Source organism: Prionailurus viverrinus, chromosome A2, assembly GCF_022837055.1.
Source record: "Prionailurus viverrinus isolate Anna chromosome A2, UM_Priviv_1.0, whole genome shotgun sequence".
In the NCBI taxonomy this organism is placed as follows: domain Eukaryota; kingdom Metazoa; phylum Chordata; class Mammalia; order Carnivora; family Felidae; genus Prionailurus; species Prionailurus viverrinus.
In genome coordinates this window covers 5,506,475-5,650,113 of record NC_062562.1, presented here as the reverse complement: position 1 = coordinate 5,650,113, position 143,639 = coordinate 5,506,475, and the positions used below count along the sequence as shown (strand labels likewise).

The following is a 143,639-nucleotide window of genomic DNA, read 5'->3' as shown; positions in this document are numbered from 1 at the left end:
CCCAAGCACCAGGGACCTCTCCATGGACTGTCACAGACACAACTGTCCAGTCACATGTCACTGGTTTGCCCAAAGTCAGTTCTACAGGGAGGACACTTTCCTCCTCAGCAGTGGCTACTGGAACAGCTGAACAACAAACAAGTGTATCTGTGGGTGCGGCTTATTCATCTGCTATCACACGGTCAGACAAGACAACTGGGAGTGATCTGATTCATGGTGCATCTCGAGAAGCCACAGACACATTGCATCTCACCTCCAGAGAACAAACCACATCGGCAACTCTGACCTTTAAAAGCCAAGCCATCACCAGCCCTACCAATGATGCTTCAGGAGGAAAAATGAACTCTTCACCATCTGGTGTATTTCCTTCAATGGAGTCTAAGACGCTGGTGGCCGTCACAAGTGTAACGACTAGTAAGGCTGCCTCTATGACTGAGCAACTGTCACAGACCTCATTTCCTGCAGAAGCGAGCATGATGAGTATGACCACAGCCCCCGCTCCACGTGTCATCACCACTATGACCACTATGGGAACCAACTCAGTCCTGACTACCATGTCCAACCCAGAGAGGAGAGAGAGCACCATGGACAGCACCCTGGCTACAGAGACCAGCACATCTGCCATGGAGCATCCTTCCACCTGGTCATCCACAACTGCTTCTGCCCCAACATCAGGCTCCTCGGCTATGAAAGACATAACTTCAATTTTGAAAGTCACAGGTTATCCCAAAACAACTTCTGCAGTGGGCACAACTTCATCCTTAGCATCAAGCACGGAATCAGGCTCTTTATCTACTCCCCATGGCATTATGACTGTTACTGGAACCAGCCCAGCCAGTCCATCTTCTCATGCTTCAGCTGAAGATATGAGGTCCACAAATATGAGAACATTGACTCCTTCAGACACAACTGCATCTATGCCCATTTCAACTTCTGGTATCGAGAAGATGAGCACCTTACTTCCTGACATTTTAGACACAAGTTGGACTACCAGTAAAAGAAATACGGAAGTTATGCCTGGTTCAATGGCTTTCACTGACCATCCAAATACAAAGACTGACCCCAATATCGTCCTATCCGTTTCACTGCCTGATTCTCTGCCCACACATGACTGGACTACTGGGAAACCTGTGTCACCAGCCACAACCACTACCTCCACTCCTCAAGGGGACACAACTCAAAAATTCAATGTAATGAACACGATCAGACCAACTACCTCATACATACCATTCTTTACAACGGAAATAGGTATAGCCCCTTCGCTAAGTTACACTCCTACAAATGAAGAGAGGAGAACAGAGAAATACACCAATGACAAAATATCTACCCCAACACTTCCTCAGTCCATGAGGTCATCAGATACCACCAGGGGCCGTATAATGAAAGTTGTGACAAATGGTGAAAAACTAACCATGAGTGAACAGAATGGTACTACTAGGACTACATCTGAGGGCACAGTAGCCTTGGGTACATCAGCCATAGCATCAAGGGCAGAGATGCACTTGGCTGCGACTCAGGGTTCTAGACACTCAGAGACGACCACTAGCATGGACAGACATTCAGAGGATGTGTCACACCCAAGCCCTTCCTCTGAGCAGGACATCAGCTCTCCATCTTCCCTGGTGCCTTTATCTTCCATGATCTCATCCTCTACAGTATCCCCCACACTGCCAACCAGTAATCCTCCTTCTCTTGCACCTGTCACGTCACCTCTCACCCATGGCCTGCTGAGGACCCACAGCACTTGGAACACAAGCTTGGAAGGTGTGATCAGTTCACCCTCAGGTCTGAGTAAAACCTCAGTAGAGATTCAGGCCTCATATGAAGACTCTACTGATACAGAGGCCACTCACCTTCCCCAAAACACAGCAGTGACCTACGTAGGGACCCTCAGTTCTGCATGGGAATCCAACCCCTTGGCCCCAGCGGGTTTACAGCCAGACACGGGCACATCTCATGTCAAGACCTCCTCCATTGTTGGGGATGCCAGGGCTTCCACAAAAGGGTTGGGCCTCTCTGGAACCATGGAGACTGAGACACCATCAAAGATGTCCCTGGCCCCGGACCCATGGGAAACCAACACGTTCTGGCACACCAGCTCAGCCACAGAGGAAATCATTGTCCCTTCCAAGGTGTCCACTGGTACTAATACTGAGGCCACCAGGACAGACGTCATGTTCTCTAGCAGGGCATCCACCCCGGGCCCTGTTCAGCTCACGATGTCACCAGACTTCCCCACAGAAATCACCAGGCTCTCTCTTTCCCCAGTCATGACAGAATCTGAACCTATAACCATGGACACTATAAACATTCCCTTAGAGGCTATACCCCAAGGCACACTAGTCTGGGATACATCAGCAACAGCATCAGGGGCACAGACACACTCAGCCATGACTCAGAGCTCTCCACGCCCAGAGATGACCGCTAGCAGGGACAGAGGTTCTGAAGATGATTCACCCGCCAGCCCTTCCTCTGAGCAGGACATCAACTCTCCATCTTCCCTGCTTCCTTCTTTAGAAGTTATGTCCTTGACTTCTGCAGTGTCCCCCACACTGCCAGCCAGTAGTTCTTACCCTTCTGACTCTGTCACCTCACCTCTCACCACTGGCCTGCCAAGGACCCACATCACATGGGGTACGAGCTTGGAAGGGGTGAACAGTTCACCCTCAGATCGGAGTCAGACCTCAGTCAATGTATGGGCCCCATCTGAAGTCTCTACCACTACAGAAGCGATTCATCCTTCTGAAAACACACCAGTGACCCACATGAGGACCCTCAGTACTGCATGGGAAGCCCACTCCTCAGCCCCAGCTGTCTCAGAGACAGCCACTGGCACATCTCCGATTGAGACCTCCCCCACTGGTGGGACCACAATGGCTGTCACACCAACGCCTGGCTTCTCTGGAACCACGGAGCCTAAGACACAGTCAAAATCCTCCCTGGCCCCACAACCACAGGAAACCATCACATCCCAGCACACCACCTCAGCTACAGAGGAAATTACTGTCCCTTCCGAAGTGTCCACTGGTACTAGGTCTGGGGTCTCCAGGACAGTGTTCATCTCCCGGAGTGGAACTTCCATCCCTGTCCCTACTCGGGCCACAGTGTCACCAGGCATCCCCATGGGAATCAACACCAGGCTCTCTACCTCACCAGTCATGGCAGAATCTTCACCTATAGCCAAGGCCACAGAAACCATTCCCCTGGAAGCTATATCCCAGGGCATGCTAGCCTGGGGCACATTAGCGACAGCCTTGGAGCCTCATACGCTCTCGGCTGTGACTCAGGGTTCTCCACCTTCAGACGTGACCACTAGCATGGACAGGCGATCTGAGGGTGTGTCACTCTCAAGCCCTTCTTCTGAGCAGGACGTCAGCTCTCCATCTTCCCTGGTGCCTTTACATGCCATGACCTCGTCCTCTGCAGTGTCCTCCACTCTCCCAGCCAGTAGTCCTTTTCCTTCTGACTCTGTCACCTCACCTCTCACCGCTGGCCTGCCGAGGACCCACATCACATGGGGTACGAGCTCGGAAGGTGTGAACAGTTCACCCTCAGGCCTGAGTCAGACCTCAGTGGAGATATGGGCCACGCCTGAAGCCTCTACCACTACAAATACAATGCCCCCTTCTGAAAACACAGCAGTGTCCCAGGTGGGGACCCTCGGTACCTCAAGGGAATCCCACTCCTCGGCCCCGGCTGGCTCAGAATCAGCCACAGGCACATCTCTAGTCAAGACCTCCTCCCTCGATGGGGACACCATGGTTTCCACTCCAATGCCTGACCTGTCTGCAACCACGGAGATAAAGGCACAGTCAATGTCATCCCAGGCCCCAGAACCACGGGAAACTGGAACATCCCGCCATACCAGCTCAGCCCCAGAGGAAATCACCGTCCTCTCTGAGCTGTCCACTGGCAATAGTGCTGAGGCCTCTAGGACAGCTGTCATCTCCCCTAGCAGGACAACCATCCCTGGACCTGGTCGGCCAACGTTGTCACCAGACATCCCCACGGGTATCAACAACAGGCTCTCTATCTCACCTGTCATCGCAGAATCCTCACCCATATCCAACACCACCAAAACAGTTCCCCGACCGACTACATCCCAAGGCAGTATAGCCTGGGACTCATCAGCCACAGCTTCGTGGACAGAGATGCACTCAGTTGTGACCCAGAGTTCTCCACACTCAGATGGGACTACTAGCGTGGACAGGGTTTCTGAGGATATGTCACGCAGAAGCCCTTCCACTGAGCAGGACATCAGGTCTCCATCTTCCCTGGAGCCTTTCCATGCCATGACCTCAGCCTCTGCAGTGTCCCCCACATTACCAGCCACTAGCCCTTCTCCTCCTGCTTCTGTCACCTCACCTCTCACCCTCAGCCTCTTGAGGACATGGGGCATGAGCTCGGAAAGCGTGACCAGTTCAGACGCAGGACCGAGCGGCATCTCAGTGGAGACCCAGGCCACATCTGAAGCCTTCTCCACTACAGAGGCCATTCACCCTCCCCAAACCACAGCAGTGACCCACATGGGGACCCTCAGTACTGCATGGGAAGCCCACTCCTCAGCCCCAGCTGTCTCAGAGACAGCCACTGGCACATCTCCGATTGAGACCTCCCCCACTGGTGGGACCACAATGGCTGTCACACCAACGCCTGGCTTCTCTGGAACCACAGAGCCTCAGACACAGCCAAAGTCCTCCCTGGCCCCGCAACCACAGGAAACCATCACATCCCAGCACACCACCTCAGCTACAGAGGAAATTACTGTCCCTTTTGAAGTGTCCACTGGTACTAGGTCTGGGGTCTCCAGGACAGTGTTCATCTCCCGGAGTGGAACTTCCATCCCTGTCCCTACTCGGGCCACAGTGTCACCAGGCATCCCCATGGGAATCAACACCAGGCTCTCTGCCTCACCAGTCATGGCAGAATCTTCACCTATAGCCATGGCCACTGAAACCATTCCCCCGGAAGCTATATCCCAGGGCATGCTAGCCTGGGGCACATTAGCGACAGCCTTGGAGCCTCATACGCTCTCGGCTGTGACTCAGGGTTCTCCACCTTCAGACGTGACCACTAGCATGGACAGGCGATCTGAGGGTGTGTCACTCTCAAGCCCTTCTTCTGAGCAGGACGTCAGCTCTCCATCTTCCTTGGTGCCTTTACATGCCATGACCTCGTCCTCTGCAGTGTCCTCCACGCTCCCAGCCAGTAGTCCTTTTCCTTCTGACTCTGTCACCTCACCTCTCACCGCTGGCCTGCCGAGGACCCACATCACATGGGGTATGAGCTCAGAAGGTGTAACTAGTTCACCCTCAGGTCTCAGTCAAACCTCAGTCGATGTATGGACCCCATCTGAGGTCTCTACCACTACGGAAGCTATTCACCCTTCTGAAAACACAGCAGTGACCCACAAGGGGACCCTCAGTTCCACATGGGAATCCCGCTCCTCGGCCCCGGCTGGCTCAGAGATAGCCACAAGAATGTCTCCGATCAAGACGTCCTCCCTCGATGGGGATGCCACAGCTTCCACACCAACGCCTGGCCTCTCTGGAACCACGGAGCCTGAGACACAGTCACAGTCGTCCATGGCCCCGGAACCACAGGAAACTGGCACATTCCCCCATACTATCTCAGCCACAGAGGACATGAGCATCTCTTCCAAGGTCTCCACTGAGTCTAGTGCTGGGGCCTCCAGGACAGACGTCATGTTCTCTAGCAGGACATCCACCCCTGGCCCTGTTCAGCTCACAGTGTCACCAGACATCCTCACAGAAATCAACACCAGGCTCTCTACCTCCCCTGTCAAGGCAGAATCTGAACCTATAACCATGGCCACTGAAACTGGTCCTCCAGGGACTACATCCCAAGGCACACTAGCCTGGGACACATCAGACACACCATCGGGGGCACAGACACACTCAGCCGTGACTCAAGGTTCTCCACACTCAGAGATGACCACTAGCGGGGACAGAGTTTCTGAAGATGAGTCACCTGCCAGCCCTTCCTCTGAGCAGGACATCAGCTCTCCATCTTCCCTGGTACCTTCTTCACAAGTTATGTCCTTGACTTCTTCCGTGTCCCCCACACTGCCAGCCAGTAGTCCTTTTCCTTCTGACTCTGTCACCTCACCTCTCACCACTGGCCTGCCGAGGACCCACATCACATGGGGTACGAGCTCGGAAGGTGTGAACAGTTCACCCTCAGGCCTGAGTCAGACCTCAGTGGAGATATGGGCCACGCCTGAAGCCTCTACCACTACAAATACAATGCCCCCTTCTGAAAACACAGCAGTGTCCCAGGTGGGGACCCTCGGTACCTCAAGGGAATCCCACTCCTCAGCCCCGGCTGGCTCAGAATCAGCCACAGGCACATCTCTAGTCAAGACCTCCTCCCTCGATGGGGGCACCATGGTTTCCACTCCAATGCCTGACCTGTCTGCAACCACGGAGATAAAGGCACAGTCAATGTCATCCCAGGCCCCAGAACCACGGGAAACTGGAACATCCCGCCATACCAGCTCAGCCCCAGAGGAAATCACCGTCCTCTCTGAGCTGTCCACTGGCAATAGTGCTGAGGCCTCTAGGACAGCTGTCATCTCCCCTAGCAGGACAACCATCCCTGGACCTGGTCGGCCAACGTTGTCACCAGACATCCCCACGGGTATCAACAACAGGCTCTCTATCTCACCTGTCATCGCAGAATCCTCACCCATATCCAACACCACCAAAACAGTTCCCCGACCGACTACATCCCAAGGCAGTATAGCCTGGGACTCATCAGCCACAGCTTCGTGGACAGAGATGCACTCAGTTGTGACCCAGAGTTCTCCACACTCAGATGGGACTACTAGCGTGGACAGGGTTTCTGAGGATATGTCACGCAGAAGCCCTTCCACTGAGCAGGACATCAGGTCTCCATCTTCCCTGGAGCCTTTCCATGCCATGACCTCAGCCTCTGCAGTGTCCCCCACATTACCAGCCACTAGCCCTTCTCCTCCTGCTTCTGTCACCTCACCTCTCACCCTCAGCCTCTTGAGGACATGGGGCATGAGCTCGGAAAGCGTGACCAGTTCAGACGCAGGACCGAGCGGCATCTCAGTGGAGACCCAGGCCACATCTGAAGCCTTCTCCACTACAGAGGCCATTCACCCTCCCCAAACCACAGCAGTGACCCACATGGGGACCCTCAGTACTGCATGGGAAGCCCACTCCTCAGCCCCAGCTGTCTCAGAGACAGCCACTGGCACATCTCCGATTGAGACCTCCCCCACTGGTGGGACCACAATGGCTGTCACACCAACGCCTGGCTTCTCTGGAACCACAGAGCCTCAGACACAGCCAAAGTCCTCCCTGGCCCCGCAACCACAGGAAACCATCACATCCCAGCACACCACCTCAGCTACAGAGGAAATTACTGTCCCTTTTGAAGTGTCCACTGGTACTAGGTCTGGGGTCTCCAGGACAGTGTTCATCTCCCGGAGTGGAACTTCCATCCCTGTCCCTACTCGGGCCACAGTGTCACCAGGCATCCCCATGGGAATCAACACCAGGCTCTCTGCCTCACCAGTCATGGCAGAATCTTCACCTATAGCCATGGCCACTGAAACCATTCCCCCGGAAGCTATATCCCAGGGCATGCTAGCCTGGGGCACATTAGCGACAGCCTTGGAGCCTCATACGCTCTCGGCTGTGACTCAGGGTTCTCCACCTTCAGACGTGACCACTAGCATGGACAGGCGATCTGAGGGTGTGTCACTCTCAAGCCCTTCTTCTGAGCAGGACGTCAGCTCTCCATCTTCCTTGGTGCCTTTACATGCCATGACCTCGTCCTCTGCAGTGTCCTCCACGCTCCCAGCCAGTAGTCCTTTTCCTTCTGACTCTGTCACCTCACCTCTCACCGCTGGCCTGCCGAGGACCCACATCACATGGGGTATGAGCTCAGAAGGTGTAACTAGTTCACCCTCAGGTCTCAGTCAAACCTCAGTCGATGTATGGACCCCATCTGAGGTCTCTACCACTACGGAAGCTATTCACCCTTCTGAAAACACAGCAGTGACCCACAAGGGGACCCTCAGTTCCACATGGGAATCCCGCTCCTCGGCCCCGGCTGGCTCAGAGATAGCCACAAGAATGTCTCCGATCAAGACGTCCTCCCTCGATGGGGATGCCACAGCTTCCACACCAACGCCTGGCCTCTCTGGAACCACGGAGCCTGAGACACAGTCACAGTCGTCCATGGCCCCGGAACCACAGGAAACTGGCACATTCCCCCATACTATCTCAGCCACAGAGGACATGAGCATCTCTTCCAAGGTCTCCACTGAGTCTAGTGCTGGGGCCTCCAGGACAGACGTCATGTTCTCTAGCAGGACATCCACCCCTGGCCCTGTTCAGCTCACAGTGTCACCAGACATCCTCACAGAAATCAACACCAGGCTCTCTACCTCCCCTGTCAAGGCAGAATCTGAACCTATAACCATGGCCACTGAAACTGGTCCCCCAGGGACTACATCCCAAGGCACACTAGCCTGGGACACATCAGACACACCATCGGGGGCACAGACACACTCAGCCGTGACTCAAGGTTCTCCACACTCAGAGATGACCACTAGCGGGGACAGAGTTTCTGAAGATGAGTCACCTGCCAGCCCTTCCTCTGAGCAGGACATCAGCTCTCCATCTTCCCTGGTGCCTTCTTCACAAGTTATGTCCTTGACTTCTTCCGTGTCCCCCACACTGCCAGCCAGTAGTCCTTTTCCTTCTGACTCTGTCACCTCACCTCTCACCACTGGCCTGCCGAGGACCCACATCACATGGGGTACGAGCTCGGAAGGTGTGAACAGTTCACCCTCAGGCCTGAGTCAGACCTCAGTGGAGATATGGGCCACGCCTGAAGCCTCTACCACTACAAATACAATGCCCCCTTCTGAAAACACAGCAGTGTCCCAGGTGGGGACCCTCGGTACCTCAAGGGAATCCCACTCCTCAGCCCCGGCTGGCTCAGAATCAGCCACAGGCACATCTCTAGTCAAGACCTCCTCCCTCGATGGGGGCACCATGGTTTCCACTCCAATGCCTGACCTGTCTGCAACCACGGAGATAAAGGCACAGTCAATGTCATCCCAGGCCCCAGAACCACGGGAAACTGGAACATCCCGCCATACCAGCTCAGCCCCAGAGGAAATCACCGTCCTCTCTGAGCTGTCCACTGGTAATAGTGCTGAGGCCTCTAGGACAGCTGTCATCTCCCCTAGCAGGACAACCATCCCTGGACCTGGTCGGCCAACGTTGTCACCAGACATCCCCACGGGTATCAACAACAGGCTCTCTATCTCACCTGTCATCGCAGAATCCTCACCCATATCCAACACCACCAAAACAGTTCCCCGACCGACTACATCCCAAGGCAGTATAGCCTGGGACTCATCAGCCACAGCTTCGTGGACAGAGATGCACTCAGTTGTGACCCAGAGTTCTCCACACTCAGATGGGACTACTAGCGTGGACAGGGTTTCTGAGGATATGTCACGCAGAAGCCCTTCCACTGAGCAGGACATCAGGTCTCCATCTTCCCTGGAGCCTTTCCATGCCATGACCTCAGCCTCTGCAGTGTCCCCCACATTACCAGCCACTAGCCCTTCTCCTCCTGCTTCTGTCACCTCACCTCTCACCCTCAGCCTCTTGAGGACATGGGGCATGAGCTCGGAAAGCGTGACCAGTTCAGACGCAGGACCGAGCGGCATCTCAGTGGAGACCCAGGCCACATCTGAAGCCTTCTCCACTACAGAGGCCATTCACCCTCCCCAAACCACAGCAGTGACCCACATGGGGACCCTCAGTACTGCATGGGAAGCCCACTCCTCAGCCCCAGCTGTCTCAGAGACAGCCACTGGCACATCTCCGATTGAGACCTCCCCCACTGGTGGGACCACAATGGCTGTCACACCAATGCCTCGCTCCTCTGGAACCAGGGAGACTGAGACACTGTCAAAGTCGTCCAAGGTTCCAGAACCATGGGAAACTGGCACATCCCCCTATACCAGCTCAGCCTCAGGGGACATCAGCATTGCTTCCGAGTTCTCCACTGGGACTAGTGCTGAGGCCTCCAGGACAGACATCATGTTCCCCAGCAGGGCATCCACCCCTGGCCTTGTTCAACTCACGATGTCACCAGACTTCCCCACAGAAATCAACACAATGCTCTCTACCTCCCCTGTCATGGTGGAATCTGAACCTATATCCATGGCCACTGAAACTGTTTCCCCAGGCGCTATATCCCAGGATACAGTAGCTTGGGACACATCAGCCACAGCATCGGCGGCACAGACACACTCAGCTGTGACTCAGGATTCTCCACTGTCAGAGATGACTACTAGTGTGGACAGAGGTTCTGAAGATGAATCACCCACCAGCCTGTCCTCTGAGCAGGACATCAGCTCTCCATCTTCCCTGGTGCCTTTCCCTGCCATGACCTGGTCTTCTGCAGTGTCCTCCACACTGCCAACCATTAGTCCTTCTCCTGTTCCTGTCACCTCACCTCTCGCCCTTGGCCTGCTGACCCACAGCATGTGGGGCATGAGTTCAAAAGGTGTGACCAGTTCATCTTCAGTTCTGACCAGCACACTAGTGGATATCCAGACCACGTCTAAAGCCTCTACCACTACAGAGGCCAGTCACCTTCCTGAAAACACAGCAGTGACCCACGTGGGGACCCTAACTTCTGCATGGGAATCATACTCCTTGGCCTCAGCTGGGTCAGAGACAGCCATAGGGACATCTCCAGTTGAGACCTCCTCCTTTGATGTGGATGCCACAGCTTCCACAACAATGCCTGAGCTGTTGGGAACCACAGAGACTGAGATACAGTCAATATCATCCCTGGCCCCAGAACCACGGGCAACCATCATGGCCCAGCACACCAGCTCAACACCAGAGGAAATCACTGTCCCTTCCAAGGTGTCCACTGGTCCTAATGCTGACGTGCCCAGGATACCCATCATGTCCCCAAGCAAAACATCCATCCCTGGCCTTGTTCAGCCCACGATGTCACCACACTTCTCTACAGGAATCACCACCAGGCTCTCTACCTCATCCATCATGGCAGAATCTGCACCTATAAACTTGGCTACTGAAACTGTTCCCCTGGGGGCTACATCCCAGGGCACAGTAGCCTGGGACACTTCACCCACAGCATTAGGGGCACAGACACACTCGGCTGTGACTCAGGGTTCTCCACATTCAGCGGTGACCTCTAGTGTGGACAGAGGTTCTGAGGGTGAGTCACAAGTAAGCCCTTCCTCTGAGAGAGACATCAGCTCTCCATCTTCCCTAGTGTCTTTACCTGCCATGACCTCATACTCTGGAGTGTCCCCCATGCTGCCACCTAGGAGTTTTTCTCCTGTTCCTGTCACCTCACCTCTCACCCCTGGCATGCTAAAGATCCTCAGCACATGGAGCACAAGCTCGGAAGGTGTGATCAGTTCACCTTCAGGTCTGAGTCAGACCTCAGTGGAGATATGGGCCACGCCTGAAGCCTCTACCACTACAAGGTCTATCCACCTTCCTGAAAACACAGCAGTAACCCATGTGGGGACCCTCAGTTATGCACTGGAATTGCATTCCTCAGCCCCAGCTGGCTCAGAGCCAGGCACAGGGACGTCTCCAATTGAGACCTCCTCCCTCCCTGGGGATGCCACAGCTTCCACACCAATGCCTGGCCTCTCTGGGACCACAGAGACTGAGACACAGTCAATGTCACCCCTGGCCCCAGAAACATGGGAAACGGTCATGTCCTGGCATACTAGTTCAGCTCCAGAGGCTATCAGCATCCTCTCTGAGGTGTCCACTGGGACTACCACTGAGGCATTCAAGACAGATGTCATTTCTTCTAGCAGGACATCCATCCCTTTCCCTGTTCAGACAACAATGTCACCAGACATCCCCACGGAAGTCAACACCAGGTTCTCTACCTCCCCTGTCATGGCGGAATCTGAACCTATAACCATGGCCACTGAAACCGTTCCCCCAGGGGCTACATCCCAGGACACAGTAGCCTGGGACACAACAGCCACAACATTAGGGGCACCGACACACTTGGCTGTGACTCAGGGTTTTCCACATTCAGTGGTGACCTCTAGTGTGGACAGAGATTATGAGGGTGAGTCACCCACCAGCACTTCCTCTGAGCAGGACATCAGCTCTCCATCTTCCCTGGTGCCTTTACATGCTATGACCTCAGCCTCTGCAGTGTCCCCCACACTGCCAACCAGTAGGCCTTCTCCTCTTGCTTCTGTCACCTCACCACCTCTCACCACTGGCCTGCCAACAATCCACAGCACGTGGGGCACGAGCACAGAAGGTGTGATCAGTTCACCCTCAGTTCTGACCAGCACGTTAGTGGACACTTGGGCCACATCTGAAGCCTCTACCCCTACAGAGGCCATTCACCCTCCTGAATACACAGCAGTCACCCATGCGGCAACCCTCCGTTCTGCCCAGGAATCCCACTCCTCATCCCCAGCCTCATCAGAACCAGCCACAGGAACATCTCCATTCGAGACCTCCTCCATCGGTCAGGACACCACGGCTTCCACACCAATTCCTGGCCTCTTGGGAACCACAGAGAAGGAAACAGTGTCATCGTCATCCCTGGCCCCGGAACTGTGGGAATTGGACTCCTTTCGGCACACCAGCTCAGCCACGGAGGAAATCACCGTCCCCCCTCAGGTGTCCACAGGTTCTAGTGCTGAGGCCTCCAGGACAGACGTCATCTCCCACAGCAGGACATCCATCCCTGTCCCTTCTCAGCCCACAATGTCCTCTGACATCCCCATGGGAATCAACACCAGGCTCTCTACCTCCCTTTTTGAGGCAGAATCTGCACATATAATCATGGCCACCAGAACAGTTCCCCCAGGAGCTACCTCCCAGGGCACACTAGCCTGGTCCACATCAGCCTCAGCCGGGCGGTCTCATATACACTCAGCAATAACTCAGGGTTCTCCACGCTCAGAGGTGACCACTAGCATGGAAAGAGTTTCTGAGAATGAGTCACACACAAGCCCTTCCTCTGAGCAAGACATCAATTATCCATCTTCCCTGGTGCCTTTTCATGCCATGACCTCAACTTCTGCAGTGCCCCCCACGCTGCCAGCCACTGGTCCTTCTCTGGTTCCTGTCACCTCACCTCTCACCCCTGGCCTGATGAGGACCCCCAGCACGTGGGGCATGAGCTCAGAAGGGGTGACCAGTTCACCCTCAGGTCTGACCAGCATCTCAGTGGTGGAGACTCTGGCCACGTCTGAATACTCTACTGCTACAGAGGCCATTTCCCATGCTGAAAACACAGCGATGACTCACACGGGATCCCTCAGTTCCACATGGGAATCCCACTCCTCGGGCCCAAATGGCTCAGAGCCAGCCACAGGAATGTCTCCAGTCGAGACCTCCTCCCTCAGTGGGGACACCCTGGCTTCCACACAAATGCCTGGCCTCTCTGGAACCACGGAGACTGAGATACAGTCAGTGTCGTCCCTGGCCCTGGAACCATGGGAAACCAGCATATCCTGGCACATCAGCTCAGCCACAGAGGAAATCACCGTCCCTCCTGAGGTGTCCACTGGTACTAGCCCTGAGGCCACCAGGACAGCCATCATGTCCCCCAGCAGGACATCCATCCCTGGCCCTGGTCAGGCCACAGTGTCACCAGACATCCCCACAGAAATCAAAACCAGGCTCTCTACCTCCCCTGTCAAGGCAGAATCTGAACCTGTAACAATGACCACTGAAACTGTCCCCCTGGATGCTATACCCCAGGGCACACTAGCCTGGGACACATCAGCCACAGCATCGGGGGCACAGACACACTTGGTTGTGACTCAGGGTTCTCCACGCTCAGAGATGACCGCTAGCGTGGACACAGGTTCTGAGGATGCGTCACCCACCAGCCCTTCCTCTGAGCAAGACATCAGCTCTCCATCTTCCTTGATGCCTTTACCTGCCATGTCCTCGATTTCTTCAGTGTCTCCCACACTGCCAGCCACTAGCCCTTCTCCACCTGATCATGTCACCTCATCTCTCACCCCTGACCTGCTGACGATCCCCGGTACATGGGACATGAGCTTGGAAGTTGTGACCAGTTCACCCTCAGGTCTAAGCACCACATTAGTGGACATCCGGACCTCATCTGAAGCCTCTTCCACTATAGAAGCCATTTACCTTCCTGAAAACACAGCAGTGACCCACGTGGCGACCCTCAGTTCTGTAGGGGATTCCCACTCCTCTGCCCCAGCTGGCTCAGAGACAGCCACAGGCACGTCTCCAGTTGAGACTTCTTCCCTCCGTGGGGATGCTACAGCCTCCATGCTGATGCCTGGCTTCTCTGGAACCACAAAGACTGTGACATTGTCAATGTCATCTCTGGCCCTGGAACCATGGGAAAGTGGCATGTATCCCCACACCAGCTCAGCTCCGGAGGAAAGCACTGTCCCTTCCAAGGTGCCCACTGATATTAGTCCTGAGGCTTCCAGGACAGCCGTCATCTCCCCTAAGGGAACATCCATCCCTGTCCCTATTTGGCCCACAATTTCAAAAGACTTCACCTCAAGAATCAACACCAAGCTCTCTACCTCCCCCATCGTGGCAGAAGCTGCACCTAAAACCATGGTGACTGAAACTGTTCCCCTGGAGGCTACATCCCAGGGCACATTTCCTTGGAACACATCAGCCACAGCCTCAGGGGCTCATATGCACTCGGGTATGACTCAGGATTCTACAGGAGCAGAGATGACCACTAGTGCGGACAGAGGTTCTGAGGATGAGTCACGTACCAGCCCATCCTCTGAGCAGGACATCAGCTCTCCATTTCCCCTGGTGCCTTCCCATGCTATGACCTCAGCTTCTTCAGTGTCCAACACACTGCCAGCCAGTAGTCTTTTTCCTTCTGACTCTGTCACCTTACCTGTCACCAGTGGCCTGCTGAGGTCCCACAGCACATGGGGTATGAGCTCAGAAAGTGTGACCAGTTCACCTTCAGGTCTGAGTCAGACCTCAGTGGAAATACAGGACACGTCTGAAGCCTCTACCACTGCCAAGTCCATTCACCCTCCCGAAAACACAGGAGGTCCCCACGTGGGGACCCTCAGTACTGCATGGGAAGTCCACTCCTCAGCCCCAGCTGGCTCAACAACAGCCCCACGCATGTCTCCAATTGAGACCTTCTCCGTTGATGGAGATACCATGGCTCGCACACCAATGCCTGGCCTCTCTGGAACCATGGAGACTGACACACAGTCAACGTCGCCTCTTGCCCTGGAAATGAGGGAAACCATCATGTCCCAGCCCACCAGCTCAGCCCCAGAGGACATCAGCATCCCTTCTGAGGTCTTCACTGGGACCAATGCTGAGGCCTCCAGGACAGACATCATGTCCCCCAGCAGGACATCTGTGCCTGGCCCTGTTCTGCCCACAATGTCACCAGACATCCCTATGGAATTCAACACTGGGCTTTCTACCTCTTCCCCTAGTGTTGATATTGGAAAAGTCACCATCATCACCAAGAAAGGTACTCTATGCTATATCATAGGATACTCTTACCTTGGACACATTAACTACAGTTGGTGGCTGAGTGACTCACATTTTAGTGGGTGAGAGAGGATCCATAGCACGCAGATTGTTGCAAGGATACATTAAGCAAGAGTTTCTTTTCTTTTCTTTTCTTTTCTTTTCTTTTCTATTTCTTTTTTTTTCTTTTCTCTTTTCTTTTCTTTTCTCTCTTTTCTTTCCTTTTCTTTCTTTCTTTCTTTCTTTCTTTCTTTCTTTCTTTCTTTCTTTCTTATAAACCCTGCTTTTGCTTTTTTGGTAGTGTTCCATGCTTCCCCCTTCCTTTCTTTATATTCTTTCACAATAACTGATATTAGAAAATTATTTCCTATTCCTCTCACCTCACCTCACATTTCTAGCTCTGACAGAGTTTTATTAGTCATAGTCTTGGGATCTTTAATCATTTTATCTCCATTATGGAAGAGCACCTCCTTTGAAACAATGGCCACCCTTGACATTACTGTAAATTAAAAGAATATAAGTTTCTTTTCACAACTATAGTTGTAATTAACGTGTAGACTAGCTTTTCTGCAATGTGGCACCTTTCTCTGTCCTAACGAGCCTTGCAGAACCTCTTATCCAATGGGCATTATATGTTCTGCGGAGGAGACTAATATTTCCACTCCAATACTGATCTTCTTTGGCCCCAGAACGTTGAGGCAGGGCCACTTTCCCATCTCTCTCCTGGACTGCAGGAGACATTCATAGCCCTAGACTCTAGTTTATGGTCACCTTTAAACACACCTTTATCTCCTCTGTCCACTAATGTTTTTCTGTTTTGTTTTATTTTAGAGACAGAGAGGGAGAGAGAGAAAGAGAGAGAGTATGCACAAGATCAGGTGCTAGGGGCAGAGGAAGAGAGAAGAGAATCTCAAGCAGACTCCACCCTTGTCACGGAGCCTGACATGGGGCTCGATCCCACAGCCCTGGGATCGTGACCTGGGCTGAAATCATCAGTCAGACACTCAACTGACTGACCCACCCAGGTGCCCCTCTCCACTCATACTTTCAAGGGTTCCAAGCCTGAAGTCACGGGGAAAATATGAGTTTTGGACCAGCCTTCATCTTGGCAGTGTGATGGAATTCAAGTCGATCTCTCTCTCTTACGCATCTCTCTCTTTCGCAGGGCCTGCCAGTGTAACCTCCTTCCCAGAACCCAAGCTTTCTGTGTCCGTATCAGAAAGGACTCATCACCTGAGCACAGTAATGCTGTCTTCAGCTGAGACCCTTTCAGCTGACGCATTGGCACCTTCTCCGTCAGCAGCTACATCTGGAGTCCCAGGTGCCAGCTCAGCTGCCTTCTCAGCCAGTCCATTATTTTGGACGCAACCAGGCCCTAGAGATGCTCTGTCCACTGTGGCAGACAGTCTACCTTCATCAGTTTCAACGCCTTTCCCCTCTTTGGCCTCCACTACCACAGATGTTTCAACCAGCCCAGTCCCCCAGGGGAGCACTTCCTCAATGGCTACCCCGCACACGGTGGCCACCAACACTGGGACAGAGGGCAGCACTGCTGAAGGACCCTTGGTTGTGGCCAGTACTTTGGAGACATGGACCAAGCCAGTCAGGACATCTTTATCATCCAGTGTGGATACCAGAATGACAGAGCAGATTCACTTAGGAACAGAGACGAGGGCTTCTCAACTTCCTCCACACTCAACACAGCTGACAAGTAAGGACCCACTGATCCCGTACTCCCATTATTAGGGTCTCATAGGAAATGACTCTTTTCCTGAGAGGTATAAAGGAGTTATTTAGGAGTTTATTACTGCACAGAAATTTTCAGCAAACATTTGTTGATCTATCCTCAGTTCTAGGCACTGGAGAAGCAAATATAAATAAGCAAGTCATTGGATGACTCCAGTACCATGATAGATGTTTTAACATTACTATGATTATGACAACGATAATGCTAATAACAATAGATTTTTATTTCTTTAATGCTTATTTATTTTTGAGAGAGAGACACACACACAAAGAGGGGCAAGCAGGGGAGAGGCAGAGAGAGGGGGAGACACAGAATCTGAAACAGGCTCCAGGCTCTAAGCCGTCAGCACAGAGCCCAATGCAGGGCTTGAACCCACGAACTGTGAGATCATGACTTGAGCTGAAGTCAGACACTCAACCAACTGAGCCACCCAGGCACTCCAGTAACAATAGATTTTCCTAGGGCACTTATTCTATGTCAAGGCACTGTTTTATTAAGTTACATAATCCTCAGGCGCCTGGGTGGGTTCAGTCGATTAAGCATCCGACTTTGGCTCAGGTCATGATCTCGCAGTTCGTGGGTTCCAGCCCACATCAGGCTCTGTGCTGACAGCTCAGAGCCTGGAGCCTGCTTTAGATTCTGTGTCTCCTTCTCTTTCTGCCCCTCCCCCACTCTCTCTCTCTCTCTCTCGAAAATAAATATAAACATTAAAAAAATTTTAAGTTATTTAATCCTCATTCCAACACACCTTTTTAAAAGAAAAGATGATTATAAGCTCATTTTACAGATGAGTAAACCAAGGCACAGAAGGTTAAGTGATTTGCTCAAGATCACAAAGCTAATAAGTAGTAAGAACTCAGACTATATGGCACTAGGAATCTATGCTTTTAATTATTAGGCTATGCAGCAGTGGTCAGGAGGGAGGAGAAAAAGAAAGAGATTCTGGCATCACAGAAGCTATAGGAGGGGAGAGTTTTAGGAAGGAAAATTGTCAGTCCCATCATATGCTTGATAGTCAAGTTGAAATGAGGTGAGTCCTTTGACAACGTGTGGGCCCTCAGGGACTCTAATGAAGGGAGTATGAACGAGTTGAATAGAACTAGCAAAACAGCTAAATTACACATAGATATAGGCTCAATATCCCCCTTTGAAATGATTATGTTTTATATTAAGGACAGAGTCAAACACAAGGGAAAAGTGAAGAAATTGGTGAGCAAATAAAAGATGATCGAACAAAGTATGTATGGGATGTGGGAAGGACTTGGGGCCTAGGAAGAGGTACACCCCCTCCAAGAGATCTGAAGATGAGGAAAGGAACCTCTTGGGGATTCCATTCCTCTGAAAAGTTGAATTTGGCCCCAACTTTTGTTTGGGAGACAGGTGCGCTAACCACTTTAGCACCTGCTTTGATGGACAACATCTATAGGAGGATGACTTGGTTACCTCTCAATTCACAATAAAATTTATTGGTACATTGACAGGTATTGATCCGGGTCTTAAAACATGGCTCAGTAGTTGAGTCATGGGTGTTCAGGAAGCAAGGGATAAGCAGGATGGTAAGAAGGTAGAAGGGTGGTTGGGGGAATAGAAGGATCAAAGGAAGAATGGAAAAATGGATAAAGGAAAGAAGGAAGGATGGATGGGTACATATAGCAATGGTAGAAGGAAAGATGGACAAATCTATGGGTGGATGAATGGGTGAATGGACAGGGCTGGTCACTCGTGGCATATAGCCCTGGCTCAAGTCCTGGACTTGAGAAGAATTGAGTTGTATAGTCAATGAAGTGGATTCATTTGAACAGTGCTTTCTCTCTGGATGAGATGAGTTAACCCAGGTTTCTTCTCCACCCTCACCCACAGGGACTGATGGCGTCGTGGAGCGTATTACAAAGATACCCAATGAAGCAGCCCATGGAGGTGTCACAGGACCAGTCCATGTACATGTGGCACCCACATCATCTGCCAGTCCTACAGGTAGGTTCACCTTTGCTTACTTCCCTGTAATCCCACTTGTGACCTTATTTCCTCTTCCAGAGAGATGAAATGTTTCTTAAGAGAAAGAATAATGTGGGGTGGTCATGGGCTTCCCTGTCTTAGCTGGATCTTTGTCTAATTGTTACCAGGTGGATGTTACCACTTTTCTTTTCCTCATAACATGCATAGTGAGTTTAGTTCAAGGGTGGATATGCCAATCCCACAAATATGACCCAGTTTAACTTAATTCTGAAAATGCGTATTGATCACTCTCTCTGTGTTAGAGACTGTGCTATAAGCTGAGGATGTGCAGATGAGAATCCTTGGGCACTGTATCCTCAGAGCTCTCAGACCCACGGGAAACAACAAAGGAACAAAATTCCTGTGATGCAAATGTAAATGTATGCAATGAAGATGTATTTGAACTATAGAAGGAAGGCTTCATGGGGGGGATAATATTTGAACTGGGTTTGAAGGGATGACTAGGGATTTACCAGAAAGACAAAGGGAGTTGATGAAGACATTCTGGATAGAGGGAACAGCCAGCCACATGCAAAAGCACAGAGAGGGGTAAAACTGGAAATATCTTGGAGGAACAAATAATTCACCTTTGCTAAAGTGTGAGGTAGAAGGATGGAGTGGTGGGAAATGATCCTGGAAACAGCAACAGAATACAATATTCAGGAAACCTTCTAAGGCTTGGTAATGCTTGGATACCCCTAACAAAAAGACAAAGAATTTTGTGGCAAAAAAAAAAAAAAAAGTTTGGCGAATATATTGCTCCTTCCTAAAGAACGATAGCATGCATAAATATATTAAAGGCTCTGAGAAATTCTACTGTAAAGAAATTCGTTTGGCTTTATTCAACCTAGGGTTTTACACCATTATTGACTGTGGAATCTTTCCCTCTAAAAGGCACCTGTTAACATTTCTCAGTATTATTGTTCTGTCTGAGAGTTTAAGAGGTGCAGGTGTATATGGCAAGGGGTCCTCCTCATTGTGTGGTTAAAATGTAAAGCTCCCCATACCCATTAAGCTGTTCCCAAGATTTTTGGAGACCAGTCTATTTTACCAGTACATTTTGGAGTCTTTTTCCAAGATGCAGGCTTTGGACAGAGTCACTCCTACCCCCCAGTCAGGTTATTAGTCTTATCCTGTGACCAGGCATCTTTGATTCGGTTCCCCCAGAAGCAAACTTGAGTTAAGAATATGGGACAGGTGGTTTGTCACAGGTGGGGTATGGTCCCAGGAAGCACTGGAGAAGACTAGGAAGGGAAGTCAACCCAAGGTGCATTCATGATCAGGCCACAGCTACGGGCCACAGTGTCAGTCCCACTGGGGAGCTCTGGGAGACAGCCTAGAACATCTCAGTGTTGTCTAATCTGAGGAATGAAGCAGCTGGGGCTTTTGTCAACCAACTTCCTTCTGTCATTGGCTGTGGGATGCTTGACCCTGCGGTTATAACCCTCAGCACTTCCAGCCTGCCCCACACCCCAACACACACAGGCTGAGTGAACGCCCTTAGGTGTGGAGTCACAGAGTCTGCATCAGGATCCCATCGGGGTCACTGTATAGGGTATAAGTGGGGCGTTGACAGGACTGACTATGTCGGGTCACCAAGAAATGAATCACTGGGTTTCATTCAGGTGGTGACCAGTATTTAGATGGCAAAGCTTCTGAGGAATAGCTAACCATATTCACTGACTGTTTTCAAAATAGAGCGGGGTTTCTCAGCCTCAGTCCCATCGGGCAAATAATTACTTGCAGGCTGTCCTGTGCACTGTGGGATGTTTAGCAGCATCCTTGGCCTCTACTCACCACCTGCCAGTAGCACCCTCCACATATACACAGTAGCGATGACCAAAAAGGTCTCCTGACATCGCCAAGTATCCCCTGGGAGCAAAATCACCCCAGGTTTGAGAACCACTGAACCAGAGAACTCTTGTTTAACCTCTCCGGATGGACATTTTCTCCTTATGTCCTTCTCTTTTCATCCTGGCTCCCACAGGATCTTGAACTTCAGTTAGGGAATCATAGATTTCAGTGCTGGAGAGTGCTGGTTTAGCACTCAGGCAGAACGATGTTCAAATTTCCACACCAGTGGCCAGCAGCTGTGTGACCTTGGCAGATGATGAGCTCTGAGTTTCTGTCTTTCTCTTCTACGAAACTGCAAGAATGATATAATGTATATTAAGTGCTCTGATGAGGATCAAAGAGATAAAGCATGCTAGGTGCTTGGCAATTGTCCCTCCCCCCCACCTCCTCATCAACACCAAATACATATAAAGCATTTTAGTATATCCACTCCCAGAAATGTGGGGGTTTTTTTAGATGGTCTTAGTAAAAGAGGGACATGGCTCCCCATCAGAGTCCAAGTCCCTTTTATTTTGTTCCTGGACCAAGTCAATGGGCTTTGTGGTCTTTCTGGAGAAGCCTCCCAATGGTCCTCCATCCTTCCCTCGGACCATTTTTTGAGGCCCCAGTCAGTAGCTGCTGTCTCGGCCAATGCAACTTTACTCATCATCAGAATCTGAATTCCAGTCACCTTGGCCAGCTTTGGTCTAGCATGGTTCCTGGCAAATTCCGACTCAGCAAACATTTATTTTGTAGTGGAAACACAAAAAGTAGTAAAAATAGCAGTAATAACCCCAGTGATAGGAGGTAATAGTAGCCGAAGTAATGGTAATTATAACCATGGTAATAGGTGGTAATAGGAGTTAACAGCAGTGATAGCAGGTAGTAGCAGTATTTGAGCCAGGCACCGTGCTTGGTGAATTTTTATCAGCATTCTGAGATGGCCACTGTACTTATACCTACTTTACAGATGAGAATATGGAAGTCCAGCAAGGTTTGGTAACACATCCATTTAGTGGGGGAGTCGGAATCTGAGTGCAGGACCACCTTCTAACAGAGCCCAAGCTCTTGAGCACAATGATACCTGATCTCTCTCAAGCCAGAGAAGACATCTCTCTTTGCATACCTCCATCTATGTATCCATTCATTTACTCGCTCATTTATTCAGCAAATATTTGTGGGCACCTACTATATGCCAAGCAGTCTTCTGGCTACGAATAGTTCTTACTAAGCCGACTGTGAGGAGTGCCACTGTGCCGATTCAGACATTAGGATAAGGAAATATCGAGAAGGGAAAGATGAATTCTGACATGGATATGTAAAGGTAGGTTCATGCTAGGGTTTGAAGAAGGGCAGAACGTAAGGAATCTGATGAACGATGAATGAGGCAGACAAGAGAAACAGCCTTAAGAAAAGGCTCGGGGGCCGGAGAGTACAGAAAATGTTTGGGAACAAGGAGTGGTTAAGAATTCATGGAGTTACAGTGCCACATGAGAAAGGGAAGGTGCGGGGATGCCTCTGACAATTCCTTCTCCTGTTCCAGAAGCATATACCCCAGGCAGAGACATTTCTCTCCGTTTCCTCATGTGGAGAAAAAAGTAGCTAGTGCTAGTCCAGTAAGCGGCAATTATTTTGTGCAAACTATGTGTCCATCCCCCAATTCACAGGACTACCAACAGACTGGATGGAGAGAGCAGAGACCACCTCTACAGCAACTCTGACCACTACTGTCTCTACCCCCGCTTCGGGAACATGGACTCTCCTCAGGACATCAGGCAAGGTGACCAGCACAAGCACAAGAGGAGCGATCATTTCAACCCCAGATATTTCCTCTGATGTTCTACAGATGACCGCCTCATTGGCCACCATACCTGGAGCAGAGACCAGCACAGAAGTTCCCAGGACAACCCCGTCTGTTTTCAATAGAGGCTCACAGACTACACCCTCACTGGTCCCTAGTTCTGATGCAGAGAACAGTCCAGCTTCTCCAACTCTGGCTGTTTCCCTTGGTGAGCCAGAGACCACAACCTCACGAGCCTTTCATTCTGCAGAGACCAGCTTGACTGGTTCCAGGGCAACCTTGAGTGTTTCCCACAGTGAATCAGACAGCACACCCCCAACAGCTACTGGTTCTGAGGAAAAAGTCAGTTTAGAAGTTCCAACTCTGACTGTCTTTCCTGGTGTACCAGAAATGGTGACCTCACTGGTAACTAGTCCTGGGGCAGAGATGAGCACAGTTATTTCAACTCTGACTGACTCCCAAGATGAACCAGAGACCAACACCTCATGGGTCACCCAACCTGGGGCACTGAGTGGTCCATATATTCCAGTTCCAAGTGTCCTTCCTGGTGATCCAGGGCTGGTGACCTCAATGGATACTAGTTCTGGAGCAGAGACCAGCCCAACTGATCAAACTGCGACTACTTCCGCTGGTGAGCCAAATGCAGCAGCCTCATTGGTTACCCATCCTGGGGCACAGACCAGTTCAGCCGTTCCAACTCCAGCCATTTCCCCTGGTGTATCAGGGGTGGGAATCTCACCAGTTACCAGTTATGGAACAGAGACCAATACAACTTTCACAACTCTGACTGATTCTCCACATGAACCAGAGACAACAGCCTCATGGGTCACCCCTCCTGGGACAGAAGCCATTTCCACTGTTGCAACTTCAACTGTTTCCCCTGGTGAGCCAGATGCAACAGCCTTGTGGGTTCATTCCACAGAGAATAGCACACCTGTTTCCAGAATAACTCCAAATTTTTCCCAAAGTGAATTAGACACCATACTCTCAATGGCCACCACTCCTAGGGTAGAAGCCAGTTCAGCCATTCCAACAGTGACTGTCTCATCTGGTGTGCCAGCTACAGTGACCTCCCAGACCACTAGTTCTGGGACAGACACCAGTACAACCTCTTCTACTCTGACTGAATCCCTGTATGGATCAGACACAACAGTCTCCTTGGTCACCCATCCTGCAGTGTCCAACCCAACGGTTCCCAGGACAACCCCCAGTGTTTCCCATAGTGAACCATATAGCAAACCCTCAACAGCCACCAGCCTTGAGACAGAAGCCAGTTCAGCTGTTCCAACTACACCTATCTCCCCTGATGTACCAGATATGGTGACCTCACAGGCCACTAGCTCTGGGACAGATGCCAGTATGGTTATTTCAACTCTGACTCTTTCTCCTGGAGAACCAGCGAACACAGTCTCATGGGTTAATCATCCTGGAGCACAGACCAGTTCTTCCATCCCAACTCTGACCGTCTCCCCTGGTGTATCAGGAGTGGGGACCTCACTGGTCACTAATTCTGAGGCAGAGACAAGTACGATTTTTCCAACTCTGACTGATTACCCACATGAATCAGAGACAGCCTTACGGGTCACCCATTCCTCAGAGACCAGCACACCTGTTTCCAGAATAACTCCAAATTTCTCCCATAGTGAATCAGGTACCACACTCTCAACAGCCACCACTCCCGGGGCAGAAGTCAGTTCATTTTCAGCTACAACTATCTCACCAGGCATACCAGGGTTGGTGACCTTAGTGGTTACCAGTTCTGGGGTAGAGACGAGTACAACTTTTTCAACTCTGGCTGATTCTCTGCATGAACTGGAGACCACAGCCTCATGGGTCACCTTTTCAGAGAAAGAAGCCAGTTCAGCTATTCCAACTCTGCCTACTTCTTACCCTGAGGAGCCAGATACAGCAGTCTCGTTGGTCACCCATCCTGCAGAGACCAGTTCAACTATTCCCAAGGCAACACCCAATTTTTCTTACAGTGAATCAGATACCGTACATTCAATAGCTACCAGTTCTGGGGCACAGACAAGTTCAGCCATTCCAACTCTGACCATCTCCCCTGGTGTACCAGAGGTAGAAATCTCACTGGCCACAAGTTCTGGGCCAGAGACAAGTACAACTTTTACAACTCTGACACTTTCTCCAGGTCAAATGGAGACCATAGGCTCATGGGTCACCCATTCTGAGACAGAGTTCAGTTCAGCTGTTCCAACTCTGCCTGCTTCCCCTGGGGAGCCAGGTACAGTAGTCTCATTGGTCACCCATCCTGCAGAGACCAGCCCAACAGTTTCCAGGACAACTCCCAATGTTTCCCATAGTGAATTGTATACCACATACACAATGGCCACCAGCCATGGGGCAGAAGCCAGTTCAGCTGTTCCAACTCCAACTGTGCCCCCTGGTGTACCAGATATGGTGACCTCACAGGTCACTAGTTCTGAGAAAGATGCCAGTACAGTCATTCCCACTCTGAATCTTTCTCCTGGTGAGCCAGGGACCACAGCCTCAACAATCATTTATTCTGAGATCCAGACCAGCTCAGCCATTCCAGCTCCACCTGTCTCCTCTACTGTGCCAGAGCTGGTGACCTCACTGGTCACCAGTTCTGGGGTGGAAGCCAGTACAATGTTTACAACTCTGACTTATTCCCCACAAAAGGCAGAGATGACAGCCTCGTGGGTCACCGATTCTGGGACACAAACCAGTTCAGCTGTTCCAACTCTGACTATTTCTCCTAAGGAGACAAATACAATAGTCTCATCAGTCACTCATTCTGAAGAAACTAGCCCAACTGTCCCCAAAACAACTACAGTTTTTTCCAAAGGTGAACCAGACACCACACAGTCAATAGCCACCAGCCGTGGGGAAGAAACCAGTTCAGTGGTTCCAACTCCAACTATCTCCCTTGGTGCACCAGATATGGTGACCTCTCACGTTCCTATTTCTGAGACAGATGCCAATATGACTATTCCAAGTCTGACTCTTTCTCCTGGTGAACCAGCAACCACAGGCTTATTGGTCACCCACCCCAGTGCAAAGACAAGTACACATTTTCCTGGTTCAACTGCTTTTCCTCATTTACCAGAGACCATAGCCTCACTCTCTGTCCAACCTGAGCTGGAGATGAGTACAGCTCCTCCAGTTCAGACTGTTTCCCTCGGTCTACCAGAGACAACATCCTTCACCACATCCATGACGGAGACCAGCAGAGTTGATCTGGGTCCAACAGTCTCACCTGGTGTTCCTGTAGAAACAGCCTCACTCTCCACCCATCTTGGCACAGACATTACAACTATTTCAACGTCAACTCTTTCCCCTGTGTTATTGAAGACCACAGGCTTATTGGCCACCAGCCCTGCATCAGAGGCCAGCACAGGTGGCCCAACTTTGACTGCTGGTGTTCTTGGGCCTGTCAGTACCCCTGAAACCACTGGTGAGTCTCATACCTTAACTTCCTGGAGCACAGAACCCTCACCACCTGTGACCTCAGTTGAACTCCTGGAATTCAAGACTGTGACAGGGGACACTGTGACCTTGATAGCATCAGAGACCCCAACACCACCTAAAACCAGTCACAGAGACGGATCGAGTCCAACTGCTATCCTGAAAACCACAACTCCTGAGACCACTAATTTAGCGGCCACAGGCTCAGGCCCCATCATGGCGGAGACTGCAGCCACCTTCAATACATCTGTGGCAAGTCCCTTTGTCCCTGAGACCTCACCTGGGATGTCCACCTTGACCTCTCTGAGTGTGACTTCAGAAACAAGTAAGAATGACTTTTTTTTTACGGTGGTAAAAATGTGTATATAATATAGAATTGGCTATTTTAACCATTTTAGATGTATAATTCAGTGGCATTAATTTAATTCGCAGTATTATATGAATATTGTCCTTTTTCCAAAACCTTTAATCACTCCCAATGGGATCTGTGTCCCCATTAGCATTAGCTTTCTTTCCCCACTCCCCTCAGCCCCTGGTAACTCTAATCCACTTCTGTCTTCTTGAATTAGCCTACTTTAGATATCTCATGTATGTGGAATCACACAGTGTATTTGATTTTTTGTGTCTGACTTATTTCACTGAGCACAGTGTCTTCATGGTTCATCCATGTTGCAGTGTGCATCAGAACCTCATTCCTGTTTATGGATGGGTGACATTCCATTGTATGGATGGACCACATTTTATCTATCCATTCATGTATTGATGGACACTCATGCTGTTTCTACCTTTTGGCTACCGTGGATAGTGCAACTATGCACGTGGGTATGCACAGATCTGTTTGAGTCCATTTCCAGTTCTTTGGAGTATGGTCGTGTGGTGTGCTAGTTCGTTAGAGCAATAGCAGTGAGGTATCACACACCGGCTGCCTCGAATGGTAGAAATTTATCAGGTCTGGAGGCTGGAGGGGAACCCCAGGAGAATGCATAGAAAGTGAACTTTGGAGTCCTCCTCTCTGGGGAGCGGGTTAGGGAGCTGGGATATGTATCCGCCAACCCCCATCAATCATTGCTAGCAGGATGCTCCCTGGGGCCTGTTCATTCCCCTGCAACAAAGAGATACAGGTGCTATTGCATGCTGAAACGGTAAGAGCCAAGGGGAAGTGGCAGGAGGGTGACCAGCTTGGTTTTCCCAAGTCTGTATCACTTTTCCAGCTGGAAGTCAGCATCCCAGGAACCCAGATGGTCCTGGAAAAACTGGGATGGTTGGTCACCCAATGTGGGAGGGTCTTAAATGGTGACATGATGTGTTCTCAAAAAGGACAGCTTAGGCCAAGCCCCGGCTAGGTGCTGGAGTTAAGGTGTGTCCTCAGAGCCTCACCTCCCACCCCCAGCCCAGGCCTGACTCGGGACTGACCTCATTTTACTCTCTCCACCACCACAGCTGCAGCCCCTTTCTTGATGCCTTTTACTGTCAACTTCACCATCACCAGCCTGCGCTACACCGAGGACATGGGGAACTCGGGCTCTGAGATATTCAATGCCACTGAGAGACACCTGCAGCACCTGGTGAGAGCCCCCCACCAATGCTCATCTCATCCCAAGCCCTCCACACCCTGCCATCTTGGCCCCTCCGGCTCATCACTCTCTCATTTGTTCCCAGCTCAGGACTCTGTTCGAAAACAGCAGTGTTGGTTCCCTCTATGATGGCTGCAGGCTGACCTTGTTCAGGTGAGTCTTCTTCCAAAGCACCTACAGATACCCCGATTCTCTCCCTTCTTGGTCCTTCACGTCTCAGTCAACCACAGCCTTGGGCCTTTGCCAAGAGACAGTATATCATAGTGAATCCAAAGTTTCTAGGTTTGAACCCTTGATCTCTCACTTGTTAACTGTGTGACCTTGGACAAGTTGCATAACCTCTCTGTGCTCCTACAACCAAGTGTTATAGACTAAAGCCATCCTAAATGAGCTCCACCCACCACACCTGCCCCCATCTCCCCATGAGATGGGGGCATCAATAAGATGATATTGCCCATACAACATGCCACCGAGAATCTACGTGAGGTACATGCTTTCATTCATCTCATCTTTACAACATGATTATTATCCCACGTTGCAGAAGAGAACACTGAGGCTCAGAGTAGTCAAGTACTTGAGAGGAGCCAGGATTTGAACCCAGAGGTTCCAGTTCTTGAGTCCCTCCCTTTTACCACGATACAGCAGTGTTCAAGGTCATTGGGCTCAACAACGTACATCCTTAAAAGTACTCAGAACTCCAAAGAGCCTTTGGGCTTGGGGGTTGTATCTGCCAGTATTTACTCGATCCAAAATTAAGACAAACACTATATTAATACATTCATTTATTTAAAATAACAAACCTATTATGTGTTAACACAAATAACATTATTTTTATGAATAATAGCCATGTTTCCCCTCTCCCCTCGCCCCCCCCAGAAAAGCATAACAAGAAGAGGACCATTGTTTACATTTTTGTAGATATTTTTTAATGCTTGTTTTAGTAAAAGACAGTAGGCTGTCTGCTTCTGCATTTTTTAAAGTTTATTTATTTATTTTAGTAATTGGTACACCCAACACGGGGCTTGAATCCATGACCCCGAGATCAAGAGTCATATACTCTTCTGACAAAGCCAGCCAGGCCCTCCTCTGCTTCTGCATTTAATCTTTTACAATATTTCATCTCATAGCCTCTGGGAAAAAAAATTTCACTGTGTACTCCTAAGAGAATAAAAGTGAAAATAACGTCTTGGTATGAATACGAAAATATTTTTACTTGGTGGGCTCCCTGTAAGAGTTTGGGAAGCCCAGGAGTCCCTGAGCCACACTTTGAGAACCACTGCCCTACCCTAAATGAGCATCAAATGGGAATGCTTTGACTAGCGTGGGCAATAGCAAGAACTCCCAGACAAGGAAGAGAGGGGATCTCTCTTCTTGTGAAGCCCCCAGTCTGGATGAATCACTATAGATGCAGCTTAAATTCAGGACAAAAGTGTTTTTGAACCACATTGCCCCTTATTACCTCTTATGTCATTTTCTCTGTTTTTGTCTTCCTCAAAATCTGGTTGTCTGCTCCAAAGGTGTTCCCAAGGGGTTGGCCTCAGCCTTGGGGTTCACCAATTTGAAACAAAGTCTTCCCTTCAGGCTCCATGATGGCTGTTAAGACAGAGTCACAGCCAGACACAGAGGTGACTCACTCACCTCCTCCAAGGTCTTCAGTCATGCTGCCTGGGTTCAGGATTCTCATTTCCTCCCTGGGAGCTCCACACCCCCAATCCCATGGCCCAAGCAGGACTCAGCTCTTACTGGAGGGGATGTCACCTGTACTTACCTTCTTGAGTGGACAGGGACTGTACTGGATGCTGGTAGTTGAAACAATGAGCATGAACCAGAAAAGAAAAGATTGGGGAGCAAAAGCAGAAGACCAGGTATGGAGCAGCCCTGGAGAACAGTACATTTCAGAAGGTGAGGTGGTCCCCATATGAGACAGAAAAAGATGTGTTTGAGAAAGTAGATGAAACCCAGAGAAGAGTGCTAACATAAACATCAAGGGGTACAATTGAAGGAAGGAGCTGTCAAGAGTAGCCAACTCTCAAGTGTCTTTGCATGTCCCTATTCCTGTGCCCTTCCTTCCACAGGGCTGAGAAGGATGGGACAAGCACCAGGATAGATGCAGTCTGTACCTACCGCCCAGATCCCACTGGCTTCAGGCTGGACAGAGAGCGGCTCTACCAGGAGCTAAGCCAGCAGACCCATGGCATCACTCAGCTGGGCCCCTACACCCTGGACAGGAACAGTCTCTGTGTCAATGGTGAGAACCTCTACTGCTGTTGGGGTCTCCTCCTGAGTCCCAGATGGGGTCTCCTTGCAGTGCAATTTCTCAGTACCCAGGTTCACAGTTCTGGGCCAACCTAGAATTTCCATGGGGGAATTCTCTTTCCTCAGAACACCTACAGAGCTTTCTTCCCTCCCTTTCGACCTCCCTCCCTTCCTTCTTTCCTTCTCTCCTTTCCTCCTTTCTTCTTCTTCTTTTTTTTTCGTAAAACTAATATTTAATAACCTGTCATTTTAAATATTAGAAAATTTGGGGCGCCAGGGTGGCTCAGTTGGTTGGGCATCTGACTTCGGCTCAGGTCATGATCTCACGGTTCATGAGTTTGAGCCCCGTGTCAGGCTTTGTGCTGACAGCTCAGAGCCTGGAGCCTCCTTTGGATCTGTGTCTCCCTCTCTCTCTGCCCCTCCCGCCCCCCTCTCTCTCAAAAGTAAATAAACATTAAAAAAAATTTTTAACATTAGAAACTTTGAGAACAAAACGTTTTTTTTTTTTCTTTTGGAAAATTCTTAGGACCTGCACTTGCCTTTTTCTCATCACATTATTTATAATACAGAGCACATCTTTTTCTGTACCAGGGTGAACTGTCATATCGCTAAGTTTCCATCAGATTCCAGCATTTTGCCCTGTGTGCTTTCAGTGTGGTAATTTATCTCTGAAAATTTCATTAATGTGAACTTTTGTCTGTGGATGTTACCTCCTTTAGATATTCTCACCTTTTCTGTCACAGCTTTTCTTGTGAATGCTGATAAATCTGTCGCCACTACAGTCTTCTGGTTGCATAAACGGAGCCTCTCCAATATCAGCAGCGTGAACATCCATGTTCGTTTAATTCTTCTCTAAGTCCTACTATTATGTGTTTTTATGTTTTTAATTTAAGTTTTTATTAAAAAAATTTTTTAAGTTTATTTATTTTTGAGAGGGAGAGACCAAGTATGATCAGGGGAGGGATGGAGAGAGAGGGAGACACAGAATCCAAAGCAGGTTCCAGGCTCTGAGCTGTCAGCACAGAGCCTGATGCGGGGCTCAAACCCAGGAACCACGAGATCATGACCTGAGTCAAAGTCGGACGCTTAGCCAACTGAGCCAGCCAGGTGCTCCTAATTTAAGTTTTTATTTTAATTCCAGTTAGTTAACATTACAGTGTTACATTCGTTTCAGATGTACAGTATAGTGATTCAAACTTACAACACCTTATGCTCACAGAACAACTTCCAAGGTCTGGAAATAAAGCCTCTCTCCATAGTCTCTCATTGCAGTGACCTTTCACAGAAACCCAGCGTCAGAGAAGGAAGAGGACAAAGCAAGCCCGCAGTGGCTGCTGACGTTAACTCCTCCCCAACAGGCAACGAGTTCCCAAAGTGGGGACTGATCCACTTTTTTCTCTTTGTTATAACAGCTTGTGGCCCTTTACTCATCCTCCAGGGGCCAGGCAGAACTACAACCCACCTGAGAAGCAAACAATAAAGCTGTTAGCAATGTTTTTAGCAATAAATCCCTCTGCATCAATGTTCTTAGCAACAAAACCCACAGTAACGCCTGCACTAAAGGCTAATATTTATTGAGGGATGCCTGTGATCTGGAACATTGTGTGTATTGTGTCTTACTAATCCTGTCCAGCACTCTGTGAGGCATTATGTACATTTTACAGAGGAGCAAACAAGGATCAAGGAAGGACATCTATTTATCCCAAGATCAGAAACCTTATATAAATGGTAACATCATGACGCAAACCCTAAATTGGCTCTAAGGCCCCCAGAAGGGACCCCAACTACAAGGCTACACTGCAGACTAACCCAGCTAGAACAAGCCTCAAATCTCAGGATGGGAAGGCATATCAAGGAGCCTCTAACACAACAATTTAAACTAAAGCTCAATCATGTCCCCTGTGGATTGCCTTTGACATTTTCTTTCTATCTGGATTAAAATCTGTATTGTATTTCAATAGTCTTTGAGAGTTACTTAAAGTTGTAATTGACAGTGTGGGTTTGGGTGATTTACAGGTCTTTCTTTAAGTGCTGGTCCTGTTTTTTTGCTCCCCCTATGGCCCTGAAGTGTCTGTTTTTAGCATGGAATTTTTAAAACCCTCACCTAAGCTTATTGTAAAGGTCAACTGGGATAAAACCTGAGTAATGTAAGTAAAGCACAGGGCTCCCTCTACTGGATCCAGTCTCAGAGAAGAGTTTCATTTCAAGAAGCCTAGTCAGACCATCAGATATAAAATAAGTCTAAGTTTTACTTACATTGCTTACCAAGCCTCAGAGAGGATCCAATCTATGACCCAGAACCATACTTATTCAAACCCTCTTTTCCCCACTCCCTCTTATTCTCCAACTTGATGCTTTCTGGTTGACTCCCCAGTCTGTCTGTCTATCTCACTCTCTCCCTCGTTCAACATTACAGAAACCCAGGAACTGTGTCAAAAATCAAGCTGTTTCTCGGGGCGCCTGGGTGGCGCAGTCGGTTACGCGTCCGACTTCACCCAGGTCACGATCTCGTGGTCCGCGAGTTCGAGCCCCGCGTCGGGCTCTGGGCTGATGGCTCAGAGCCTGGAGCATGCTTCTGATTCTGTGTCTCCCTCTCTCTCTGTCCCTCCCCCGTTCATGCTCTGTCTCTCTCTGTCTCAAAAATAAATAAAAAATGTTAAAAAAAAATCAAGCTGTTTCTGAAAACCGGAGAAGTAGGAAAAACTCAGAGATCAAGGACAAAGTTATATTTAATTGGTGGAGAAAACACACATAAGGCTGGAAACAAATAAAGCTGTTGTTCCTATGACTCATCTGATGAGGTTGCTGTTGCTTCCGGCACCTCATGAACCCCCTACAAGGTGGAGGGTATTTTGATTATTGTGGTCTTTGTGGTTAATGATACAGAGGATGAAACAGTCCTGAGCATTGGAGTACCAGGCAGTTAACTCATAAAGAGCAGCCATCATTATCTTTGATGAGTCTCAGAGAAAGCACTGGAGAAGGGTCTGTGTCCATGTTTCAAGTCCTACCCCTCACCCTTTTCTCCACCTCCTCCCATTGACTTCCTCTTCCTCTCTGGCTCTCTCTGCAGGTTATAACCATCAGTACTGGACCCCCACCACCAGCAGTAAGTCACAAGGGCCCAGATGTCCCTGCGTCCCTGGGACACTTCTTCCCTGCACCCATTCCCAAGGGAGAGTACCCACGTATCCCACTCCCAGATTCTCAGCCCCAGAGCAGCTCCAGACCACCAATTAGAGACACAAGTTCCCATCAGCAGCCCTGTCCTCTTACTGCTTCATGATTTATGTTGATGTTGTGTTTTCTTTCAGCTCTGGTGACCTCCACATTTTCTCCAGGACCGTCGATATCTCTGCACCCCACCCCCAGCTCTACAGGTAGGAGTCTGATCTCTGAGTCCCATGAAACTTCAACTCCCATTCTGGCTGATCTCCAGCCTGTCTCCTGTGCTCCCCCATCTCTGGCCATACCAGCCTTGTTTCTGTTTCAGGGACCAAACATCCTCCCATCCTCAGCGCCTTTGCTCTTATGTAATGGGAACTCAGCTCTGTTCCTGATTTCCCGTTGTCCTCCAGATTCAGCTCAGCTGGCTTTTGCTCAGACTTCCTCCTATAAAGTAGCATCATGTCCCCATATCCCACACACAGGTGGGATCTAATCTCTATCTCTATGATCGTTTCCTTCATGGAAATTACTACCGTTTGGCTTTCTTGACTTCTCAAGAAATTTGTGGCCCATGATCTGAGCACAAAAGGTCTTGGTGTCTCCTCTTGCCACCAAAATGTCCGTGACAGGTCAGCCTTTGGGGACACTCTGGGATGAGAAGATTGAGGTTTCCTTTTAAGCTGACAGGACACATCTAACATGGAGGTCCTCCCTTGGCTGGCCGAGGAGGGAGGTATCCCAGATGGGATATCTCAGGCCTCACCTACGGGACACTATTAGACAGAGAGATGGCACTAGTCCCTTCCCCCTAATGTATAGCTCAGGTCTGTAACTGTGATGGGTCTCCTCTCTCTCCTTCCCTCCAGCTGCAGTTGTGGGCCCAGCCCTGGTGCCATTCACCCTCAACTTCACCATCACCAACCTGCTCTGCACCCCAGACATGAGGCACCCAGGCTCCATGAAGTTCAACTCCACTGAGAGGGCCCTGAATCGCCTGGTAAGAGCCCCACAATGCCTCCCCTGGCCTGCCTTGTCCTTACCCCACCCAGTGACCTCAGCCCCTCATGCTCACCTCTCTCTCCTTCCTCCCCAGCTTGGTCCCTTGTTCAAGAACACCAGTATTGGCCCATGGTACTCTGGCTGCAGACTGACCTTGCTCAGGTGAGACTCCCCTCCCTCACAACGGTTACAGGCAAGTTCACCTGGCGGTGAGAACCTAAACACGGCAACTAGAAGATGCATAAATGGCTTCGAATGGAATTCCAAGAATTCAGATGGAAGGCATCCCCTCTGGCTGAGTGTATCGGAGAGAGCTTCCTGAAAGAGGTGGCTGTCCAATAAAGGTCTTAAATTACTTGGATAAGAAGAGCCATGGAGCATTCACACTCACTGGTCAGAAATGAAATGAGGTACCTCAGGCCATGCCCTGTGACAGGTGCTAAGGGCACCTAGAGATTGAGTCATGGACTCTTCCCTCAAGGTACCCACAGTATGGAGAGGAGGGCAGCCATATGAACTTAAACATAATAGTAACAGGATTAGTACAATGATAAAGCACTACATGGAAGCCATAGGAGCCTGGAGGATGGACTTTTAGCTGAATGTGAGGGAGTTGAGTGGAAGCAGTCTGGAGAAGGTGATGCCTGAGCTGAATGAGCATTAGCCAAAAGAATTGCCAGAAGACATTTTGGCAGAAGTATTTCAAGGGTTGGCATATCTCAGATCAGGCGGGGATTCGTGGAGTTTTAAGCAGAACCTTGATGTAATGTCATTTATTTTAAGTAGTACACAGGTAGATATGGGTATGGGAAAATTTGATGTGATAATGGGACAGGAGGTGGGGAAATCAGTGAGATGTTGGGCTCACCTAGATGTTGCTTGGATGGGGGGACCAAGGACAGGGGAGGTCCAGGATGCCTCCCACATGTTTGGTTCTGGCCCCAATATGGAAACATGGCAGAAGGAGGAGACTCTGTGTTTTTAGGGGGAATTAATAAACTTAATCTGGGACAAACGGAATATAATAAGTCTGAAGGACATCCTTGGGGCTGTTGGTGACATGGCACAGAGCTCAGGAGAGGGGTCTTGGCCAGAGAGTAAGATTGGATCCCATGAGAATAAAGCTGATAGCTGAACCAATGAGTATGAACCATATGACTCAAGAAGAATGAGTCCAAAAGAATAGAAGTTGGCTGAAGATGAAGCCTTGGAGATTAACCACTTTAAGGAGTAGGAAGATACCTAGATGAGAAGGTCCCAGAAAAGAATGTGCGTGAGAAACCAGACAAGACCCGGTAAAGAGAAATGTCATAAGGCCAAGGCTGGGGGTGGGGCAGGCTGAAGGCAAGAGGTGAACAAACTATGTAACTCTCCCACATCTCAGGATGTCCCTATTCCTACATCCCTACCGCCCTAGGACTGAGAAGGGTGGAACAGCAACAGGAGTGGACGTGATCTGCACTTATCATCCTGACCCCATGGGCCCTGGGCTGAACAGAGAAGAATTGTACCAGGAGCTGAGTCAGCTGACCCGCGGTGTCACCTGGCTGGGCACCTACACCCTGGACAGAGACAGTCTCTATGTCAATGGTGAGTGTCTGTGCTGTAGTTGGGATCTCCCAGCCCCATGTTTCTCTCTACCAGTGCTCCTCAACTGGGGCGATTCTGCTCTCCATGGGACATTTGGCATGTCTGGAGATATTTCACATCATACCTGGAGCGGTACTAATGACATCTAGTAGGTAGAGGCCAGGGTGCTGCTAAACATCCTACAGTGCACAGAGCAGCCCTCCACCATGAAGAATTATCTAGACCAAAATGTCAATAATGATGAGTTTGAGAAATTGCTGTATACAAATTGATCGTTCCAATGCAAACCTAGCATTTCCTTGGAGACTCATTTTTGAATGCCTAACGCATCATGGGAAGCTGATTTCCTTTCCCTTTTCACCTCCTGGAATAACATTTTTCTTCCTCATTTTCACTGCTTCCCATAAGAGCCCAACATGCAGACTCTAGGAAAAGAAGTGGGTGATAAAGAACTCCGTGGTTAAATTTTCCAAATGGGCAGCAGGTGACCATTTCAGCCTTCACCCCATTTCATTCTCTCACAATGATGACCAATTTACTAAGTGCCCACAGACCAGTCAGTATGACACAGTCCATGAGATAACATCACACTTAGCAAATAGTCTATGAATAATATCTACTTACACAACACCATTAGCAACAATGCCCCTAACAGCAATGCTAATGCTGAGAATAATAAGTACAATTGCTCTTATCAAAAGGTTCTTAAGTGCCAGGAATTGTGATAAAGTCTTTTATAGGTATTATGTCACATTGATCTTACTCAAAACCCTGTGAGTTGTTACACTCATTTTTATGGAGAGAGCCATCATGCTTTCAGACAGGAAGTCATTTCCCCGAGATAATCCAGCCATCATGCCTGACAGGGTCAAGACTCAAAACAAACTGGAGATTGAATCTAGACTCCAAGTTCCTAACTACAAGACAACACCACAGACCATCCAGATAGAGAAAGCCTCAAATCTCAGGATAGGAAGGGGCATAACTGATCTCTAGCCTAACAATCTAACCTAATGCTTGGTTAGTTATGTCCCCTCTATATCAGCTTGGATATTTCCTTAAAACAGTGGTTGACAGTGATTGGCAAGGGACAGATCTCTGTTTTATGTGATGCTGGACAAGCCATGCAACCCATCTGGGCTTTAATGTCCCATTTACAGAATGGAATAAACATATATACCATGCAGGATTTTCCTGATGGTCAAATGAGATAGTTCACAGGAATAACCCAAGTAAATCATGGGGCTCCTCTGGGTCCAAAATGACTCCCACCCCTCACAGAACATCCAAGGAGATGATCATGACCCAGAGAAACACTGATGAAAAATTCTCTTCTCCCCAATTCCTTTCAGACTCCAATTTTTATGCCATCCATCTGACCTCCAAGTCTCTTCTCACGTTCATTATCCTAGCCCATTCCCAAAGTTTCTCTAATATTCCAAACCACATGTACATTCCCTCTCCTCCATCTTGCTTGCTTCCACAGACCGCTCTCTCTAATGGCCACAATTTTGTCACTTAAACACCCCCCCCCCCAGAAACTAAGCTAGAAAGATAAAGTCGTACTATCATAAAATTTTGTGAAGGGAGAGAAGCTGAGAGAGCAAAGATAAAGTTGTGGATAAGCCTTGGAACACTCTTGTTTGTAATTACATTACCTTGTAAAAATAATACTGTTTAGTATTATTTCTGGTGCATAGTACATTCCCAATAAACAGGGGCAGTTATTATTATTGTATTTTTATTTTGGCAATAATAATGGGAACAATGTTCGTCACTATTTTCAAGGGATAAGCCACATGAGGGCACTGAATGAAATGTAGGAGCCATTATTGTTCATTTATAAATCACAGCAAGTTTGCTAATGAATTTCATCTCTGTCTACCCCTTCCTTAGCTCTTACCCATTATAACAGTCCTTTACTCCTTTCTGCAGGTTATAACCACCGGTACTGGAACCCTACCACCAGCAGTGAGTATTCAAGACCGAAATTTCAATGCCCACTGGACCCTTATTCCCCAAAACACATTCTTCTGGAGAGAAGCTGCCAATTCTCCTCCCCTAAGTGTCTAGCTACAGACTCAGAAGAGCCCCTAACCCACCCAGGGTCTTGCTCTGAGTCAAGACAGAAGACCAAATTCTAATGAATAGCTTTAGTCCCCCATTCATTCAGGATGGGACTTTATAATTTTTCCCCTGTTCTTTTTTTTTCTCAGCTCCAGTGACTTCTACATTCTCTCCAGAATCTTCCACATCTCAGCCACCCATCCTCAGCTCTACAGGTAGGAGCCTACTCTCTGGGACCCATAAAACTTCAACTCCACACAGTCTGGTTCCTGTAGACCACCCACCCTCAGAATGTCCTACTCACTCCCTCCCTCACTCTCCAAACTTTGGCCACATCAGACACTGTTCTCTAGTGTCCTAACCTCTGGACTTTATATCAGCTCTTCCTGGAGATCCACTACACCTGGCACCTCATTGCTTTTCAGATCCCAGCTCAATCTCACCTTCTTTGAAAGACCTTCCTAGACCCTCTTATAGGAAGTAGCACATCTGAATACACACCTGGACCACAGGTTTTCACTATCCACAACCATGAGTATTTTCTGATGAAATTTACTGCTATTTGCTTTATTCAGTATTTATGTATTTGTCACCTTGGAGCTGAGCACCTAGTCTGCACTCACTTTATACTGCTTGACTGGTTGGATGAATGAATGTAGCAATCTTGCGTATGTCCACATTTGTGGATTTTATTTGAACGTCCAGAAAATCATTCAGGATCTTAGTCCTGGACTCGATTCTTGCTCTGTCTCCTCATCTGACCCAGATGTGGGTCTAAGGGCTCTTGAGTCTCAGGAACCTGAAATAAGGGCTTGATTTATGTCGGGAAACTTATCTTACTCCAACCCTTAAGATTTATTTTAAAATTTGAGTCTATAGGTAGTTTTCACACTTATGTCATGACCAAGACAGGGCATCCCCGACCTTTAATCCTGCCGTGTACATCTAGAGTTATGGGATACAAGCCGGTGAGCTATAATTTGAATTCTGTCTTCTGGAATTCTGGGTTTTATGAGTCGAGACACTGCAAACTTTCCTCAAAGTTTAGACAGAATGTGCATTCTCCAGTCCCTACTGTTCACCCTGATCAACTCAACCATTTCTGTAACAGGCTTAGCTCCTACAATCTTGGCATGTGCTACAGACCAAGTCATTCCATGACTGATGACGTCATTTTTTCTGTAGATGCATTCAAGATTTCTTCTTCATCTTTGGTATCCAGAAGTTTGATAATGATGTATCAGAACATGGTTTTTCTTTGAGTTTATACTATTGGGGATTTTTGAAGCATCCTGAATCTGAAAATGTATGTTTTCAAGAAATTGGGGCAAGTTTTAGCTCCGATTGCTTTTTTTCCCCAGTTATGCCAGTACCATTTATTTAAAAAATTTCCTTTCTCCATTAAATTATACAGGTGCCCTGGTTGAAAATCAATTCACCATAAATGTGAGGCTTTGCTTCTAGACTTTCAATGACATCCCATTGATCTACCTATCTGTCCTCATGCAGTACCTCACTGTCTTGATTACTGTAGCATCATCTACTGTAGCTTTTCTTTTCTTTTTGTTATTTATTTGGATTCCAGTTAACATACAGTGTACAAAGTACAGTGTACTTTCAGGTGTACAATTTAGTGATTCAAAACTATGTACAACACCCAGAGCTCATCTCAGCAAGTGCCCTCCTTAATCCCCATCACCCATTTAACCCATTTCCCCGCCCGCCTCCCCTCTGCCAGCCATCAGTCTGTTCTCTATAGTTAAGAGTCTGTTCCTGCCTGGTCTCTCTCTCTCTCTCTCTCTCTCTCTCTCTCTTTTTCCCTTTCGCTCATTTGTGTTGTTTCTTAAATGGTACATATGAGTGAAATCATATGGTATTTGTCTTTCTCTGACTGACTTATTTTGCTTAGCATGATATACTCTGCTAAGTATGATAGCTCCATCCGTGTTGTTGCAAATGGCAAGATTTCATTCTTTTTTTTCAGTTTTTTAAACATTTTTATTTATTTTTGAGAGAGAGAGACAGAGTGTGAGTGGGGGAGGAGCAGAGAGAGAAGGAGACACAGAATCTGAAGCAGGCTCCAGGCTCTGAGCTGTCAGCATAGAATTCTAATATTCTGTGAATAATATTCACCTATTGTGAATAATGCTGCTATAATCATGGCTGTACAAACAGAAAAATACCTACTTTTGAGTTCAAAAGGTATTGTAGGGGTGCCTGGGTGGCTCAGTCGGTTGGGCAGCCGACTACAGCTCAGGTCATGATCTCGCAGTCTGTGAATTCGAGCCCTGCATCGGGCTCTGTGCTGACAGCTCAGAGCCTGGAGCCTGCTTTGGATATTGTGTCTCCTTCTCTCTGCCCCTTTCCTGTTTGCTCTCTGTCTCTGTCTCTCTCAAAAATAATAAACATTAAAAAAATTTTTTTAATTAAAAAAAAAAGGTATTGTAGCTGTGCTGTTCATTTGTGGGACTTGGGCAAAATTTACTTTCTCTGAGCCTCAGTTTCCCAGACTGTAAAATGTAACTGGTAATACTTGACTCTGAGGATTGTGGTCAGGGTAAGCTGAGATGCCAGAAATTAAATGCCCAGTACAAAGGCTGGCCCCCAGTTGGTGCTCCTCAGATGAAATCTGTAAAGGGTACTGTCACCCAGTTCAGACCTCTGGCATTCGATTCTTCACACCCTAACCCCAGAATGACCATACAGTGTTTTTGTGTTTGCATTTGTGTTTGTCTTATGGGACACTTTTTTGTTTGTTTGTTTGTTTGTTTTTATTTTTTTTATATGAAATTTATTGACAAATTGGTTTCCATACAACACCCAGTGCTCATCCCAAAAGGTGCCCTCCTCAATACCCATCACCCACCCTCTCCTCCCTCCCACCCCCCATCAACCCTCAGTTTGTTCTCAGTTTTTAACAGTCTCTTATGCTTTGGCTCTCTCGCACTCTAACCTCTTTTTTTTTTTTTCCTTCCCCTCCCCCATGGGTTCCTGTTAAGTTTCTCAGGATCCACATAAGAGTGAAACCATATGGTATCTGTCTTTCTCTGTATGGCTTATTTCACTTAGCATCACACTTTCCAGTTCCATCCACGTTGCTACAAGAGGCCATATTTCATTTTTTCTCATTGCCACGTAGAATTCCATTGTGTATATAAACCACAATTTCTTTATCCATTCATCACTTTTGACAAAGAGAGGGAGGGTTCTAATTAATATTTACATGCAAGCCACATGACTGTTCAGGGAAAACTAGGAGATGTGGTCAGTCCATGTAAAATCCACTCTTCAAAGACAGTTTAGTGAAACTGAGACAGGAGTCACTCTCAGGGGGAATAGACAGGCCCACTCAGCGGTTGCAAGTTCTCTCATGGTGACGTCAGAAGACAATGGGAGACCTCCACCCCAGGGGGCAACAGAGTGATTTTGCTTCTTTTCCTCCTACCCAAATGTCCACCAACTGTTTTTCTTTAGACACACTGGGCTGAAGAGTTGAGGTTCTTTTTCCAGCTAAAATAATACGTCCAGGTTGGAGGCTAAGTGTGGCTGGATGCAAGGGTGACACAGATACGGTGGCCACCCTTGGATCTGCCACCTACAGCCATCCCCACCAGAGAATCATAATGGAGCCCCTCTCGCCCTTTCTGGCTACAGGTGTGAGCCTGTCTCTGGTGCCCTTCACCCTCAACTTCACCATCACCAACCTGCGCTACACAGAGGGCATGGGGCCCCCAGGATCTGGGCTATTCAACTCTGTAGAGAGGATCTTGAATCGTCTGGTGAGAGCCCCTCCAATGCGTGCCCTCCAGTGCCTACTTTTGTCCTTCCCAGCCCCTCAGCCCATCCTCTTACTTCCATGTCTTTCATCCCCAGCTCAAACCCTTGTTCCAGAACAGCAGCATTGGGCCCCTCTATTATGGCTGCAGATTGACTTTGCTCAGGTGAGAACTCCAGAGTTCACATGCAGGCCATGTGCAGGGGGCAGAGGGACTACGAGCTGGACCATCATCCCAGAACAGCTGACCACCACCTGCCGGTCTGTCTCACATTGCATTCCTAACCAGAAAATGCAGAATCCTCTTGGACTGCCCTTCCCAGGTGACAAGGTTGAACTTTTCCGAAAGATCTTTCTTCTGGAACTCATCAAGAAAACAACTGGTCAGTCGTGCTGGCTTTATCACAATGGAGCCATAGTTTTCAACCAAGAATGATTTCCCTCCCAGGGGATATTTGGCAATGTCTGGAGACATTTTTTGTTGTCAAAACTCAAGGGTGGGAGTTGCTACTGACATCTAGTGAGTGAGGCCAGGGATGCTGCTAAATATCCTACAATGCAGAGGATGGTCTCTCAGGGCCATGAACGATCTGACTCAGAATGTGCACAGTGCCAAGGTTGAGAAACCTTGCTCTAGGGGATGCATAATTCTCTCTCCTGCTTATGTCACATTTTTGATAATGATTGGCCTGCCTGTAACACCTAGCCAGCAGTGACCAAATCCTGCTTTCTGACCTCTCAGAGGTGGACTTGGGATCACTGAGTAGTGAAGTACAGTGGTTATATAGTGGGTTTTTTAAAAGTTTATTTATTTATTTTGAGAGAGGCAGAGACAGAGACAGCATGAGAAGAAAAGGTGGGGTGGGGGAGACAGAGAGAGAGAGGAAATCCCAAGTGGGCTCCACACTGTGATCACAGAGCCCAACACGAGGCTCAAACTCCTGAAACCATGAGATCATGACCTGAGCTGAAACCAAGAGTCGGGACGCTTAACCAACTTAGCCACCCAGGTGCCCCTATGCAGTTTTATTTAGAGTCTGACAGGCCTACCTCTCCTACTTCAAGACTGTGTGACCTGAACAAGTTACTTAACATCTCTGTGCCTCTACCTTCTCACCTGTCAGCTGAAGTATCTCAATTTGCTTTATTGTACAACAAAGTTAGGACCATGATTCTGCTGGAAGATTCTCCTGCCTGGGTTGGCTCAGCTGATGTCAGATGAGGCTCATTCCTGTGTCTGCAGTCAGCTGCTGTCTGGGATACCTTGGTTCTCCTCCACATTGTCTCATCCTCCAGAAGGCTAGCTTGGGCTCATTCACACGCTCAGAGTTCCAAGAGCAGCAAGAAATGGCAAGCCCTATTGCACACGTGCCTTCCAAGCCATTGCTTGTATCACATTTGTGAACGTGCATTGGCCAGTTCCAGTTCTATGGCCAAGCCCAGATTCAAGAGATGGAATCTCTTTGCTTCTTTTTTTTTTTCTTAATGTTTATTTATTTTTGACAGAGACAGAGATAGAGTGTGATCAGGGAAGGGGCAGAGAGAGAGGGAGACACAGAATCTGAAGCAGCAGGCTCCAGGGTCTGAGCTGTCAGCACAGAGCCCAACGCGGGGCTTGAACTCCATGAGATCAAACTGCAAGATCATGACCTGAGCTGAAGTCAGACACTTAACTGACTGAGCCACCCAGGCACCCTGAAACAGACTCCACTTCTGACTGAAGGAAAGAATTTGTGGTCATCTGTGTGAGCATAGTGAGGTTTAAAATGAAAGGTGCTTAGTTAGCAAAGGAACTAACATATAAAGAACACACAGTAAATTATTTGTGACCTTGCCTAGACCTAGGTACTGAGAATAACTCTAGCATGTGGGAGCCCCCACATGTTCACTTGGCTCACCTTACTCTTTGTGTGAGATCTCCCAATCACTGACCTTTTTTCTGAGGATGGAATGCCCTCATCTCCAAAGACACCGCTGTCCTCCAGCCACAATGCTATGTCTTCCCCTTTCCACTGGCCTTAAGATTTCTCTGGCTCTCAGATACCACACAGCCTCATGCCCCTCTCCACCCAAGGCTGCCTGCTGACCTCACTGTTTCCTTGAGAAGGCTCAGTCTCTCTCACTGCAAGGTCCATTCACACCAAGAACTTTGGCCCTATTAATGCCTAATAAAAATGGCTGTCTTCTACTGGGCGTTTACTAGTGCTAAGTGCTGTAGGGTCTGTCCTATTACCTCATTTGATGGATGAAAAAAACAATGAACTACAGACAGGTTGAGAGACTTACTCAGAGTCAGCCAGCAACTGAGCAGCAGAGCTGGGGTTTAAGCAATTTGACATTGCCTTTTCTTACCTTGTCTAAGTCCTCTCCATCATGCACCTGTTGTTAGCATCTGTTTCAAGAATAAAACCCAGTGATTCATCACTTACATACAACACCCGGTGCTCATCCCAACAAGCGCCCTCCTTAATGCCCATCACCCATTTAGCCTATCCCCCACCCACCTCCCTCCAGCAGCCCTCAGTTTGTTCTCTGTATTTAAGAGTCTCTGGAGGTGCCTGGGTGGCTCAGTTGGTTAAGCGGCTGACTTCAGCTCAGGTCGTGATCTCACAGTCCGTGAGTTCAAGCCCCATGTGAGGCTCTGTGCTGACAGCTCAGAGCCTGGAGTCTGCTTTAGATTCTGTGTCTCCCTCTCTCTCTGCTCCTCCCCTGCTCATGCTCTGTCTCTCTGTGTCTCAAAAATAAATAAAAACATTTTTTAAAAAGTCTCTTATGGTTTGCCTCCCTCCCTGTTTTTATCTTATTTTTGCTCTCTTTCCCCTATGTTCATCTGTTTTGTTACTTAACTTCCACATATGAGTGAAATCATATGATATTTGTTTTTCTCTGACTGACTTGTTTCACTTAGAATAATATACTCTAGCTCCATTTTAAAGCTCAGCACAAGGCATCAGTATTTGGAGATGCTGGATATCCTCTGTGCTCAAGGACCTTGGTTGTCCTAATCATTTCCAACCCTCCCCCAGCACCAAGGCTGTTCCAGGTTGTCCACCAGCCCTTCTGCTTTATCTGTCCCCTCCTTCAGTAGGGCTTTCCCGGGCTCCTACCTGGAGTCCCCACCTCCCCTTTCCCGTGTCTTTCCCTGCCCAGGCCTGAGAAAAAGGGAACAGCCACTGGAGTTGATGCTGTCTGTACTCACCATCCTGACCCCATGGGTCCTAAGCTAGACAGAGAGAAGCTGTACTGGGAGCTGAGCCATCAGACCCATGGTGTCACCCAGCTGGGCTCCTTCACCCTGGACAAGAACAGCCTCTATGTTAATGGTGAGCAACCTTTTTTGTAACCACAAGTTAAAGCTAAGAATCTGCCCCCCACCGCCCACCCGCAAGGGATGTGAACTCTCCAGTTCATCATAGAACCCACCCTATGTGTTATTCTCCACCTGCGTGATATCCCTTAATGAGTCAAGGACCCCCATAGGCCCTCCAGTTTGCAAATCCTTTTTTTCTCTTTGCAGCCCTGCATTTCAGGGCTGTGATTTATATACTTGTCTGGGCCACAAAGTCTTTATCCAGACTGATAAAAGAGGATATCTCTCTGGCTGAAGTCAATGGCTATTCAAAGATCTGGCCATCTCTGTCCCTGTCAATGTCTATCTCAAAATCCCCTCTGGAGCCTGAAAAGCACAGTTGACAACCCCATTTCTAGAAATGTTAGTGTATTTGTCTTCCCAAATAAATTGCAAGTTCATGAAGACAGGGGACTGGGTCTCTGATTTCTCAGCCTTCTAGAAACAAGGTAAAGTTACCCCTGAATCACAATTGTTGAACTGCATAGACTTGAAGTCTTAGTTGGGGGTAGGGACTGGTGGGCTTTGGGCTATATCATGGACCTCTCTTTCCTGCTTGCATCCCAGTTCTGTCTCCTTTTCTCATTTCAGGTTACACCCACTGGACCTCAGCCCCCACACCCAGTGGTGAGTACCCACACCCCTGATGACTACATGCTGTGGACCCCTGGTGGACAGCCACTGATCCCCTGCCCCAGGGCCTGGGGAAGAGAAGTGGCTAGGAGACCTGACGGTCTTACCCAGTTCCTCCTACATTCAGTGGCTCTAGCTGGACAGGAAAGACGCCCCACTCTGAGTCCCCTTCTTACTCCAGACTATTCATCCTTAGCTCCTGTGACCCCTGTGCACTTCCCAGGGACCTCGATGGTGCCAGCCCACTTCTCCAGCTCCACAGGTAGGTTACTTCTCTCTCCAGCTCCTTGTGAGGAGTCTCAAATCTATATCTGGAAGTTTTCAAGAAAAAACCCTGGAGCTACCATGGGCTCCCCTGCTCTGCTCTGACCTCCTCAAGAGCAGAGAACATGTCCTCATCTGTCCAGCTGCATTGGCCTTAGACAATTGACCAGCCCTCTCAGTGCCTCAGTGCCCTCATCAGCCAAGTAAGAATCATCATGCCTTATAAGGTCGTTGTGAAGGTTGAATGAAAATGTATGGAAGCACACAGCACAGGGACTACCAGGGAATTTAATATGATGGACATCACTGGGCACGTGACCTGTGCCAGGCAGAGGGGAGAAGATGCTGAGTCAGGTGTGGTCCGTCCTTCCCCTCACCAAGTTGACAGTGTACTAAGACTGGAATTGAATGTGCAGTTACAATTGATAATAATTGTAAAAGATAACCATGGGTCCCCTGGGTGACTGTCAGTGAAGCATCCAACTCTTTTTTTTTTTTAAGTTTATTTATTTTGAGAGAGAGAGAGAGTGTGTGAATAAGCATGAGCCGGGGAGGGGCAGAGAGAGAGAATCCCAAGCAGTCTCTACGGTGTCAGCACAGAGCTCTTGGGCCACCTGGGTGGCTTAGTCAGTTGAGTGTACAACTCTTGGTTTCAGCTCAGGTCATGATTTCACAATTCATGAGTTCAAGCCCCACGTTGGGCTCTGTGCCGACAGTGCAGAGCCTGCTTGAAATACTCTCTCTCCCTCTCTCTCTGCCCCTCCCCTGCTCGCACTTACTCTTTCTCTGTCTCAAAATAAATAAATAAACATGAAAAAAATTTAAGATAACCATGTTATTCAGCACATAAACATGCCACACTCTGTACTTCTGCTTTTTAGTTTTATTTTTCATTTTTTTGATAGGAAAAATATTTTCATTTATTTATTTATTTTAATTATTTATTTATTTTAATATAATTTATCAACAAATTGGTTTCCATACGACACCCAGTACTCATCCCAACAGGTGCCCTCCTCAATGCCCATCACCCACTTTCCCCCCTCCCCCACTCCCCATCAACCCTCAGTTTGTTCTCAGTATCCAAGTGTCTCTTACAGTTTGCCTCCCTCCCTCTCTGTAACTATGTTTTTTCCCCCTCCCCCTCCCCCATAGTCTTCTGTTAAGTTTCTCAAGATCCACATATGAGTGAAAACATATGGTATCTGTCTTTCTCTGACTGACTTATTTCACTTAGCATAATACCTTCCAGTTCCATATTCACGGAAAATTGCAAAATATACTACAGAGTTCCCTGTATGCTTCACTCAATTTCTCCTCAGTGGTTACACCTTCTGTAACTACAGTATAATATCAAAACCAAGAAATTAATTATGAAAATCCATAGACCTCAGATTTTACTAGTTTTACATGGATTTCTCTGTGTGTGTGTGTGTGTGTGTGTGTGTGTGTGTGTGTGTGGTTTTATGCCATTCTATTACATAGGCAGATTTTCATAAGCACTGCTACAATCAAGGCTCAGAACAGTTCTATCACTGCAAAGGTGTTTTATAGGCATACCCACCCAGCGTCACTCTGGCAACCACTAATCTGTTTCTCATCTCTTTAATGTTATTATTTTGGGAATGTATTAATAGCATCATACAGCATGCAATCATTGGGGATTGGGTTTTTTTTAATCTTTTAAAATTTTGTTTATTTTTGAGAGAGAAAGAGACAGAGCATGAGCGGGGAAGGGGCAGAGAGAGAGAGGGAGACACAGAATCCAAAGCAGGCTCCAGGCTTTCAGCCGTCACCACAGAGCCCAACACAGGGCTCGAACTCACAAACTATGAGATCATGACCTGAGCTGAATGAGGCACCCAGGTGCCACTCAATGACATTGAGTTTTAATGACAACAGAACAGAGGTGCCTGGGTGCCTCAGTCAGTTAAGCGCCTAACTTCAGCTCAGGTCATGATCTCACGGTTGGTGGGTTCAAGGCCCGCATCGGGCTCTGTGCTGACAGTTCATAGCCTCGAGCCTGCTTCAGATTCTGTGTCTCCCTCTCTCTCTGCCCCTCCCCTGCTCATTCTGTCTCTCTTTCTCTCTCTCTCTGAAAAATAAATAAACATTAAAAAAATTGTTTTTATTTTTTAATTTTTTATTTTTTTTCACTGCAATCAATTTTATTTTTTTTTTATTTTTTTTCAATATATGAAATTTATTGTCAAATTGGCTTCCATACAACACCCAGTGCTCATCCCAAAAGGTGCCCTCCTCAATACCCATCACCCACCCTCCCCTCCCTCCCACCCCCCAGCAACCCTCAGGTTGTTCTCAGTTTTTAACAGTCTCTTATGCTTTGGCTCTCTCCCACTCTAACCTCTTTTTGTGTTTTTTCCTTCCCCTCCCCCATGGGTTTCTGTTAAGTTTCTCAGGATCCACATAAGAGTGAAACCATATGGTATCTGTCTTTCTCTGTATGGCTTATTTCACTTAGCATCACACTCTCCAGTTCCATCCACATTGCTACAAAGGGCCATATTTCGTTCTTTCTCATTGCCCTGTAGTACTCCATTGTGTATATAAACCACAATTTCTTTATCCTTTCATCAGTTGATGGACATTTAGGCTCTTTCCATAATTTGGCTATTGTTGAGAGTGCTGCTATACACATTGGGGTACAAGTGCCCCTATGCATCAGTACTCCTGTATCCCTTGGGTAAATTCCTAGCAGTGCTATTGCTGGGTCATAGGGTAGGTCTATTTTTAATTTTCTGAGGAACCTCCACACTGCTTTCCAGAGTGGCTGCACCAGTTTGCATTCCCACCAACAGTGCAAGAGGGTTCCCGTTTCTCCACATCCTCTCCAGCATCTATAGTCTCCTGATTTGTTCATTTTGGCCACTCTGACTGGCGTGAGGTGATACCTGAGTGTGGTTTTGATTTGTATTTCCCTGATAAGGAGCGACATTGAGCATCTTTTCATGTGCCTGTTGGCCATCCGGATGTCTTCTTTAGAGAAGTGTCTATTCATGTTTTCTGCCCATTTCTTCACTGGGTTATTTGTTTTTCGGGTGTGGAGTTTGGTGAGCTCTTTATAGATTTTGGATACTAACCCTTTGTCTGATATGTCATTTGCAAACATCTTTTCCCATTCCGTTGGTTGCCTTTTAGTTTTGTTGGTTGTTTCCTTTGCTGTGCAGAAGCTTTTTATCTTCATAACGTCCCAGTAATTCATTTAAAAAAATTGTTTTTAAAGACAACCGAAAGAAACTGGTTTTGCCTGCTTGCTTTAAATATATTTTGAGTGAGGATATACTTGAGAGGACTTATTTATAAAATAAGTCTTATTAAATGAGTTAATTGGGGGGAAAATCGTTAGCTGACAAATTGTTCCTCAGGCAAATTTTCAAACGTGGCATTGAAGGCTGAACCTGCCTGGGAGGGTCTTCAAAGGTGCCCTGGTAGGAGAAAGAAGCTGGCTGGAGCCAAGACAGTCTTAGGGTCCTTAGTTCTTGGTTCATCACCTGGTCTCAGGTTCGTTCAACCCAGCCTAGGGGTTTTGAGGGATTTGGGCGTTGAGCAAAGAAAAAGATATGACCAGTAGATGGCAGTAGGGCACACAAACGTGGGTGGGCAGCACGGGTTTGCCTGCCGGGGAGGAACCTCCGAGCGAGCGGACATCTCTAAGAGGTTAGGGCATGAGGATCCGTCCTCAAAAGGGGAGCAGGGCAAGGGAACTCCCAGGGGAGGAGAGTGGTCAGAGAAGGCGTTCTCAGTCTACCTCACGTCACTCAGCAGCCTGGTGGGGAGTCTCTGGGTTAGATAGCTCTGATGGGCAGCTAGTGGCTAGGCCCTTTGTAGCCACGGGGTTGGTCTTTTTACAGCTCTAAGTTGTTGGGTGCGGTTTCATGGGGGTGCGTGAAGCAGGCAGGCTCAAAGTGGCTGAAATCTGCCTGTTTGGGCTATGTTTAAAACAATTGGATATGAAAAATCTTGAGTTTGGTCCTAGCAGGCTTTTGCGCTCATGGGTTCCCAGCCTGCTATGAAGAAGTAAATACCCTAGGAGCTAATGGGGGAAGGAAAGAGGGAAAAAAAAGTAGTTACAAACAGAGAGGGAGGGAGGCAAACCATAAGAGACTCTTAAATACAGAGAACAAACTGAGGTTTGAGGAAGGGTGGGGGAGAGGGGAAAGTGGGTGATGGGCATCAAGGAGGGCACTTGTTGGGATGAGCACTGGGTGTTGTATGGAGGCCAATTTGACAATAAATTATATTTTTAAAAAAAGGTCTACAGAGCAGCAAATAAGTGACCGTGGTCAATAAAAGGGGAAAGAACAAATACCCTAGTTGCTGACAGGCAGGCACCAGCTCTGGCTCATTAGGAAACGCCCAGACACCACCATCTTCAGTTTCCGTAGGTGGCCAAAGCCGGGACCACATGAAATAGAACATACCACTGCCTCCGCTCCCTACCCCCACCCCATCCCCAGCCTCAGATGAACAGAGAACGATACCCAAAAACATCCCAGGTGAGGGTAGTCTCTCCCTGGCATCTCCAAGATGATAGAGTCCTCTGAGCAGGCTAGGGTCGTGTGTCCCAGTGGCCCATTGCCTTACAGCTGGTCCAGACCCGACTCAGTGCATAGCCTCTTCTCCTCCTTCCCCACTGCAGCTGCTGGTCCTGCCCCAGTGCCCTTCACCCTGAACTTTACCATCATCAACCTGCACTACACGAAGGACATGCGGCCGAGCTCGGCAAAGTTTAACTCCACAGAGTCAGCTCTACAACGCCTGGTGAGAACCCCCTGAAACCCATCCCTCTCTTCCAATGTCCTCCCCACCCTCTTTGAGTCTCCTTCCTATACTTCTGGAGGATACGGACGGCTGGAGGGGAAGACAGTTTCTAGGTTCAAAACTTGGATCTGCCATGGAGAAGTGATGTGCCTTCGGAGTAGTGATCTTGCCTTCTGGTACCATTTCCTCCTCTGTAAAACTAAGATCATAAAAGCATTGATCCCAAAGGGTTCTTCTGAGAATTAAGTGTTGTATCGAGATGACTGGGGAGCTGCTGTTTTATTTTTGAATATGGTGTTTTAAAATGACGGTTGCTTTTACGTCTATTTTTCATTCACCCTCTTCCTCCTTCCCAGCTCAAGCCCTTGTTTGCCAACAGCAGCATTGGTCCGCTCTACATTGGCTGCAGAGTGACCACACTAAGGTGAGACCTCATTTTTTTTTTTTAATTTTTAAAAACATTGTTTTAATGTTTATTTATTTTTGAGAGGGACAGGGACAGAATGCGAGTGGGTTAGGGGCAGAGAGAGGGAGACACAGTATCCGAAGCAGGCTCCAGGCTCTGATCTGTCAGCACAGAGCCCCATATGGGGCTCAAACCCACGAACTGTGAGATCATGACCTGAGCCGAAGTCGGACTGAGCCACCCAGGCGCCCCTGAGACCACTTCTTTGTCTTGCCTTAGGAGGCATAGTAAGGGATGGGCTGGTTGGGCTGGCCAGGGCCTGGCCTGGGGAGGGAAGTAGGTGCCGAGGGCACAAAATTTAAGGAGGTGCTCCCCCTCAGGTGCTCACCCTGTGTCTGCCCCTGAGAGCAAGCACTGCCTTAAATGTTGCATCCAGGCACCTTGCGTGTCTCACACAGTTCCCAGCTCTGGTGCCAGCTCTCTCTAGGTCATCTTAAATCCAATCCAATCATCAAACTTGCAAGATCCGAACAGGTCATACTCAGACAAGAAATGGCATGCCAGCACGGCAAGCATCGGACCTTTCTTTTTTGTAAGAACCTTCTTGGAAGTCCAAGGACTATTCTTGTGGAATCCAGATGACGGTTAATGTGCAAAGAAACATAACTTCAGTGGATAGGAGATGGGGCCACTCTGGCTTCCATGTTCCATGTCCCAAAAGGTAACCAGTATCTCTTGTAACAGTCCTGACACGTTAAGAGGTTTACCACGCCTAAGGAAGCCCAAAGCAATAGCTTCCCATCAGGTATTGTTGTCCATTTTCGGCCCTCCCAGAAAAGATGCAGGCCGTCAACAAGGGGTCATTTTCACCATAAGCAGCATCCCCGGGAAACACGAGTGACATTGCACCTTTATCAAGTTTCTAGGAGACCAGAGCTAGAAGCAGCTTGGCTCCAGGTCACTTCCATCCTGTTGAGGTGCAAGGGACACTCTGTCCCTCCCCAGTAATCTGGCAGTGCTACCTGCCCTTCAGGGTTAATTTTTCCTGCTTCCTTTGCCGGGGAGCTGGGAATACAAGAGGCAGGTGGACGGTGGGTAGGGGGTCTTTGCTAGGCAGCATCTCATGCTCAGATGCTCAGGTCCAGAAGTTGGGTTGGATCAACTGCTCAGAGCTGCTATCCAGTGCTAGGGACTGTAAATGCTTGGTTCTATGAATATTTGTTAAACAATTAAACAATTAATTAAAGAGTATCTGGCACCAAAGCTAGATATTAGTATCATTTCCAAACCCCATGACATTCTGAAATGATATTTTTAAATGTTTTTATTTATTTTTGAGAGAGAGAGAGAGAGAGAGAGAGAGAGAGAGAGAGAGAGAGCCCAAGTGGAGGGGCAGAGAGAGAGGGAGACCCAGAATTTGAAGCAGGCTCCAGGCTCCAAGCTGTGAGCACAGAGCCCGATGCGGGACTTGAACTCACGAACCATGAGATCATGATCTGAGCGGAAGTTGAGTGCTTAACCAACTGAGCCACCCAGGTACCCCCCCAAACACCATGACATTCTAACAAAAGGGTTAGAGCATTATCCACACTGCAAAGATGGGAGAACCGAGTTAGACCCACTTATGTGGATTATTCAACAAGTGACGGAGCCAAGGTTTGAACCGATGATCATCTGACTCTAAAACACCCACTCTGGTCCTTTGTTGTGTAAAGATGCCCCTCCTCTTATGAGCAGCTCCTGTCTGGACAACAAAAAACAGGGAAGCAAGCATTCACATACAAGCGGGCTGACAGAATGATGTCCTGCCCGGGATGCCGCTCTGTCCCATACCCATGCCCAGGTCCTTCTCTCCCCAGGCCTGAAAGGGGTGGAACAGCCACTGGAGTTGACGCTGTCTGCACCTACCGACCTGGCCCTTCGGGTCTCCAGCTGGACAGGGAGCGCCTCTACTGGGAACTGAGCCGCCAGACCCATGGTGTCACCCAGCTCGGTTCCTACATCCTGGACAGGGACCGTCTCTATGTCAACGGTGAGCATCTGGTGGTGACAGGGGTCTCCTCCTGTACCCCAGATGGATTATTCTGTTGGTGCCCTGAGCTCTGGACAGAGGATACATCCCTGTCTGCCTCTAGACGCTTTTGTCCTCATTCTTCTTTTCCTTGTGAGATCCTCCTTCCCCACCAAGGGCTACATCACACACAGGGAGGTGGAGAGTCAGAGAAAGGTTATAGGAGGCACTACCCACTGTCTGGAAGGGACAAGACCTCCTGATGGAATCTGTCCTTCCAGCAGTGGCCCAGCCCCTTCATCCTTTGCTTAAACTTTTCAAACATCCCACCTCTCTCTTATCCACTCTCTGCAGGTTACACCAGATCACCACTGACCCCCATCCCCAGTGGTAAGTGCTCAAACCCTACATGGCTCTATGCCCCCACACCTTGTGGGAACAGCTGCTCCCTCTACCCTAGCCCAGGGCCTCATGGAGGAAGGAAGCCTTGAGGGGCCTGGTCACCCCCATACCCCTACCTCTACCTTCTGTGACTCGGGCTGGGTATCAAGGGCCCCTGTCTTCGGCATCTCCAAGGTTATAAGGCTGCATCTTTCTTATTTATGCTGTTTGCTTCTCAGTTCCTGTGATTTCTACACCCTCAGGAACCTCAGTAGCTCCAATCTCCTTCTCCAGCTCTACAGGTAAGAGCCTTTTCTCCATGTCTCCTTCCTTCCCACCCACGTGCCTCTGTGCTTAGCAATGAGAAGGGCAAAAGGTATGTGCAGGCAGGTCACAACAAGGGGACAGTGTGGGGAGGATGATTTTTGGGGACCATGCCTTTGTAACAGACCAGTCCAACTCCATCCCTAGGTTTGGAGAGCTCTGTAACTCTGGGTTTTCAATCCCAGGCTAAAGCAGTGACTCCTTTTAATCCACTCTGCTTTCTGTGAAGGTGTCGTATCAGCTAGGTTTTACTGCATAACAAATGACCCTCAAATTTACTGGATTAAAACAATCACATACTGCTCTGCTCTCTAGTATATAGGTCAGCTGGACAGTTCCTTGGGTCTGAACCAGGCTCCCTTATGTGTCTGTAGTCACCTGCCTGTAAGCTAGGTGACTCTGCTTCTGGAAGATAACTGACGGATGGCTGGGGTGCCTCAGTTCCCTTCATGTGGCCTCTCATCATCCCATAGACTAGCTGTGGCTTCCTCATATGGTGATCACAGACTTCCTAGAAGCAAGAGAGGCCATCCCATTGGCCAAAGCAAGTCACGGCCAAAAGTCAAGAAATAGGCTCTTGGCAGAAGGGGCTGCCACACCACACTGCAAGGGTGTAGAATCTGTGGTCACTTTTACAATCTACCTCAGGTGACCTGCCAGGGACCAACCTGTGACCGTGTTGGCCTTAGGGGACCCATGGAGGGTCGGTTAGTGAGATTAGATGCAGCGGTACATTCTGGAACAACTCTCAAAGCTTTAACTCCTGCTAGAGTAGAATGGAAATAGTCATGGGCAGATCCAGGACTAATTCCCAAAGGGCAGAGACGAAAGCAGAGAAAGCAGATGTAAGTAGCAACAGCAACAATGTCTACAAAGCAGTGACAGCACCATTCACAGCTTGTTTGTCACATCATGCAGACTCTGCTTTATGTGTGTGATCTTCGACCCCAGCGGATGGACGCTGCTCTTTCTCTGTTTGAGAGAGGCATAGACTGGTTCTTGCGGGGCTGAGTGTTTCTCTGAGGTCACACAGCCAGCAGATGGGCAGGACTCCTGTTTAAGTCATTCAAGCTCTAGAATTTGGGCTTCTGTCCTAAAATAGCTGTGTGGCTTTGCGGAAGTGACTTAACTTCTCTGAAACTTGTTTTCATCCTCTGTCAACTGGGACTAAGTAAAAGGCTTCACTTCCAGGGTTTGTTTGAGGACTACACGAGATACTGGATGGAAAGTTCTGAGCATAGAGGAAGCTCTTACCAAACATCAGCTCTCATGCTTGCTGTTATTTTTGTTGTGATTATTAACATCATTACTATTAGTAGAATAACAAAATAAAGTCTCCCATTTGGGGAGGAGATATTCTGAGCTCTTGAACTAGATGTGAATATACTGGGCACCAGGGATGTGGATCCAGACTCTACCCCACCATCCCTAAACCCAGCTTAGACAGTGGCTCAGGGCATGACTTTTCTCCCAACCTCACTGCAGTCTCCGGCCCTGACCTGGTTCCATTCACCCTCAACTTCACCATCACCAACCTGCGCTACACAGAGAGCATGCAGTTTATGGGTTCAGCCAAGTTCAACGAAATAGAGAAGGTCTTGCAGAGCCTGGTGAGAGCCCCGCCCACCTCATTCCTGTACCACTTGCTGATGCCCGCCTACCCACTGACCCCAGCCCCACCTACCTCTCCCATGTCCCACCTACCTCCCCCGTGCCCCACCCACCTCTCCCTGTCCCCCAACGGCTGCCGTCCCCACCCAGCTTGCCCCAACCCTGCCCTCGTCAAGCTCAGACCTTCCGCTCACCTCCCTCTCCTTCAACAGCTCAGACCCTTACTCAAGAACACCAGTGTCGGCCCCCTCTACTCTGGCTGCAGACTGACCTCGCTCAGGTGGGACCCCCAGAGAAGATGGCCCAGTGAGGCACAGTGGAGATTCTTACCACGGTCCTCCAGGGCTCACTCCTCACTTTGGCCTCAGCCCTTTCCAGCTCCCAACCTGGGGTAACCACTGTCCCTTGGGCTGCTGGCCCCCAGGCCCTGCTCCAGACCCTCCTGAGTCTCAAATCTCCCGTGCGATATTTAATGGGAACAAAATGACAAATCATAGCAGCTGGAAAGTATGCACCAAATTCCTTCATAAAGGACCCATCCCTGATCCTTCACAAAGGCTATGATCCCCAGTCTACCATGTCCACACTACATGCAAATATTTCTGAAGGCTGACACACAGCAAATACTTAGTCAGACATTGGAGTTCTTGGTGTATGGTCACTACTGACATTCTGGGCCAGAGAGTCCTTGTCATGGCTGGCTGTCCTCTGCACTGTAGGCTAGTTAGCAGCATCTTGACTACTCAATAGATGCCTATAGTATCCCCACCCCAAAGTAGTGACGACCAAATCTGTCACCAGGCATTGCCAAATGGCTCCTGATCCAGAGCGCCCCAGGTTAGAGTCACTGGGCGAGATGCTTCCTGTCCATCATCTCCCTGGACTCTCTTAATGTCACTACTATTACCCCTATTTTATAGATGGGAAATCATCAAGGCACAAAAAAGCTAAGGAGCTTCTCAGAGCCAGTGGCTGTCAAGTGGTGGGGCCAGGACTCAGGCCCAGCCTCCTCAGAGTCCATACCTGTTCCCACTAAGCTTGCTTTGCTTCTTTTCTTTGGGAAGAACCATGGGTTCCCTTCCCTTCCCCATAATCCCCGCCTTCAATTCCCTGCTCCCTTCCAGTGCAGACATGTGCAACTCAGCCGCCTTTCACCGAGTGATGGGGCTTCTGAGCATGAGGGGGCCCTCTCCATTCCGAGGTCCCCTGGAGGGTTCAGCCTTGGTGGGCATCTCCCCAGGATATCTCCATGGCTCCAAAAATAGAATTTGAGAAAGGATTCCTTCCCTGCGGTGCTAGGATAGAGCAGGATGGAATGAGGCCCTCTTTCTTGGGGTCTAGCCCAGGGTACTGATGCACCCACAGCAGAAGTGCCCTCCCACCACTGCCCTGGCGTTCTACAAATTTTCTTTGCATTCACAAGCATTGCTTGAGCACATACTGTGTCCAAGCTCCATGCTGAGCTCTGAAATCTCCATGGAGGCCAAAGCATTGACTCTGCCATCAAGAAGAGGGTACCACGTTAATTATATGCAAACACATGCAAAAATATGCACACAAATTAATTATATGTAATTATTATATGTGAATTATGTGATTAATGATATAAAAACACATAACTTAATCGTGAATAAAACAATAGTGGCAGATACTCCCCTAGCACTTAGGGATGTACCAGATACCGTTGTAAGCATTATACTTACATCAACGGACTTAATCCTCACGAAACATACCTGGGTACCATGATTACACCCATTTTATAGATGAGAAACTGAGGCCCGGAGAGACTGTTGCAGTGCCGAGAGATGGGAAGTGTAGTGGGTCCAGGAGGAACTGAAGTGGCAGCTCATACCTGGAGAGGAGGACTCGGTGGCCAGGAGACACGGCTCAGGCCAGGAGGAGTGGTTGAGGGAGAGGGAGCCACAGCTGAGAGCCTAAGGTAGCCAGCATGCAGAGCAGACATTCTCACCCACAAGGGAGGAGGCCCGGGGTGGCCGTGAATGCCGTGATGTGCATGTTGGGACAGCACAGTGGGGCTTCATCCACAGGCAGTAGGGAGCAGGAAGGATTTCAGCAGATTCCCAACAAAGGCAGATTCCCATTTTAAGTGAGACTCGGCAGTGTGACGATGGTGCATCGTAAAACACAGAGGGGCCCGGTCTCAGGAGGCGGCCCCGGAAGGAACCATTTTCAGCATGTGGAGCAAATTCCCTCCGTGGTGGATGACGAGCATCTCGGGGCCTGTCAACAGGAACCGCACCGCTTCCTGGCTTTCCCCCTGGTGCCCCCATAATGGTAGCCCTCAGGGGCCCTCTGCAGATGGATCTTAACCTTCTGCACCGCTGTGTCCTGCCCTCCCCAGGCCCGAGAAGGCTGGAGCAGCCACCAGGGTGAACACAATCTGCTCCTACCGCCCCGACCCTGCGGGCCGCGGGCTGGATAGAGAGAAGCTGTACTGGGAGCTGAGCCGGCTGACCCGTGGTATCACCTGGCTGGGCCCCTACACCCTGGAGCAGGACAGTCTCTGTGTCAGTGGTGAGTATCGGCCACCTGCCCTTGGCTGAGCTGTCAAGCTCACCACCCCAACCCCCGGGGCTTCTTTAGTCCTGCTCCACCTCAACACCTCCCTCTCTCTCGCCCTCTCTCTGCAGGTTACAGCCACCAGACACCAGTAACCGCCCCCAGTGGTGAGTACTCAGGGGACTTCAGGAGCTCTCCCCCCCACCCCCCCGCCACCACCAGGGAAGGAGGCTGCGGGCCCCGGCTCACACCTCCAGCTGTCAGGGAGGGAAGAGATCAGGGACACAGGCTGGGAAGTCATTGCAGTAAGACTCAGCTGTGCGTCACCTCTGTGCTGTTGACTGGACACAGAGAAATGGCCACCACGTGGGGGTGGTCAGGCGGACGGAAGGAAGTACCTGAACGTGGGCTTGAGTAAATAAGAATGTCAGGTGGTAAACTGTCTCCTGCAAATCACGCCCACCTTCGCCTGCATCATGTGATGGTCTCGTGTCCACACCGGTGGTTCTGAGATTAGGTCCCCAAGGATCCTCAGCCCTTGCTACAGTCCCCAGTGAGACGGCTGCTATTCCCAGGCCCTGCAGCGCATCCATCCCAGGCCTGACAGCCTGGCCTCTCCTCTCCCTCCCCTGCTGCAGCCACGGGACATCCCCTTGTGCCTTTCACCCTGAACTTCACTATCACCAATCTACCCTACGCTGAGGACATGCAGCCTCCTGGATCCTTGAAATTTAACACCACGGAGAGGTCCCTGCAGCGCCAGGTGAGAGCCGCGCCCACCTCACCCTGCCAGCCCCGCCCACCTAGTCTCCATCCTGCATTCTGGTGCCAGCCCCACCCACTCCTGCCCCGTCCTCCGGGAGCTAGCCCCTCCCACCTCACTCTTGCCCCACCCACCAATACCCATCCTGCCCCTGCATCACAGATCATCTATGTTTTTTAAATATTTTTTTTACATTTATCTATTTTTGAGAGACAGAGAGACAGAGCACAAATGGGGGAGGGACAGAGAGAGAAGGAGACACAGAATTCGAAGAAGGCTCCAGGCTCTGAGCTGTCAGCACAGAGCCTGACCCGGGGCTGGAACTCAAGAGAGCCGTGAGGTCATGACCTGAGCCGAAGTCGGACGCTCAACTGACTGAGCCACCCAGGTGCCCCAAGGTCATCTATTAAGTTTCCTTGCCCTCACCCACAGCTCGGACCCTTGTTCCAGAACACCAGTGTGGGCCCCCTGTACTCAGGCTGCAGACTGACCTTGCTCAGGTGAGACCTTACAATCCCTGGCCAGGGCTGCCTTAAGCGCTTTCAGACCCTAGGAGTGCCCTCTGCTTCCTTCCTGCCCTCTCTGTCCTCAGCAGAGGTGGAATTCAGGAGGCACTGGCTCCAGGATCAAGGCCTCTTCTGATTGTAACTGCCTCCCTCCCCCCCCCCCCACACCAAACTGTTCCCAGATTCTGCAGAGCCCCTCAGTAGGATGGGGACCCTAATCTGGTCATCCTTCTGAATTTCCTCCTGCCTCCATTTGACCAAAGAGGGTACTTCCTTGAGGTTTTCAGCTCTATCCCCAGGATTCCTCTCAAGACAAGCATGCCTTTTCCACTTGCTTTAATCCCCAATCCCAGCTCTCTGCCTGTCTCAAGTAGAAGCCCTCCAGTCCCCATGCCGTGAGGCTGCAGATTTCAGACTTGCAATTTAATAAAAATCCTCCCACCCATTGACAGTGTGCATGGTCCCAGGCTGGCCAGAGGTGGGTTCCAGCCTCCTCGCTTTCCCTGGCCCCTTCCTGGCCTGCCCCAGGGGTCCCAGGAGCCCTGCCTGGGGACTGCATCAATTGTTACCTCTACCCGCCCTCCCCAGGCCCGAGAAGGATGGGGCAGCCACTGGAGTGGATGCCGTCTGCACCCACCGCCCTGACCCCACGGGCCCTGGGCTGGACAGAGAGAGGTTGTACCAGGAGCTGAGCCAGCTGACCCGTGGTGTCACCAGGCTGGGTCCCTACACCCTGGATCCCAACAGTCTCTACATCAATGGTGAGGGGCTGCCACCCATGTCTGCACTTCTCCAGGCCCCACATCCTCCTCTCCATCCATTCCTCCCTTTCCCTCACTCCTCCCCCTCCTCACCCTTTCTCCCTCGACCTGTGCAGGTTTCACCCACCAGACGCGAGCCACCACCCCCAGCAGTGAGTATTCAGAGGCTTCAGAAGTCCCTGCAAGCACGTGAGGCCCTGCCCTTAGAACAGAAGAGGCCAGGAGCCCACCGCCTGCCCTCCGCACCCCTGCTCCACCCCAGCCTCGGGTGAATGGGGATCCATGCCCATTGGAGCCCCAGACACAGGCCCCCGGTCCCTGGCATCTGCAGGATGATGAGGTCCCCACCCCGAGCACCTGTCTCCTCCCAGCTTCCGGGATGACAGACTCTCCATCCGTGGTGCGGGCTGTGCAGGCTGTGGGTCTCCTGCTCGCTGTGGGTTCTGCAGCAGCAGACGCTGCATGAATTCAGACTTCCCCTGGGGCTCACATTTCCTGTGCTTTGGGCAAGGTTTTGGTCTCTCCGGAGATGTCTTCCGGATTGTCTTCCTTGTGAGGAATCATGGCTGGGATGGTCCAGCTGCCTCACAGCCAAGTTGTCCCTTCACGCAGGACCTCTCCATTCCCCTCCTCCTCATCTTGCCTTCTCTTTGCAGGTCACACGCAACCGGCTTCAGCCACCACCCCCAACAGTGAGTATTTCCGACCTCGTGTGCCTGTGACCACCACCCTTCCCCTAAAGATGGGGGCTGCTCAGTCAGCCAGGCCTTCCCTCCTGTTCCCCCCCTTCTGGATGGGAAGTCCAGAGGACACATATGGAAATGTGGGCCCAGCTGGAGGTGACAGGAGCCGGCCCTCCCCCCAACACAACTGAGGACGATGCCCTGACTCCAGGCTAAATGGGCAGAGAGACAAGGACACAATTTATCACAGGAGCCACCACTGTTACCACCATTCCCACACCGATAGAGCACACCTCTGACAGCATCCCTTGTGGTTTTCTCCCTCTGCTGCTGTCACCTCCGCGTCCTTCTCTAGCTCCAGCCCTCAAGCCCTCAAGTAGGAAGGTCCTACTGGTACCAAAATCATTTCTACGAAATCCTTCATTCAAGATCACTTCTTCTCTCATTGCTTATTCAGCTTCCCCAAGGAAACTCATCCATTCCCATGGGTTTCAGGGAGCATCTAGCTTCTGTGGGTCCAGCTGCTCAGAATCCAAATCTCGAGTCTAGCCCACTCCATGAAGCAGCTTCTGATGCTTGGTCCACCCACCCACCTCCTGGACATCACCGGGGCCCTTGGTCTCTGACTCTGAAGTCACAGTCTCCTCCCAAACTTGCTCCCTTTCCTTATTACCGAAGGCAGGGACATGGGTGTCAACCTTGGCCCTCCCTCTCATTCACCTCCCACATCCATCCATCCATCACCAAATCATCACTTCTCCCTTTGTAATATCTTGCAAGTCCTTTCTCTGTATCTGTGTCACTCAGCCTTGATTCAGGCCATGGGCATTTTTTTTTTTTTTTGCCAGGACTAATGCAGTAGCCTCTTCTCTGGCCTCCTACAGTCCTCTGCACAGCAGCTGCAGCGTCCCTCCCTCTGTCCACATAATTGCTGTCTTGTTGACGATCTTTGAATGACTCCACCTTATCTACATGTCCAAACCCCTGAGCTGCACAGTCACTGCCCCCCCCCCTTTCTGGGCTCCCAGGACCCCTCCAGTCTCACATCTATACTTCCTCATGGCCACAATGAAAGCATTCAAGTCCCTTGAGTACAACTGCCCTGTCCTCCTGCTGGGCTTGTGTCCAGAGGCTGATTCTTCTGCTTGAGTGCTCTTCCTCTTGCTCAGCTGACTCTTACTCATGCTCTTGGTCACATCTGAAGTGATGCTTCCTCCTGGAAGCTGTCCTCAGTCATTTGTTGGATACCCCTCTGGAAATGCACAGCCTCCGGGCTCCCCTGCAGCATGATGGTCTGGCCACTCTCCTGGCCTCAGTATTAGCAGCCTATGCCCCACCTTGGACCCACAGAGCCCAGCACAGAGCCTCACACACATGAGACACCTGGTACATGCTCACTGAACGAAATGAGTGAAGAATTCCATAATGTTCTCTCCTTCTGCTTCTGCAGTCCATGGTTGTACTTAGGTCCTCTGCCAGTACTCTACCGTTAGAGCTCCAGGTAACCTCCAGGTAACCTCCAGGCCCTTACCGTGGTCCAAGCTGGACATTTTTCTCTTCCTCCCTCACTGCAGCCACTGGCCCCGCTCTGGTGTCTTTCACCCTGAACTTCACCATCACCAACCTGCACTACACTGAGGACATGGGGCACCCCAGTTCCTTGAAGTTCAACTCCACCAAAAGGATCCTCCAGCACCAGGTGAGAGCCGCTCGATGACCACCGTCAGCGCCACCAATGCCCGCCCGCCTAGCCCTTCAGCCCTTCTGCTCACCCTCCTCTCTCTCCCCACCAGCTCAAGCTCCTGCTCAGTAAGACCAGTGTTGGCCCCCTCTACGCTGGCTGCAGACTTGCCTCGCTCAGGTGAGACCCCCGGGTGGAGGGATGTGTTGGGTCCAGTGGATCCTCACGCTCTGGCCAGCAGAGCTCAGTTCCTGGACATGCCTTTGGCACAGCTGACCTCCAGCACCCATCACAACACTTTCATGCCTTCTTCATGCCCCCGGAGTGGGAACGCTCAAGACCTAGAAGTGAGGCATCGTGCTTATACTTACAAAATCCAGACGATCATCTGTTTTAGATGAAAGCTTTCCTCTTGGAAGAACCACTAGATCTTGTCTGCCAATTCCAATTAAGGTGTTTTCTGTTCTTAGTTGTGAGGGAGTCATCTCCAACAAGAGACACTTAGGAGAGCCCCTCTGGCCTTCAGAGCCAGCCCTTTTATACCCTCTCCGCCTCCTGCCTTCTACCTTCTTGCTGTCCCCATCCAGAAGGACCCCTCCAACAGTATTCAACATCCCCATGTCCTTCTTTCCCCAGGCTTGAGAAGGGTGGTGCAGCCACTGGAGTGGACATTGTCTGCACCATCCACTCTGACCCTGCGGGCCCCAGGCTGGACAGAGAGCGGCTATACTGGGAGCTGAGCCGTGAGACCCATGGCATCACCCGGCTGGGGCCCTTCACGCTGGACAGGGACAGCCTCTGTGTCAACGGTGAGGGACTGTGCTCCCGCAAGGGTCTCTTTCCCAGCCAGAGTTTGTGTTTCTCTAAAGGAAGCTGTGGCCCATCTCCTTCTCCTCTGCTCTGGGTTCATTCCGATGATGGTACCATGGGCTCCAGCCACCTCCGATCCCACTATTTGGACACCTCCTCCCTAAGCATCCCTCTTCTGCCTCTCCCTCTCTGCTTTTCCCACAAAGGCCCCTAAATCCTACCTTTCCCTTACTCCTTTATGCTCACCCCAACTCCCGCTCAGCTCCTCTGGCCTTCTCTCTGCAGGTTACACCTATGGAGCCACAGCCCCAACTACCACTGGTGAGTATTCCTTGCCCTGGCTTCCTGGGTCTCGTCCCCACTTTGGGATTGGGGAGCAGCTGTTGTCCTTTACCACCTGTCCTTGATGAGGAAAACAACTGGAAAGGACCCTCATTCATCCCTTCTCTCCCTGGGATCTGGTGGAGAGTCCCAGCCCAGGGCTAGAGCATCTTACACACAAGTCTGTCCCCCCACTATTCTGACCCTCACATGTTTTTCACTCAGATTCTCCTAAAGCTGCCTTGGTACTCTTTCTTTCTTTTCTTTCTTTCTTTCTTTCTTTCTTTCTTTCTTTCTTTCTTTCCTTCTTTTCTTTTCTTTCTTTCATTCTTTCTTTTCTTTCTTTCTTTCTTTCTTTCTTTCTTTCTTTCTTTCTTTCTCTTAATGTTTATTTATTTATTTTGAGAGAGAATGCACAAGCAGGGGAGGGGCAGAGAGAGAGGAGAGAGAATCCCAAGCAGGCTCCTTGCCGTCAGTGCAGAGCCTGACTCGGGACTTGATCCCACAACCTTGAGTCGTGACCTGAGCCAAAATCAAGAGCCAGATGCTTAGCCGGCCGAGCCACACAGGCGCTCCCCTGGTTCTCTTCTCTTATCCTTTTACTCACCTCTCTGCTCATTGTTCTGAGTGTCTTGACATCAGAGTTGTGCAGTTGTTGGATTTTCAGTGAACACGTACTGAGGCTGGCTGCCTTGCAGGCACCGTGCTAAATTGCATACTGAATTAGTCAGCTCTGGCTGCCAAAGCTAAGTACCACAGGCTGGGTGGCTCAGAGCACAGAAGTGTATTTTCTCGCAGCTAGAACCTGGGGGGTGCCAGCAGGGCTGGGTTCTCTGGGGCCTCTCTCCTTGGCATGTGGATGGTGACCTCTTACTGCCTCTTGGCATGGTCACTCCTTTGCACACACATTCCCCATGTCCCTCTGTGTCCCAATCTCCTCTTCTTATACAGATAGAAGCCAGATTGGATTAGGGCCCACCCCAACAGCCTCCTTTTAACTTAATTACCTCTCTAAAGACCCTGTCTCCAAATACAATCACGCACTGAGGTCCTAGGGATTGGAGCTTCTCAAATTTCGGTGGTTGGGAGGAGACACAATTCATCCCAAAGCACATGCACCTTATCCTTTCATTCTTGCTACAAGCATGTGACTTAGCTCCAATTTACAGATGAGTAAACCCAAGCCCAGAGAGGCTGCCAAGTCGCACAGCAAATAAATAATAGAACCAGGAGTTCCTTGACTCCAAAAACTCACAGTCTCATTCATCTCTCAGTTAATTTTTTTACCAAGACACACTGATTTTTGGTGCACACTTGTCTTGTTCAAGTTCATGGGCCAAACTCCCATTGCATCCCCAGCAAACCCTGGAATGAGGACCTTGTAGCTTTTTCAAGAGTTAAATGCCTTTGCATCCGAGGTGTGTTTTTACAACCCTCGCAAACTCTTCATGGGTCCATCTCTGGTCTCTTACACCACAGTATCTTCATTTGCTCCTTCCAACATCAGCAGGGTTCTGGGCTCCTCAGGTCCAATGAGAACCATATTTCCCCAAATGATAGGAGGAAAAATAAGTTAAACTCATTCAATTCGCTGTGGTTTGTTTATCAGTATCCAGTCCTTGGAACAGATTCAGAAGCATTATAGTCTTAATTCAATGTACATGGAGGGAAGGCAAGATGGATGGGTGGAGGGATGGATGGAAGGAAGAAGTGATGAACAGAAGGAGGGAAGGAGAGAAGATGGATGAGCAGATGGAAGGAAGAAAAGATGAGTGGAAGGGGAAAAGGAGGGTGGAACCATGTCTAAATAGATGGAAAAAATAGATGTGGAAGGAAGCAAATATGGATGGATAGAAGGAAGAAAAAGGGTGGAGGAAGGAAGCAAGGAAAGGTAGATAGGTGGAAGAAAGTGGGGATACAGGGAGAGACAGACAGAAGGATGCATAATGCATAGAAGGTATGAATGGGAAGAAGGAAGGACTAGGAGTGATGAAGGAAGGAATGATGTATGCAAGGATGGTGGCTGGATGGCTGGATGGGTGGATGTCATGGGTGCACAGATGGATGAGTGAGTTGATGGATGGAGAGATGGAGGATGGATGGATAGAGAGACAGATGGATGGATGGATGGGTGAATTGATAGATGGAATATGGAGGATGGATGGATGGAGACATGGATAGATAAATTCATGGATGGATGTCATGGGTGCATAGATGGATGGATGGATGTCATGGGTGCATGGATGGAGGGAGGAAAGGAGGGAGGGATGGGTGGATGAATGGATGATGGAGAATGTATGAGTGGAGAGATGGATGGATGTCATGGGTGCATGGATAGATGCATGAGTGGGTGGATGAAGAGATGGAAGAAGGATGAATGGGTGGAGAGATGGATGGGTGCATAGACAGATGGTAGATGAAAGGAAAGAATGGATAGAGGGAGGAAGAACAAAAGATGGATAGAAGGAAGGAAGGAAGGAAGGAAGGAAGGAAGGAAGGAAGGAAGGATAAATGCATGGATGAATAGAAAGTTGGAAGGAAAGAAGAAAGGAAGGATGGAAGGAAGGATAGACAGAAGGAAGCTTGGAAGGAGTGATGAACAGAAGAGAAGGAGGAAAGAAGGGAGGTCAGCTTTTCTTGCAGAGGTTTGTCCTAAACAGTTGACCCTGTGCTGCTCCCTGCTTATCTAGTCTGGAGTCAAACCACCAGGCCTCTGTTCTTACTTGCATCATATATTTATTTATTATACTTCTCCTGGGGTCTATGCAGGTCACCCCCACTATTGAACACTGGGCCAGCTGCATGTGTCTAGGCAAGAGCATATGTATTAGCAGGGGAGTTCATGAGCAAGGACTCTGGGGTCGGAGAACCTGGGTCCAAACCCTGACTTTCCCTCCCTCCAGTCATGTAACCCTGAGCAGGAGATCATTTCTGTGCTGTGGCTCTCCTTTGTTTAGTGTGGAGAAGTCTAGTGCCCAGCTCATATTCATCTGGGTAAAAACTCCATTTGCAGTGAGTGATCAGGAAGTATTTGCTTATTTGTCTTCTGTAATAAACACTCAAATAGGTGTTTACTCTGTGCCCAGCACTGTGCTTAAGCACTTTACAAAATTCGACTTGTTCAAACCTCATAACAACTTTTGAAGTAGGAATCATTATTATCTTACAGATGAGTAAACTGAGGTACAGAGATATTGGTTACAGCTGCTAGTTGTTTTTTTTTTTCACAATGCCTAGAAGATTGGCATACCTGGGTGTTATAGAGAGACAGAGAGAGACAGACAGAGAGGAAAAGAGAGACAGAGCACAGAGAGATAAAGAGATAGAGATGGGGGAACAGAAAGAAAGTGAAGGAACATGTCTGGGGTTATCCTTGGTCCCACATCAGCATGGTAAGCTGGAGCCTTTCCTTCTGGGAAAGAACAAAGCCACCAGCATTTCCACAGAACCCTCCCCTCCTGCACCTGGGTGGAAACACCATCTCCAGCCCCCAGATCATTAAGCCTGTCCTTCCTTGCTCCTGGAGTTGTCTCCATTAACACGTGGCCCTTGGGTTTCCTGGGAGGAGGACAAGAGGCCCTTGGAAGGCCCACTGTGGGTGGATGTTGGGCACCCGACCTCCCACAAGCCTTGGCTCTCTCTGCACTTACCACAGCTGGGGAGGCCCGTGAGGAGCTGTTCACACTGAACTTCACCATCGACAATCTGCGCTACTCAGCGGACATGGGCCGCCCCGGCTCCCTCAAGTTCAACATCACAGATACCCTCATGCAGCACCTGGTGAGAGCACGACTTCTGCCTCTGTGCCTCCATGACCCCCTCTAGGGGCTGTCGCCACCTCTGACCACATTGGCTCTCTCCTTCCTCTCCAGCTGGGCCCATTGTTCCAGAAGAGCAGTCTGGGTACCCGATATACAGGCTGCAAGGTCACCTCACTAAGGTGAGAATCCCCCACCCACCATGGCCCACCACCAAAGGACAAGGACTGTGGGGGCCACTCCCAGTTGTGGTGGACTGTCTTGAAGGGTCCTTTTTGGCATCGTTTTTTTTTTTTTAATATAATTATTGTCAAATTGGCTAACATACAGTATGTAAGGTGTGCTCTTGGTTTTGGGGGTAGATTCCCGTGGTTCATCGCTTCCATGCAACACCCAGTGCTCATCCCATCCAGTGCCCTCCTCAATGCCCACCGCCCATTTTCCCCTCTCCCCCACCCCCATCCACTTTCAGTTTATTCTCTGTATTTAAGAGTCTCTTATGGTTCGACATCCATTTTCTGATATTACGTTGTTGTAATTGTCATAAAATATCTATAGACATAAAATTAGCCATTCTAACCATTTCAAGCATACATTTCAGTGGCATCTGTTACATGCATGATGTTGTCACCCTTCCCCACCATCTAGTTCTGAAACTCTTCATCACTCTGTACCCATTGGGCAATTACTCGCACTTTTCTGGGTCAGTGTGTGTTCTCTTGGCGTTTATGAAGCCCTCTCCATCTGTATTTTCATTCCACTGCCATTGGTGGTGTGGCTCCTCTGAGGCAAGTGGTGGGTCCCACAGTGATGGGCAGACACTACCCCTGTGCTCATCTAGTGGATAAAGCAGAAAATAAGTAGAAGGAGAGATATCTAAAGTGGTTTCAAGTGCAGTAAGGTGATGAGCATAATACATAAGCGATGGGAAAACAGCTTTACCTGGGATACTCCAGCTCTTTGTGGTGGTGATTTCTCAGCTGGGTCCCAACTGGAAACAAGGATTTGGCCGTGAAAACTGTTCCAGGCAGAGGAAACAGCATGGGCAAAGGTCCTCAGGTAGGAATGAGCTTGGCATGCTCGGTGAACAGCAAGGAGGCCAATGTGGCTGGAGCAGAGAGAGAGCAAGGGGCAGAGAGAAAGGAAGCGAATTTCCAGACATTTGGATTAGACTTTCCAGAGTCTTGTCAGGAATTGGTTTTTTTTTTAATTGTGGTAAAGTACACATACCATAAAATTTACCATCCGAACCATTTTTAAGTGTCCAACTCAGTAGTGTTAAGTGTATTCATATTGTGCAACCAATCTCCTGAACTAGTAAAACTGAAACTCTATACCCGTTAAACAGCAGCTCTCAGCTTCCCTCTACCCCAGATGTTAACAATCGCCATTCTACTTTCTGTCTCTATGAATTTGACTACTCTGGGTACGTCATACAAGTGGAATCATATGATATCTGTCCTTTCATGTGTGGTTTATTTCACTGACCACAAAGTCCTCAAGGTCCATCCATGTTGTAACAGGTGTCAGAATTTCCTTCCCTTTTAAAGCTGAATAATATTCCACTGTATGGATATGTCATATTTTGTTTATCCATTCATCAGGACGCTGGTTTTTACATGGAACAGGCAATGTGAGAGGTACTAGGGGTTCAGTACAACAATGAGCTAGACTGTCGTCCTATTTCCTGACCTCATGGAGGCCACTGTCTGGAGGGAACAGGAACAAATAATAGATGCTCACACTGAGGGCAACCAGGCCTGTGATGGGGGAAGCATGAGGTACTGTGGCAGCCCGAACCCTCTCCTGACCCAGCCTGGGAGGGTTTTTGGAGAAGGAGGAGGTATCTAAGTTGGGACCTGAAAGATGACCGGAAGTTACCCAGGTAAGGAGAGACAGGGAGAAACCTCCAGACAGAAGTCACAGCATGTGCAAAGATCCTGGGGTGAGAGAATGTGGCCAGGTGGAGAAAGTGTGAATGGTTCAACAAGGCTGGAACACAGGATATGAGGTGTGAGGTGACCTCGGGTACAGAGATGCCACGTGGGCTACAGTCCCCAAGCATCAACCTCTTCTTCCTCAGGTCCGTGAAGAATGGTGCCAAGACGAGGGTGAACATCCTCTGCACCTACCGGCAGCACCCCAGTAGCCCGGGTCTACTTGCCAAACAGGTGTTCCATGAACTGAGCAGGCAGACCCGTGGCATCACCCGGCTGGGCCCCTATTCACTGGACAAGGACAGCCTCTACCTCAATGGTGAGTTGTTCTCCACCCACCTCACTGCTTCAGCTTCCCCATCTCTGGAAACGTTTCCATTAACCACAGGTCAGTTCTCTAGCGGGAACCTTGGGACAGACTCAGGCGTGAACCTCAACTCCACACTGACCCCCATCCTCCCACAGTCATTCTGCAAGGCTGTCCTTGATCACACCTATTTTACAGATGTAGAAATGGAGGCTCCGAAAGATTAAGTAATTTGTCCAAGTGGGTGTAGCTGGAGAGGGGTGAAGCTGGGCATGAGCTCCAGCAGTCAGCGTCCAGTGCCTTTAACTCCTAGAAGAGTCTTTTGGGAGAGACATGGGGAAAGAAAATCCCACATCTCTCTCCCCTACCACCTTCTCACCCTTGACCATGGATGGTCTACTCTTCTGGGTGGGACCCCAATGCCAGAACTAAGGTGGGCGCTCTGAACATCTGTGGGGCCTGAGCTTTGGACACACTGGACATCAGCCTAGCATCCAGGAAGGGACAGTGTTTAAGAGGGTGAGCCTTCTCTGGGGTTCTAAGAGGCAGAGCATGGCTGTAGTGAGGTTCATTGAAGTAACTCAGCTTCTCTCCTCTCTGTTTCCAACTTGGGAATGGAGTTTGGCAACTCACACTTTCTTGTCACCATTGCCACGTCAGGTGAGCGGGGGGACATCCTGGTCCTTTATGACACCCATTTTAGCAAAGAGGGAGCTGGTACAGAGAAAGGAAGGGACCTGCCCATGCCCGCAATAGGTTTGTGGCCAGTCTGGGTCTTGGTGTTCCGAGTTCATATCTCTTCCCTTCGCCTTGGCCATTGCAGAGGCCAGGGTAGGATGTTTCCTCCTGTAAACTGCACAAGTTATGTGCTTCTTCTTGCTCACTTGGTCAGTATTCGCCAGCATCTGCTAGAAGCTAGGCACTGTGCCTGGCACCAGGGACACAGACAGGCGGCATGTGCAACCTGTCCTAATGTAAGCTCCAGAGGTGCAGAGACATTTTGTTCGGTGCTGTGTTCCCCAAATGTAATGGAACTTGGTACATAGTAGGTTCTCAATAAATATTTGTTGGATGGAGGGATAGATTGGAGGGAGGATGGAAGGGCAGAGGGTGGGATGAATGGGTATATGGGGGAATGAGTGTGTGAACATGAATGTGGTGAGAGTCTCGTGGGGGCATGCTGGAGAGGTGGACAGGGAAGGTTTGTTTCTAACCGGAAGATCCTAATGGTAGAGATGACATTGGAGTCTGGTCTTAGAAGATGCATAGATGGTCACCTGGTACATAGAAAGAGAGGCATCCAGCTGGAGCACCACATGGACAAAGGCATGGAAGTCTGGGATTGTTCCTTCCCCTCCCCTTATGTGTGACATTTCTGTTTCCAGGTTATAACGAGCGTGGTCCAGATGAGCCTCCCACAAGTATGTATCTTTGCACCCCGTACCCATCTTGAGCCAAGCTTTTCTCCTCACTAACAAAGGGAGCTTGCCCAGTATTGGCTTTCTAAACTTTCCACACCCATCTGGGTTGGAGAAAGAAATTTGAGCAAGCATTTCCTATAGGGATGGGGGTTGAGGTCAGATAATGACCTTGTAGTTCGTGCCTCCTGGAAACAAAATCTACAAGGGCCACAAAAGGGGCCTCAATATCAAGCTGCAAATTATGGTGGCCACTTAGTGGCTTGGCCAAATTTTCCCATTCACTTAGCCAATGGTCCCTTCATCTATCTTTTAACCCATCCATTCTTCCATTCTCCCAGTTATCCTTCTCTTAGACTTTTCCTTCCCTCCTTCCTTCCCTCCTTCTTTTCTTCCTTCCTTCAATCTTTCTTTCCTTCCTTCTTTCCCTTTGTCAATCAATCCACTAATCCATCATCCTTCCTTTCCTTCTTCCTTCTATTCTCTCACCCATCTATCCTTCCATCTCTCCTTCTCCCCTCTGTCCATCCTTCATTCATTCTGTCCTTCATTCTTCCATCTATACATCTTTCATTCTTTACTTCCTTTCATCCATTCATCCCTCCATTCATCCTTTCTTCCTTTTCCCTGCTTCTCCCATCCCTCATTCATTCTATCCTTCATGTATTCTTCTACCCTTCCTCCATTCTTTGCTTCTTTCCTTTCTTCTTTCCTTCCATCCATCCACCCATCCATCCATCCATCCATCCTCTGCCTGTTTATTTTTTGTCCTTTCTGCCTTCTGTCCTTCCATCCATCTCTCTTACTTTCCTTCCTTGTGTTTATTCTTGCTTTCCCTTTTACCCCTCATTTGTTCATTCTTCCTCTGTCCATCCAGGTATCCCATCTGTCTGCCCACCTTTCTTCCCATTTGTCTCTCTGCCTTCTTTGCTTAGTCTCTCTCTTGTTCACCTACCCTTACTCTCTTGGGTTCATTTCATTCATGCGCTCGCTCACCCCTCTGCTCACACAATTCTTCCTTCCCTTCCTCTCATTTATGGCACACCTGTGAACTCTTGTCTTGGGACCACCACTGCTGGAGTCCAGACAAATGTGGGGAGTTTCTCCCACTCTGTGGGGAGCTCTGTCCCCTCCTGATAACTGCCCTTTCCACAGCTCCTGAGGCAGCCACCACATTCCTGCCTAGTTCATCATCACCTGTGCAACCAGAAGCCACCACAGGTATTTAGGGAATCCTTTTTCTTTCCAAGAGAAACTTTACAGCCCTCCACCTCTACCAGCCAGTTGTAACACAGGGGCTGAGAAGCCAGAGTGTAAAATTCTGGTTTAGGACAGTCATGCCAATCCAAAGATTCTACTGACAATTCAATCTAATGCATACCTTCATGGAGCCCCCAGTATTGTGAGATCAACAGACCATTATAACACAGTGTGAAATGTTTTGGGGAGAGGGATCTAACATAATTTGGAAGGTAAGGAATTTCTGGAGAAATTTGCACCCAAACTGATTCTTTAAGAATGAGTAGGAGTCATCCAGGCAAATAGGGGATGAAGAGTTTTCCTGGTGTAGGGAATCTGATGAGCAAAGGCTCAGTGGCCGGAAACAGCATAGTATATGGAGAGAATTGAGAGGGATTTAGTTTGCATGAACCATGAACCTTAACCTGGAATAGATGGAGAAGTGAAACTGAAACACTGGCAAAAACCAGATTGGGAGGGACATTGAGTGCCAGGTCAAGAAGCTTGAACTTAACACTGAAGACCAAAGGAAGCCATGGGAAGTGGTGACTATACTGAGATTTTCACTTAAGAAAATTCTTCTAGGGTCTGGTCAGTTAAGTGTCCAACTCTTGATTTGAGCTGAGGATATGATCTCACAGTTCATTAGATCAAGCCCTTAATCAGGCTCGCTCGCTCTCGCTCTCTCTCTCTCTCTCTCCCCCTCCCCCCCTCTCAAAATAAACAAGCAGTTTAAAAAAATTTCTGGGACACCTGCATGGCTCAGTCCATTAAACATCCAACTTTGGCTCAGGTCATGATCTTGTGGTTCATGAGTTCAGGCCCCGTGTCAGGCTCTGTGCTGACAGCTCAGAGCCTGGAGCCTGCTTCAGATTCTGTGTCTCCCTCTCTTTCTCTGCTCCTCCCCTGCTCATGATCTGTCTCTCTGTCTGTCTCTCTAAAAAATAAACATTAAAAAAATAAATTAAAAATTAAAAAATTTTTCCGCTAGACTTCAGTGCAGAGAACATTCTTTAGATGGGGCATCCAGCAAGTCTGCTGGGATGTTGGTCCAGGTGAGAGAGGATAAGACTTGATCTGGGACAGGATAGAGAGAGGGTGTGTGAGGACCATTCTGTAAGTAGAAATGGTATTACTTGGAGGGGAGAGAGAGGGAGCTAAGCAACGTGCTGGTTTTGGCTTGGGTGACCACATGGCGGGTGGTGGTGACACTGGAAGAGAAGATGACAAAGTAGGACGAATGCAGGATTTTGATTTGGTCTCAGGCCAGCTGTCAGTAGTCACCGTCTCTCCCCCTCCTTCTCGTAGCTATGGGACACAACTTGAAGACCTTCACACTGAACTTGACCATCTCCAACCTCCAGTATTCAACAGACATGAGCCACAGCTCAGCTACATTCAACTCCACCAAGAGGACCCTGCAGCACCTGGTGAGACCCTGCTCCTAGCAGCTCCTAGTGGGATAAATCCCACCCAGCCCCTCCTGCTCATCTGCCTCCTCCTTCCTCCCCAGCTTGGATCCTTGTTCCAGAAGAGCAGCCTGGGCCCCTTCTATTCAGGTTGCAGATTAATCTCCTTCAGGTAGGACTTCCTCCTGAGCATTTGCCAGTAGTGACCATTTTGGTGACCAACCCTTTCAGTCTTCCCACTGACCTCCCATTTGCCCTTCCCTCCTTTTGGCCCCCATACTGAGGTTTCAGAACCTCTCTTTAAGAGTCCCCACATCCCTCTCTCCCCAGGCCTGAGAAGGATGGGGTAGCCACTCATGTTAACGCCATCTGCACCTATCACCATGACCCCATGGGCTACAGGCTGGACCGAGAACAGCTTTACTGGGAGCTAAGCCAGCTGACCCATGGTGTCACCCAGATGGGCATCTATACCCTGGTCAGGGACAGCCTCTTCGTCAATGGTGAGTGATTTATAGCAATCATTATTTGTCTCTGTTCTATTTTATTTCTTCCTTAACAAGTCAGCCCAAGCTCTGATTGAAGGGCACCCTCCCCAAACTCTCCATGGAGAGAGTCTCTCCTGTTATTTCAGGTAAAAAGAGTGAAATTCTTTGACCAAATTAATATAAATAATTTTAATTTGCATTCCAAATGTCTGACTCATAGATCTCTTGGGACAGGATTTCTTCTATACAAAGTTCCTCCATGCCAGTGGTCCTCACCTGGGGGCAGTTCTGCCCCTCAGGAGACACTTGGCAATGTCCAGAGACATTTTGATTGCCACAACTGGGGGAGAGTGGTACTGGGACCTAGTGGCTTGAGGCTAGGGGTGTTACTAATGTCCTCCAATGATCAGGGATCCTCACTGCCAAGAGTTACATAGCTCCGAATATCAGTAGTTCTGAGAATGAGAAACCCTGCTCTACATGGGCCTCTGGTCCCTAGATGGGCACCAACTTATCACACGTTATCACAATTATTTAATTATCCAACTCTACGAAATTAAGGTCTCGTAATCTGGCGATACACCCTCAGTTCTTTATATGTCAGTACATTGTCATCCCCAATGAGTGAGTAAATGAGTGAACAAATGGGAGATGAGTATCTCAGCCCCCATATTGGGGGATCCACTGTAGTTCACATTCACGCATTCAACAGATGCATATACAGTACTATTCTGTCCCAAGCCATGTGCTGGATACAGAGATGGAACTCGCAGGTTCTCTCCCTGAAAACTAATAATCAAGAGAATGAATGTTATCTAGGGACACACAAACAAGGCAGGGACACTGTTATTAACAGGGTGCTGTGGAAGCACACAGGAGGAGCAAGTCAAGGAGGGCTTCTTGGAAGAGGATATTATGTACCCAGCACTGTAGTAGGTATGGGGACATGGCAAGAACAAGACAGATGGGTCCCTGCTCTCCTGTAGTCTCATCAAGGTCCTGAAACATGAGTAGGAGATTTCCAGAAAAAGAGGATTGAAAATATTCCAGGAAGCCGGAACTGCCTAAGCACAAGCAGAAAAGCTCAGCTCAGGAGAATCACTGGGAAATTCCAGTTTTCCCCCTCTTTGGGGTGACTTTCCACTAGGAACCCCCCGGCATGTGGGCCTGAATTTGGCTGATTCTGACAGCAGTCATCAGGCCTCTCTCTGTGTGAAAGGGTAAGAGTCTCCACCTCTCTTCTCTTCCTATCATTGGCTCCAGGCTACGCTCCCCAGAATTTATCTATTCAGAATGAGTATCAGCTGAATTTCCGAATCCTCAACTGGAACCTCAGCAACTCAGACCCTGCATCCTTGGAGTACACAACCCTGCTGAGAGACATCCAGGACAAGGTGACATCTCTCTCATCTTTCCTGTCTCTCCTTGCCCTGCCCCCCCCCCCCCACCATTCCTCTGTCTGACTCACATCTATTAAGTGTTTCAACTCCTCACTCTACCTAATGTGTTCTGGGTTCTCTCAGTTTCCAAAGGTGGTGCTCTGATTGCCTTCCCCACTTCCCAGATGGGCACACTAAGGCTCAGAAAGGGGAGTGGTGTGCCCAAGATCACACAGTGAGTTAAGGGGCAGAGCCAGGATTTGAACTCACATCTCCTTTGTCCCAAAGCCTGTGTTCCTTCCATGACTCCAGGAGCTCCTGCCAGCCCCAGGCGATCTCCATCTTACCCTTTATTCTAGGTCACCAAACTCTACAGAGGCAGCCAGCTACAAGACATTTTCCGCTCCTGCCTGGTCACCAACTTGACGTAAGTTGAGGAGGTTGGCAGCACTGGCTGAGCTGGCAGCTTGTGGCTCTGAGCTACCATCCTGGCATACTCCTTGAGCTGGAAGTCACTGGCATGGTGCCCATGCTCTCCCACATCCCTGTCAGTTAATCCTACCATCTCCTTTCATAGGTCTTCGGTTGGGGGGGTGGGAGGCAGGAAAAGGATTAACTTCCCGGGGCCACCAACTCCATTAACCACCACCTTCTCCTTTCTGGATGCTTTCAATAAATATGAGCCCAATAATAACATTTCCTATGGCCACACACCATCTATGACCATCTCCATTGTTCAGAGGGGAAGCTGAGGCTCAGAGAAGCAAAGTGAACAGCCCAAGAATTGCCCAACTTGGATTTTAACCCAAGTCTCCGAGGGATGGGTAGAGGAACTGAGACATCTACACTGGGGAGCAGGACAATCATGGGACACAGTGCCAACATTGAGTGTCTCCAAACTTCAGTTCCTTTGGCTTTAAGATGGGGATAATTATAATAATACCTTCCACCAGGGTGATGGTGAGGGAATGTGTATTCACTTCCTAGAGGTGCTCAATAGATGTTCGTTAATTTTATAGTTATTTGTTCTATTCCCAACTCCTAGAAACCTTGTATTTTTGGTCAGGGTCTCTTCTCTAGCCTGAGGGAAGAGGAAGCCAGGTAATTTCTTACTTCTTGCCTGTAGGTCTTTGGCTCTATAAAACGGGAACTCAGGAGACACTGCTGGTGTTGGGTGCTGGCTAAGTTCCATGGTCTCTGTCCCTAGGTTGGACTCCATGTTGGTCACCATCAAGGCTCTGTTCTCTTCTAATGTGGACCCCAGTATGGTGAAGCAAGTCTTTCTAGACAAGACTCTGAATGTCTCATCCCACTGGCTTGGTGCCACCTATCAGCTGGCAGATTTGCATGTGACAGGTGTGAGATTGTGGGGTTGGTTTCATGGCTTGAAGAAATGGGGCTTTGAGGAGGAATGGGGCTTCTCTGTAGCAATGGAATGGATGGAGGCTCTGGAGGGGAAAGGGGTCTTTCTGGAGGCCCATGTTGATGGACCATGGCAACGGATCATCCCAACAGGAGGAGGAAAGAAAACATGCAGCAACTGCACCAAGGGGACAGTCATTTTTACATGTAGATATTTCTAACCCGAAGTGTGGAGTATCCTGCATGTCCTTCTTAGGCCCTCCAGTTATGAGTCATGCACTGATTGATTGAAGGACTCATTCATGCATTCATTCAACAAATATGTCATGAAAGTAAATAGGTGCCGATGATTCACTGTGATAACTGCTGTAATCAGGTAATTTAAACAGCCTTTGGGAACTCACAAGGAGAGACACATGGCCCATCTTGGAAAGTTTTCTGGAGGAAGTTATTAAAAAACTGAGATATGATGGCGAACATAGCCTAGCCAATGGGAAGAGGTGGGGAGTTGAGCTAGCTGTGTTTATAACCTAGAAGATAAAATATTTGGGGAGACTGTAAGGAGTTTGGTGTCACTAGAGCAAACACTTTGGCCTGAGAGAAGTGATAGGTAAGGCTATAGATGCAGGCAGGGACTTCCTTGGGTATTGGGATGGTTTGCAGAAGAACACAACACAGAGTTCTGCTTTAGAAAGCTCATCTTCTGAGTTCTGTGTAGAGAGTGGATTGGGAGGGGGAGAAGACCAGAGGCAGCAAGACACATCAGGAACCTAGGTCAACAAAGGGGTATGACAGATGTCCCCTGAGGTGATCGGCACCTACACTTGCCATCTGTGCACCAGAGAAGCCCAGTCTCATCTTCCCCACATGCTAGTGAGCTCTCATAATGCTTGAGGAAGAGTTGGATGGATAGACACATCAATGGATTCAAAGTGGCCAGGTAGATGGAGATCTTATGTATCCCACCTTTCAGAATCCAACTCAGGTCACATTGCCAAGAATAATTAGACTAGCTGGAATGACTTCTTTGCTTAAATCTTCACCTGTTGGGGACTTCTATACCTTCTTTTTATTATAGAAGTGGAGTCAACAGCTCATCTACCAACAGACAGACCAACAAGCATTCCCACCTCTCAGCACTTCCAGCTGAATTTCACTGTCACCAACCTACTCTATTCCCAAGACTTATCCCAGCCCAACACCACCAAACACCAGCGGAACAAGAGAAGTATCGAGAATGCGGTGAGAATGGGTTTGTGTCCCATGTAGAGACAGACCGATGGACGCTGGGTAGTCAGAGGGTGATTTTTTGTGACCATTCATCCATACAGGTTCTTTTCCCCATTTACAAATAAAGAAACAGGCACAGAGATGTTCAGGAGCTACTCTAGGATCATATAGCTAAGCCACACCCTGGAATGGGATGTCCTTTGGTGCACATACCTGGGCTAGTATTTGTTGAGATAATAAAAAGTAGATGGGGACATATGCTCAGTGGCTAAAAATTCTCTGATGCCACTGGGACTGGAATTCTGATCAAGGGAACATCACCGTGTTTTTCAGCTCAACCAGCTCTTCCAAAACAGCAGCATGAAGAGTTATTTCTCTGACTGTCAAGTTTTAGCATTCAGGTGAGTTCCAACTCAGTACCTAATCACTCTGGAGACTCCCGTGGTCCTTTAAGTAAAAGTATCCCCATGTCATGGTCTCAGTTTCTAGTTCTTATGGAAGATAGCCCTACGAGTATAAAACTGTTACCTAAAAACCAGCTTGTTCCTAAACCAATGACGCCAACTGACTTAGAAACTCAAGAGAGCCAGTGTAGACCTCAGTAGACATGGAGGTGCCTGGTGCTGGGAGCCATGGAATATGGAGTGTAGCATCAATGAATGCCTTAAGAAATCAGCTGTTGGAGGGGCACCTGGGTGGCTCAGTTAAGCATCCGACTTCAGCTCAGGTCATGATCTCACAGTTCGTGAGCTCAAGCCCCATATCAGGCTCTGTGCTGACAGCTCAGAGCCTGGAGCCTGCTTCGAATTCTGTGTCTCCCTCTCTCTCTGCTCTTCCCCTGCTCAGGCTCTGTCTCTCTCTCCTTCAAAAATAATTAAAACATTAAAAAGAATTTTTTTTAAGAAATCAGCCATTGGAATCAGGATCCATAGAAGATGGGGGTGGGTAGAACCAGATGACTTAGAATCCAGCAGTCTAACCATGTTACTTAGTAGTATAGCCACTAATCACATGAGGCAATCGAAATTGTTTATACATCTCTTGAGATATGATTCACCTATAAAATGCACCCTTTTGAAGTATACAATTTAGTGGTATATTTATAGAGTGGTACAAGCATCCCACTCTCTAACAGTAGGATGTTTAAAAAAAAAAAGTCCTGTCCCCATTAGCAGCTGCTACCTATTCTTCCCTCAGCCCCATCCCCTGGCAAACAATAATCTACTTTCTGTCTCTCTGGATTTGCCTATTCTGAACATTCCATTTAAATGGATCAATACACTATGTGGTCTTTTGTGACTGACTTCTTTCACTGAGCATCCTGTTTTCAGGGTTGATCCATGTTGTAGCATGGATAGGTACTCTATTCCTTCCTCTGTGACTGAACAATGTTCTGTTGTATGGCTATGCCACTTTTCGTTTATCCATCCATTCACTGATGGACATTGGGTTGTCTCCCCCTTTGCCTATTATGAATAATGACCCTGGACCCTATTACGAATAATGAAAAACTTGTGTAAGTCTTTGCATCAGTTTGAGTTTGAAGTTCTTTTGGGCATATACATAGGACTGGTCTTGGAGGGCCATGTGTTAATTTCATGTTAACTTTTGAGGAACTACTGAACTGTTTGCCTAAGAGGCTCTACCATTTGCCATCCCCACAAGCAACGTACGAGGGTTCCAAATTATCCAGGTCTTCACCAACAATTGTTATTATCCTTTTTTTACTCTAATCATCCTAGTGGATGTGAAGTGGTACCTCACTGTGGTTTTGATTTGCATTTTCCTAGTTATTAGTGATGTGGAACAATTTTTCATGTACTATGGGTCATTTCTGTACCTTCTTTGCAGAAATGTCTATTCAGGTCCTTTACCCAGTTTTGCATTGATTTTCTTTCTAATTGTTGAGTTATAATTGTTCTTTGTGTGTTCTGGATACTACACCCTTATCAGACATATGATTTGCAAATATGTTCTTCCATTTTAGTAGGTTGCCTTTTCACCTTCTAAGTACTGCCCTTTGAAACACAATCATTCTTAATTTTGATGACTCTCAATTTATCAATGTTTTCTTTGGTTGTTTGTGATTTTAGTCCCATATCTAAAAAACCATTGCCTAATCCAAATTCACAAAGATTTATTTACACCTAGGTTTTCTTCTAAGGATTGTATCATTATCTCTTACATTTAGGCATTTGATTTATTTTGAATTAATTTTTGTGTATGTTGTGAGGTACGGGTTCAATTTCATTCTTTTGTATGTGGATATCTAGTTGTCTTAGTACCATTTGTTAAAATTTTTTTTAACATTTATTCATTTTTGAGAACAGAGAGAGACAGAGTGCGAGCAGAGGAGGGGCAGAGAGAGGGAGACACAGAATCCAAAGCAGGCTCCAGGCTCTGAGCTGTCAGCACAGAGCCCGAGGTGGGGCTCGAACTCACGAACCATGAGATCATGACCTGAGCCGATATCAGATGCTTAACCGACTGAGCCACCCAGGCGACCCTGTCAATTCACTTCTTCTTCTTCTTTTTTTAAATGTTTTTTTTTAATTTTGAAAGGGAGAGGAGAGAGAGACACAGAATCTGAAGCAGGCTCCAGGCTCTGAGCTGTCAGCACAGAGCCCGAGGTGGGGCTCGAACCCACAAACCTTGAGATTATGACCTGAGCCGAAGTTAGGCACTCAACTGAATGAGCCACCCAGGTGTCCCATCAGTACCATTTGTTAAATAGACTATTCTTTCCCTATTATCTTGGCAACCTTGTTGAAAATCAATGTCCATGATTGCATGAGTTTTTTATGGACTCTAAATTCTATCCCACTGATCTATATGTCTATCCTTATACTAGAGGCAACTGTATTTATTACTGTAGCTTGGTATAAGTTTTGAATTTGGGGAATTGAGTTCTCCAACTTTGTACTTTCTCCATATTGATTTACCTATTTGAGGTCCCTTGCAACCCCATATGGGTTTTAGAATCAGCTTATTAATTTCTGTAAAAGAGTCAGCGGGGATTCTGATAGGGATTGCATTTTATCTGTAGATCAGTTTGGGGAGTATTGACATTTCAACAATAATAAATCCCCAGTCTATGAACATGGGATGCGTTTCCATGTATTTAGGTATTTTAAAATTTCTTTCAACATGTTTTATAGTTTTCAATGTACAAATCTCACAATGTTTTTGTTAAATTTATTGCTACATGTTTTGTATTTTGTTCTTTGATGCTGTTATAAATGGAATTGTTTTATTTCATTTTTAAGAATGTTAATTGCTAGGGGCGCCTGAGTGGCTCAGTTGATTGAGCATCTGACTTCGGCTTGGGTCATGATCTCACAGCTCATGGGTTGTGCTGATGGCTTGGAGCCTGGGGCCTGCTTTGGATTCTATGTCTCCCTCTCTCTGTGCCCTCCCCCACTCACTCTGTCTCTCTCTCTCTCAAAAATAAACATTAAAAAAATTTTTTTAAAGAATGTTAATTGCTAGTGTATATAAATACAATGATTTTTGTACATTGGTCTTATATCCTACATTCATGCTGAACTAATAGTTTTCAGCTATGTGTGTCTGTGTCTGTGTGTGTGTATTAGGATTTTCTATATTTAACAACATGTCATCTGCAAATAGAGATAATTCTACATCTTTCCTTCCCATCTGAATTTTTATCATTTCTTTTTCTTGCCTGATTATTTTATTAGAATTACATCTATTAAAATGTAAATAGGACATGAAATGAAGGAAGACAACACTGTCTTGTCCCCAGTCTTAGGGGAAAATTTTCAGTCTTTCACCATTGAGTATAATTTTATCTGTGAGTTTTTCACAGATGCTATTTTTCAGGTTGAGCAACTTTACTTTCTATTCCTAGTTTGTTGGTTTGTTGTTTTTTTTTTTTAATCATAAAGGATGTTGTATTTTCTCATATTCTCCTTTTGGATGTGTTGAGATTGGGTGGCATTTGTCCTTTATTAATATGCTCTATTCCACTGACAATTTTTTTAAGATATTAAGCTAGCCTTTTAGCTAGAGGTGAGAGATTAAGACCTACTCAAATATTTCCTAGGTATTCACACAACCCCACACACTTGTGACTTTCTAGATCCCCACAAACACATTGGAGCTTTTCAAAACCCCTCAGGGACATCTCATTCCCTACTTTTTAAAAACTTTTTGGCTCACCTCTTGCCTGCCTCAACTGTTACTGCTTCCTCAGGCAGCTGCCATGGCAAGTGCCCTGGGAATAGGCTTCCCTGACTGAAAAAGTTCGGAGTCAAATAAAGTCAAATCTTGAAAATGGGGCTTTCTAAAAGGAATCTCCAGACAGGTCAGATACTGAAAAGTCAGTGGGAATGGGTTGTTTTTGGGAATTCCAAACACATTATGGCTACTAGTCTGCTGGTTTTCACAGCTACCATGGTTCTCATACTGCTGGTTTTCAACGTGTCTAGGGATATTGTGAGAGCAGCCTGGAAATAATGCAAGTTCTAATGCCATACAGCTTGCTCCTTTTACCAAGACTCAGCCATCTTTTCCCTCAACTAAATGATCCTCAGGTTATTACAAACCTTTGGTTAATGAAAAGGTTGATTTTGGCCATTCTTGCCAGTGTTCTCAATGATTTTATGCATTTTTGAAAGTCCTTAGTCCAAATGTTTCAAATGTGTTCTCCCCATGGCTCTTTATTTATTAATTCATTAAATTAAATTAAATGAGATATTCAGTTACCCATAGTACCATACTTTAAGAGTTCAACAACAACCTGAGTCTAATAATGACTGTATTTTGATATTTAGGCACAAATGTTTGTATCATTGCAGAAAGTCCTTTTGGACATGACTTCCTTCTAGAAGCAGGGTAGAATTCAAGATACCCTTGTTCATCCCTTTTGCCCTTCCAGGTCTGTCCCCGACAGCAACCACACTGGGGTGGACTCCATCTGTAACTTTTCACCATTGGCTCGGAGACTGGACAGAATTGCCATCTATGAGGAGTTCTTGAGGCTAACTCAAAATGGTACCCAGCTGCAGAATTTTACCCTGGACAGAAACAGTGTCCTTGTGGATGGTAAGGCACCCTGGTCATTGGGGCAGGAGTGGAGGGTTCCAACTTCCACACATGGGGCTCTTCCTGGGAATCTGGAGACCTGGGGTTAAATCAGCATTGAACTTTTTTTAGGCTGGCAGGAAATGGCATAGTCTCCCAGGCTTTATCCACCATCGAAGGAGAGGAAAGGACACCCCGTGGGATATCGGAGATACTTGCTCTCTCGGAGATAGCTCTGTGACTTCAGGCTGGTCATTTCCCTTCTCTGGAATTCTGTCTCTCATCTCTGTACTGAAGTCACTTGGCGAGACAGTCAGTAAGGGCCTCTGGCTCCAAGCTGTGTGTGAGCCAGCCTTGATGGACATAGGGGATGGACCACTTTTCTTCCTGACAGGCTGTATAAAAACAGGCAATGGACCTGACATGGCCCACGGGGTGTCATTTGCCAAGTTTTGCTCTAGATCAGCACCATGCAGAACTTTATGCAATGATGGATTTTTCTATATGTGTGCTGTCTAGTACAGCAGACATATGTGACCATTGAGTACTTGAAGTCTGGCTAATGTGACTGGCTTTTACATTCCTGAGTTTTAATGTTACCAAGGTACCATATTTTTAATTTTATTTAATTAAAATTATTTTTTTATTTTAGTTAACATACAGTGCAGTATTGGTTTCAGAAGTATAATTCAGTGATTCATCACTTACATACAATATCCAGTCTTCATTACAAGTGCCCTTCTTAATAGCCATTACCCATCTAGCTTATCTCCCAGCCACCTCCCTCCTTCAACCCTCAGTTTGTTCTCTCTCATTAAGAGTCTCCTGTGGTTTGTTGGAAAAAAGAAAAATTAAAATTATTTTTAAGAAGCCACTTGTAGCTGCTCCATATCGGACAGCACATCTATAAGAAATTGGTAAAGGAACTTGGTAAAGGAGAAGGGGGTGAATGTGTTTGTAGGCAGAGGAGAGACATTTGGGAATTTACAAATTTACAGAGATCCCTTGGGCTTACCAACTAGGATGACCCATCCTCCCCCAAACTATTATAAGATGGCTCAGCCCAATTTCGGTCCTCCTTGTCCACTGGTATGAATTTGATTTAATTAATTACACCCCTGTAGTGTGATAATAGCCTTGGATTAGGTAGCCTTTTTAGAGAAAAATGGGTCAACGTCATAATTCCTACTTCAACATTTCAGTGAAAATATGAAGCAAAGGTGGTGAGTGCTGATAATTTATACATTGGATGAAATAATGTTTTAATCGGGTGAAATATACATTGTTAAACCTAGGTGATGTATGTTTATGATATTCTATGTTTCTGTGCATTTGAAAAGTTTTATTTAAAAAGCATAAAACAAACTCACGTGCATTCTCCATTTCATTCACTTCCAGGGTATTCTCCCAACAGAAATGATGTCTTGACTGAGAATTCAGGTAAGCCTCAAAGAAGCTCCAACCCAGATTGGGGCGGGAATGTCTTGATGCTGTACCTGGTCAAAGAGACCCATGTACCCAGAGTCATAGATGATGAAAGGTGGCCAAGGCAGGTCAGGGACTGTTAGGCACAATTCAGGGACAGCAGGAGCCCTGGAAAATGACAGGAGGAGGCTAACACCAGCCCTTGTCTCCCCAGAACTCCCCTTCTGGGCCATCATCCTCATTTGCTTGGCGGGACTCCTGGTACTCATCACATGCCTGATCTGCTGTTTCCTGGTAAGGAAGGAAGGGTTGCTTGTCTTTTTATCATTGGGTTGTAAGAATTCTTTATATTTTATAAATACATGTCATTTGCTGGGAATATGTTTTGTGATTTTTTTCTCCCAGTCTGTGTGTGGCTTGCTTTTTCCTTTTTTTTTTTTTTTTTAATGTTTTTTTATTTATTCTTGAGAGAGTTAGACAGAGCACGAGTGGAGGAGGAGCAGAGAGAGGGAGACACAGAATTTGAAGCAGGCTCCAGAGTCTGAGCTGCCAGCACAGGGCCTGATGTGGGGCTCAAAGTCATGAACCACAGGACCTGACCTGAACCAAAGTTGGACACTTAACCAAATGAGCCACCCAGGCGCCCCAACTTTTTCCTTCTTTAAAACAACATTAGTCATTAGGGAAATGTCAATGAAAGTCATAATGAGGTATTGTGACACACAAGGGTGGCTAAAATTAAAAAGACTGACTATAATAATTGTTGGTGAAGATGAGGAACAACCAGAACTCTCAAATAGTGAGAAATAGCTTGGATGCATCTTTAAAGGTCACGTACACCTACCCAGCCTTTCCACTCCTAGGAATTCATGCAAGAGAAATAATAAAATATCCTTTGGATAAATACCTAGTAGTACAATTGCTGGGTTATAGGGTAGTTCTATTTTTTTTTTTTTTTTAGTAACCTCCATACTGTTTTCCAGAGTGGCTGCACCAGTTTGCATTCCCACCAGTCATACAAAAGTGTTCCCCTTTCTCCACATCCTTCCCAACATCTGTTGTTTTCTGAATTGTTAATTTTGGCCACTCTGACAGGTGTGAGATGGTATCTCATTGTGGTTTTGATTTGTATTTCCCTGATGATGAGTAACGTTCAACATCTTTTCATGTGTCTGTTAGCCATCTGGATTTCTTCTTTCAAAAAGTGTCTGTTCATGTCTTTTGCCCATTTCTTCACTGGGTTATTTGTTTTTTGGGGTGTTGTGTTGTTAAGTTCTTTATAGATTTTGGTTACTAACCCTTTATCCAATATGTCATTTGCAAATATCTTCTTCTATTCCATTGGTTGCCTTTTAGTTTTGTTGATTATTTCCTTTACTGTGCAGAAAATAATAAAATAAAATAAAATAAAATAAAATAAAATAAAATCTATACCAAGTCATGTGCACAAATGTTCATAGTAACTTTTATTTTACTAGCCAAAAACTGAAAACAACCCAGAAGTCCATCAACAGGTGAATAGAAAAACAAACCATGATCTATCACCTGATGGAATATTACTCAGCAATAAAAAGGAATGAATTATAAATACATGCACTGACATGCATAAATCTTAAAATAATAATGTGGAGGGAAAGAAGCCAGATAACAATGAATACATAGTTTATGATCCTGTTTATAAGCAAATTGTTGAATGTAAGCTAATCTATAGGGATATCAATCAGATCAGGGGTTGCCTGGGAATGAGAATGTGCTTGCAAATGGCAAGGAAGGAGTGATTACAGAGGGGCTCGAAGACACTTTTGGGGATGAGGAGCACTCCTTGTCTTGATTGTGGTGATGGTTCAAATTATAATCAAAACTTATCAAATCATTTGCTCTACATGTATGCGGTTCATTGTACATCAGTTATACCTCAATTAAGCTAGAGGGGGTGTGTGTGGAAGGAGAGGAAGGGACAGGGGGTGAATGAGTGAGATGGAGAGAGGGAGGGAGAGGGTATGAATGGGATATCAGAGAAAATGGTAGAAAAACAAAGTTAAAGGGAAGAGAGAAGATGAGAAAGAGATAAAAGAGAGACAAAACGGGGCACCTGGGTGGCTCAGTCGGTTAAGCGTCTGACTTCAGCTCAGGTCATGATCTTGCGGTCCGTGAGTTCGAGCCCCGTGTCGGGCTCTGTGCTGACCGCTCAGAGCCCGGAGCCTGCTTCTGATTCTGTGTCTCCCTCTCTCTCTGCCCCTCCCCTGTTCATGCTCTGTCTCTCTCTGTCTCAAAAATAAATAAACGTTAAAAAAAAAAAACATTTAAAAAAAGAGAGACAAAGCAGTGGCACCTGGGTGGCTCAGTCGGTTAAGTGTCCAACTCTTGATTTCGGCTCTGGTCTTGATCTCGTGCTTCATGGGTTCCAGCCGCACATCGGGCTCTGTACTGACAGTGAGAACCTACTTGGGATTCTCTCTCTCCCTCTCTCTCTGCTCCTCCCACTCATTCTCTCTGTCTCTCTCTCAAAAATAAATAAATGAACTTAAAATTTTTAAAAATTTTTTTCAACGTTTATTTATTTTTGGGACAGAGAGAGACAGAGCATGAACGGGGGAGGGGCAGAGAGAGAGGGAGTCACAGAATCGGAAACAGGCTCCAGGCTCTGAGCCATCAGCCCAGAGCCCGACGCGGGGCTCGAACTCATGGACTGCGAGATCGTGACCTGGCTGAAGTCGGACGCTTAACCGACTGCGCCACCCAGGCGCCCCAGAACTTAAAATTTTTTTAAAAAGAGGGACAAGGGAAAGGAAAAGAAGGAGTAAGAGAAAATTATGTTGAGAGAGATATTGGAGGCAAGCCTCTGTGGCTTTGGCCATCTCTGTCCCCGGAGTCCCATGTAGTGGATCAGACCATTCTCATGCCCTCTCCTTGCCCTTGCAGATCACCATCCGCCTGCGGAAGAAGGAGGGAGACTACGAGGTTCAGCAACACAGCCTGGGCTATTACCTGCCACACCTAGACCTGAAGTTGCAGTGAGCTCTGCCTGCGGCTCCAAGGGAGCTTGGCTGGAATAGAATAAACCACATTGGTCGGACACAGCCTCTGAGCCCTTCTTGACTTGGCCCCTAACTAGTTCCCAGGGGACCAAGATGAAGTTTCCCCTTTCACTAAGTCTTCAAAGGGCAACTGCAACCCTGTCTTTTGGTTTTATGCCATTTCGTCCCTCAAGGGCACTAGAACTGGCAAAAAAAAAAAAAAAAAAAGTCACAGACATTGTCATTGTATAAAATCGATATCGCACCTCAGTGTGAGGTTTCTCTTCCTAGAAACCTGGGAGCACACCTCCCCTTGCCTCTGTGCCAGCCATCACTGCCATCTCTGTTCCTCCATCTTGCCCCACCCCCAAAGTTCCCCTTACACCACCTCATTCCCTGAAGCTCAGGTGCACCAGGACTTCCATACCAGTCTACCTCAGGGGCTCCTCTCCCATCATGGGTCCCCCACGATGGGAAATGGTCCAAGAAGGAGACAAGCAAGTCATAAATGACTCCATGATCAACTTTGGGACTTGGAGCTGGGATCACTAGGTATCCAGAAAGCCTCAGTCCCCAGAGTAATACCAAGACTGGAGAGAGATACAGGGTCTGCTTTGGATCTAAAGACAAATAAAGCTCATTGGGGAAAAAAATCTAAAGACAAAGCCAGACAGTCTTTCTTCATCCAACAAGAGAGAGCAGGGGTTCCCCCAGGAAGTAGCCTAGAGTGACCCAGGGTCAGGGAGCTATACTGTCCTGCCTTGGGTTCATGGGAACAGATGGCCCAATCTCTACGCAGTTTGCAGACGATCACGGCTGAAGACACAAGGGCTGAGAAGTAACAGTGATACCACCATTCGTACTTACTTGGTGTGAGGTTCACATCCTCAGTCCCAAGCAGTCTCTGAGAATGTCTTCTCTGGAGATTATAATAACAAGAGTATCGTTACTGACTACTTAATATCTACTAAGCAACATGACTGGCAAGCTCTGCATGCACGATCTCACTTAAACTCACCATCCTTGACAGCTGCACTCCCATTTTATAGCTAATGATATGGACACTTGGAAAGACTAAGCAGCGAGGAAGGAAAAAATTACTAAGAACCTAAATTAAACACGTCACCACACTATCTTTCAAAGAAAAAGATAAAAGCACTTTCTGAAATACAGAAAGACTCAACGTTGACCTGCCACAGGCCTTCAGTGATAGAACCAGTAGAGAATGTTCATCAGGAAGCAGAAATGTGACCCCAGAAAAATGTAACAAGAGTCATGAGGAAAGGAGAGAAAATCAGTGTATCTAAGTCAGTTAGTTTTTAATTTTTTAATGTTTATTTTTGAGAGAGAGAGAGACATAGCATGAGTGGGGGAGGGGCAGAGAGTGAGGGAGACATAGAATCTGAAGCAGGCTCCAGGCTCTAAGCTGTCGGCACAGAGCCTGACACAGGTCTCGAACTCACAAGCAGCAAGATCATGACCTGGGCCGAAGTCAGATGCTCAACTGACTGAGCCCCGCCCCAGGTCCCTCAAGATTCAATCTTAAAATAACTCCTTTTTAGGGAAGATAGAAATACTACAAATATTCTGTTATTTTCTATCAATTCATTCTCAGAAATTGATGAATCCATGAGACAAAAGAAGTAATGATGGAAGGGATTTGAATATTGCCACAGGTTAGTTGGGCAAACAGACAATTAAATCCCCACAAGCAGTGGCTCACTGATAAAGATGCTGAGAACAGTCCCTCTTGACATCATGATCCCCAAAATGGCACATCAATTTTCATGGATCAAATTTTCAACACGTACAGGTATTTAAAAAAATGGGAAGTCTCTTATTTCTTCTTTCTGTTGACCTCTGAGTTCACATGCAACAAAGAACAGAAAAATAGAGACCTACAAACATATCTTCTTTGAGAGCATAGATATAACAGCTTTAATGAAATATTATGTTGGAATCTGTTGGAATATTACACAAAATTAACTAGGCAGGTTTTACTCTGTGAGGCCAGAACACTAAATAATCCCGTGACTTTGATAACTCGGTTGACTTGAAAATACAAACAAATGACACAGTAAAGAAAGTAAAGGAAGACAAGAGCACAATACAGAAAGGAAAGATCTCCTTTCTCCCCTCACCGGAAACCCAATCTCGCAGCTTAAAAAAAAATCACTGTCTCCATTGTGTCACACAATACAATTTAATACAAGGAAAGTATTGGTACATACTTAAGTTTCAGGGGCTCAGAGCACGAAGACACAATGGACACTGCAAAGAGACATTAATAAAGTGCTGTGCTGCATTCCATCTTCACAGGGCTCTCCTTTTATTCGTGGTGTTTTTCGAGATCTCCTTCTTGGCCCCTCACTTTTTCTGCCTCACTAGCGAGTCTGTCTATAGCCAGTGCTGTAGCCAGCCTTTCTCTTGCCGTCTTCACTTTCTTTTCTTGTTTCTTGATATCCTCCTCAGTCACCACAAATTGTTTGCACGTGAGCTGCGGGATACCCTGACCAGCTTCTGGAATCATCTTGGCCAAATCCGAAGAGCTGGCAAGGATGGGCATGGGGCTCGAGTTCGGGCCACCTGCAAGAACACCTGGCAGATAGCCACCTGTGCACTGAGGTGCGAGTTTTTGCAAGGCTTTGGCAAGGTCCAAAGTGCTTAATGGTTCCCCTGTGCTGCTGCAGGCCTGGAGACCTTGCAGTCTCTTTTGCCAGCACACCTGTTGGGGCTTGTCCAAGGTTCCCTCCCAGTGATGGCATCTGACCTCGTTGCCAGGATGGGCTGTGATTCTGGTAACTGGCATCTTAAATACATAACTGGACATCCTCAAAGGAATTGAGACACTTAAGCGAGACTTCAGTTTGGATTGGTTTCCACAATCATGTTGCTTCCTCTGTGAAGTCTTGACCATCATACTTCTTTTCCTTTTGCTCTATAAAAATAAGTCATGATATTGGATTAAAATTATAAAGGAGGCCTGCCTTCTTAGGAACATTCTATTTGGTATCTTGTACGTCCACCTTCCTTCTCTACCTTTGGGGATAGGTCTGACCTGTGTCCTGGGACATCATCAAATAGATTTGTGTCAGAACCAGAAAGTTCAAGGTTAAAACTCAGGATCTACTCCAGATCGTTTCTCCTCCATGGTTTTGTAAGATGCTCTCTGTTACGATTTATTCTCACTTGTGCTTGTCACTCTCAACCACACAATTCCTGGTCCTCCCTCTCTGGACACACGGTTGCTTAGTCTTTCTCTAAGTCTCCAGCCCCACCATCCTTCTGTGTTATGTGACTATTCATTTGGTCGCCCATGGACCTCTTTGTTTTCATAGCTCCTTCAGAGCTTAAACCAATAATGAAATTATCATCTGCCCCATTCTTAGCAACTCGCTCCTATATCCCAGACATTTACGTCAACTGAAATGGTCATGACCAAAAATAAATAATTCAGAAAACTTATTCACCCACCATAAATTCCTCATTTTCAGTTTTCACTCAAACATTCATACAATAGTTACCTGTCCCTCAAGATCGGAAGTGATGCCAGATCACCGTATCTTCACCTTACTTTCTCCCCTATCCCTATCACTCCTGGATTCCATGGTCTATGATCTCAATAATTCCCTTGGAATAATCCAGAATTCTTTAACACTTGTCGTATCTGCCTTATAAAACTTCAAATCTGAAAGACCCTGTTTATCTGCTACGCTAGATACTGCTGGTCTTATAACTACTGAGAAGAGCACACATATTTTGGTACCACTATAAATCCAAAATCACCTGCCTCCCCTGCGAAGCATCCATAATGTCTGGAAATTTTACTTTGTTTTCATGTGTTGGCATTTTTATTCCCTGTTTTTTCACAAGGCTTGTTTCAAACATTCCCTACTTTTCTTTCTGCTTCATACCTATTCAAGATCCCCTAACTTGCCTGATATTTCGATAAGGCTCTTTCTATTCCTTCCCCTTTGTTGTGAGCTGCTGAGAAAAGGCCCTCTACATCATGTGCCTCTGGAGCCTCATCTTCAAGAACCTTCTCAGACTACCCCCACCCTTGTGTGTGCCCTCACCATTCTGTGGGTTTTGCCTTGGTAAGGTCACAATGACTCCTTTGTTACTAGGCCCAGTAGGAACTTTTCAATGTTCATATGACATGATCTTTAAGTGGAAAACTTTTAAGTATGTTTGCAGCAACTTACATCGGGACTCCTATTTCACAGCTGTGAGTCATTTACAATGTAAATATAGAGCAGGTACATCCGATAAAACTCAATTTACAAACCGAGGTTGTGTTGTGAGTGGAAAGTGCAAACTGGATTTCTGATAGCACACAAAAATACGTCAACTATCTCTATTAATTTCTACACTGATTGCATGCACAGATGAAAATATCTTGGCGATAATGTTTTAAAATATGCTATTAAGATTAGTTTCACGTGTTTATTTTTAGCTTTTTAAAGGTGACTGCTAAATTAAAATTTCAAGTCCGTAGTAAAGAGTGCTTAGCGGTCCTACTGACAGCACTTATTAAGCCATGTGTAAAAATAAAGCCCAGAGCAAAATGTCTGGGAAAAATTTTCCCAAGAAGAGGGGTCTACCTTGACCCCACAGCAAGATGCAGAACACACACACACACTCCTAAGCAGACATCGGCCCCAGAATACCACCACTATTTCTCAAATGCCATGAGGTTTCCCTCCCACACAGTCCAAACTGGACTTGATCTCAAGAGAGACGTTGGAAGTTTACATAATTTACCAATTAGGAAGAGCCAAACCAGAGACTTAGCGTCAAGACTTTTTGTGACTTGTCCATCCTTGGCTTCTCTTGTAAATTCAATAGGTTTGGAAATATTTTTCAGGGAGGGTCATTTTTAAAAACACACAGTAAATGTAAATAATAATTACTCTAGCCAATACTTGAAAATAAGAGGCTAGAATGCGAATATCATTAATATCAAATCACTACTGGGTTTGTGAGTCAGGGAACAGACGAGATTGGATTGACTTGGGCTCATTAGGCTGATGCTGATTGCGTTTGTTGACACAGAGAAGAAAACTTATAGTGTGCACAGTTAGCAGGGTCCAAGAAGCCCCAGTAATTCCTGGGTAGAATCAGAGAAGAGCACACAGGACAGAACAGGTATCTTACGGTGTGATTTTGCTTGGGAATATCAGTAGGATGCTGTGTGTGACATAGGTAATGCATTCATAAATGTTGCTCATTCATTTACCCGTTTGTTATTGAGTACTTTCTACATACATCAAGGCACTTGTTCCTGCCCTCTCGAGCTTACAGTCAGTGCCAGAAGAATTTATAAATGTGATGTATAATATACAGATATAGCACTTGAGATATGGTAGGTGTTCCAAGCATTTTTCAAACATTAACTCCTTTAATGATCTCTATGACCTTACAAAGCAGGTACACGTGTTATTATGCCAGTGACAGATGGAGAAACTGAGACACAGATAAGGTAAGCCACTTGCCCAAGGTTGAAGATGTATTAAACGGTAGAGCTGGAACCCAGGCCTGTACTGAGAGGTATTCTGTGCCATGTCCCCATCTTGTAATTCTCATCTCTGAGGTTATATATCAGACACATGGGCCACACGCCCACAGGCGTTGCAAATATTATCTTATATATCCCTGGTGATGTCAACAGGAAGTAGTTACCAGCATGAACCCCATCGTTGTTGTTTTTTTTTTTAAGTTTATTTATTTTTGAGAGAGAGACAGAGCGTGAGCAGGGGAGGAGCAGAGAGAGAGGGAGACACAGAATTGGAAGCAGGCCCCAGGCTCTGAGTAAGGCAGAAAATGAGGGGAGGGAGTGCCTTCCTGGGCAGGAGCAGGCTGTTAGGTATAGGAAACCTGGCAATCCATCAGGTTCATACCCCAGGTCATGGCTGGCAGGATGGAAAGGTGAGTAGTCCGTACCAAGCACCTCTACCCACACGTTCATCCCAACTCTCAAGGTGCCATCTTGTTCCCTCCCTGGCTGGAAGGTCTATGCAGATGCTTCTCTGTGTTGGGTCTTGGGAGCAGAACTGGTGGGCCCCATTTCCTCCTGTGGTGGTGTTCACGCAGGACACTGAAACCTCCTTCCAGTAAAAGCTTTCAGGATTAAAATAGGTCCCAGTGGAAACAGGCATTCAGGTTTTATCTCCTAAATCTCTATCACATTTTTAGGCTTTTGAACAATAAACCACTCAGATACATTATATGTTTACTCATTCAGATCTTAGAAAACAAACTGTTTTACTTCTATCAAGAGATTTTCTCCTCTCCTTTTAAGAGTCACTGTCTACAATTACCCTCGGCCATCAAGACTCACAGATAAGTGCTGTGTCTTGGATTAAGGGCTGTCCTCAAGGATTTTCCTACTAAATTTAGCCATGTTATCCATCTTTGAGTACATGGCAGGCATATCTTCTATTGCTTCAGTCACTCCTCTAGCCTGGAAATCTCATTTCCTAAGAACTTTTCAGCCCACCCTTCATATACTTTCCATGTTTTGTTTCATCAACTGACAGTATAAACATTCATATTCGGGTAAAATATCTAAGTTATGCACGCTTTATCCATAAACTATTTAGAAAAGTTTTTAAATTTAAATTTTAGCTTCAAAACTTTTTTCTGAATTCAGACATTAGCCACATTTTAAAAGACATAAATATATTCTCCTTAAACAATTTTAAATAATCATTTTACAATTTACTTGAATGCTAACTTTATCAAATACTAAACTTCCATATATACAAGGGATTGTTTCTGGAACCTCCATATCCCTCTTCAATTTGATGGGGTTTTTCCTCCCACAACAAACTTTAGAGAATCTTTTGATGTATTATTTTTCCATATCCTCCTTTGTGGTTCATTCCCCCCACCCCCAGAAAAGTTCTTCTCTTTGAAATATTTTGCTTCCTTGTGAATTTGAGAACATCTCCACCATCTAAAAGTTATATTATGGTTCTATTCTAACTTTACTACATTGAATCAAATATTTGGGGTGAAAATGAGCTCTTTACAATATTGTGACCATTGATAAATACAGTATATTTGTATTTAATCATTGATTTTATTTCCTTTTTAATATTTTATCATTTTTTAAATTATCCATGACATTTGTTTTAGAATGTATAGATGTTATTATTGTCATTATTACCTTATTTCTGATTGCTTTGAGTTTATTTTCCTGTTTAAAATTTCTTGAGGGGCGCCTGGGTGGCTAAGTCAGTTGCGCGTCCGACTTTGGCTCAGGTCATGATCTCACAGTCCGTGAGTTCAAGCCCGGTGTCGGGCTCTGTGCTGACAGCTCAGAGCCTGGAGCCTGCTTCGGATTCTGCACCTCCCTCTCGCTCTGCCCCTCCCCCGCTCACACGCTGTCTCTGTCTCAAAAATAAATAAAAACATTTTTAAAAATTAAAACAAAAAAATTTAAAAATGAAATTTCTTGAGGTGGGAGCCTAGATTATTGATTTCAGACATTTCCTCTTTCCTTTTTTTCTCCTAATGTTTACTCATTTTTGAGAAAGAGAGAGAGAGCACGAACAGGAGAGGGGCAGAGAGAGAGGAGGACAGAAGATCCGGAATGGGCTCTGCCCTGACAGCAGAGAGCCTGATGTAGGGCTCAAACCCAGGAACCATGGGACCATGACCTGAGCTGAAGTCAGATGCTCAACAGACTGAGCCTCCCAGATGCCCCACACCACATTTTCTTTATTCTTTCATCCAACAATGTACAATTAGGTTGTTTCCAACTTTGGCTATTGCAAAAACTGCTGCACTGTGTTTTCTCAAATGTTTTCCTGGAACTTAGTGAGATTGAAAAAAATCTTTTTCTTATATACATCAGCTAATGTAATGAATTACTTTCCTAAATTTCTAGAGTTTAAATATTTGCCACTTTATAGATAAATCTTGCATAATTGTGATTTGTGTTGATATTAGTTCATTAATAATTTAAGAGTTTTTTCATCACATATTTTTCCATAACAGCTTTCTGTGTGTGTGTTCAGGAAGTTTGCGTATGATATGGGGATTCCCTAATTCTTGAATATGTAGTAGCGTTTTCTAGTAAACTTTTAGGATAGGAAGTATCTTCCTAGGTCTGAGGCAGAGAGCAGAAAAATAATGTGATTGCTCTACTTAACTATATTCAAAGAAAACTGTAGTTTTATTTAATCATTAAAAATCTTTTTTAATGTTTATCTTTGAGAGAGACAGAGTCAGGATGCAAATGGGTTAGGGGCAGAGAGAGAGGGAGACACAGAATCCGAAGCAGGCTCTGGGCTCTGAGCCATCAGCACAGAGCCCGACGTGGGGCTCTAACTCACGAGCCGCGAGATCATGACCTGAGCTGAAGTTGGACGCTCAACCGACTGAGTCACCCAGGCACCCCTTATTAAGTCATTTTTTACATGCTCATTGTTTATTTGTTAGAATGGCACATATTATTTTATTAGTGAAAAGAAAATTCAATAAATAATTTTAAAATAAGACGATATCTATTGAGAACTTCTAAAAAATATGAAAATTTTAGCAATTTGCTACCATCAATTTCCTCATTTGTTAAATGGTGAGAGAGATAATAGCATCTTCCTTACAGATTTGCTGTGAAAATACTCAGGAGTGATGTACCTAAAATGCTTATCAGGTACATTGGAAAGTAATGCTCTCTTCATTTTTCCACAAGGATAATTATAGCTTTTTTTCAATGCTTGAAGATTGAAGTTTTCTTTTTTTTTAATTTTTTTTAACGTTTATTTATTTTTGAGACAGGGAGAGACAGCATGAATGAGGGAGGGTCAGATAGAGAGGGAGACACAGACACTGAAACAGGCTCCAGGCTCTGAGCTGTCAGCACAGAGCCTGATGCGGGGCTTGAACTCACGGACCGCGAGATCATGACCTGAGCCAAAGTCGGATGCTTAACCGACTGAGCCACCCAGGCACCCCGAAGATTGAAGTTTTCAAAATACATTCTATTGTTGCAAAGTGAATCATTTTTATAAATTCTTCTTGCAGTTTGATGACCACTTTGAAATACAAATTTAGGCTTCTTGCCTTGTGTGCATGTGTGTGTGTCTGGCTATATGCCTATGTCTTAAATAATACTTAAAGCCTTGTAATGAAAAGCTACCCTCCTCATTCTTTTCTGACTCCCAGAAACAACTTCTTTCGTTTTCTGGTTGTACCTCTGTATTTCTAAATGAGCTCCTTATACAGTGGTTTCATTTCTCAGCTGTTGACTTTTTCTAATTACTTATCTGAAAAAAATAGCATGTAGTTCTCCTACATATCTTAGAACACAATTCCCCTTGTCCGATACAATTATTTAATGAATTAATACAAACCAAAATGCAACGTCTGTTGTTTTATCACATAAATGTTTAGCACTTTATGACATGTGAATCCTATCCATTGATACGCCATGTAGGATAATATGAAGACATTTCTTGTTTTTTCTTTTGACCTTAAATTTTTTTTAAGGTCATTCATTTTTGACAGAGTGCAAGCGGGGAAGGGGCAGAGAGAGAGGGAGACACAGAATCTGAAGCAGGCTCCAGGCTCTACGCTGTCAGCACAGAGCCCAACGCAGGACTCTAGAACCCACCATCCGTGAGATTGTGAGATCATGACCTGAGCTGAAGACAGACCCTTAACCGCCTGAGCCACCAAAACATCCCAATCTTTTGACGTTTTAAATGGTAAAATTCTGATTTCCTTTTCTTTTTTTCCTATCAATTCATCACTGGTTTAGCCCTCTCCACCAGAAATTTAAGTTTCTTTTCAGTAGATCCAGATGCATGAGACGGTTTATCCATTTCTGTTGTTGCTTGGGGACATCCCTATTAGGCTTGAGCATATTACCTACGTGTTGGGGTTATTACTGAGGATGACCATTATACACAATGCTTGCTATTTTGTAGCTAAATGTAACACGGGGATTTCTGGTCTACTGCACGTAGGCTTGGGAGGGGCGTGGGTCTCTTGGAATGTCCCGGGCCTGCGTAACCCGCCAGGGCCAGCCTTCCCAGGTGTTTTCGCAGTCCTTGCGGAATTCCGGAATTCCGTTATGTATGCATTGTATACAAAGTTTAACAAAACAGTAGGACACATAACCCTTGCTGCTTATCTCTGATTTGATTTGTCTCTTGGGATTGTTCACCTTCAAGTCGTGCATCTTTTTAGCATGCCTGAAATGTTACACGCCCTCTGTACACAACAAGCCAGCCGAGATTTGTGATTGGCCTGACTCTGCAATAAATGAGAATACAAGTGAGGCGAACAGGATCTTGGTCTTCGTCTGCGAACGTTGACCTCCATGCTTTCTCCTCTTTCTTAGCAAACTGTGGAGTAATCTTGCATCCATCGGCGCAGGGTTTGCTGGCCATTCCCAGCATGTATGCATATACACACTATATCTATAAAAATGGAAGAGAAGAGGACGTCTATCTCTGGTCAAAGGACTGAGAGACCGTGCTGGGAGTGAGGGTATTTTACTGCCTTGTGAATGTATGACCTAGTACCCTCCCTGTCCCCTCAAAATTCTTAAAATGGCGCTAAGGCAAGTTGTAGAGAAACGAATATACGTATGGTCTCATTTTTAAATAAAGACAGCAAACATGTACAAAAAATTAAAAGCCCTAAATATGGGCACGTCGTTCTACAGCGTTATGTGAGGCTGTGTGAACCTGCAGAAAGGACTGCAGAAAAGTTGTTTCTTGGGCAGCCTGCTGCTAGTACGGTCTAGGGACCCACGGGAAGCCCCGCCTCCAGCCCCGCCCCTGGAACTGATTTCCTTCCACTGTCCCGCCCACCCGCCGAGCCTATTCCAGCCACACCCCTGCCCCGGGAATTGGTTTCCCTCGGCTACAACCCCGCCCACAGCCACGCCCCGGAACTAGTCTCCGCCCACTCCCCGCCCGCCGTCACCCCGTTCCCGCCCACAGCCCCACCCACGGACCTGAACTCGGCCCGTCTGCCTGTCGCCGCCCACAGCCCGCCCCTAGGACTGGTCTCCGTCCCTGGTGCTGACGCAGCCCAGGGCCGTGGGGCCCTCCCTCAGAGAGCTAGAAACCCTCGCCCCAGGCTGGGGTGCGCGGCGGTGGCCCCCGCCCGCCCCAACCCGGAGCCCCTAAACGCCCCTCTCCGCCGCGGCTCGACACAGACCGGAACTGGGGCGAGAGGCGGCCAGCCCGAGACCGGAAGCGGAAGCGTGGGGCGCTACCGTGGAAAGAGCCTGCGGGGCTGGCTGCGTGGGGTGCGCTGTCTTCTTCGCGCGGGACCTGCTTCACGTGGTATGTTTGGCCTCAGCGCAACGGGCCGGACTCGGTGCGCGGCGGACAGTCCGGGGGGTCCGGTAGGCGCCCAGGGAGGGGCGAGGGCCGCGGGCATTCCCGGTCACGGGCTCTGGCGTCCTCGCGTCCCCCCGTCTGTAACCGGAGCCCCGTTTCCTCCTTGGGCTGTTGCCTCCGGTCAGTCCCAGGCTGCGGTTCCTCCCGACTCCGGGCGCCGCTGCCTCCTCCTTTGAGGGGTGATTTCCACCTCCCCCCTCTCCCCCAGAGGACTTTCAGCAATGTCTGGAGGCATTGTTTGGGTTGTACAAATGGGGGGGTGTGGGGAGGCCAGGGATGCTGCTGAGCATCCCACAGTGCACGGAACAGCCCCCCACAACGAAGCGTTATCAATAGTGCCGGGGTCGGGAGATCTGCTCTAGGGCCTTAAAAGCTCTGAAGTCCTGATCAAAGTCAGCTGAGTCGCTTATCAGCGCCCTTAAGTAACAAGCCCGTGTTTAAAGTGTCTGGAGTCACCGTAAAATCTTGATCCAGCCAGATGAGTTGAGCAAGTCACATGCACACCCAGCATGACACTGCTTTCTCCCACTTGGGGTGCAGATAGCTACGTGGAAATCAGGTAAGTCCAGTCACGGCCAACATTGACACTTTAAGTAAATGAAAACGAAACAAAGGTGAATGGGTGGTCTTTCTATCCAAGAACGATTACTTCCTATCAAAAGGCCTCAAAAGCAGTCTTCGTGCCTCCCCCCCGCCCCCAGTCTGTGTTAAAACCAGCTTCAAGATCCCACCAGCCTTGAAGTATGCCATCCTCCCTGATCCGTGGGTTTCTGTGTGACCAGGTGAGCACCCCAAGGACCTTGTCACAACAGGTGCCAGCAACCTCCGCTATGCAGAGGAGAGCTCTTAGTGGGTTTTCATGCTGCTCAGGTTGTAAACGCAAAGAGCCACTAAGAGGGAGGGTATCCTAAGAAAAATTATTTGTCTGTTTGATAGATTACGTTCAAAGGAAGGATACTGAGGCGTGGGTGGTTATGTGTGTGGAAATAAGGCAGTAAATGCACTTATATGCAAATAAGTACACATTAAACAAGTATGTAAATGAGTGTAACCGTAGAGAAATGCAGACTTTCTTGCATTCCATAATACTAGAAATTTCAGGATTTTATGTAGAAACATAAATATATACATTTTTTACATGTACATGTAAGATTACAAGACATCCCACTGAAGATAAGCAGGACTACTCAGCCACAGTCCTTAGACCCATTCCGTTTGACCTCTAAAGCCCTACAAATCCTCCACAGAGGTTGAAAATATAGGCACATGGTGCGGGGGGAGTGCTTAGGACTTCTTTCTGTTAGTAATTAATTTAAAACTGAATTGACCAGCAACAAGATGTATTTTGAAGAAGTGATTTTCATTTCTTTATTTACTTAATGAGATTTACAATTATTTGGGGGAATATACAGCAACTTGTAGGTCGCAGGTTAGGGCACTAGTTTCCACAAAGATTGCCCTCTCTACCTTGCCTTTTGGTGGCAAGGAATTAACTTTATTTCTTCAAACTTCTCTGAAATAACAGTCTGGCGATTCACATCGTAGAGGATTCTGTTAAGTAATCTATTTAATTGTTAGGTTTTACTAATTACGAGTATGTGTGTGTGTCCCTTTTTTGTTCTCACTTTCCTGTAATGTTCTGGAGGGGGGGATGTTTATTTGTCACGCAGTAGGTATCCTTTGAGTGCACAGTTTATGGCGACCGACCATCCTTGTGTATTGGAGAGTAAGAGGATTGCCAGGACATAGGACATTTAGTGTTCAAACCGGGACAGTTCTGGGCAAACCAGGATGGCTCAGCATCCCCGGGAGCCAGGCCCTGAGCCAGATGCATAGAGACCTGGGAGAACCAAGAAGACCTTTTTCCATGTCCATGGAATTTACATTCTAATAGGGAATCGTGATTTTAAATAATTAATGACCGGAGTGATGTGGGAGCTTGGCCCAGAGGGCTCAGTGGCGGAAACAGGGAAGCCTTCTTGAGAAGGACGGATATTTACCTGGAGAGCTGAGGTTGGGGTCAGGTTGAACTAGCTGTAGGGTTAGCTGGAGCGAGCATGTGGGAGTGTTTTCAAGAGAGCGGTTCAGGCCAAGGGAACCGCATGAAGATAACCCCTGAGGCAGGAGAGAGCCTTGTGTGCTCCACGAGCTGGGAGGCCAGGAATGGCTGGGCCGAGACAACAAAGTTGGGGGGCAGGGGGTGAGCCAGCCCAGAGCAGGGTAGGCTGGGCCAGATCAGGTATTAGATTAGACTCTGTTCTAGGACCAGTGGAGAGACACTAGAGATGTGAGCACTGGGAGGATGTGAGTCACAGCTGGTCTGTGCATGTGGGTTAAAATGGACTTCCGGATTAAGAAGGAAGACTTGATGGGGCACCTGGGTGGCTCAGTCTTCAGGTTAAGCATTTGACTTCGGCTCAGGTCATGATCTTGTGGTTTGTGGGTTCGAGCCCTGCATCAGGCTCTGTGCTGACAGCTCAGAGCCTGGAGCCTGCTTCGGATTCTGTGTCTCCCTCTCCTCTCTCTCTACGCCTCCCCTGTTAGTACTCTCTCTCTCAAAAATAAATAAACATTAAAAAAAATTTTTTTCAAAGAAGGAAGACTTAAGAGGCAAGACAGGGAGTGGTAAGAAGAAGTTTAGGAATAAGATGATTGTTCCCTAGGCCTGGATGATGGTTGTGGAGAAAGAAAGAAATGGGAAGAAGAGACCCAGGAGCGTAGAACTGAGAAAATGTACGATGCTTTCATTCATGCTTGTATTTTGTGTGATGGGACAGGGCACGTACTATGCCCCTAGTTCCTGTCCATGCAAACCTGCAGGCATCCCCTCACCCGAGTCCATGCTTTCCCCCCACTTTGCCACCCACAGGCCCCCTCCTCCGCATCCTGAAAGCAGTCGGGCCTGAGTGTGTCCACAGCTGCCCTGTCCATGGCGGTAGCCACGAGTCACCTGGAGCTATTTTAATTAAAACAATGGGAAGAGTTCCTTTTCTAGGTCCTACTGGCCACGTTTCAAGTGCTCAGTAGCCACATGTGGCTTGTGGCTGCCAACTGGACGGAGCAGAATTAGACGACATTTATGTCATCACTGAAAGTCCCGTTGGGCAGCACTGATAAGTGACCCATCATCCAGCACTGACATACATCCAGGAGCAGGAGTCACTGAATCTGTAAACTGAGCAGAGACCCCTCCTGCCTTCTTGTGAGGTTTCACCTGCCAGGAGACCTTGATGGGGGGACTCGGAGCCTAAAAGTGCCCCAGGCACCTTCTCAGTCTGCTTTTCCGCTTGGGGCTCTGGGGGTGGCTGGATCCCAGCCCTCTGACTCCTCAGCTCAGTGACTGGAACTCATCCTAACTGCAGATTGGGTCTCCAGTGGGGAGAAAGGAGACATCCTCCACCTGCAGAAGGTAAGGAGGGTACACGGCAGTTGTCCGGGTCTGTTGGACTCACACCAAGCCTTAGGGAAGGTTTGGTGTGAGAGGCTGTATTTGTTTACTGTGGCTGCTCTCACCACTTACCGGTACTTAGTGGCTTAAAGCAGCACAGATTTCACCTGCCATTCTGGGTCAGCAGGGCTGCATTCCTTCTGGAGGTTCTAGGGGAGAATCGGTGTCCATGTGTTTTCCATCTTGTAGAGGCCTCCTGCATTCCGTGGCTTGTGGCTCCTTCCTTCACTTAAAGCCAGTGGGTAGCATCCTCAGATCTCTCTCTCTCTCTCTCTCTCTCTCTCTCTCTCACTCACTCTCACTCTCTCACTCTCTCACTCTCTCACTCTCTCACTCTCTCACTCCTGCTTGCATCACCAACACCTTCTTCTCTGACCTGACCTTCTTACCTCCCTCTGTAAGGATTCTGGGCAAGGTAAGGACTCTTGTGATGACATTGGGCTCACCTGGATAATCTCCCCATCGCAGGATCCTTACTTTAATCACATCTGCACAATCCCTTTTGCTATGGAAACTCACATATTCACAGATTCTGAGGGGTAGAACATGGACACCTTTGGGGCACGGGCATTAATCTGTCTGCACACAGGCCTGGGAGGCAAAAATGCCCCGCAGCTCTTTCTTTCCACCTGGCCCAACCAGACTCTTAGTGGCCGAGGTTCCCCTCCCTGCTCATACAGACCCTTTATCGCTTGTATCTTTTGGGTACAGGGAAGGCACACAGAGAGACCTCAGGAAGCTGGTTTTATGGAGTGACATTTGATTCCCTAACTCCAGAGAAAAAGAGGTATTCATTCCCTTTTTATAAAAAGGAAACATTCCATATACACTGCTGTGAACATTGATTTTTTTTTTTTCCACTTACATTTATTGGAGGGGCACCTGGGTAACACAGTCAGTTGAGTGCTGACTCTTGATTTTGGCTCAGGTATTATGTCATGGTTCATGGGATTGAGCCCCGAGCTCCATGTTGTCAGCACAGAGCCTGCTTGGGGTTCTCTATCTCCCTCTCTCCGCACCACTCCCTGCCGCCCGCCCCCCTCCCCCAATAAATAAATAAACTTAAATTTTTTTTTTTTAAATATTGGAGATAAGAATCTCTATCAATACCTAGGGATCATCTCTTTCTTTTTTGGCTGCATGTTTCTTCATTCTGTGGATATTCCGTAGTTTATTGCACTAATTCCCTATTGATGCTCAGTTGTATTGTTTCCAGTCCTTTGATATTACACGTAAGGCCATTGTGAATAATCACAGCCTGCCTTTTAGTATTTGTGTATCCTTGAGATCGGTTCCTAGGAGTGTGATTGGCAGGGAAAGGGTAAATGATTTTGCATTTTGCATCAAATTGACAATTTTCCTTCCGTAGGAATTGTGCCCCAGTCGCGTATGAAAGTGCCTTTCCAGACATCCTTGCCAATAAAAGATGTGCTCCACCAGGTCTTTGTCGATCTGACAGATTAAAAATGGTGTCATCGTAGCTACAGTCTCCCATCTCTGTGGTTATGAAGAAGATCCATGGTGATTCTATCAAGGGTGGCGTCCTTGAAATGGTCATGGTGGAAGCCAGAGTGTCCTGGGTTGAGGAGCCAGTGGGATGTGAGAAAATGAGACAGAGTGAAACACTTTCCCTGGGCTCAGGGAGAGAGACTGGTACCAGAATGAAGACTGCCCTTACGATAGATTTATTTCACTACTAAAAACACTGCATGGGGTTTGAATGGTGTGGGAGGGGGTCCGCTGGAGGGGGAGAGCGGGAGGGGAGGGCAGACAAGAGACCTTCCCTAAGAAGGCAGGTGGAGGAGCACAGATCTGAGCCGCAGAGCCCGGCCTCACCCAGGAGGGGAGACAGCTCCCGGCTTGTAACAGGAGGGAGGGCGGAGGCCGGGGTCGCGTGGCCATTCTGGCGGCTTCCAGGGAAGGGAGATTCCTTCTCACGGGGGTTACTGTGAGAAGTAGGAGGCAGGGCCGTCTGCGCAAAGTGAGGGTGTGTGTATCTGTTGCCACCTAACAGGTTGTCCCATCAGTGACTTAAAACGATGATGATCATGTATCAGATCTCATGGTCTTTGTGGTTCAGGAGTTCAGGACCGCTTCGCTAGAAGGTTCTGGCTCAGGGACTTTCCTGAGTTCCTAGCGGGCTCTCAGCCGGGCTGCAGCCATCTGGAGCCTGGACTGGTGCCGAGGGTCCAAGGCCAAGGCGGTTCGCTCCCAGGCGGGCATGTCAGTGGTGCTGCTGGAGGGAGGCCTCCGTTCCTCTCCAAGTCGGTCCCTCCATGGGGCCGCCCGAGTTCCTTGTAACGGGGCTTCCCCCGGAGCAAGCGGGGCGAGAGACCAAGCAACGCTGCAGTGCCTTGGAGCACCCAGCCTGGGAAGTCGCCCCCAAGGCGCTCTTGTGACCCGGGTCAGCCCGACGCGGGCGGGTGTGGACACCAGGAGGCTTGGGTCATGGGGGCCAGTCAGGAAGCTGGTTGCCGCGGAGGGCGGAGGGGAGGGTGTGCGAGGGGTAAAGAGATTAGAGGCCTGATGGTGGGGAGCCGCACGGACTTACAGGATGTCCTGCAGGGTCAAGGCTGTTTGCATGTTGGTGACCGTGCTTCCCCAGAGGTGGCGGCATGACAGCCCCACCGCGGGCAGGTCCCCCGGACGCTGCCATGGAGCCGGCAGGTGATTGGAACCAGGCCGGGCGCAGCTCTGCTGGGCAGGGGCGCGGGCAGGGTGTGTGGATGAGGAATGTGTGAGAGAGGGGTGATGAAATCCAGGGGGGAAGCGTGAGATGAGAACAGGACGTGCCTGATGCCTGATGAAGTAGCGGGGGGCGGGGGAGAGTCCTCCGCGTGATGAAAGAACACGTGTAAGGGGCGCCGGGGTGGCTCAGTCAGTTGAGCGTCTAACTCTCCATTTTGGCTCAGGTCACGATCTCACAGTTCGCGGGATCCAGCCCCGCATTGGGCTCTGCGCTGGGTGTGGATCCTGCTTGAGATTCTCTGTCTCCCTCTGCACCCCCGCCCCCAACTCACACTTGCCCTCTTTCTCGCTCTAAACACACACACACACACACACACACACACACGTAGGGAAAGAAAACATGAACAAGGACAACGTTTGGGATGCTGGATTCAGAGAGACCTTTGTCAGCTATTGTTTTAGGTGGCAGAATAGTGTCAGGTGATGACAGGGTCTAGGGTGGCGCCCCAGGTGGAAGGGGACAAACTCGTAACACCGAGGGTCGTCCTCACGCACTCTGACGTCACCCGTCATCTGAGGGAGGTGGGGCTGGGGGAGGCAAAGACTAGTATCAGCCGTCATCATCTCCAGTAACCAAAGGGTCAGACCTGGGAATGTGTTTGTGACAGCCACCTGCATGGGAAGAATGTGCCCTGAGACTCAGGGAAGCTGGGGGTTTAGGTGGGGCGGCGGAGGCGTGTCATGGTGGAACCGTTAGGACCCAAGAGGACGAGCTCTGGCTTCGCCAGCCCTGGTTCATCACCTGCTAAGTAAAGACCCAATACTGGGGACCCCACCTGCATGTTGAAGGAGGACACAACGGGCAGGCTAAGATGGGTTGGTCCCCGGAAGCCCGCGGTGGGAGAGAGGTGTGAAGGCTTCCTGTTGTCCCGTTTCCACCAGGGCCCGGCCTGAGCGCGCTGTGCCGACCAGAGGAGGAGCGTCCGGGTTCTTCCGCTGCCCGTTGTCCGCAGAAATTCCTGTCTGAGTCACAGGATGGCGGCCGTGGTTCTGCCCCCCACGTGTGGTAAGTCGGGGGGCCCTCAGAGTCCAGGCGGTAAAGGCCCCTGCACCACGGAGCGGGAAAGGAGGGGCCGAGCGGTGAGGCTGGAGTGGAGCCAGATGCCCGGGGGTCACCCGTCCCCGATGTGGTTCTTGGGATTTGGGATTTTGGTGGTTTGAGTGTCTGTGGAGATGTCACCTGTGTGGTGAGTGTGGGAGAGCCTCTGAACCGTCTCTCTGATTCTTTCTATAAACTTGGAAAAATAACAGTGGTGTCCCTTGAACTTCAGTTTCTTCATCTGTGAAATGGGACTAATAATCTCTTCCTCCAGGTCAGTAAGACCCTTGGCCCTATTTCCTGGCCCTGGGTCCTGGGTGAGACTGGGCCACTCTGACATGTGTCCTCTGAAAGCTGTGTGTGTGTGTGTGTGTGTGTGTGTGTGTGTGTGTGTGTGTGTATGTGTGTGTCCACCCACACTGTGTGGGGTGGTCATGGGTGTGGCCGTGCGTGTGCGTGTGCGTGTCGGGGTGTGGTCACGTGCAGGTAGGTGGGGAAGCCCCCAGACTGGTGAGTGCTGGCATACAGAGCCGTCCTGGGCTCTCCTGACCCCTTTCTTCTTCTCCAGCTCAGCCTTCCCTGTACTCAGCCTCTCCTCAGAACGGACGGACGGAGGAGGAAGGGTTGGCTAAGGGCTTCCTGACCAGCTGGTTACCGGTGAGTCACTACTCTTTTTTCCAAGTCATTATTCCTTTGACCAGAAGCTGAATTTGTTCTCCTCCAGTGACCCGGAGCCTCGTGGCCAAACCAGGTGTCCAGAGGGCCCCAGGTCTCCGGGCATCTGATGGAGGGTCAGGGGCCCCCCAGGCAGTGTCGTGTTTGTCAACGTTTTCTGCGTTGCCAAGGTGCCTCCAAGGTCACCGTCTCCATCACGTTCTGCAGAGAGGTTTTTAGGGGAAACTGAGGAAGACCTGACTGTGTCCTAAACTCAAGTACTTGGTGACAGCTGTGGGGGAATCGCTCACTCATTTACCAGATGTTTCTCTGATCTCTGCCATGTCCCCGGCCTCTACTCAGCCCTGCAGATGGAGGGAGATCAGCTTTCAGGATTTCACAGTCTCACTGGAATAAGAGAATCACCTCTGTGTTAGGGGCATGTTCACCGTGGGAGCGGGCATAAGTAGACAGGGAGGATCACCGCAGGCTGAGCCCAGAAGCGGTTGAGAGCAGAGCTCAGAACCCTGCCCGCACATCTTGCGCTTTGGGTTCCCGGCCCCTCGTCCCATCGTCCTCTGCCCTTTTCCTGCCCACTCGGCGGGGATGGTCCTTGCCTAAGCCGTGATGTTTGTGACGGTTCAGCACTCGGTGACCTTCGAGGATGTGGCCGTGGAGTTCACCCAGGAGGAGTGGGCCCTGCTGGACCCTTCTCAGAGAACACTGTACAGAGACGTGATGCAGGAGAACTGCAGGAACCTGGCCTCGCTCGGTAAGCCTGACCTCATCCCCGCGTTTACTTAGGCCCGTAACGAGACTTTGTTTGTCGTAGACTCTGGGTCTAGAGTTCTTTCTCGTCCAGCAAGAGAGCGGGACACAGGATTAAAAAATGCGAGAGATAGCTCATGTCCAGGAGAAGCCAAGAGCCCCGATTAAGGGTCCTTGCTCCATTTTTATTAGGATCAGAAGGCTTACAAACGTGGCAGTGGACGTGCACAAGGAGACCATGAATCTGTGAACATTAACTCATGGGCGTGAGGGAAACGGGGTCTTGAAGATATGCGGGGTTAGGGGTTTGGGTTGATACAAAACAAAGTCCTGGCACCTGGCCGAAGGTTGTTTACAGCAGATGTGAGGCCCCACCTCTGTTTACCTAAACTTGCCAAGGGGGACAAGAAAGAGCATGCTACCTCAGGGTCACCAAGGCACCTTTCTTTTGCTAATTAGCTCCGCTCTGGACGACTTGGCCCAGCACTGGTCTAAAGTCCTGTTTTCCTGTTTTTACCCTTCCTTCCAGTGAAAGCAGCTTTCTGCTACAGTACTAACTTGGGGAGCGCTTCCGCCCTAAACATATAATCTTGTTTACCTCATACACCTTTGGTCCATCCTGGAGCCTTTGCCCCGCCCTCTCTATACCTATTTACCTAATCTTGTTTACCCAAACTTGGGTGTGAACATCGTATGGCTTTCTAATTCTTTCTGCCTTATTAACCCATCGGTGCAAGCCCAGGGAATTCTAAAGCTTATTCCCCACAATATTCCCCACATTATTGTCTTTTTTTTTTTTTTTTTGAAATTGAGGTGACATTCACATAACATAAAAGTCACTGTTTTAATTATTAAAAATTTCCTTTAATGTTTGTTTATTTTTGAGAGAGAGAGGGAGAGACAGAGTGTGAGTGGGGGAGGGGCAGAGAGAGACACACACACAGAATCAGGCTCTGTGTCAGGCCCCAGGTTCTGAGCTGTCAGCACAGAGCCCAACGCGGGGCTGGAACTCACAGAACTGTGAGATCGTGACCTGAGCCAAGGACACTCAACCTACTGAGCTACCCAGGCGCCCCTGTTTTAGCTATTTTTTTTAAGTGTTTATTTTACAGAGATTGAGAGAACACAAGCAGGGGAGGGGCAGAGAGAAAGGGAGACACAGAATCCGAAGCAGGCTCCAGGCTCCGAGCTGTTCAGCACAGAGCCCAACGCGGGGCTCGAACTCACAAACCGTGAGATCATGACCTGAGCCGAAGTCGGATGCTTAACCGACTGAGCCACCCAGGAGCCCCTGTTTTAGCTGTTTTTAAGAGCACAATTCAGTAACTTTTGACATAGTAGTATTGTTGTGCAACCATCAATGCTATCTAATGTCAGAACATTGTCATCACCCCTCACCCCCTCCCCGGGAAGTGGCCAGGACCCGTTACCTTCCCCACAGCCCCCTGCTGCCAACCACCCATTTGCGTTCCATTTTTCTGGGTTTGCCTGCTCAGAACATTTCCTGCCACCGGCATTGTGATCTCTTTGGTCTGGCTCCTTTCAGGCAGCGTAATTAATGTTCGAAGGTCTAGCAGTGTTGCACCATTTTGTGGATTGGCCACGTCTTTAAAATTCACTCATGGGTTGATACACATTTGGGTGGTTTCCATTTACTGGCTGTTACAAACCTTGCTGCTGAGAATATTGGTGCATGGTTTGTGCAAACATGCGCTTTCGGCTTTCTTGGGTATGTGTCGGAGCAGAATGCTGGGTCATATATCAGTAGGTTTAGCTTTTTGAGGAACTGCTGAACTGTCTTCCCCAGGAGCTGCGCCAAGGTGGGAGGGTTCCAATTTCCCATCTGCCCCAACGTTTGTGCCTCTGATGGTAGCCGTCTTCACGGTTATGAGGCAGTATTTCTTTTCATTGTCACCCTGATTTCTGTTTCCCTCATGACTGATGACATTGAGCACTTTTTCATGTGTCGGCTGTTCTGGATCTTCTGTGGAGAACGTCTGTTCAAGTCCTTGGCCCGGTTTGGAATTCGGTTGCTTGTCTTTGTTCTTGGATTATACACATTCATTATATGTGTCATGAATACTGGTCCCTTGTCCAGAATATGATTCGGATATAATTTCTCCCAGTTGATGGCGTATTTTCATTTTCTTGATAGTGTCCTTTGACACACAACAGTTTTAATTTTTTTAAGTTTGTGTTTGAATTCCAGTTACTTAACATACAGTGTAATAGTAGTTTCAGGTGTACAATGTATTGATTCAACACTTCCATACCACACCCGGTACTCATCATGACAAGTGTGCCTCTTAATCCCCATCCAAACTGCCCCCCCCCCCACAACACACACGCTCACCTCCCTTCTGGTAACCATGAGTTTGTTCTCTGTGGTTAAGAGTCTGTTTCTTGGTTTTCCCCTCTTTCTCTCCTTCTCTCTTTTTTCCCTTTTGCTCATTTGTTTTGTTTCTTAAATTCCACGTGTGAGTAAAATCATGTTTTTCCAAAGAAGACATCCAGATGGCCAACAGACCCACGAAAAGATGCTCAACGTCACTCACCATCAGGGAAATACAAGTCAGAACCATGATGAAACACCACCTCACACCTGTCAGAATGGCTGAAACCAACGACACAAGAAACCACAGGTGTTGGGGAGGATGTGGAGAAAGGGGACCCTCGTACACTGATGGTGGGAAGGCAAAGTGACGCAGCCCCCCTGGAAAACAGTTCGGAGGTTCCTTAAAAATAGAACTACCCCATAATCCAGCAATTGCTCTACTAAGCATTTACCCAGAGGATACAAAAATACTGATTTCGAAGGAGCACACACACCCCAACGTTTATAGCAGCACTATCTACAATTGCCGACTTATGGAAACAGCCCAAATGTCCATGGACAGATGAATGGATGAAAAAGACATGGTGTGTGTGTGTGTGTGTGTGTGTGTGTGTGTGTGTATGTAGACACACACACAATGGAATATTACTCAGCCATAAAGAATGCAATCTTGCCACTTGTAACGAAGTGGATGGAGCTAGAGAGTATTATGCTAAGTGAACTAAGAGTTTTAATTTTTATGAAGTCCAATTTATCTCTTTTTTTCTTTCTTTTTTTGCTTGTCCTTTGCGATCATATCTCAAAAATTCTTGCCAAATCCACCAAGGCCATGAACATTTACCCCTGTGTTTTCTTCCAGGAATTTTCTAGTTCTCTTCAATTAGGTCTTTGGTCCTTTGGGAGATAATTTTTTATGTGGTTTCGTTCTTTTGTCTCTCTTTATTACCCAGTTGCCCACCATTGCTGTAGAAGACTATTCTTTCCCCCACTGAATTGTTTTGCTGCCTTGTCCAAAGTTGTGTGACCACAGACTTTACGAGTTTACACTCACTCAGTTCTCGTCCACTGATCTCTGCATCTCTCCTTGTGCAAGTACTGTGGTGTGTTCTTTACTATTGCTTTGAAGTAAGCTTTGATGTCAGCAGGTGTGAGAATTCCTAATTCGTTCTTTCTCAAGACTGTTTTGTCTGTTCAGGATCCCTTGCAAATCCGTGTGAGTTTAAGGATCAGTTTGTCCATTTCTGCAAATAAAAGCTGTTGGAATTTTGGTAACAATTGCACTGAATCTGTCGACCGCTTTGGTTGTATGGAAGCGATGAACCACGGGAATCTACCCCCAAAACCAAGAGCACACCTTACATACTGTATGTTAGCCAACTTGACAATAAATTATATTTTAAAAAATTTATAATTCTGTTGTAATTGATCTGTAATTGTTACATCTTCTAGATAATTTGACCTTTTAATCACTACATAAGATCATTCTTTGTGTCTTGTAGCAGTTTTTGTCTTAAAGTCTATTTTGCCTGAAATTAACATAGCTACACTCTCTTTTGGCGGCTGTTTGCATGGAATCTATTTTTCCATCTGTTGACTTTCAACCCCTTAGTGTGTTTTTTTGTTTGTTTTTGCTTTCCTCTTTTTTTTTTTGTATATTAAGTATAATTTATTGTCAAATTGGTTTCCATACAACACCCAGTGCTCATGACAACAGGTGCCCTCCTCAATGCCCATCACCCACTTTCCCCTTTTCCCCACCCCCCCACCAACCCTCAGTTTGTTCTCAGTATTTAAGAGTCTCTTATGGTTTTCCTCCCTCCCTCTCTCTCTTTTTTCCCCTTCCTCCCCCGTGGTTTTCTGTTAACTTTCTGAGGATCCACATATGAATGAAAACATACGGTATCTGTCTTTATCTGCCTGACTTATTTCACTTAGCATTAATACCCTCCAGTTACATCCATGTTGCTGCAAATGGCCAGATTTCATTCTTTCTCATTGCCAAGTAGTATTCCATTGTATGTATAAACCACATCTTCTTTATCCATTCGTCACTTGATGGACATTTAGGCTCTTTCCATAATTTGGCTGTTGTTGAAAGTGTTTCTATAAACATGTGGTACATGTGTCCCTATGCATCAGCACTCCTGTGCCCCTTGGGTCAATTCCTAGCAGTGCTATTGCTGGGTCATAGGGTAGTTCTGTTTTTAATTTTTTGAGGAATCTTCACACTGTTTTCCAGAGCGGCTGCACCAGTTTGCATTCCCACCAGCAGTGCAAGAGGATTCCCATTTCTCCACATCCTCTCCAGCATCTATAGTCTCCTGATTTATTCATTTTAGCCACTCTGACCGGCATGAGGTGATATCTCAGTGTGGTTTTGATTTGTATTTCCCTGATGAGGAGTGACATTGAGCATTTTTTCATGTGCCTATTGGCCATCTGGATAGTCTTTAGAAATGTCTATTCATGTCTTCTGCCCATTTCTTCACTGGATTATTTGTTTTTTGGGTGTGGAGTTTGGTGAGTTCTTTATAGATTTTGGTTACTAGCCTTTGTCTGATATGTCATTTGCAAATATCTTTTCCCATTCTGTTGGTTGCCTTTTAGTTTTGTTGGTTGTTTCCTTTGTGGTGCAGGAGCTTTTCATCTTCATGAGGTCCCAATAGTTCATGTTTGCTTTTAATTCCTTTCCCTTTGGACATGCGTCAAGTAAGAAATTGCTATGGCTGAGGTCAACGAGGTTTTTTCCTGCTTTCTCCTATAGGGTTTTGATGGTTTCCTGTCTCACATTCAGGTCCTGCATCCATTTTGCATTTATTTTTGTGAATGGTGTGAGAAAGTGGTCTAGTTTCATTCTTCTGCATATTGCTGTCTAGTTCTCCCAGCACCATTTGATAAAGAGGCTGTCTTTTTTCCATTGGGTATTCTTTCCTGCTTTGTCAAAGATTAGTTGGCCAAACTTTTGTGGGTCCAGTTCTGGGGTCTCTATTCTATTCCATTGGTCTATGTGTCTGTTTTTGTGCCAATACCACACTGTCCTGATGATTACAGCTTTGTAGTAGAGGCTAAAGTCTGAGATTGTGATGCCTCCTGCTTTGGTTTTCTTCTTCAATATTACTTTGGCTACTCAGGGGCTTTTGTAGTTCCATACAGGTTTTAGGATTGCTTGTTCTAGCTTTGAGAAGAATGCTGAAGCAATTTTGATTGGGATTGCATTGAATGTGTAGATTGCTTTGGGTAGTATTGACATTTTAACAATACTTATTCTTCCAGTCCATGAGCACGGAATGTTTTTCCATTTCTTGGTATCATCTTCAATTTTCTTCATAAGCTTTCTATAGTTTTCAGCATACAGATCTTTTACATCTTTGGTTAGGTTTATTCCTAGCTATTTTATGGTCCTTGGTACAATTGTGAATGGGATCAGTTTCTTTATTTGTCTTTCTGTTGCTTCATCATTGCTGTATAAAAATGCAACCTGGGGCGCCTGGGTGGCGCAGTCGGTTAAGCGTCCGACTTCAGCCAGGTCATGATCTCGCGGTCCGTGAGTTCGAGCCCCGCGTCGGGCTCTGGGCTGATGGCTCAGAGCCTGGAGACTGTTTCCGATTCTGTGTCTCCCTCTCTCTCTGCCCCTCCCACGTTCATGCTCTGTCTCTCTCTGTCCCAAAAATAAATAAACATTGAAAAAAAAAAAATTTTTAAAAAAATGCAACCAATTTCTGTACACTAATTTTGTACCATGCGACTTTGCTGAATTCATGTATCAGTTCTAACAGATTTTGGTGGAATCTGTCAGGTTTTCCATGTATAATATGTCACCTGCAAAAAGTGAAAACTTGACTTCATCTTTGCCAGTTTTGATGCCTTTGATTTCCATTTGTTGTCTGATTGCTGATGCTAGAACTTCCAACACTATGTTTAAACAACAGTGGTGAGAGTGGACATCCCTGTCGTGTTCCTGTCTCAGGGGGAAATCTCTCAGTTTTTCCCCATTGAGAATGATATTAGCTGTGGGCTTTTCATAAGTGGCTTTTATGATATTTAAGTATGTTCCTTCTATCCCGACTTTCTCGCGGGTTTTTATTAAGAAAGGATTGGGGCACCTGGGTGGCGCCGTCGGTTGAGCGTCCGACTTCAGCCAGGTTACGATCTCGCGGTCCGGGAGTTCGAGCCCCGCGTCAGGCTCTGGGCTGATGGCTCAGAGCCTGGAGCCTGTTTCCGATTGTGTGTCTCCCTCTCTCTCTGCCCCTCCCCCGTTCATGCTCTGTCTCTCTCTGTCCCAAAAATAAATAAACGTTGAAAAAAAATTAGATATTTAAAGAAAGGATGCTTTTTCTGCATCGATTGAGAGGATCACATGGTTCTTTTCTTTTATTAATGTGATGTATCACATTGATTGATTTGCGAATGTTGAACCAGCCCTGCAGCCCAGGAATGAATCCCACTTGATCGTGGTGAATAATTCTTTTTATATGCTGTTGAATTCGATTTGCTAGTATCTTGTTGAGAAGTTTTGCATCCATATTCATCAGGGATATTGGCCTCTAGTTCTTTTTTTTTTTTTTTTTGCTGGGTTTCTGGTTTGAAATCAAAGTAATACTGGCTTCATAGAATGAGTCTGGAAGTTTTTCTTTCTTTTCTACTTCTTGGAACAGCTTGAGAAGGATAGGTATTATCTCTGCTTTAAATATCTGGTAGAATTCCCCCAGGGAAGCCATCTGGTCCTGGACTCTCATTTGGTGGGAGATTTTTGATAACTGATTCAGTTTCTTCGCTGGGTATGGCTCTATTCAAATTTTCTATTTCTTCCTGTTTGAGTTTTGGGAGTGTGTGGGTGCTTAGGAATTTGTCCATTTCTTCCAGGTTGTCCGGTTTGTTGGCATATAATTTTTCATAGTATTCCCTGATAATTGCTTGTATTTCTGAGGGATTGGTTGTAATCATTCCATTTTCATTTGTGATTTTATCTATTTGAGTGCTCTCTCTTTTCTTTTTGAGAAGCCTGGCTTGAAGTTTATCAATTTTGTTTATTTTTTAAAAAAAACCAACTCTTGGTTTCATTGATCTGCTCTACTGCTTTTTTGGATTCTATATTGTTTATTTCTGCTCTGCTCTTTATTATTTCTCTTCTTCTGCTGGGTTTGGGGTGTCTTTGCTGGTCTGCTTCTGGTTCCTTTAGGTGTGCTTTTAGATTTTGTATTTGGGATTTTTCTTGTTTCTTGAGATAGGCCTGGATTGCAATGTATTTTCCTCTCAGGACTGCCTTTGCTGCATCCCAAAGCATTTGGATTGTTGTATTTTCATTTTCATTTGTTTCCGTATATTTTTGAATTTCTTCTCTAATTGCCTGGTTGACCCATTCATTCTTTAGTAGGATGTTCTTTAACCTCTATCCCTTTGGAGGTTTTTCAGACTTTTTCCTGTGGTTGATTTCAAGTTTCATAGCATTGTGATCTGCAAGTGTGCATGGTATGATCTCAATTTTATATACTTATTAAGGACTGTTCTGTGACCTAAGTATGTGATCTATCTTGGAGAATGTTCCATGTGCACTCAAGAGGAAAGTGTATTCCGTTGCTTTGGGATGCAGAGTTCTAAATATATCTGTCAAGTCCATATGATCCAGTGTTTCATTCAGGGCCCTTGTTTCTTTATTGATCCTGTGTCTGGCTGATCTATCCATTGTTGTAAGTGGAGTATTAAAGTCCCCTGCAATTACCACATTCTTATCAATAAGGTTCCTTATGTTTGTGATTGTTTTATATATTTGGGGGCTCCCGTATTTGGCGTATAAACATGCGTAATTGTTAGCTCTTTCTGATAGATAGACCCTGTAATTATTATATAATGCCCTTCTTCATCTCTTGTTACTGCCTTTAATTTAAAGTCTAGTTTGTCTAAGTATGGCTACTCCAGCTTTCTTTTGACTTCCAGTAGCATGATAGATAGTTCTCCATCCCCTCACTTTCAATCTGAAGGTGTCCTCAGGTCTAAAATGAGTCTCTTGTAGACTGCAAATTGATGGGTCTTGTTTTTTATCCATTGTGATACCCTATTTCTTTTGGTTGGAGCATTTAGTCCATTTACATTCAGTGTTATTATAGAAAGATATGGGTTTAGAGACATTGTGATGTCTGTAGGTTTCATGCTTGTAGTGGTGTCTCTGGTACTTTGTGGTCCTTGCAACTTTTCACTCACAGAGTCCCTGTGAGGATCTCTTGTAGGGCTGGTTTAGTGGTGATGAAGTCTTTCAGTTTTTGTTTGTTTGGGAAAACCTGTATCTCTCCTATTCTGAATGACAGGCTTGCTGGGTAAAGGATTCTTGGCTGCTTATTTTTTCTGTTCATCACATTGAAGATGTCCTGCCATTCCTTTCTGGCCTACCAAGTTTCAGTAGATAGGTCTGCTACTACCTTTATGTGTCTGTCTACCTTTGTATGTTAGGACCCGTTTATCCCTTGCTGCTTTCAGAATTCTCTTTATCCTTGTATTTTGCCAGTCTCACTATGGTATGTCGTGCAGATGATCGATTCAAGTTACGTCTGAAGGGAGTTCCTTGTGTCTCTTGGATTTTAATGCCTTTTTCCTTCCCCAGGTCAGGGAAGTTCTCGGCTATGATTTGTTCAAGTACTCCTTCAGCCCCTTTCTCTCTTCTTCTTCTTCTGGAATTCCTATGATACAGATATTGTTCCGTTTGATTGCATCACTTAATTCCCTAATTCTCCCCTCATACTCATGGATTTTTTTATCTCTCTTTTTCTCAGCTCCTCTTTTTCCATAATTTTATCTTCTAATTCACCTGTTCTCCCCTCTGCCTCTTCAATCTGTGCTTTGGCTGCCTTCATTTTATTTTGCACCTCACAACATTTTTTGTTCCTCATGACTATTTCTTAGTCCCTTGATCTCTCTAGCAATAGAGTCTCTGCTGTCCTCGATGCTTTTTTCAAGCCTAGCAATTATTTTTATGACTATTCTCAACTCTTGCTCAGTTATATTGCTTAAGTTGTTTTTGATCAATTTGTTAGCTGTCACTCCTTCCTGGAATTTCTTTTGTGGAGAATTCTTCCGTTTCATCATTTTGGCTAGTTTTCTGTCCCTTATGAGTTTTAAAAGCTTGCTGTGTGCTCTGTACCTGCGGGCACCGCTATATTAAAGGGAGGATGGTGGGGGTCATACACTGTCCAGGCCTGGCCCTTCAGGAGGTGTTTTTTGGAGAGTGTTACTTGCTCTCTGTGTGACTTTGGTTATTTTATTTCCCTACCCGTAGTGATGTTTTGGACCCTCCACCAGGTGTGCTTTGATTTGTTCCTTGGAGTAGCTCTGGAAAGGAAAACAGGAGACAAAAACATGCAAACACACAAATAAAACAAACCAAAAGAAAAAACCCAAAACACCGACTACAAGTAAAGAACAGGTTGGAGGCGGTGCTGACAGAAGAGCAGATACGAAGAGAAATGACAGGAGTGGAGGAGAAAGAAAAAATAAACATTGACCAGGCAGAGAGACTAAAATGGGGAAAATGAAACGAGGATAAAGTTACCCAGAGAAACTATACTGCTCGATTATCCCAGAGAGAGTGAAAGGAGTGTAAAGAAGGAGTAGAAGGAGGTGTAGAACAAGTATCAAGACAATGGATTAAATATGTCTGTTTAGACAGACCAATAACCAGAGTAACCAGCCTAGGGGAGGGAAGAGATAAGGAGCAGAAGTGGGAGGAAGAATATATCTCTCTCCAGAATTGACCTAGAGTTAATCCAGGCAATGCTGCATCGCTTGTGGGGAGTCGCTGTCCACAGGGTCTGTGCCCCTCGGTGGATACGCAGTTACCCAGTGCAAAGGGGCGTGGCTTGGCATAATCTGGACCCACCTCCACTGTGGGCCCGGGGAGTGATCCCTGAGGCCCCACCTTGGTGCTGGGGGGCGGCAATGGTGATCCCCCAGTCTCTTCTCCACAGACCCCAACGGGTGGACTCAGTTTGAGTCTTCTTCACTGTGTCACGGGTGCAGACGGGGCGGTCCTTCTCGCTCCACCAACTCCCCTGACCCTGCGCTTGGCTAAGATTCACAGTCCCGTTCCCATGCACTCTGGCACTGGGGAAGTGCCTCTCAGTGCAGCCCAATAGGTGGTCCCAGCTGGCTTTGTCTGTGCCACCGCACTTCAAGGAGGACCTCTGTCTCCTACTGCAGACTGCGTCGCTGACCTCGCCACTGAGCCCCGGGGGTGGCGGACACAGGCAGGCTTTGTTCTGTCCCACCGCACTCTGGGGAAGTGGCCGCTTTCTCCCACTGCGGACTGCGCCCCTGACCTACCACCGAACCCAGGGCTGGCTCCCCTCCTCCCCAGGTGCGTGAACAGGGAGCCGGCCCCAGTCCGAAGAAAGTCCTGCCGTTAGAGATGGGATCCCTCTGAGTTCCAGTACGAGGTCATTTTCCTGTGCAGATACAGTCCTACACTTCCCTAGCCATTCTCTTCCCTTTGTCTCTCTGCAGAAGGGGATCCCTCCCCTCTGTGCCTACCCACCCTGTTCTATCTCCCCCAGTTCACAATCACCCACCTATCCTTTCTCAAGTTGTCTCATTTTCTTCCTGGTAGATTCAGTCTCTTTTCCTCCCAGACTCTTGGGGTTCAGAGTCCTTTGGCTTCAGCACTTCTTTGAGGGAGGCGGGAAGTAAGGATCCCCCTACTTCTCTGCCATGTTGACCCCTCCCTACCTCCCTCTTAGTGTGTTTAGATGTAAGTTGACTCTCTTACGGAGAGCATATAATTGGATATTCTTTATCTGTTCTGCCCAAATCTGCCTTTTAGTTGGACAGATTCATCCGTTAACATTTAAGTTTATTATTGATAAAGAAAGACCTACTTATGCCATTTTGTTATTTTCTACATGTTTTCTATCATTTTTGTTCCTCAGTTCTTTCATTTTGTGTGTGTGTGTGTGTGTGTGTGTGTGTGTGTGTGTGTGTGTGTTAAATGTTTTCTCATGGGCCATTTTGATTCCCTGTCATTTCTTTTTATTTATTTGTTTTAATGGTTGTCCTGGGGATTACAGTTAACATTTTATTTTTTTTAATTTTTATTTAATTTAATTTTTTAATTTAGACCCAAGTTAGCATATAGTGCAACAATGATTTCAGGAGTAGATTCCTTAATGCCCCTTACCCATTTAGCCCATTCCCCTCCCACAACCCCTCCAGTAACCCTCAGTTTGTTCTCGATATCTAAGAGTCTCTTATGGTTTGTCCCTCTTCCTGTTTTTATATTATTTTTGCTTCCCTTCCCTTATGTTCACCTGTTCTTTGTCTTAAAGTCCTCATATGTGTGAAGTCATATGATATTTGTCTTTCTCTAATTTTGCTTAGCATACTACCCTCTAATTCCATCCACGTAGTTGCAAATGGCAAGATTTCATTCTTTTTGATTGCCGAGTAATACTCCATTGTGTGTGTGTGTGTGTGTGTGTGTGTGTGTGTGTGGTATATATATAATGTGATATATACATATACACCACATCTTTATCCATTCATCCATTGATGGACATTTGGGCTCTTTCCATGCTTTGGCTATTGTTGATAGTGCTGCTATAAACATGGGGGTGCATGTGTCCCTTCGAAATAGCACACCTGTATCCCTTGGATAGATACCTAGTAGTGCAATTGCTGGGTCATAGGGTAGTTCTGTTTTTAATTTTGGGGGGAACCTCCAGACTGTTTTCCAGAGTGGCTGCACCAATTTGCATTCCCACCAGCAGTGCAGAAGAGATCCTCTTTCTCCACATCCTTGCCAACATCTGTTGTTGCCTGAGTTGTTAATGTTAGCCATTCTGATGGGTGTGAGGTGGTATCTCATTGTGGTTTTGATTTGTATTTCCCTGATGATGAGTGATGTAGAGCATTTTTTCATGTGTCAGCTATCTAGATGTCTTCTTTGGAGAAGTGTCTATTCATGTCTTTTGCCCATTTCTTCACTGGATTATTTGTGTTTTGGGCGTTGAGTTTGATAAGTTCTTTATAGATTTTGGATACTAAACCTTTATCAGATATGTCATTTGCAAATATCTTCTCCCATTCTGTAGGTTGCCTTTTAGTTTTGCTGATTGTTTCCTTCACTGTGCAGAAGCTTTTTATTTTGATGAGGTCCCAGTAGTTCATTCTTGCTTTTGTTTCCCTTGCCTCCAGAGACGTGTTGAGTAAGAAGTTGCTGTGGCCAAGATCAAAGAGGTTTTTGCCTGCTTTCTCCTCAGATTTTGATGCCTTCCTGTCTTCCATTTAGGTCTTTCATCCATTTTGAGTTTATTTTTGTGTATGGTGTAAGAAAGTGGTCCAGTTTCATTTTTCTGCCTGTCACTGTCTAGTTTTCCCAGCACCACTTGAAGAGACTGTCTTTATTCCATTGGATATTCTTTCCTGCTTTGTCAAGGATTAGTTGGCCATACGTTTGTGGGTCCATTTCTGGGTTCTCTATTCTGTTCCATTGATCTGAGTGTTCTTATGCCAGTGCCATACTTTCTTGATGATGACAGCTTGTAATACAGCTTAAAGTCCGGCAATTAACATTTTAATTCATAGCAGCCTATTTTGATTTAATACCAACTTTGTTTTGCTAGTATATAAAATGTTTGCTCTTATGTACCTGCACACACACACACACACACACACACACACACACACACACACCTGCTTTCTTTTGTTTTGCCACAAATTACATCTTTATACCTTGTGTGCCCATTAACATAGATTTACAATTACTGGTGTAGGCATTTATCTTTTAAATCATACAAGAGAAAGAGTTTCAAACCCAAAAGATAAGCATTATAAACCAAAAATAGCCAATTACTATTGGCGTGTGTATTTTCAATTATCAGGTTATTTCTTTATGTGGATTTGCATTAATATCCATTATCCTTTCATTTCAGCCTGAAAGTCTCCCATTAGCATTTCTTGTAGGGCAGATGTGCTCGTGATCTCTGTGCCTCTCAGTGTAACCTTATACTTGGGGTTTCTTAAGCTTCTTGGCTGTGTACATTTGTGTCTTTGTCAAATTTTGGGAAATTTTTGCCCTTATTTCTTCAAATATTCTTTCTACCTCATTCTCTTCTCCACTTAATGAATTCCCATGATGTGTATATTGGTATGTTTGATGGGATCCCTCTCTTTAACATGGGTTCTAGTTCATCAAAATTGTCACGGTTTTCTTTAGGTCTTTGAGCATACTTAAAAGAGTTGACTTAAATCCTTTGAGGGGCGCCTGGGTGGCCCAGTTGGTTGAGTGTCTGACTTCAGTTCAGGTCATGATCTCTTGGTTCGTGAGTTTGAGCCCCACATCGGGCTCATTGTAGTCAGCCTATCAGTGCAGAGCCCACTTCGGATCTTTCTGCTTACACTCTCGCTCTCAAAAACTAAATAAAAAACATTTAAATTCTTTGACTAGTGAGTCTGATGTTTGGGCTTCCTTTGGAGCAGTTTCTACTCATTTTTTTTTTCCTGCAATGGGCCATACATTTGTTTCTTTGCCTGCCTCATACTTTTAGTGTTAAAACTGGACATTTGCAACATTATTACACAGCAATTCTGGAATCCGATTTCTCTCTACCACCAGAATTTGTTATTGTTGCTGTTGAATGTATGTTTAGTGATACCTCTATACTAATTTTGTAATCTGTATTTGTCACGTTTGGTCCCTGAAGACTGTTATGTTAGTTTCGTGGTTAGCTAGTGGTTGGTCAGAGATTTTCTTGGGGGCCTGGAACAAAAAGTAAAACACCTGTAGTCTCTGCAGATGTGTTCTGTGTGGGTGTCCAGGGCCTACCTTCAAAATCAGCAGGCAATTGGCAACTCTCCATAATCTTCACTTTCTTCTTGTGCAGAACCTGAAGGTCAGCCAGAATTGAGGACTTAATGCAATTTCAGGTCTTTTCTGACCATGTGCCCGACCCTGGCTTTCTAGATTCAAAGAAATATGAGGGAAATTTTTTAAAAATTCCCCCAAACATCTTATTCCATAGTTTTCCTCCCAGGCTTCTTGGTTAGTTTTTTGTTTTCCTCTACTATTTCACTTGCCTCTGGTGGTGATGGCTGAGATACTTGCCTTTAAATGTGTTCAGCACATGCCTCGTGGGTAGACAGCTCAGCCCTTGGAGAGTGGGATTAGATAAATAAAGGCAATATGGAAACCAATTTGACAATAAATTTCATATATTGAAAAAAAAAGTAAGTGTAAGAAAAAGTTTATAAAGTAAAAAAAATAATAAAAAATTAAAAATTAAAAAAAAAAAGATAAAGGCAAGCCAGAAAAGTCAAATCAGACAACCACGGATCTTTGACAATAAATAGGTCCCCCCTGCTCCCTGCAGTACTAGGAATGTGGGCTGTCATCTGCAAGGTCACAGCCAAAGCAGTGAATAGATTAGACAGGGGTCAGTTAAAATGTCAGCTGGTTGTTGTCCTTGATTAAACATTTTCCAGTTGCTGTAAACTTTTGATAAGTTTCCAAAGTTCTGATAAAGTTGGTCCTGATGGTGTTCCCTAATTTAGTCACTGTTTTTGTGGAGTTAGGGACTTTTCGTTTAACAGCCCTTAATTTTCACTGTTGTCACTTCTCACAAGTCTTTCTGAGGCACTTCGATGTTCCTGGGTCTGTGCTGGGTTTAGGAATGTAGTGATGAATGAGACAGACGTGGTCCCCACCCTCCTGGAGCTTTCTGTCTGATGCCTTCCCTGTGAACTGAATAGCTGTTCCTTACCCTGACTTTATATTCTCTGTGGTTAAAAGCTTTAGAGCTTTTGAAGTATGTTATGTAAACTTGGGCATGGACTTTGGGACTGTTTATATCCTGTCACCTGGACATTGAGGATGCTTAAATTTTTGTTTCTGGAGAGTTACTATACCCATTAGAATTTATGCATGGTTACTCCACTGTTGCAGAAGTCATACTGGCTCATCTTCAGAATTGTTGGCTCCAGTTTCATGGAGTTGCTTGTCACCTGCACAGTCCCCCTACATCATGTGTCTTTTCTCCACAAATAGGGTGTCACGTTGATAAACCCAGTCTGACCTCCCAGCTGGAGCAAGAAGACAAAGTGATGACACAGGAGCGAGGAATTCTTCCAGGCACCTGTCCAGGTGAGCACCAGGTGGACAGGCGGATAGGAGTCTTCTTGAGGAATAGGTCTGGCCAGTGATTTGGGGCATGGGAATAATACATTCAGGAATCATCAATCAGGAAAGTTTATAACATGTCCTTTTTTCTGGCAGAGATGGTCAAGAACATTTGGTATGAGCTTCTTCGTGTATGTTCCTTCTTTTTAGCTTTCTGTTCAACATCTCATGCATTACCTTGGACTCGGGGGAAAAATACATATCTCTTTTCCTTTGAAGTGTACTTAATATATAGTGTTACATCAGTTTCAGGTGCACAGCGTAGTGATTTGATAAGTTTATAAGTTATACTGTGCTCACCACAAGTGTAGCTGCTGTCATCGGACAATGCTAATACATTTCTTTTCCTTTTTAAGTTTAAATCTCATAGGAGCACTTTATCCAATTCCTTCCTACTTTGCATTCCTGATAATCCCTTCTTTTGTAAATCTCTGATCAGTCTTAATCCTTCTAGAATCCTTTAATACCTATAGTTTTCATACTCACATCCCTTTCATGGCAAACTTCCTCAAAAACCCTGATCCCTCAGAGTCTGCCTTTACTCATGTATGTACTTTACTATTCCTTTCCTCCATCAACTTAAATTTGTTTTCAATTTGTTTCAGGTTTGGAGACTGTACTTAAAGCCAAATGGTTAACTCCTAAGAAGCACGTTTTTAGAAAAGAACATTCCAATGGTATTAAAGCGGTAAGACTAACCTGGCTGATTTCTGGTTTTTTACAGTAGGAAAGTAAGTTAGAAGAGTCACAAAGTAAACAGTCATAGTATCATTTACACATGAGGAAATTTTGTCTCTGGAGAGATACTGTGAAAAGTTGTGAATTTGGAGAAAACCGTAAGTTAGCTCCAAACTTGTTTCTTCACTGGGGAGTTTCCACTTGTAAATATTTCCTTAAATGTGACTACGATATTGATCGTTGAAATATAAAGTGGTCTTAAGTTTATCAGAAGATGTTCTGTGAATATGATAAGGATTTGTGGCAAAGCATCCTTCTTTTTTAACTTCTAACAGCTCAAACTTGGCAGAAGCCACATACAAGCACTGAAAATAGCCAAAATGTCAATTGTAATAATGTAACGGAATTCCTGAAAAAGAGTTCCTATGACATAAAATTCATTAAATATTAAAAATACTATAAATGATAGTTATCATTCATCTCTTAACAGGAAAGAAATCATCTTGGAGTGAAAGTCAATGAATGTAATCAGTGCTTTAAAGTCTTCAGCACAAAATCTAACCTCACTCAGCACAAGAGAATTCATACTGGAGAAAAACCCTATGACTGTAATCAGTGTGGCAAGTCCTTCAGCAGTAGATCCTACCTGACCATTCACAAGAGGATACACAATGGGGAGAAGCCCTATGAATGCACGGACTGTGGCAAAGCCTTCAATGATCCCTCATCCCTTAGGCTGCACGTGAGAATTCACACTGGAGAAAAACCCTACGAATGTAATCAGTGTTTCCACGTCTTCCGCACCAGTTGTAACCTCAAAAGCCACAAGAGAATTCATACGAGAGAGAATCACCATGAATGTAATCAATGTGGCAAGGCCTTCAGCACGAGGTCCTCCCTCACCGGGCATAATAGTATTCATACGGGGGAGAAACCTTATGAGTGCCATGACTGTGGGAAAGCCTTTAGGAAGAGCTCCTATCTGACCCAGCACATGAGAACTCATACTGGAGAAAAACCCTATGAGTGTGATCAGTGTGGAAAATCCTTCAGCAGTAGCTTTTCTCTTACTGTGCACAAGAGAATTCATACTGGGGAGAAACCCTATGAATGCAGTAACTGTGGGAAAGCATTCAATAATCTCTCCGCTGTTAAGAAACACGTGAGGACTCACACTGGAGAGAAACCCTACGAATGTAATCATTGTGGAAAATCTTTCACCACTAACTCTTACCTTTCTGTGCACAAGAGAATTCATAATAGGTGGATATGAGTACAGTAATTAGGAAAGCGTTCATTGATCTCTTAACCCTCAGACAACTGACAGTAACTCACTAGATGGGTGAGTTATCTGCTGCTGCCTAACAAATTTCCCTCCAAAACATAGTGGCTTCAAACCTCATACATTTATTATAATTTCTGTAGGTCGGGAATCTGGAAGCAACTTAGCTGTGTAGTCCTGGCGCAGAATCTGTCATGAGGTGAAATCAAGATGTCTGCTGGAGCCACAATCATCGGAGTCTTTACTGATACAGAATCTGCTTCCAGAATGGCTCACTCACATGTCTAGCAAGTTAATGCCAGTTGTTGGCAGAGAATCTTCATTACTTCACTCTCCAGAGGGCCAAGTATCTTCATGATGTAGCATCAGGTTCCTCCCAAAGCATTTGATCTACAGGAAAGCTAATGCAGAAGCCACATTGTCTTTTTTGACCCATCCTGAGGAGGACATATTATCATTTCTTCCGTACTGTATTGCTTACAGAGTGGGAAGAAAAAACACAGGGTGTATATATATATATATATATATATATATATATATATATATATTAGGAGACAGATCATAAGGAACCATCTGAGGAGTTTCCATGAACTCAGTGAAGAAAAGCCTTTAGCAGACTCTCATTCTGTCCATCTATTGTATATGAAGTAGCCCTCAGTAACTTAAGTCAATTCCCTCTGGAGAGAAACCTCATGAGTGCAATCTTTGTGGTAAGCTTTCAGCTCAAACTCACCCTAATGTGCACAAAAGATTATGTGTGGAGAGAAATCTGAGAAGCGCAGTAGCTATAGGAAAGCCTTCAGTGATATCTCTAGGGAGTCACATAACAGTTCACACTAAGGGAAAAACCTTAAGACTATCCTCAGAATGCAAAAGCCTTCAGCGACACTCATCCCATAGAGCACATGTGAGAAATCACTACAGAGGAATCCTAAAAGGAATGTGGGAAACCCTTCAGCACAAGCGTTTGCATTACTGAGCGAAAGATGGGGAGAGATTCCGAATACAATTACTGTGGGAAAGCCTCGAATGTTCTCTCAGTTTTTAAGAGACATGAGGGTTTATTCTGGAGAGAAATTCCCTTCGAATGTCATCAGTATTGGAAAGTTATTTTTCCACATTCCTTAGGAAACTGAGAATTCACTGCAAAGACACTTGTGAATATAAAGACTGAGGGAATGCCTTTGATGATACCTCTTACATTAGGAAAAATAGGAAGTTTTCTTTGGAGGCAAAAGTTGTGAGTGTATCAATTTGGAAAAAATCTTTCAGTGATTCTTTGTTGGTTTGTGAGAACTCACATTGTAGGGAAACCCTAGAAAAGTGATGCCTCAGCTCTTTACTGAGGGGCCACAAAATAAGTTAAACTGGGAATGGAAATTATCGATTTTGAGTGTGGGTTTACCTTTATCTCATCCTAAGATTGGGCCACTAGTTCATTAATTTTCAGTCTTTTTGTTTTAGTATAAACACGTCTATAGCCATACCTAAAATAAACCTTAAATTATGTTCCATAGTTTTGTATGTAACATGTTAACTCTAATTTACTCTTTAAAAACATCAGTACATAGCATATCCAAAAAGACATTTCTGAATATCTCCTGAGTGAATTAGTTTATCATTAGTGGAAATTAGACCGTATTTACTATATACTTTTCTAGTTTAATGGCATTTTTGTCAGGTAAGCGGACTTTACGATGCTGATTGTTTTTTTATCTTTCTCCTCTAGTATGGCATTTTGTTTAGCTTCTTTCCCAATGCCCATCATCCCCCACTCATTTACGTAAAAAATGTTTTTGTTGTCAATGAGCAGGATTAAAAATGCACAACTTATAAGGCTTCTCTGAGGCCCAGAGAGGTATTGCCTGGCTCTGCTGACCATGAGGAGTAGGTAGAAGTCACTGGGAAGAACACCATCTGGCTCATTCCCCACCTGTATCCTGTTTGTCTTACCCGTGCTTTCTCTTGAAAGTTGACTCAAGGCCAAGAGTCGGAAGCGCTCTATTTTGATCGTGATGCCAGACACCATAGTGCAGCACAAAATGACAGTGACATGGGCTCCCCCCGGACCTCTGATTGGCGGTCTCAGCTCTGGACTGCTTATGCCCAAACTATTCCTTACATGATTAAAAGTAACCTCTAACTGGTTGAAGCCAAAGTCTTTTTCTCGGGGGGTTTGTTTTTGAGGTGGTGTTCTGTTCATGTCCAGCCGAATGCAATATCTAACTAGGAAACCTATTAGTTGGTCCCATTTGATAAGTGTTCCATGTTTCTTTGAAAATAATGTATATTCTCTAAGTTTTCAATGTAGACTATGTGCCCATTAACTCAAGTTAATTGTGTTTTCAGATATAGTATGTACATTCAGGTTTTTGTCCTCAAACTTATTTAGTGGTAGATGTCTATTAAAGTCTTCTTCTAAGGATATGGATTAACGGGGTTTTGTTTTGGTTTTTTGTTTTTTTTGTCATTTCTGTCATTTTTTTCTTTATATATTTGGATGTATAACTAAATACATTCAGGATTAGTTTTTTTTCCTTGTGAATTGTTCCTTTTTATGTAGGGGTCATTTTTTTATAATGAAGTATTTCAGTATGTTAATAAATGACTAAACATTTATGTAGCCCTTCCTATAGCTGAGGCACTTTTCTGAACGCCTTATGAAAATACGAACTTATTGAGTACTCAGTATAAGCTTAAGAAGTATGTACTGTTATTATTCCCATTTTACAGATGAGAAAACTAACATGATATACTGGTAACTTGCCTGAACTCACTGGCTAGTAAATAGTAGAGCCCAGGTTTGAACCCCATCTGTGCTCTTAACCACTAGTCTATCTACTGAGTATATTCTATATGCCAGGCACTGTTTGGGACACTGGTGTTTATAGCAATGCATGAAATGTACGTTTTGCTATTGAAGCACTTACATTCTAAAGGGGGAAGACAGATTATAGAAAAATCAATAAGACTTGCTGTTTTAAGTGTTGATCAGAAAAGCAAAGCATGATAAAATAGTTAAGGGGGGATTGGGATCTTACCGTTGTATATAAAATAGGAAGGGAAGGCCTCTTAGCCAAGGGACACTTGAGCAGAGACCTTAACGAGTTGGGACAGTGAGTCAATGTGTGTGGCAAGAGCAGGCTTGGCATGCAAAGTCCTGCCGCAGAGCAGCCAACGAGATGAGCGTAGAACGAGCTGGGGGTGTAGTGAGGGTGTGATGGAGGATGATGTGGTCAGAGACGTGGTGGATCTTGATCTTGTTGGATTTTATTGTCCCATTAGGACTTTTTCTTATACTTTGAATGAGCTGGCATGCCAGTCAGAGTCCCAGCAGGAAGCAACTGACACAGACTAGGACACTTCAAGTAGAGTTTTCATAAAGAGGCTACTCACAGAGTTGTGGACAGGATGGAGGAAAACCACAAGAAGTCGTTGATACCCAGTAGCGGGTAAGGCCAGGGCTCTATTAACATCCCTACCCCTGAAAGGATAAGAGAAGGGAACAATTACTGAAATCCACAGATAAGAGAGGAAAGAACTGCATTCCAGGAGCTGGGGGGAGGGGGTCGGGGGTAGCATCCAGCTCCACGTTCTGCAAGAAATAGCCAGAGCTAGACGTCCCCTTCTTTCATCCTTCTGATTTCATGCCTAGGGTCCCCATTGACCAAACCCAACCAAAGGCCACAAGGCAAGGAATTCCACTGATGTAGTTCATATTGATTAATGTTACTAGACTCAAAGGTAGAGAAAGTGGGTCCACTGGGGCAAATGGAAGCTATTCAGAACTTTTCACCCCGTTTGCTTCTCAGAATCTACTTTTGTCAGTCACCTGCGTAGAAAGTTCACATACCTGAATTGTAGCAGCCGCTGTGCCATCTGGGTATTGTCAAAGCACTGATGCTCCCACCCGTAGTCTAGAACAGTTGCCTTCACACGTGTTCTTCATATAAGGTAGGTCAGGGGACTCTTGGGAGGAAATCACAAAAATAACCTAAAAGCCCGAGTTACCAGAGGGCTTTTTACCAGCAAAGTAAGGGTCCCATGGAGCTTTATGATTGCATAGGTAACCCTATGCCAGCTGATGTGGGGCTTCTGTTACACAGTAAGGGCAGAGGACATTTGGCACTCAGGCAATCCTTTGGCATGTCCCTTACCCCAGGTTTTTGTTTGTTTTTGATAAATAAATGTAGCAGCTGTATCCTGAGAAGGGCCTATTGGCCAGATGTTCAGACTCCTCAGGGGTGAGGATCCAGACCAGCCCTCCAAGTCCAGCAGAGGTCGTAGTCACAGGTGAAGGGAATCGAGGATGGGATGGTAGAAGTGTGGCGGTTAAGTATCAGTTGCAGCACCGTGAAAAGCTGCTGTCGAGAGCGATCTGTAATTTGTTCACCGATCTTCCTCTTGTAAGTTTCTCCAAGCAAGAGGACTAACCAGAATCCCGTGTGCGTTCACTTCCAAGAAGCAAGTGCATCTGAGTGGCCTAAGTGTTGCGCCATAATGGAGACGGTGGTATATTTCTCAGATCCTTCTTTCAGGACTCTTTAAGGCACTCATGCCCCCGCTGCGGGAAGGGTTCTAATGGCTTGTGCCGCCATGCTCTCAGGAATTCTCTTGGGCCAAAGGAAAGTACCACACCTAAGGCTAAGTCCGCCCCCGCCCCAGGGTAGCCCACTTCCAATGACTGGTTCCTACGGGGAGTGCAAATGCCCAGATTCCTTTGCCTCGATTTGTGATACCCTGAAAGGCCACCTCAGCCCTGGAACTCCCCGTGAGATCAACTGGCATCTCTGTTTTGACCTTATCAGAGTTCAGTCTCTTGTTCTGCCCAATCTTGGTTCTCTCCTTTAGAGATGGTTACCTCAAGCAAGTGACAAACTTCTTGTCCCAAAGTTTTATTTCTTCATCTGTCAAATAGAAATGATAGAAGGCCTACTTTGTAGACTTGTATTAAGTATTCAATTAGTTAACATATGTAAAGCAATTATGGGGCTTCTCATATATATATGTAGGATACATTATTTTATCTTTTATTATAACCTAATTGAAACATCATAGGAATGTACTGAGCAAAATAAGCCACACACAAAAAAAGAGTAAATATTATATGAGACTCTAAATTCCAAGAATAGCAAAAAAAAAAAAAAAAAAAAATCTGTGATAGGAAAAAAAAAATCAGAATGGTGGTTGTATCTAAACACACTGAGATGTGACAGGAAGGAACTTCATGGAGTGAGGAGAATGTTCTATATCTCAATGGGAGTGTAGGTTACATAAGTATATGCAATTGTCAAAATGTATTGAATGATACACTCAAGATACGTACATTGAACTGTATGCAACTCCTGCTTCAACTTGATTTATTTTGCTAAGTGAAAGAAGCCAGACATGAAAAGCCATTTCTTGTATGATTACATTGTATGACATTTAGTAAAAGGCAAAACTGTAGGGAAGGACAACAAATCAGTGGTTTTCAGGGACAAGGAGTAAGAGAGAGGGGGGAATGACTACAAAGGGGCAACTGAAAGGAATTTGGGAGTGATGGAATTGTTCTCTCGTGGCTGTGTTGATGGACACAACTCTAGACGCTTGCCAAAACCCATAGAACTAGACAGCATAAAGAGTGACTATTACTGTCGGTTAAAAAAATCCACCAGGTAGCAGAGGGAATGCAAAATAGAATAAACTATAATACAGGAGCCTAACTATACAAATGAATAACATAATCACAAGGAAGAAAACCAAATTTACTCTGGAAAACTGTATATTTTGACAAGAGATGTAAGGCTGACTATGAAAAGAACTGTCTGGAAACCCTCTGGTTGAAAATGGGTTTCTTACAATGGTGTGGATTAGCGATTGTGAAACTAGATTGTGTGTACTAGAGTTGAACAAGTAAATATGTGGTAGATTATGAAAGCCAGTTTCTTACTCTCAAAGAGATAAGTTGCAAACAAGGAAAGAGAGAAGGCTAGAATCAACACTGTGGCGTTGGAGTGGATTGGAATTGGAGGTATCCGTATGAATCCATGCTTTTTGATAGGTGGATGGATACATGTTTGTGTGCACGCACACGCATGTGCATAGGATAGTACACTTACGTGTATTTTCAAGGCCTATCAGCTCAGGAGGCCTAGTAGCAATGAGAATATCTATCACCCACTGAGATCTTGGTTTCTAAAGTAATATTCTTTTTAAAAAAAACAAAAAACAAAAACAGCACTCTTTGGAGAAATAGGGGGCTGTCACAGGGAATATAGAACCTGCTCCTAAAATGTCTGAATTTCTTTTCATGTAACATAAAGGTTGACAAAGAAGAAGCCCCAAAAATCTGCCTAAAAATTACCCTCAGGTCCTTAACACCTAAGCTGTGCATGTACAGAGAAAGACTATAGGAGGCTTAGAAGAGAGTAGCTAGAGAAAGCTGAAGATTGTGCAGAAAATTCAGAGATCATACATGCCAGTAGTCGGAGGTTGGTTTTTGGACCCATCTGGAGTGGAATGATGAGAGAAGAAAAGAGAGAAAGAGACAGGAGAAGGAAAGGAAGATGAGGGGAGAGGAAGGGAAGGAAGAGGAAAAGAAAAAAGAGAAAAGAGGGAGGAAGAAAGGAAAAGAAACGGAGGGAGGGAAGGAAAGAAAAAAGAGAAAGAAAAAGAGGGAAAAAAAAGAAAGGTTTTTAATTATGCCCCTACAAATGTCACCCCCTGACAGTAAGTACCATGCACTACAAGTAAGGACTGCATCTTAGAAGTCAGTGCAAAACTGAAATAGATCTGTGCTTTTAGAGGCTAAAATCTAGACTTCAGAGGCTCAAGGTGGCCCATTAGTACTATAACTGCCTGCCATAACGAAACCTAATCTTTAGAGGAAGGTACCATAATTAAGAACATCTACCAAGTATATTGTTCACAAGATCCAGCAAACAAGAGCAATAGACACGCAAAGTCTGCAGGAAGATATTGTCAATTAAGAATATAGAAATCTAGGGGCACCTGGATGGCTCAGTCGGTTAAACGTCTGCCTTCAGCTCAGGTCATGATCTCACAGTTTGTGAGTTTGAGACCCGCATCAGGCTCTGTGCTGACAGCTCTGAGCCTGGACTCTCTGTCTCCCTCTCTCTTTCTGCCCCTCCCCCACTCTCGCTCTGTCTCTGTCTCTCTCAAAAATAAACATTAAAAAAAGAAGAAGAATATAGAAATCCATAGGAGCAGGCCCAGAGACCAGATATTGGAGTTAGCAGACAAGGACTTCAAAACAACTATGAGTAATATGTTTTTTAAAAATGGAGAAAATGTGGAAAAATTGTAGAAAAAGAAAGACAAGCTGCAAATCTTCAAACCAACTGAAGAAAGGACATGTTGCCTTCAAAGGAGCAACAGTAAGACTGAAGATTTTTCAAAAGAAACTATGGAAGCAAAAAAATAACATCCAACATCCAAAGGGTTGTTATTTGTATTGTAGGGTATTAACCACGAATGTAAAACTCAATGACCTAAGAGAAATATTCTTTGAAAATGCAGAAAATGGAAGACGTGTTCCAACGGGGAGGGTTAAAAAAGCAAAAGCTGATATAACGGCAGAACTGCACCTCAGGAAAAACTAAAGAGAGTTTTCAGGTGAAGGGAAATCAGTTCACGTGAAGACAAATAACTCCAAGAATCAAGATCAGCAGGAGACAAAATGTAAGTAAATATAAATGTATGTTGACTGTGTAAAACAACCCTGTATAGTTTCACAACTTTTATGTGAGCCTAAACTTTTTAAAAATAAAATACTTTTAAAACACATTGAACTGATTGCCCAAAGCTAGAGATGATGTAAGCCGCTGCAAGAGAGCTCCCAGTCCGCCCCCACAAGACCAGACATTACGGGAACCCCAGCAAGTGCTGCTCACGGTCGACATCCCAGGCAAGACAACAGACGCCCTAGCCGAGGACCACCAGTTCCATCCCAGGACTAGAGACAACGGGACCTCAGATATCAACTGTCATTACCCAAACACAAATGACGGGGTCTGAACAAGCAAGCCCCCCAGTCCCCCCAAAAGTAGGAACGAGAGGAACTCCAAGTACCCCCTTCAGTAGCTTTAATTCTAGAAGCGACGGCAGCCCCAGCAGTGACTCCTTCAGCTGCTCAACACTAGGCAGTGGGGAGTCTCAGTCCACTGACCCCCCCGCCTCGTCTCTACCAACAGTACAGGCAAGGGGAGACCCAGAAAGTGACTCTTCTTGTTCTACCCCCAAACTGGATAAGAATGACCTACCTATATAAAAAGACTCCCCTAGTCCCCATCACTAGAGATACATGGAATCCCATGCAAATATCCCCCTGATCCTCTCCTCACATTAGAGACCATGGAACCTCTTCATGGCCCCTCCCTGTCGCACCAACACTTGAAAAATGGGATCCCTAGGCAGGCAGTGACCTCACAGTCCCCTGGCACCAGAGACAATAGGAGCCCCAGCCTCATACTTCCCAGTTACCTCCAGCATCATGAGGGTTTCATCTGATAATACAAGTCTCAACAAGTGATTCCCCCATATCCAAGATTCATGATGATGGAAATCCCAAAAAGCAACTTGTAATCCCCACACACTAAAGGAGACAGGAGCCCCAGCAAATGCCCCACCATTCTCACTCAGCATGAGTCACAGCTTGCCTCCCTTGACTCCCCCAGACCAGGTAGATGAATATCCCCAGCAAAGAGCAACCCGTCTCCCCCAAGGGAAGCACTACCAGTTTCAACAGGCAAGACTTCAGGTTCTCCAACATAGGTGTCAAGCAGTCCCAGAAAACTGCATCTATTCCCATGGTCACAAAATAAAGTTGATGGAAGGGTCAGCAAGCAGCACCCTCAACCGAATGAGGAGGGAAGCCCACAATGTAAATCCCTCAAGTCTCCCCAACATGAGATGACTGCCCCTGTGGGGACCCTCCTTTATCCCAAGCACAGAATCATCTGAGCCCCAGAAGGTAACTTCTCAGCCTCTTCGTGCAATACAGAGATCTCTGTCCCCAAGTTATAGTGGATAGGTAGAGCCCCACCAAACCAAATGTCCCTTGTCTTAGGGAATGTTGAGGACCCGTCTCAGAACAAGAAAGACAATCAGGGCACCTGGGTGGCTCAGTTGGTTAAGTGTCCGACTCTTGATGTCAGCTCAGGTCATGACATCACAGTCATGCGATTGAACCCTGCATAAAGCTTCACACTCAGTGTGGAGCCTTCTAGCTCTCTCTCTCTCTCTCTCTCTCTCTCTCTCTCGCTCTCTCTCTCTCTCTCTCTCTCTCTCTCTCTGCCTCCCTCCCTCCTCCCCTATCCCCTCCTTTCTCTCTCCCTCCCTCCCTCCTTCTTTCCCTCCCTCTCCCTCTTCCCCTCTCCCTTTTTCTTTCTCCCTCCCTCTTTCCCTCCCACTCCCTCTCTACCCTTCTCTCTCTCTCTCTCTCTCTCTCTCTCTCTCTCTCTCTCTCTCTCTCTCTCTCATAATCAATAGACATTAAAAAGAAGAAGGAGGAAGGCAATCGTAGTCCTGATAAGCCAGCAGAAACCCCAAGCTCTCATTATCCAAGAGACAGGAGCTCAGAAAGCAAAACTTCCTCCAACATTTCCTGCCCTAGCGGACCCATTCCCAACTGACCCTCAGATCATCTCCGCAAAGAGGCACTAGTGCATGAGAAAGGCTGGAGCTGGGGTCAAGGCTGAGAGGGATAGAGAGGGGAGAGGAGTAAAAGAAGTAAAGGAAGAAAGGAGACTTTCTAAGTTGGTCCAATGCCGCAAATGAATTCATAAGGCTCCAAACAGCTACAATGACCAGAAACCAGGCTCTCAGGAGAAAAATGAACAGAACAAAGAAATTCTGGGCTGATGAAGAGAAGTGGCCTAGAGGAGAGGTGGGTGCATCTGCTAGCCTCCAAGATGGCCACCAAAGGTCCTTGCACTTTGTACCCATGCCCTGTGCGGTCTCCTCCCACACTGAATCAGACATGACCCAAGTGAGCAACACAACGTTGCAGAAGTAGCAGTATGTCACATCTGGGGCTATGTCCTAAAACACAGTGGAGCTCCCTCCTTAGTCTCCTAGGTTGCTTCCTCTATGGGGGAAGCCATCGGCCATCCCATGAAGGTACCCAAGCAACCCCAGGGAGATGTCCACGTGAGAAGAACCAACTCAGCGGCAAAGAGCTAGCCATTCACCAAGCTGCGTTGAAAGATCTCCCAGCCCTGATTTTTGAATTCTGTGTGCTAAAATGTTTGGGGATGAAGTCTACTGCTGTCTGCAACCTACTTCAACATGTTTTTTTTTTTTTTAATTTTTGTTAATGTTTATTTATTTTTGAGAGAGAGAGAGACAGAGTGTAATCTGGGGAGGGGCAGAGAGAGAAGGAGACACAGAATCCAAAGCAGGCTCCAGGCTCCGAGCTGTCAGCACACAGCCCGATGCGGGGCTCGAACCGTGAGATCATGACCTGAGCCGAAGTCAGATGTTTAACCAACTGAGCCACCCAGGGGCCCACCCCCACCTTTTTTTTTTTTAATGGTGGATTGATGGATGATAGAGGAATGAAAGTAGCAATGCAAGTATAGAAAAATGCTGTAGAATCTAGGGGTGGATATTAGTTCATTAGGACCGCCTAAACAAAACACCACAGACTGGGGGACTTAAGCAACAGAAATTTACTTCCCCACAGTTCTGGAAGTCCAGGCTCAAGATGCCAGCACAGTTGGCTTCTTCTGAGGCTTCTCTCCTTGGCTTGCAGATGACCACCCTCTTGCTGCCTCTCTGTGTGGTGGTCATCCCTCTGAGTGTGTGTGCTCCCGCCATCTCTTGGTCCATATGTTTTAATTTCCTCTCCTCATAAGGACACCCTAATGGCCTCATTTAACCTTAATTCTTGAAAGGCTCAACCTCGGAATATGGTCATGTGAGGAGATGCCAGTGATTTGGGCTTCAATATGTGAACGTGAGGGGACAGAATTCAGCCAACAACACGAGTGTTCAATGTAAAACTCTTTCAATTATCCCCATACTTGAAATTTTTTCATAATAAATTGGGCGCAGATGATGTGCTAAGTCACTAAAGGAAAAACGGATTGTTTTAAAAAATGTCAGGGGGACCTGGGGAAGATGGCAGCGTAGGAGGATGATGGGCTCACCGCGTCCTGCTGATCACTTAGATTCCACCTACACCTGCCTAAATAACCCAGAAAACCGCCAGAAGACTAGCAGAACAGAGTCTCCGGAGCCAAGTGCAGACCAGAGGCCCACAGAAGAGGGGCCCCTACTAAAGCAGATCACCAAAGGAGAAGCGAGCTGAGCCTGCCCCTGCCACCCCCGTGCACCTTGCCAATCCACCCTAGCTAATACACCAGATCCCCAGCACCACAAGCCTGGCAGTGTGCAAGTAGCCCAGACAGGCCATGTCACCCCACAGTGAATCCCGCCCCTAGGAGAGGGGAAGAGAAGGCACACACCAGTCTGACTGTGGCCCCAGCGGTGGGCTGGGGGCAGACATCAGGTCTGACTGCGACCCCGCCCACCAACTCCAGTTATACACCACAGCACAGGGGAAGTGCCCTGCAGGTCCGCACCACTCCAGGGACTATCCAAAATGACCAAACAGAAGAATTCCCCTCAAAAGAATCTCCAGGAAATAACAACAGCTAACAAACTGATCAAAAAGGATTTAAACAATATAACAAAGTGAATTTAGAATAATAGTCATAAAATTAATCGCTGGGCTTGAAAACAGTATAGAGGACAGCAGAGAATCTATTGCTACAGAGATCAAGGGACTAAGGAATAGTCAGGAGGAGCTAAAAATGCTATAAATGAGCTGCAAAATAAAATGGAGACGACCACGGCTCGGATTGAAGAGGCAAAGAATAGGTGAATGAGAAGATAAAATTATGGAAAAAGAGGAAGCTGAGAAAAAGAGATAAAAAAAAATCCAGGAGTATGAGGGGAAAATTAGAGAACTAAGTGATGCACTAAAGAGAAATAATCTACGCATAATTGGTATTCCAGAGGAGGAAGAGAGAGGGAAAGGTGCTGAAGGTGTACTTGAAGAAATAATACCTGAGAACTTCCTGATCTGGGGAGGGAAAACAGCATTGAAATCCAAGAGGCACAGAGAACTCCCTTCAGACATAACTTGAATCGATCTTCTGCACAACATATCATAGTGAAACTGGCAAAATACAAGGATAAAGAGAAAATTCTGAAAGCAGTGAGGGATAAACATGCTCTAACATATAAAGGGAGACCTATAAGATTCGTGACCGATCTCTCTTCTGAAACTTGGCAGGCCAGAAAGGAATGGCAGGAGATCTTCAATGTGATGAACAGAAAAAAATATGCAGCCAAGAATCCTTTATCGAGCAAGTCTGTCATTTAGAATACAAGGAGAGATAAAGGTCTTCCCAAACAAAAACTGAAGGAATTCGTAACCACTAAACCAGCCCTACAAGAGATCCTAAGGGGCATCCTGTGAGACAAAGTACCAGAGACATCGCTACAAACATAAAACATACAGACATCACAATGACTCTAAACCCATATCTTTCTATAATAACACTGAATGTAAATGGACTAAATGCACCAACCAAAAGACATAGGGTATCAAAATGGATAAAAAAAACAAGACCCATCTATTTGCTGGCTACAAGAGACTCATTTTAGACCTGAGGACACCTTCAGATTGAGAGTGAGGGCATGGAAAACTATTTATCATGCTACTGGAAGTCAAAAGAAAGCTGGAGTAGCCATACTTATATCAGACAAACTAGACTTTAAATTAAAGGCGGTAACAAGAGATGAAGAAGGGCATTATATAATAATTACAGGGTCTATCCATCAGGAAGAGCTAACAATTATAAATGTCTATGCGCCAAATACCGGAGCCCCCAAATATATAAAACAATTACTCATAAACATAAGCAACCTTATTGATAAGAATGTGGTAATTGCAGGGGACTTTAACACTCCACTTACAGAAATGGATAGATCATCTAGGCATACAGTCAATAAAGAAACAAGGGCCCTGAATGATACATTGGATCAGATGGACCTGACAGATATATTTAGAACTCTGCATCCCAAAGCAACAGAATATACTTTCTTCTCAAGTGCACATGGAACATTCTCCAAGACAGATCACATACTGGGTCACAAAACAGCCCTTCATAAGTATACAAGAATTGAAATCATACCATGCATACTTTCAGACCACAATGCTATGAAACTTGAAATCAATCACAGGAAAAAGTCTGGAAACCCTCCAAAAGCATGGGGGTTAAAGAACACCCTACTAAAGAGTGAGTGGGTCAACCAGGCAATTAGAGAAGAAATTTAAAAATATATGGAAACAAATGAAAATGAAAATATAACAATCCAAACGCTTTGGGATGAAGCGAAGGCAGTCCTGAGAGGAAAATACATTGCAATCCAGGCCTATCTCAAGAAACAAGAAAAATCCCAAATACAAAATCTAACAGCACACCTAAAGGAAATAGAAGCAGAGCAGCAAAGACAGCCTAAACCCAGCAGAAGAAGAGAAATAATAATGATCAGAGCAGAAATAAACAATATAGAATCTAAAAAAACTGTAGAGCAGATCAACGAAACCAAGAGTTGGTTTTTTGAAAAAATAAACAAAATTGACAAACCTCTAGCCAGGCTTCTCAAAAAGAAAAGAGAGAGGACCCAAACAGATAAAATCATGAATGAAAATGGAATTATTACAACCAATCCCTCAGAGATACAAGCAATTATCAGGGAATACTATGAAAAATTATATGCCAACAAACTGGACAACCTGGAAGAAATGGACAAATTCCTAAACACCCACACACTTCCAAAACTCAATCAGGAGGAAATAGAAAGCTTGAACAGACCCATAACCAGTGAAGAAATTGAATCAGTTATCAAAAATCTCCCAACAAATGAGAGTCTAGGACCAGATGGCTTCCCAGGGGAGATCTACCAGACGTTTAAAGCAGAAATAATACCTATGCTTCTCAAGCTGTTCCAAAAAATAGAAAAAGAAGAAAAACTTCCAGACTCATTCTATGAAGCCAGCATTACTTTGATTCCCAAACTAGACAGAGACCCAGCAAAAAAAGAAAACTACAGGCCAATATCCCTGATGAATATGGATGCAAAACTTCTCAACAAGATACTAGCAAATCGAATTCAACAGCATATAAAAAGAATTATTCACCACAATCAAGTGGGATTCATTCCTGGGCTGCAGGGCTGGTTCAACATTAGCAAATCAATGTGATACATCACATTAATAAAAGAAAAGATAAGAACCATGTGATCCTGTCAATCGATGCAGAAAAAGCATTTGACAAAATTCAGCATCGTTTCTTAATAAAAACCCTTTAGAAAGTCGGGATAGAAGGAACATACTTAAATTTCATAAAAGCCATTTATGAAAAGCCCACAGCTAATATCATCCTCAATGGGGAAAAACTGAGAGCTTTTTCCCTGAGATCAGGAACATGACAGGGAGGTCCACTCACCACTGTTGTTTAACATAGTGTTGGAAGTTCTAGCATCAGCAATCAGGCAGCAAAAGGAAATCAAAGACATCAAAATTGTCAAAGATGAAGTCAAGCTTTCGCTTTTTGCAGATGACATGATATTATACATGGAAAATCCGATAGACTCCACCAAAAGTCTGCTAGAACTGATACAGGAATTCAGCAAAGTTGCAGGATACAAAATCAATGTACAGAAATCAGTTTCATTCTTATACACAAACAATGAAGCAACAGAAAGACAAATAAAGAAACTGATCCCATTCACAATTGCACCAAGGACCATAAAATACATAGGAATAAATCTAACCAAAGATGTAAAAGATCTGTATGCTGAAAACTATAGAAAGCTTATGAAGGAAATTGAAGAAGATTTAAAGAAATGGAAAGACATTCCCTGCTCATGGATTGGAAGAATAAATATTGTCAAAATGTCAATACTACCCAAAGCTATCTACACATTCAATGCAATCCCAATCAAAATTGCACCAGCATTGTTCTCAAAACTAGAACAAGCAATCCTAAAATTCATATGGAACCACAAAAGGCCCCGAATAGCCAAAGGAATTTTGAAGAAGAAGACCAAAGCAGGAGGCATCACAATCCCAGACTTTAGCTTCTACTACAAAGCTGTCATCATCAGGACAGCATGGTATTGGCACAAAAACAGACACATAGACCAATGGAATAGAATAGAAACCCCAGAACTAGACCCACAAACGTATGGCCAACTCATCTTTGACAAAGCAGGAAAGAACATCCAATGGAAAAAAGACAGCCTCTTTAACAAATGGTGCTGGGAGAACTGGACAGCAACATGCAGAAGGTTGAAACTAGACCACTTTCTCACACCATTCACAAAAATAAACTCAAAATGGATAAAGGACCTGAATGTGACACAGGAAACCATCAAAATCTTAGAGGAGAAAGCAGGAAAAGACCTCTCTGACCTCAGCCGTAGCAATCTCTTACTCGACACATCCCCAAAGGCAAGGGAATTAAAAGCAAAAGTGAATTACTGGGACCTTATGAAGATAAAAAGCTTCTGCACAGCAAAGGAAACAACCAACAAAACTAAAAGGCAACCAACGGAATGGGAAAAAATATGTGCAAATGACATATCGGACAAAGGGCTAGTCCAAAATCTATAAAGAGCTCACCAAACTCCACACCCGAAAAACAAATAACCCAGTGAAGAAATGGGCAGAAAACATGAATAGACACTTCTCTAAAGCAGACATCCGGATGGCCAACAGGCACATGAAAAGATGTTCAGCGTCGCTCCTCATCAGGGAAATACAAATCAAAACCACACTCAGGTATCACCCCACGCCAGTCAGAGTGGCCAAAATGAACAAATCAGGAGACTATAGATGCTGGAGAGGATGTGGAGAAACGGGAACCCTCTTGCACTGCTGGTGGGGATGCAAATTGGTGCAGCCACTCTGCAAAACAGTGTGGAGCTTCCTCAAAAAATTAAAAATAGACCTACCCTATGACCCAGCAATAGCACTGCTAGGAATTTACCCAAGGGATACAGGAGTACTGATGCATAGGGGCACTTGTACCCCAATGTTCATAGCAGCACTCTCAACAATAGCCAAATTATGGAAAGAGCCTAAATGTCCATCAACTGATGAATGGATGAAGAAATTGTGGTTTATATACACAATGGAATTCTACGTGGCAATGAGAAAAAATGAAATATGGCCTTTTGTAGCAACGTGGGTGGAACTGGAGAGTGTGATGCTAAGTGAAACAAGCCATACAGAGAAAGACAGATACCATATGGTTTCACTCTTATGTGAATCCTGAGAAACTTAACAGAAGACCATGGGGGAGGGGAAGAAAAAAACAAAAAGAGGTTAGAGTGGGAGAGAGCCAAAGCATAAGAGACTGTTAAAAACTGAGAACAAACTGAGGGTTGATGGGGGGTGGGAGGGAGGGGAGGGTGGGTGATGGGTATTGAGGAGGGCACCTTTTGGGATGAGCACTGGGTGTTGTATGGAAACCAATTTGACAATAAATTTCATATATTGAAAAAAAATAAAATAACTCATGTCAGAACCACTAGTTGGTCTGTGAAATGAGCATTTTATTTGATTTGATGTGAAAATGGGAAGTGATTAAAGTCCTAGAAGAAACCAAGGCATAAATATTTTCTATATAATCTCAAAGGAGAGATGGTCTTTTTAAACTATACATAAAAGAAGAAGAAACAAAAATAATACACTTGATTTCATTTTTAAAAATCTGCATGGCAACAACTTGAGGCCAAAAAAAAAAAAAAAAACCAAGGAAAATGTTGGCAACTCATCACCAAGGGCTAATTTTTTTTTTAATTTTTTTTTTCAACGTTTATTTATTTTTGGAACAGAGAGAGACAGAGCATGAACGGGGGAGGGGCAGAGAGAGAGGGAGACACACAATCGGAAACAGGCTCCAGGCTCTGAGCCATCAGCCCAGAGCCTGACGCGGGGCTTGAACTCCCGGACCGCGAGATCGTGACCTGGCTGAAGTCGGACGCTTAACGACTGCGCCACCCAGGGGCCCCAAGGGCTAATTTACTAATATTAGAGATCTTACCAAACCAAAGAAAAAGACCAAGAATCCATTGGAGAAATAGGTAAATGCTGGAACAGAGCTCACAGAAAACACAGAACAGTCTCAACAGACGAGACGATTCCCAACAACCCTTCAAAAGAAAACTACGAAGTAAAATACGGAGATTCCTCTTTTCATTTTTCAAGTTCGTTATGTTACTAGCCAGGATGTGGGAAGTGGCGCCTCCACACCTCTATGACTGGGCCTTGAATCTGAACAACGTCTTCGTACAGACACAAGAACCCGACCCGACAGTGACAGTCCGCCAGAGCCCAGGGTGGCGGGGAGAGGCGGAAAGAGCCGAACCGTGGCCGCGAAACCGGAATGCAGAGGCGAGGCGGGGAGAGGCCGACGGAAGGAGCGGAACGGAGCAGCGGGAGAGGCGGCGAGGCGGCGTTATACGAAAGGAGTGGAAGGCGGGCGGAAGGAGCCGAGGTTCGCCGAAGGGGGAGGTGGGTACCGGGCAGAGCAGAAGTGGCGGAGGGCGCCGAGCCGGGGCCTCGCGGGGAAGAACAGACAGGTCACGGGGGGCAGAAAGGGGAGAGGCTGGCGGCACAGGAGCGCGAGGCCGAGGCGAGGGTGGCGGAGAACGGGGCGGCTGTGCGGGGCGGGAGGAGCCCTGGAGGCCGGTCCCCGGGCCTTCCTGGGGCGCCGCGCGTCGGGGTCCCGGATGCCGTCCTCCCGCTGCCCTTCTCTCTGCTGCTGCCCTTCGATCCGACGCCGCAGCGTGTTCTCCGCCCGCGACGAGGACGCGCGGACCCCGCCCGGCCTGACCCCTCCGGGCTCGATCACCCCGTGGGGTCTGACGCTGCTGTCCGCGGACGACAGAAACTGCCGCCCCGGGGTGCAGCCTCTGGCCCGCCCTGCGCCCGCGACCCAGCCCCCGGGGAAAGCCGGCCGGGGTGCCAGGGGCCCCACGCCAGCCGGCCGGGGGGTCTGGAAGGAGACCCCGGGTCCGAGACAGATTGTGGTCCCGCTCCTGACCGTCTGTTCACTTCCAACACCAACGCCGTCTTAGGCGAGGTGGCCGTTACCTGTCCCAGCTTCTGTCTCTTAGGGCCCTTGCTGCGGGCTTCGTCAGCGTTTGCATTGACCAGAGCTGGTGTTTTAACCCTTGGCGTTGGCTTGGTATTCTCAGTCCCGGCACTACGGACACTTGGGGCTGGGTGACTGCTTTGTAGGATGTTTGAGAATACTGGCCTCCACCGGCTAGAGGCCAGGACCAATCCTCTTACGCCTAACTTGGAGACAAAGACGAATTGGGCCCTCTTCCTTCAACTCTTTGACAAGGACAAATGTCTTCGGTCATTCGCAAATGTCCACTGGTGTACAAATTTGTTCTCTCGTGGCCACCAATGACCTAGACTAGCTATTTTCTGAGCTAC

At 46.7% G+C, this 143,639-nt stretch overlaps 3 protein-coding genes across 8 annotated transcripts; 2 read left to right on the top strand and 1 right to left on the bottom strand.

Moving 5' to 3' along the window:
* Positions 1 to 27,837: 27,837 nt before the first annotated feature.
* On the top strand, positions 27,838 to 87,651 carry MUC16 (mucin 16, cell surface associated). Its single transcript, XM_047828788.1, has 50 exons — positions 27,838 to 27,948; positions 28,048 to 28,110; positions 30,033 to 30,205; positions 33,287 to 33,322; positions 33,528 to 33,593; positions 34,248 to 34,378; positions 34,475 to 34,542; positions 35,798 to 35,970; positions 37,906 to 37,941; positions 38,187 to 38,252; positions 41,692 to 41,816; positions 41,911 to 41,978; positions 44,963 to 45,135; positions 45,753 to 45,788; positions 45,991 to 46,056; positions 50,719 to 50,840; positions 51,197 to 51,264; positions 53,106 to 53,278; positions 53,612 to 53,647; positions 53,878 to 53,940; positions 55,448 to 55,572; positions 55,786 to 55,853; positions 57,936 to 58,108; positions 58,225 to 58,260; positions 58,732 to 58,856; positions 59,289 to 59,356; positions 59,951 to 60,123; positions 60,240 to 60,275; positions 60,780 to 60,815; positions 62,381 to 62,505; positions 62,600 to 62,667; positions 63,124 to 63,296; positions 63,583 to 63,618; positions 67,274 to 67,398; positions 67,491 to 67,558; positions 69,460 to 69,632; positions 71,006 to 71,041; positions 72,194 to 72,259; positions 73,586 to 73,707; positions 73,791 to 73,858; positions 74,017 to 74,189; positions 75,438 to 75,568; positions 75,913 to 75,980; positions 76,761 to 76,909; positions 77,994 to 78,157; positions 78,479 to 78,546; positions 83,046 to 83,212; positions 84,590 to 84,631; positions 84,831 to 84,910; positions 87,539 to 87,651. The coding sequence occupies exons 1-50, from the start codon at positions 27,920 to 27,922 to the stop codon at positions 87,632 to 87,634; spliced, it is 4,809 nt and encodes a 1,602-aa protein (XP_047684744.1). The 5' UTR covers positions 27,838 to 27,919; the 3' UTR covers positions 87,635 to 87,651.
* Positions 87,652 to 89,817: 2,166 nt separating this feature from the next.
* On the bottom strand, positions 89,818 to 91,674 carry LOC125150023 (methyl-CpG-binding domain protein 3-like 1). 2 transcript variants are annotated; one of them, XM_047829321.1, is made up of 2 exons: positions 91,571 to 91,674; positions 89,818 to 90,571 (listed from the first exon to the last, which is right to left on the bottom strand). In XM_047829321.1, exon 2 carries the CDS (start codon positions 90,551 to 90,553, stop codon positions 89,963 to 89,965), a length of 591 nt encoding a protein of 196 aa, XP_047685277.1. In that variant the 5' UTR covers positions 90,554 to 90,571; positions 91,571 to 91,674; the 3' UTR covers positions 89,818 to 89,962. The 2 variants fall into 2 exon arrangements, with proteins under 2 accessions (XP_047685277.1, XP_047685286.1); XM_047829330.1 differs by lacking the exon at positions 91,571 to 91,674 and adding an exon at positions 91,158 to 91,564.
* A 6,964-nt stretch (positions 91,675 to 98,638) lies between these two features.
* Positions 98,639 to 125,690, top strand: LOC125149891 (zinc finger protein 558). 5 transcript variants are annotated; one of them, XR_007146090.1, is made up of 8 exons: positions 98,639 to 98,942; positions 106,078 to 106,201; positions 106,803 to 106,891; positions 107,534 to 107,660; positions 123,016 to 123,111; positions 123,753 to 123,835; positions 124,316 to 125,167; positions 125,251 to 125,690. XR_007146090.1 is itself a non-coding variant. In XM_047829029.1 (7 exons), exons 2-7 carry the CDS (start codon positions 106,171 to 106,173, stop codon positions 125,096 to 125,098), a joined length of 1,209 nt encoding a protein of 402 aa, XP_047684985.1. In that variant the 5' UTR covers positions 98,639 to 98,942; positions 106,078 to 106,170; the 3' UTR covers positions 125,099 to 125,690. The 5 variants fall into 5 exon arrangements, 4 of the variants coding, with proteins under 4 accessions (XP_047684985.1, XP_047684999.1, XP_047684992.1 ...); XM_047829029.1 differs by having other exon boundaries at positions 124,316 to 125,690; XM_047829043.1 differs by lacking the exon at positions 98,639 to 98,942 and adding an exon at positions 104,216 to 105,944 and having other exon boundaries at positions 124,316 to 125,690.
* The last annotated feature ends 17,949 nt before the right edge of the window (positions 125,691 to 143,639 follow it).

Excerpts from the sequence above, each read along its gene's own strand:
- LOC125150023 (XM_047829321.1), bottom strand. The coding sequence starts at position 90,553 with ATGATGGTCAAGACTTCACAGAGGAAGCAACATGATTGTGGAAACCAA.
- LOC125149891 (XM_047829029.1), top strand. The coding sequence starts at position 106,171 with ATGGCGGCCGTGGTTCTGCCCCCCACGTGTG. Across the intron at positions 106,202-106,802 it reads GGTTCTGCCCCCCACGTGTG|CTCAGCCTTCCCTGTACTCA; the intron begins GTAAGTCGGGGG and ends CTTCTTCTCCAG. Across the intron at positions 123,112-123,752 it reads TCTTCCAGGCACCTGTCCAG|GTTTGGAGACTGTACTTAAA; the intron begins GTGAGCACCAGG and ends AATTTGTTTCAG.
- MUC16 (XM_047828788.1), top strand. The coding sequence starts at position 27,920 with ATGCCACTGAGAGACACCTGCAGCACCTG. Across the intron at positions 62,506-62,599 it reads AAAGGATCCTCCAGCACCAG|CTCAAGCTCCTGCTCAGTAA; the intron begins GTGAGAGCCGCT and ends TCTCCCCACCAG. Across the intron at positions 73,708-73,790 it reads AGAGGACCCTGCAGCACCTG|CTTGGATCCTTGTTCCAGAA; the intron begins GTGAGACCCTGC and ends CTTCCTCCCCAG.